We start from the raw sequence: 140,821 nt of genomic DNA on the forward strand, positions 1-140,821 counted from the left end.
CCTGGATGGGTTTTTACAAAAGGCCAGAAGCCCTGCTATCTGTGGACCATGGACTCAACCATTCCGGCCAGAGGCGCGTGGCCCCGGCACCTGGCCGCTCCTCCTAGATGAGGCTGCAGCGCAGGGGCCTGCAGCGAGAAGGGCGAAAGTGAAGCGGACACGGCCGGGCTAAGCCGGCCTGTGGCCCGAGGACTGGGCGGGTGGGCGGGGCCGGGTGGGGAGAGCGAAGGGCCCGCTGGTCCCGGCGGCCGCAAGGGGGCGCCGCCCGCTCGCCTCGCCCCGCCCCGCCCGCTCGGCTCCGCGCGGCGACTACCGCGGCGCTTCCGCCTGGCCGGCCACGGCCCGGTGTGAACGGCGCCGCGATGTGGCTGGGCCCGGAGGAGGTGCTGGTGGCCAACGCGCTGTGGGTGACGGAGCGGGCCAACCCCTTCTTCGTGCTGCAGCGGCGCCGGGGCCACGGCAAGGGCGGCGGCCTTACGGGTGAGAGGCGCGCGGCGACCGGGCCTGTGGGCGTCGCCGCGGGGCGGGCGAGGAGGGGGCGCCGGGCGGCGGGGCCCAGGACTAGCGGCCCAGGACTAGCGGCCCAGGACAGGCCCAGCCTCGGCGCGTCACTGCGGACGCGCACGTCAGCGCGTGCGGCGGGGGCCTGGGGGCGCGAGGCCGGCACTGAGTGGGGGGTGGAAGGTAGGAACGCGAACCGCGCGTGGGAGGCAGGGACGGGGTGGGGTGGTGCGAGGTGAGGACGGGGCCAGGGACTCGAGGAAGACAGATGTGCTCGCGTTAGGAGGCGGATGGGGAGACTTCGGTCAACCAGGGCAGCCAGGAGAAGGCTGGAGGCGGCCTCTGCCCGGACTCGCTGCCCGTGAGCTTCCCGGTGCTTAGCGGAGGCGTGTGCTGCTTCCTGGAAGGGGATTTCACAGCTGAAAGTCCGCGAGATCTTCTGGTCTTCTGCTTCAGTTTCTCCAAGTGCCTCCAAGGAGGGGTCAAGTGATACAAGCATTCGTTTTCTTTTGCCTCCTTCATTCCCAGCTCACCAAAGAATTGCCTTTTCAGCAAGATCAGAGTTCTCCCAGCTGCTGCTGGCCTCAGCCCCCATCCCTCCAGCTTCTCCTCACCCACCTTTCCTGCTTCTTGGTGCGTTGGAGCTGCAGACCGAGGCTTAGCCGAATCACCAGTATATGTGTTCCGGTGAACCAGCCAAGGTGCCTCTTTGCCCGTCTGGGTACTACACAGGACTAGACTAGACCGGCACCTCCTGGAGTGTGTGGCATTTGGGATCCAGGGGATGCCTACTGGGCATTCCCTCTACAGGGGTTGTCCAAGGTCCCTCATGCTCCAGGACCTGCCCCAGGCACTCCCAAGCAGACCTGGGTCAGTCTTAGGGCCAGACCAGTGCCTGCGCTCCTCGGGTGGCCCATTGTTGCCATTTAGGACCTCAGGCCCAATGTTGACAGGTCTTCCAGTTATCAAGAGATTTTCTGTGAAATGTCCTAATTTTAAACATTAGCAGCTAATGCAGTCCTACCAGATGCAGATAGAAGCTTCCCATAGGAGACCTCTTCCGTCAGTCTTTCCTGGGCCACACATCCTGATGTGGAAGAGACTGTACCATTCCCAAGAAACCTGTTCCCTTTGGTGCCTTGAGCTCTTTCCCAAAGGCCTCTAGAATCACAGGAGCCAGTGCTGGACCTGCCTCCTGGACTAGACTGTTCAGTGGAGGTTAGACAGCAGCCCCTCTGGAGAGACTGACCAGTGGTCAACCTTGAAGCCCAAGTAGAAAAGCAATGCTTGGGCGACCAGTATCTTTGGTTGCAGCAGCATACCGTTGTGTCAGATTTCAGGGCTTGTTCTGTGCTCTGTTTCTCCACAGATCATCTCAGCAGGTGGGTGGGTCCCTCTGTGCTCTGCTTTCCTGTACAGAGAAGGCCCTTTCTACCATACTCATCTCTCCATGTCCCCCAAGGCAGAGCTCCCCAGGTCCCCCCTGATAACCACACCTTGAACTCTCTGCTCCAGCTAGGTTTGGTGAGTCCTGGCATGGCCTCTGGCATGGCCTTCCCTGTGCCATCATGGACATAATGGCTTCCTGACCACTGTCTCCCTGGGGGAGGAACAGTTAGTGATGTGGTTTTATTCAAGCTGTCTTTTAAAAACAGATACCAACCTAGATTCTTCATTGAAGAATGTGATGAGATGGCCTGCCCATTAAAAAGTTTTCAAGTCTTGCAGTATGGATATGCCAACAGTATAGGAATTAAAATAAAATTTCTGAGACCAGAAGAGAAACCTCAACACAAACAGTAAAAAGCAGTTTATTCCAAACACTGATAAGGCTTGAATATGCCGCTTTAACTGCAATTTAGAGAGGCATTTTAGAACATTTCGGTAAAACAGGTGAGAGATTACAGACTCCTGACTTGGATGTATGTGAAGAGTACCTTCTTTTGTAACTGGTTATTTTATTTATTAGAGACTGGAGGGGGGAAAAATCAAATTAAAAATGGAATATGAAACAGAAATGTTAAAATCGAGCAATAAAATCGATAGAAATTATTCTGATATCAACAGGAAAATGGTAACAAAATATTTTCAGATCATACCAAAAGTAGCTCTTCATGAAAAGGAAAAAATAAGTTTCAAATAGGAACAATGGACAGACTTTTATGTAGCTGGATAATTCAATAAATGAAGAAGAATGAATCGGATAGTGGTAAAAGGTAGACATTTTCTCTAATTTATTGGGGAAATAGTGACATTGACAAATGTCAATGACATTGTGATGAGAAGGAAAACTTGAAATGCCCTAAAATGCTTCGGTTCAGAGGTGGAAAAAAAAAACAAAACAGAATCGGTGTTTTCCTAAATTGGACAATTCTAAAAATTTGCATGTTCTTTTTATTCATGACTTTTGAGGCTACATTATCTTCCTGTTGTTGATGTGGAAAATGATGTTACAAAATCGTTGTCTTATGAAGAAGGCATCAGAGTACACAGCCAAAAAGGCCGCACATGTCAGAGAAACATGTCTTAAGAGATGTGTCTGGCAGTTAATAAAACATACTGTATTATTTTTTTGGATTTTGTGATATTTGTAGTATTGTTGTTTTTAATTGTCATTGTTGTACTTTCTTATTCTGAAGAAATACTTGTTTTCAAACCTGATTTTGTATTTTTCTTGAAGAGGGCCTCCCAGATCATCTAAGCTTTGGGCCCCATAAAACCTGAATCTGCCCCTGCCTGCAAGTATTTCTGAGTCAGGAGGACAAGCAGAAGCTTCCAGGAAGAAGTGGGAGGGGAGTTTTTGATAGGGATCAGACACTGGCTGAAGGCCTTTGAGGAAAAAGAAGTAATTTAACGGACCAGGGTAATGTAAGGTGTTTCACCCTCTTGGCTGGGGCTTTGGGGGCACTGCTACCCTCATGGCTGCCTCCAGCCAGGCCCAGCTCTCAGCCCAGCCCTCCCTCACCCTCCCCTCTCTCTGCCCTGTTGCCAGGTCTTCTCGTGGGCACCCTGGATGTGGTGCTGGACTCCAGTGCCCGGGTGGCCCCTTACCGCATCCTGCACCAGACCCAGGACTCGCAGGTCTACTGGACAGTGGCGTGCGGTAGGTGCCCTGAATCACAAGGGGTGCTGGGCAGGGCCTGCCCCAGAGAGGGAGGGGACGCAGGCTGCATTCCTGCATTGGACATGGCCCACTGAGAACCTGATGCTGCCCCTTGTTCAGACAGCACAGCCCAGGCCAGCATCCAGCTTAGGAAGGCAGCTCAGCTGTGCACAGATGCAGGGCAAGAGGACATGGGCCCCATGAAGCCCTGCGTGCCTCTCTGAGGGCTTGGCCTTGGGCAGTGTCCATGTTCTCCTGCTAACCTTTTCTCAAGGCGGATACAGCTTATCAGTATTCATGGACTACATATTTTTTTAATTCACCTACTCACTAAAAGTTATCTATAAACCCCAAAATCAGTACTTGTGGTACTTTTGGGGTCATTTGTGGACATCTGTGGAAATGTGTGTCTGCAGAGCAATGAAAAATTTGAGTCACCAGACACACAGGTTCCCAGCTGAGGTGGAACAAGGCATCCTTCTGCCTTCTTGTTTCAGCTCTCAAACCATAAACATGTCTCCTTTTAGAAGTTTAAGCACCATGCTTCTCACATTTTGTGTTATCTGTTGGTGACTTTGCTGTTTAAAATGGCCTCAGGTATAATGCTGAAGTGCTGTGTGGTGTTTTTAAGCGCGGGAAGCTGTGATGTGCCTTATGGAGAAAATACAAGTTAGATGAGCTGCCTTCAGGCATGAGTTGCAGTGCTTCTGGCTGTCAGTTCAATGCTAGGGTATTAAAAATATATATTAAATGAGGTGTCTTTAAGCAGAAAGACATATAAGACAAAGTAGTGTATTGATCGGTTGGTGAAAATGTTGTGACCAGAGGCTCGCACGAACTTAGCCCTGTAGCTCCCCTGGGAGCAGTACTGGCAAATTCAGTGTTCCAGAAGACTTTGTAGAACATAACCACTGTGAATAACGAGAATCGCTGGTAGTTGTCCTTCTCGGAGGACACACCCACCCTCCCAAGAGTCCAGGAGGAAGTCCCCTTTCAGCCTGGCTGAGGTCCCTGGGATAAAACAGCAGTCATAGCTGGCACTCAGACAGCACTTCCTGCATGCCAGACATGTGAACCTCCCAACAACTCCAGAAGGTGGAACTTTGATTTTCCCCATTTTGAAGATGAGAAAACTGGGCCCAGAGGGGTTAAGTAACCCTCCCAAAGTCACACAGAACCACAGATCAGACCCAGAGCACCTGTTCGTGTCCACTGTGCTGAATATCTCTCTCTGCTAGAAGCCACAGTGTCACTGTCCCCCAGGATAGTGGTTTTCCTTGGAGACCTGAGAAGTGATGGGAGTGTTCACAGCTGGACTCCAGCTTGGGGGGGTGGGGGGAGAGGTCAAGGGGTGAAGGCACCAGGGTGCCCAGAGTGGGGCACTGGCAGGAGAGAGGCTTCCTATGTGGTAGGGCCCAGGGCAGTTGGTGTGTGCCTGGGCTAAGATGAGACGCTTCACTCTAAAATGGGCCCTTGAGATGTTCATCTTTGTCTCAAGGTGTTCCTTCTCAGGAGAAGGGCAGTGGTAGTGAGAGCAACCTCTCTGTGGGGAGAGAGGAGTATGGCTACTCCGTGGGGCCTTGTGGGAACCCCATTGGTGGCATCAGGGCCTGCTGCTGGGGAGGGACCCAGATGCACTGTGGAGCCCCTGCCCTGGTCAGACCCCTGTGCTCATCTGCTCGTGCCTCTCTGTTTTTACCCACCACCTCTCTTCAGCTCTCCAAAAGCAGACACCTACTGACACCTGCCACTGAATCTCCACTCCTTAGACTGCCATTAAAGGACTTCTCAGGGTCTGCCTGCCTCCATTTCTGTCTTCCTCCCCCCACCAGCTCACACCTGGCCTTCGGCCAGACAAGACACTTACAGGGCCTGAAGTTCTTAACTGTACCTGTCCTGGCTGGTGTACCTACAGCGTCGCCCCATGTCTACTTTACTTCCTCCTGCTCTGTTGAGTACCAACGCAGATGTCACATCCAATGGAAAACCTTCCCAGATTCCCCGGACTCATGTACCTACCCTTCTCCCTCCTCTAGACTTGCCGTGTCTCCACCAGCACTTTTGCATTGAAGGCTCACTGGCTCTCCCACTAGGCCAGCAATTCCTTGAGGGTGTGGGCAGGTTCTGCAGCTGGGCAGCCTGGATTAGCGTTATGGTGTGGTCACTTCCCAGCTAGGTGACCTTGGGCAACATACTCAACCTCTCTGTGCCTCAGCTTCATCCTATAAAATGAAAATAACTGTACCTGTCTCCAAGGTGCTCTAAGAATCAAATAAGATAATCCATAAAAAGTTTTGGAAAACAGAAATAGCACTTAATAATTTAATTAGCTATTATATTTTTTATTCCCAGTACCTAGCATAGAGATGGCATAGTTTCAGTGTTTACTTAGTGCTAAATGAAGATTGAGTTGCTTTTAACTAATAATTATTTTAAGTGAATATATGTAAATATTTATAATTAAAGTGCAGACAGATCCACACAGGCATTGTGGACAAAATTCCTCTGTTTTAGGCTGCCGGGAACATGTGTGTAAGAGGGTTGCATCACATGCAAACTCAACTTCCAAATTCAAATGTGGGTTCTTAGCAAAAAGAGCAAGAAAGAAAGAACTCACTTCACCTAACAACTAGACCTTGGCCTCTGTGCACTAGGGAAAGGAGGCCATAATAGATATACAAAGAAAAATGAAAAAAAAAAATTTATGGATGATTTAGGAACTTCCAGAGGTAATTTCTATTTATAGTTACCTATTGTTATGATTATCACTGTTGTATGATTCTGGGTTTAATCATTTTCACATGGGCATCCTCCCACAGACCATGGGAGAGGGTCTTTCTGTGGAATCGCTTGTTAGGGTGGTGAGCCTCTTGGGTAAATGTAAAGAAACAAACAAATCAACCCTAACGAAGTCAGGCTGGACTGTGACATGTGACAGAGCAATGAGCAGATGCCTGGGCCAGAGGAGATGACAGGGACCAACTCAGCCTGGCCAGGGCGGGGTCAGAGCTGAGTCTTCAGCTGATGGAAAAGTTGTAGCCAGGTAGTGAAGGATGGGGTGACCAGGGATCGGGCGCCCAGCAAAAAACGTCTGTGGTCCACAGTCATGTCGGACTCACCTCTTTGCTAACGCTCCCTCCATGCCGAGTGTGTGGGCCTGCCGTGGTCACAGAAGCAACTGGGCCTTCTGGGTGCTTACAGTCCACAGACTGTCCCACACTAGGCTGCTGAAAAGGAAGCAGAGCTTTCACTCCTTTTCTTATTCTTGTGTTAATTCATTCAGAGAAGAGTTCTTAAGTGCAAAAACCCCATGCCAGACACATGAAAAACCCCAAAAAGTGGGGTGCCAGAGGGGCAGGGGAAGCCAGGCCTGGAAGGGACTTCCCTCATCCCTTCAATTTTCCTCCTGGGGCCCCTTTTCCCAATTCCCTGATGGAGGCAGAGAAAACAGCTGCCTCACTCTTTGGGAGTGGCAATGGGCCGCCTCTCTGAGTTCTCCCATTTCCACTGGGCCTACAGTGCCCACAAGAACCCCTCCCTGAGGAGGGCAGGGACCCCCTCCTAGGTGGGGCAGACACTGGGGGCCAGCCAGACACTGAAAGGTCAGACAGGGGTTCCTGGAAGAGACGGGATCCAGGCTGGGATGTGAACTGGGATGAGGAGGAGGAGGCAAAGACCTGGGTGGGGCATCTGGCTTCAGAGAGAGGGATGAGCACCTCTGGCCCAGCAGGAGACCAGCCAGCCAGGGGCCTGGAGTCCTACAGGAAGCTCCAGCTGCCATCTGTGGATGCCTACATTCTCAGGAGAGCCACAGTCACCTATACCAAGTCTGACTGTGTCTGGCTAATCAGCTGTACATGGAAGACCACATTAAGTCCTTTTATCTCGAAGAAAAGTAAGTAAGCAAACCTGCAAATGTATAGACTATTTCTGATAGGGCACAGAGGAAACTAGCAGTCACTCTTACTCTGGGCATTAGAGGGAAGTTGAGGCTTTATTTTCCTCATGACTCTGTAATTCTATTGGAATTTTTTTATTTTGTGTTTTTATCAGGACCATTTATGACTTTTGTCATATACATGAAGAAGGAAAGAGTAAGCAGCTCAAAGGTTGTAGTCACTTTGGTATAGCAAATTAGGTCAGCCATTTTAATCTCTCTTGAGTTTATATTTAAGGCCTGGTGATTTTATGATTTTCCTTTTCTTTATGCCACCAAACCTCTCCTAGGTTCTTCCCGCAAAGAGATCACAAAACACTGGGAATGGCTGGAAAATAACTTACTCCAGACACTGTCCATCTTTGACACTGAGGAAGACATCACCACCTTCGTCAAGGGCAAGATACACGTAAGATTCACTTTCCACTACTGGTTCTCACTCTCTTCTCTGGGCTACCAGTGTTCACCTTTGTCATCTTCTATAACTTTCAGAGAACACCGTGTAGTTCTTTCCCCCATTAAACAGAGATGGAAACGAAGGGTTTGATCTTCTTTTAGTGTTGAAAGGGGCAGTTGAACTCATTGTATGCAGGCCCCATCTACTGGCCAGCCACCGGAGTTTAAGCTTAGCTGGGAGTTTCCATTCCCTGCAAAGGGCCTCAGAGCAAATATGCAGATACACAACTCTGATAGCCAGTTCCTTGGCCAACAGAGGAAGAAGTTGGAAATGACAGGATAATTTTAGGTATATTTCTATTATAAAACTAACATTACTTCAAAATGCACAGACACTTTGACCCAGCAAGTCCATTCCTTGGAATTTACCCTACAGTGTATTCATATGTCCAGAATGACGTATGTATCAGGATGTTCCTGCAACACTGTTAGCAAAAAGGCTGGAAACAATGCCTCCCAGTCCCATGGTAAGAGGGGAAGCAGCTGTTCTTTCCTCTGCAAATTGAGAGGGCTCATACTTGCTAACATAGCATTTATTGAGTATTTTCTTTATGAGTACTGTGCTGAGCACTGTATATTCAGGGGACTTGGTCAGTCATATGTGGTATTCTTAGTAGAATATTTTACAGCTAGCAAAATAATTATGAAGATTGTAGCAATGTGTGAAAACATCACAGTGATGTTTAGATTGTTTCCTCTTTAGTGAATAATTACATAATGAGCATTTATCTGAGTTATCTGTGTGTGTGTGTGTGTCTTTTTCTTTCTGTTGGATTATTGCCTTGGATTAGATTCCTCAGAGAGGTGTTACCAGGTCAAAGTTTCATGATGCAAACTTACTTTGGGCAAGCCCTTGTGACTTCATTATACCAGAACCTCCTAGACCTGGGCAGATGGCACCAAGAGTTCCTCAGCAGTTCTCTGTGTACCTTGGGGTTCAGGGTGGGACCTGTGTTGCCTTTCTAGTTCCAGGAAAATAGACAAAGAGAGCAGAGGCAAGTCTTCACTCTCCTAATGAGCCAGCTGGGCAATAATAATAATAACAGCAACATTATGGAATGTTTCCTTTATGCCAGGCCCAAACAAACTAACCAACAGAACAGAATAAAGTTCTAGATGAGTCAAAGGAAAAAATGGAAATTAGAAAATATTGAGGGAATCCCCAGGCCATCCAGTGGTTAGGACTTGGCACTTTCACTGCTGGGGCCCAGGTTCAATCCCTGGTCAGGGAACTAAGATCCTGTAAGATGCGAGGCCACAAAAAAAAAACCAAAAAAACTGAGAACTGGGAAATTATGGAAATACTACTGTTTATCAGAATTTGTGAGATGTAGCAAAAGCAGGACACAGGAGGAAATTTAAAGCCTTACATTTTCTGTTTTATAATGTGAGGAAAAGAAGAAAGGGTGGTAATTAATGAGCCAGGTGTCCAATTCAGTAAGTTAGAACGCCAGAGAAACCAGGAAATTAGAAAGAAGAAAATATAGTTATCACAAAAAAATTACTATTCGCTGAAGACTCAGATTATAGTTAGCATTTTTTTAGCAACAAAGTATTTTTTAATTAAGATAGGTACCTTATTTTTTTAGACATAACGCTATTGCGTATTTAATATACCACAGTATAGTGTAGACTTAAGTTCTGTATGCACTGGGAAACCAAAAAATTTGTGTGACTTGCTTTAGTGTGACATTTGCTTTATTGCTATGGTTCAGAACCAAACCTGCAATATCTTCAGGGTATGCCTGTAACAAAGGGAAGAAGTTAATTCCTTAGAAAATAAAGGAATGATACAGAAGAGCAACAGGTCCAAAAACAGATGTAAAATATAAACAAACCTGTGGCAAAAGTGATCCAGGACAAAAGAGAGAAACCTCAAATAAGTAATGTTGGGAATGAAATATGATAGCATCTATTTAAAATGCAAAGTTAGGGGCTTCCCTGGTGGCACAGTGGTTAAGAATCCACCTGACAGTGCAGGGGACACGGGTTCAAGCCCTGGTCCGGAATGATCCCACATGCTGCGGAGCAGCTAAGCCTGTGTGCCACAACTACTGAGCCTGTGCTCTAGAGCACATGAGCCACAACTACTGAGCCCACATGCCACAATACTGAAGCCCGTGTGCCTAGAGCCCATGCTCTGCAACAAGAGAAGCCACTGCAATGAGAAGCCTGCGCACCACAACAAAGAGAGTAGCCCCCGCTTGCCACGACTAGAGAAAGCCCACGTGCAGCAAGGAAGACCCAATGCAGCCAAAAATAAGTAAAATTTTAAAATAAAAATTAAAAAAATAAATAAATAAATCAGGGTTAAGAAAAAAGAGAGTAAGGGGACTTCCCTGGTGGTCCAGTGGTTAAGACTTCACCTTCCAATGCAGTGGGTGTGGGTTCGATCCCTGGTCCAGGAGCTAAGATCCCACATGCCTCGTGGCCACAAAACCAAAACATAAAACAGAAGCAATATTGTAACAAATTCAATAAAGACTTTAAAAATGGTCCACATCAAAAAAATCTTAAAAAAAAGAGAGAGAAAGAGAATGCCATAAACAGCTTTAAGCCCATAAATAGTAAGAAGTGAGACAAGATGGACACTCTTAAAATAATATGTTTTAGTTTCCAGTTGCTACTGTAACAAGTTACCATAAACGTAGTGGTTTAAAACAACACAAGTTCCTTTTCTTACAGTTCTGGAGGTCAGAAGTCTGAAATGAATCTCACAGGCTAAAATCAAGGAATTGGCAAGGCTGACTCCTGGAGGCTCTAAGGGGAGAATCTGTTTCCTTGCCTTTTCCAGCTTTCAGGAGCTTCGTATCCGTGATTCTTGGCCCTTACCTTTCTCTTGAATGCCAGCAGCATGGCCTCTTTAGTCAACCAGTCAGTCTCTCAACCCTTCTGGGGATTGGGATGTAAACATCTTTGGGGGGGGCTATTATTTGGTCTACCACATAATAGAACTTAAACTGAGACTCACAAAGAAATAGCAAACTTGAATATGCTTAAAACTATTAAAGAAATTGAATCAGTAATTTAAAATCTGCCCAGTGATTTTTACAGTCCACTTGTATCAGCAAACAAACAAAATCCCAGTCCTGTGGGCCAGGCCGTTCATTCCCATTGGCGAGGACCATTACTCCTGAGTAGAGGCCAGCGGACAATGCAGAGGAAAATGCAAAGCAGAGTGTCAGCCCCTCTGCTCCCTGCTTGGGGGTCTCCCAGGTGCAGCTGAAGGAGTGGGGAAAGGGGACTGCCAACTGAGACCCAGGAAGGTGGCCTGAGGGACAGGGTGCCGTGATGGCCCACAGGCTGTCTGGGGCCCACCTTTCCACTGGTGGGGCCCCTTTCCCAACCTCCCAGTAGGTGCATTTGAGGGAAGCAGAAGACAAGGGCAGGGCCTTAGTAACAAGAAGGGTGCTTTGCCAGAGCCTCTTTCCCAGACATAGAGCTAATTCCTGCAGTAGTGTTCTGGGGAGGCACCAGAGGCAGCTTGAGAGAGAGAAGAGGTTGGAGTTGCAGCTATAGTGGTACTGGCTATACTGAGATGGAGTTACATCTTACCTTTGGGTCTTCACCCAAACTCCTGGCTGTTCTCCCTGCTCATGGTTACAGGAATTCGAGGCTGCCAGGAGGCTCAGCAGAAGCAGCAATCTGGCCCACAGCAGTTGCCTTGAATTACTTTAGCTTATCAAGTCATCATCCTCCTGGAAAATCTGCATGTACATTTTGAGCCAAATGCACTAAGAACCTGTTTTACCCCAGGAGGTTTGGGGTTGGCTTTGTGGCCCAGGGTGATGTCTCTGGGCACCCTGAGCCCAGTGAAGATGCTGGTGGGATACAGCATAGATATGCCCTGAGTTGGTTGGCCCTGTGGCTGATCTCTGGACCCTGAACTGGGTAGGTCCTGAGCTGGGTGGGTCCTGCAGCTGGTCTGTGGGCCTTGAGCGGGGGCAAGAGGCAGAAGCCCCCTGGTATGTGGGGGGGGGGAGTATCAAGTACAGAAGATCCTCCAAGACATTGTCACAAGAAATGCACGTCACAGAACAGTGCCACAGCAAGTTCCCATTTGGGCAAAGAAGGAGGGGAAAGAGCAGATTGCATGTATTTGCTTAAAGGTGCATCAGTGCCAGCCTGTCTGGGAGGAAACCAACAAAGTGGCTACAACAGCAGAGGAGATGGAGACTCCCTTCTCACTGAACACACTTTTTTACTACTTGCATTTTTTTACCATGTTTATGTATTATATTTTTCATATATTTACATTAAAATAGCTAAAATGTAAATTTAAAAAATCCCTTCTCTGATCCAGTAGAGATAATAGCTCAGGGAGTTAGGGGAAATTGCCCAGCATCTGTCTGGCCAGAGCAGACGACAGGCCTACCTGCTTGTGGCCCTTGGGCCAGCGACCAAGAGTCCTGGGTCCCACCACTTGAGTTCCCTGCGGGAACCAGTCCCCTTGTCCTCCTACAGGGCATCATCGCAGAAGAGAACAAGAACCTGCAGCCCCAGGGAGATGAGGACCCTGGGAAATTCAAGGAGGCCGAGCTGAAAATGCGGAAGCAGTTTGGGATGCCCGAGGGAGAGAAGCTGGTCAACTACTACTCCTGCAGCTACTGGAAGGGCCGCGTGCCCCGGCAGGGCTGGCTCTACCTGACCGTCAACCACCTGTGCTTCTACTCCTTCCTGCTGGGCAAGGAGGGTGAGTGCAGGCAGCAGGAGTGCCCCCTGTGTCCCCCCTAGCCCCAGTCCCCCAGCTGGCCCCGTCATCCTCAGGGCATCCTCCTCTGCCCTCACCCTCGACCTCGCCTCTATAAAGTGTACCGCCTCCCCAGACTGTCGAAGTTCCTGAGGGCTGTCGCTCCTCGGCCCCCAGATGTTCTGTCCCCACATACCCACCAGAGAGTCTCCCCAGAACCTAGTGGCCCATGACCAGAACTCCAGACTTGAACCAGGCATCACCGGGCTCTTGGGGGCTCCTGTCATGTATACATCAACTAGCACAGTTCTTCACGTAGTGACTTTCTGCACAGGGCCTCCCCTCTTTCAAGTAGAGTGCCGGGCACCCATCATCCCTGAGCGGCTCCAGGTTACATGGTGCCTTGGACGTGTGCCCCTGCAGCCACCTGCTGCAGGTCCCTCCCCACAGGAAGCCCTGGCCTCAGGACAAAAGGCAGACTCCCAGCCAGTGAACTCTGCTGCATGTCGCCCCCAGAAAGAGCCCCCAGGGCTTTAGCTGCTCTCAGTGTGGCCTTTCCTGGGCCCAGCAAGGCCGGCTCCCAGCCATGCACACACACCTGTCACAACCTCCCCTGCCTTTCTCCCACCTTTGCATCTTCTCATCAGGCAGGGGCCAGCATCCTCTCTGTGCTGGTCACACCATGTTGTGACTTGTTCCCACATCAGTGCACTCCCACTAGGTGGGGCTTCTCAAGTCCAGGGTCTCAGCTAGCTCACCTCTGTTTGTTCATTCATCTCATCCTTTAGCCATTTGGTGGGCAAACCCAGGAGATTCTCGGGACTGGGCACTGGGTTGGCCCAGGATGGCCCAGTCCCTCCTCGTGGAGCTGGTGTCCCAGCATAGCTAGGCTCAGGCATGGGGCCTGGGGGTGGGGAACGGGCAGGCAGTAGATGCTGCCCGCTCCCCCACATGGGTTCCAGGGCCAGGCAGGAGTCAGGAGCCTGCCTGCCCAGCCCTCCAGCTGGTTTGACCTGATGGTGTGTCTGTCCCCTCTGGTGTCCAGTGAGCCTGGTGGTGCAGTGGGTGGACGTCACACGGCTGGAGAAGAATGCCACGCTGCTCTTCCCTGAGAGCATCCGTGTGGACACCCGGGACCAGGAGCTCTTCTTCTCCATGTTCCTCAACATCAGCGAGACCTTCAAGCTCATGGAGCAGCTGGCCAACCTTGCCATGCGGCAGCTACTGGACAGCGAGGGCTTCCTGGAAGACAAAGCACTGCCCAGGCCCCCCCGGCCGCACAGCAACATCTCGGCTCTGAAGCGGTGCGTTGTGCCTCCCCCACCCCCAGCAGGGACCTGCCCTCCTCACCCTTCACAGGCTCCCTGCGTGTAAAGGGGGCCAGGTGAAGGGGTGGTTTTCGATAGTGGGGAGGGCACCAGGAGATTCACAGAGGCGTCGTCCTGAAAAACCTACCGCTGACGCTGACGTGGAGGGAGTTCTTCATGTATTACTTCTCAAAGCCCTGGGGTGGGGAGGCTCTCACAGGATCCTTGGTCTCAGACAGGAAGCTGAGGCACAGGGAGGTAGAGCAGCTTGCCCCAGACCCCAGTGCCTTAGCTCTAAGTGAGCAGTGGAGCCCAGCACAGGCGCCCCACCACGTCAGCCAGGGCATCCCCAGAGGCCTCTTCAGGAAGGCTTCAGAATCCCAGCTCAGGGTACACCGCCTCCATCCCGCCATGATTGACAGCTCTTCTCAGGACCCCTGGGCCCTGACCCCAGGCCCCAGGAGACAGCCCTGCACAGGTCTGAGGTCTCTGCCACCCTGTCTGTGGGAATTGGTAGACAGGAACGATTCACTAGGGCTGGCCCCTCCAGAGCACTCTGTTCTCGCTCTTCCGTTGCAGCTTAGGGGAAACCTGTAGGCCAGCCAGGAGCTCAGATATTCCCTGAGCCCCTGGGGCCCACAGCCAGATTCACACCTGTGTGTGCAGAGACTGTGGCCTAGGCCCAGACTCTTGGGTGCACCTTCAGGACCAGAATGCTGTCCAAGGATATTACTTTCCTGATGCAAGTGACACGGTGGCTTTCAGAACCTTCCAGAAAGAAAATGAGTAGGGCCGGACTTGATAGTCTCTGGCATTGTCCATCGAGGTGTGCCTGCCAGGCCGAGCTCAGGCTGCTAGCGGCCCCCATGGGGCTGGGAAGAGAGAGATGTTTACGAGGACAGGGCCACCGCGGGGGCGAGGAACAGGCTACCGGGCCCCTGCCTCACACAGCCATCGGACTGGCGAGTGTGCATTTCCGTTAAGCAACAGCACCCTGTGTTTTTTTCTTTTGGCTGCACCACGTGACATGTGGAATCTTAGTTCCCCTACCAGGGATCGAACCCATGCCCCCTGCAGTGGAAGCATGGAGTCTTAACCACTGGACCGCTGGGGAAATCCCAGCACCCTGTGTTTTAGTCTTGACTCCACACCTGCCTGTCGGGAGGCCTTGTCTGAGTTTCTAGGTGGGGCTGGTCTTCCTAGTGAGAAGCGGCAGGGCGGGTGCAGGCACCCTCTGGGCACCACCCACCCTCAGTACCGAGCATGCTGTTTGTTGACCACTCCTCTGCTGGTCATACGGATGTCCACATTTTACTACTTGACCATTCAGCGTGCATGTGTTATTGAACTCTGAGATCCCTGGGCACAACTTGCTCACAGGAGGACCCCCACGAGCCTGAGTCCAACGTGGAAACCGAGGGCATGAGGCCGCCTTGTGAGTGTGCTAGCCCCAACTCTTGTCTGCTTTTCTATCTCGCCCACCTTGGTTTCACCAGAGACCTGGACGCTCGAGCCAAGAACGAGTGCTACTGTGCCACGTTCCGGCTGCCTGGGGACGAGCGCCTGGACGGCCACACAGGCTGTACCCTGTGGACCCCATTCAACAAGCTGCACATCCCTGGCCAGATGTTTATCTCCAGCAACTACATCTGCTTTGCCAGCAAGGAAGAGGATGCTTGCCACCTCATCATACCCCTGCGGGAGGTGAGCCCTAGGTCCTTGCCAGCTCTTCCCTCTCTTACCAGGGCACGTGGCCAGGTCCCCAGCCCAGGAAGCCCTTCAGGATTTAGTGATGTAAGTACAGAGGGCACATGGTGGTTCATGTGCTCCCCGAGCACCTGTCCTGTACCAGGCCCTGGCGGGAGTGGGTGCACTGGATGCCCCCTCAGGGATCAACCTCACCTGGTGAGGAGATACGGTGGGCTTTGGCCTGCTAGCACAGCTCACAGTGGGACATACGAAAACCTCAACAAGGACCCACACCTCCCTGGTCAGAGCCCAGTGGCCTCCTGCAGGTGAGTGTCCCCTAGTCCTGCCTCCTTGGGCCTTGCAGTTAGACTTTGGCAAAGCCCTGCTTTGGCTGGGCTTGGAGGACTCTGATCCCACCCCAGCCCCATGTTACTCTCAGGGGCCACCTCACTGTTCCTCTCCTGACACCTGCCTTGGCTGTGGCTCAGGCTCTAGCAGAGTCATCGGAAGTCAGCCCTTTCAGGAGTGGGGTCAACTGTCACCTGTCAAGGGTGGGGTTAGCTCTCACCTATCAGAGTTATTTTTTCTCCAGTTTCTTGGGCTTCCACAGTGACTCTGGTAGAAACAAGGCCATTTGTCCTGTGCTGCCGTGAAGATGTAGACAGTGAGGGAGAGCCATCCACCCCTCCAAGGCCTCCTTTTCCTCATGGCCCAACAGGGCATACTGGCTGTTTAATTGAGGTTTAAGTGAGGTTCTTAAGCTATAAGCTAAAACACAGTATTTTGTTTCTATTTAAAATGTAGAGCAGTGGGACCTCCCTGGCCTTTGTACAAATCCCTGAAGTTGCAGGTATTGTTGCAAACAGGTGTGAGGTAGTGTGCTGCCTCAGTTTCCCCAAGGGAAGTCAGAGGCAAAGGACTTAAAGGAGCCACAGCTCCAGGCTCAGGGACTCAGAGCTGGCCCCTGACCCCTTGCTCTCCTTTGGCACTAGGTCTGTGGATTTGTCCTGGGTGCTGTACTGATCTGACCCTGAGCCCTGGGGGCTGGCTACAGGGTCATGTTAGGCCCAGCTCCATTTCTCCTGATGAGTCCTGACATTCCTGATGGCAGAGAGCTCTGGCTGAGCCAGGAAGCTCTTGGGATGGGGCTCTGCAGCTGGTCCTGATGGAGGCCCCTGCCCAGCACTGACCTCAGTATCCTAGCCAGGGGGCTTCACAGGGGCTCCTCACTCATGCCAGCCACACTCATGTGTCCACTGGGCTCTTGAATTTGCACTCCCAAATCTCATCCTCGCCTCTGGAAGTGACACCCCTTCCATCCGTTTGCTGAGGTGGAAAGCGGGAGCCATCCTTGATTCTGACCTGGCCTCATTCCCACATCCTGACCATGGCATGTCCTGTCAGCTTGCTCTCCAGAGCATGTCTCTTCCTCTCTACAGCCACCATCTAAGACAAGCTGTCTCCTTGGCTCACCTCAGCAGTACCTTGTCTCCACCTAAGGCTTGAGGACCTATCCTTTAGATCCCATCCTTCCACAGCAGCCAACATAATTTAAAAATCTGCTCACCCTGGGTAGAATCCTCCGGTATCTTCTGTGATTAGAAGAATCTCCAGTTGCCACACACAGACATGCAGGCGCACACACACACACACACACACACACACACAGACACACACACACAGGCACACGCACACACACAGACACACACACACACACACACACACACACACACACACACACACACACACACACACACACACACACACACACACACACACACACACACACACAGCCCACCGCTTCTCACTCTGCCCCAGCTTCTCCGGTCTTTCTTTCTTTGTCCATCACGCCAGTCCAGCCCCTCCTCAGGGTGGTTGCTGGCCTCTCCCCTAGCTCTTCGTCTGGCTGCACCGGGTCTCAGCTCAGTTACTGCCTCCCCAGAGGTACCTTCAACAGGAAGCAGCCCAGCGGCCTCCCAGCTTGCCCTGTGGCCCCCACCAGCCCTGGTGACCGTGTTCATTAGCCTGCATGTCCATTGTTTGTACCCACCCCAGGCTGCAGGCCCTGCCCCCTAAAAGCCTATCCTGTGCCCTGCACACTTGTACTGCTCTGTTCACACACCTCACAGTCAGAACTGGGCCCAGGACGCACATCAGGAAGTGCTGAGGGAATGAGTGCTCAGGAGGGCTTGCAGGCAGGGCTGCTCACTGTGCTTTAGGGCAGGGACATGACTGTCCATCTTGGGGAAGCTGATCAGGGCCAGCAGCTGGGCTCAGGCTTTACATTCTGTGTCACCATCCTGATGATGGTCCTGCAAGGCTGATATGTTCACACCCATCAACAGCTGAAAAAATGAGGCTCAGACATGCATGTAACTCACACAGCAGCAAGCGGTAGAGTCAGAATATGAATCGGCCAGGCCTGGAGAGCCCCTCGTCCACTCCCTGCCCCATGCCTGAGAGAAGACGACCTAAGCCCACCATGCTCTCAGCTTCACAAAACCATCTGGCTTTACATCCCAAGATACAGACCCCCAAATGGTGTTTTTGTCTTCTCAGGTGACCATTGTGGAAAAAGCTGATAGCTCCAGTGTCCTGCCCAGCCCTCTGTCCATTAGCACTAAGAGCAAAATGACCTTCCTGTTTGCCAACCTGAAAGACCGCGATTTCTTGGTTCAGAGGATCTCTGACTTCCTCCAGAAAATGCCATCCAAGCCGCCAGGCAACAGCAGAGCGGGGAGGAAAGCCAGCATTGTGGACTCAGCCCCAGAGGTGAGAGGGCCCTTCAGAGCAGTGGGGTGGGGGTCCGGGCCAGGAGAAGAGCCCAGGCAGCCCTGTGGTACCTGCCTTGGGCCTTGGGTGGGGAGGGTCCCCGCTTGGTGCAGGGTGGAAAACCTAACCCAGCCCCAGTCTCAGGTGTCCTGGCCACACACGCGATGCCTAGGGTCACAGCCCTCTCTGTACGCCGAGACGTGCCCCAGTCCTCCTGAGCGTCACCCCTGCCTGCCTCAAGTCCTATTCCACATAAGAAGCCTTCTCTGCCTGGCCCAGCCACCCTCATCTCTGTCCCTTATGAACTCTGCTGCACTGAGAGCCCTCTGTTTAGGCCTGTCCAGCTTGTGTTTATTTACCTGTTGGGAGATTGATTTCTCCCATCAATCTTTCTTACAGGGTTACCTTTTACTGCAATCTTTTTACTATACCAACAATATTAACAATAATTCTTTAACATCAAAAACTTGTATTTACATTTCCCCAGATGCACATGTTCTTTTTACAATTTAGTCATTTGGATTGAGGTACACATAGGTCATACACATGTTACAGTGGGTTGGTATAATCCCTTTTTATCTATAGGTTTCTACTCCTCCCTCTCTCTCTCTCTCTCTCTTTCTCTCTTTCTCTCTTTTTCTTTTCTTTTCTTTTCTTGCAGTATTTTGTTGAAGGAATTGGGTCATTTGTGCTATAGAGTTTCTCGCAGTCTGGTGTTTGCTGATTGCATCTCTTGGAAACGCTTAACGGATTCTTTTGTGCCCTGGTTCTTGTAAGTTGGTGGTTTAGTAATGAGATCCAGCTTAGATTTGGATTCAATTGTTTGTGTTGGGGAGTGGGGGGCAGGTCCACTTGTAGGCAGGATTGAGGTGCTGTGTACTTCCACCAACAGGTATGCAATACCTGATTATGTGCTGTTACCAGTCATTGACAAGCATTGCCTAGATAATTCATTAGGTAACTCATTAGGATTGCAAATGGGGGCACTCTAATTCTATCATTCCTTCTGTTCATTAGCTGGAATATTTCCATATAGAGAAATTTACCCTCAACAACTATTTGGTTACCATGAGGCACACAGTTCATATAGAAAAGGCAGAATAAATCTTTTTTTTATTTACCAGTTGTTAAAATGATGAATTTGGTTTTCAAATATCCTCAAAATATGACCAATTCAGTTCTTTATGTTTACTTTTTAGTATAATTATGAACTTACAGATTTAAGCAACTTGATGTGTTTCAGTCCATGACAGTTATTATCCTCATTCCATCTGTGACCAGAGGAAGCTTATTCAGGTGACATCTGAGTCCTTTTGACATCACCCTGGCCATGTTTGATCACTCCCTTGCTTCTTGGTATCTTGGACAAGATGTGTGTGCTATTAACAATCTGGATTTGTGAAAACACTTCATGATTAGAAGAGTCCATATAAAAATCCACATATCTGGCTGCTCTGGAAAAATCAGGGGCCCTGACATTACAGGGCCCACATTCCCACTAAGTGGCATTGGAGCTGAGTGGTGGCATGTACACTTCAGCTCCCCAGAACCCCACCTGGTCTGGCCCATGAAAGCCTTTAAATTTTTCACCCCTGTAATCGATGCTCAGTCAACTATTAAATAGATAAGGAATGGAAGGGAAGGAAGTGGGCAGAATCAGTGTGCAGTGGAGACGTTAAGAAAGGTGTCTTAGAGGAGGTTGGGCTTGATCTGGGATTTCAAGAAACAGTGAGGTTGGATTGGATGAAAAGAGATGTGAGCAGGAATGTTGAGCTGCCTTCTCAAGGCACAGTGCAACAAATGACAGGGCCTGACCAGCCAGTGTAAGCTTGGCCCAGTGGCCCCTTCCAAGCACCTGCCCTTCGTTCACCCAACACATTTTGTTGCATTCCCAGTAGGTGCCAGGAACTCTTCTAGGCACTAGGAATAGAGCAGATTAGACAAAATTCATGCCCTCTTAGAGCTTATATTCTAGTGAGAGAGACTGTCCATAAGCAAATAAACATACAATATGTCAGGTGGCAATAAGGGCCAAGGATAAAAATAAAACAGGGTGAAAGGATCAGGATTGCTAGGGGAAGCGGGGGGCTCTGATCAAGTGGTACTTGAAGGAAGTAAGGGAACAGCCCTAAGGTATCTGGGGAAAGGGTATTCGAGGCAGAGGGAATGGCAGGTGCTAAGGCCTGGAGGCAGGATTGAGCTTGGCACAGGCTGCTGAGATGAGTGGAGACAGGGTGCAGGTAATGAAATTAGAGAGGGAGTGGGAAGCCAGGTCATGTAGTGCCCGTAGGCCCTTGGGAGTACTTAGCTTTGACTCTGAGTGAGATGGGAGCCAGTGGAGAGTTTGACCAGAGTAGGGACACAGTCTGTTTATGTTTTAGTAGAATTGCTATGGCTGTCATATTGAGAATGGAATAGAGGTGTAGCTGCCCAGTACAGTAGCCACACGTGACTATTGAGCACTTGAAAGGCAACCACACTGAAATGTGCTGTAAGCATAAACTACACACCAGAGGTGGAAGATTCAGTGTGAAAAAGAGAATGTAAAATATCTTGATTTTTTTAATATTGATTACATGTTGAAATGATAATACTTTTACTATATTAAATAAAATATATTATTAAAGTTAACCTCACAATTTCTTTTATGTTTTTTAATGTGGCTACTAGAAAATTTTAAATTATGTGTGTGGCTCTCATTATATTTCTCTAGAACAGAGCTAGACTAGAGAGTGACGAGAATAGAAGCAGAGATGAGTTGGAAGGCTCTAACAGTTTTCAGGACACAAGATGATAGAGCCTTGGTCAAGGGTGGTAGCAGTGGAGTTGGTGAGAAGTGGTTAAATTCAGGATACATATATATATTTGTGTGCTTATGTGTGTGTGTGTGTGTGTGTGGTAAAATACATATAACATAAAATTTACCATCTTAACCATTTGTAAGTATACAGTTCAGTAGTATCAAGTATATTCACACAGTTATGCAGCCATTACCACCATCCATCTCCAAAGCTTTTTTCATCTTGGAAACTGAAACTCTGTACTCATTAAGTACTAACTCCTCATTTCCCACCCTCAAGCCCCTACCCCCAGGCCCCAGCAATCACCATTCTACTTTCTGTCTCTATGAATTTGACTACTCCAGGTACCTCATATAAGGGGAGTCATACAGTAATGTGATCGGCTTTTGTGATCGGCTTATTTCACTTAGCATAATGTCCTCAAGGTTCATCTTCATTATAGAATCTGTCAGAATTTCCTTCCTTTTTAAGGCTGAATACATACTAGTGTGTGTGTGTGTGTGTGTGTGTGTGTGTGTGTGTGTGTGTGTATACATATGCCACATTTTGTGTTCATGGATTGGAAAACTTCATATTGTTAAGATGTTAGTATTACCCAAAGTGATCTATAGATTCAAGGCAATCCATTCATCTTTTAATGGACGTTTCAGTTACTGTCACCTTTTGGCTGTTGTGAATAATGCTGCTATGAACATGGGTGTTCAAATATCTCTTCAGACCCTACTTTCAGTTATTTGGGGTATGTACCCAGAAGTGGAATTGCTGCGTCATATGGTAAATCAGTGTTTAATATTTTGAGGAATTGCCATAACATCTTCCACAGTGGCTAGACCATTGTACACTCCTATCAGCAATGCATAAGGGTTCCAGTTTTTCCCCATCCATTCCAACACTGTTATTTTCTGTTATTTTTTACAATAACCATTCTAATGGATATGAAGTGGTATCTCATTGTGGTTTTGATTTGCATTTCCCCAGTGATTAGTGACATTGGGCATCTTTTCACATCTTATTGGCCATTTGTATATCTTCTTTGGAGAAATGTCTATTCAAGTCCTTTGCCTATTTCTTTTAATCGGGTTGTTTGTTTTTGTTGTCATGTTGTAGAACTTCTGGATATTAACCTCTTATCAGATACATGATTTGTAAATATTTTCCCCCATTCCATGGATTGCCTTCTCATTCTGATTGAGGATGATTGTGTCCTTTGATGTACATAAGTTTTAAATTTTTATGTAGTCCAATTTATTTTTCTTTTATTGTGCTTTTGATGTCATATCAAAGAAATAGTTGCCATACGCTTTTCTTCTATGTTTCGTTCTAAGAATTTTGTAGTTTTAGCTCTTACATTTAGGTCTTTGATCCATTTTGAGTTAATTTTGTAAATGGTATGAGATAGGTGTCCAAACTTATCATTTTACATGTGGATATCCAGTTTTCCAATGCCATTTGTTGTACAAAAAACTATCTGTTCCCCGTTGAATGGTCTTGGCACCCTTGTCAAAAATCAGTTGAACGTATGTATTGCAAGATTTATTTCTGGGCTCTCAATTCTATTCCATTGGTCTGTATCCTTACGCCAGTACTATACTGTTTTAACTACTCTAGCTTTATAGTAAATTTTTAAATCAGGAAATTTGAGACCTCCAACTTTGTTCTTTTTCCAAGCTTGTTTTGGCTATTTGGCGTCCCTTGAAATTCCATCTGAATTTTAGGATAGATTTTTTTATTTCTGCAAAAATGTCATTGGGATTTTAATAGCAATTGCCCTGAATCTATAGATCACTTTGGGTAATATTAACATCTTAACAATATGAAGTTTTCCAATCCATGAACACAAAATGTCTTTCCATTTGTTTGCATCTTTAATTTCTTTCATCAGCATTTTCTAGTTTCCAGCATACAGCATCTGGTCTTTCACCTACTTGGCTAAGTTTATCCCTAAGTATTTTATTCTTTTTGATGCTATTGTAAATAAAATCATTTTCGTAATTTCCTTTTCAGATTGTTCAGTGTTAGTGTACAGGATATAATTCGAAGGTAGATCTGAGAGAACTGACGAATTAGATGGAGGGTATGGGATAAAGAAGGGTTTACAAAAAGATGACCCTATAGTTTTTGGCCTGAGCAGCTTAGAGAATAGAATCACCATTTAATGACATGAGGAACAGCAGTTTTGGAAGGAGCAGTCAAGAGTTCAGTTTGGATCTGAGGTCAAGTATCATAAGAACTAAGAATTGACTACTGGAGATGGCAAGTAGAGGTCACGGTGGCCTTTTCAAGAGTTGTTCAGTGGAAGAACAGGAAGAAAAGCCCGGTGGAGTGGCCTTCAACGGGGATAAGCTGTTGGTTATTGGGGTAGCTTTTTAAACCTTACCAAATTTTCCATTAAAATGCCCAAAGCAACTTTAAGAGTAAAAATAAAAGCCCACAGACAACAGCTTTAACAAAGCCAGGTGAAAGGGTATCTTACAAACCCCAGACTACAAGTAGGTGAGGCCAGACCACCAACTGCAGCATTATTCTACAGATACAGAATCAGCAGCTGTGCTGTGGTAGTCGAGGGAAGAGAAAAAGGGTTCTGACAGTCCCAAGAGCCAAGGAATCCAGAAATCACCAAAAATACTTCCCCACACACACCCTCCTCAAAAGAGACTACCCACTGAACAGAAACCTCAGCAAGTGACTAAGAGAAACCACCGGTGAAACTGCAGGCATATTTCTCAGGCTCCAGCTCACAGATGAGTTAACCAACAACACAAAACATGGGAATCCACTGACGAGCTAAGGGAAGATCAGAGAATGCTAGGACAAATCTGAAACACCCAACAAAAACTCGCTTCCAAAAGGAAAGAGCCCTCCCTGAGGAAAAAAGAGCTGGAACTGAGCAGGGCAGGAATACTGAGGAGTAAAGAGAGAGAAGCTTCTGACACTAGAGGAGACAGATCAGGAAGTCCTGGAGGGGGGCTCCATAGAGAGACTGCACCAGACCCCCAACCGTACAGTGCAAACAGCTACCCCATACATACAACATCCTCCTGTAAGTACAGAAAAAAAAAAAAAATTTGGGGGGGGCAGCCAGTCAAGAAGGACCAAGTCATTTATGAAGGAATGAAAATCAGAGAGGCATCAGGCTTTTTTTTTTTTTTTTTTTTTTTTTTTTGCGGTACACAGGCCTCTCACTGTTGTGGCCTCTCCCGTTGCAGAGCACAGGCTCCGGACGCGCAAGCTCAGCGGCCATGGCTCACGGGCCCAGCCGCTCCGCGGCATGTGGGATCTTCCCAGACCGGGGCACGAACCTGTGTCCCCTGCATCGGCAGGCAGACTCTCAACCACTGCGCCACCAGGGAAGCCCAGGCATCAGACATTTTGATAGCAAAATTTTATACAAATAGAGTAACATTTTGTAAGATATACAGTAAAAAAGCTGTGACCCTAGGATTTTCTGTCTGGCAAACTGATGTTCAGGTATCAAAACCACAGACCGTCAGGAGCATGCAGGAATTCACAGAAGCTATCAGCTTTTGAGGCATCTAATAGTGAACAACCTCAGACAACCAAGAAATGACGGAAGAGGCTTTGGCAGAAGGTCTGGTGGGAGCATTGAATGTATCTAGCTGTAGAAATAGGACTAGATAACAAGGATAAAGGTGACAAGTCATGTGTAATTTTATATGCTCTGAATACATAGAGTACAATGAAAACATGAGAAAAGAAGGTATGGAAAGTAGAATAAGCTCACTGACTGCCTTATTAAGTAAGAGCAAGGTATATCACTTTCAATTATATGTTGGCAGGGAAAGGAGTGGAGGGGGAAGATCAGGGCTACTCACTAATTTTAGTATTGCCCCTAGGAGGGAGTCCAGTGTATTAAAAAGAGGGGACCCAGGGTACTATATAAAGACATTAGTATAAAGGTAACTGTTAGAACATAAACATACATTTTCTGACACTTTCTCAAGAAAAAATTGGAAAGAGAGGGAAAGGATACAGTGAGTTTAGGCAACTCTTTCCAGAAACTTTGTAGAAAGGCCAGCTGAAAATCACAGGGGTCCCTTCAGGGTGTGACTTTGTAATTGGAGTGTGACGTATATACTCTAAAGTGCATGGATCCTAAGTGCACAACTTGATGCACTTTCGCAAAAGTGGACATAACATGTGAGCACCACCCAGTTGAAGAACGGGGAGGGCTTGTAGGGACAACAGCATGATTCTATGCTGATGGTAATTAATCCAGTGGAGAGGGGCCAGTTGACAGAAGAAGGTCCTGGAGGCGAGAGCGGTAGGATCTTGGGCTCGAGTCGGGGGAGAGTTGGGCCTGGCATGCGTGGCCACAGTTGTGGGAAGGTGGGCCGGTGGGGGTGACCGTGGATGGCTGTCAGATTGCTCCTGCTTCTGCTTGCTCAGTTCAGTAGTTGGCAGTAGGAAGTGAGGAAGATGGATGGTTTGGGAGGTTTGCACTGGAAAAATGTGTGAGACAGTTACCAAGAGGAAGGAGAGGGAGACTGGATTCCCAGGCAGTATGGGTCTGTGAGCTCACCATCACCCCAGGAACCTGTCTGTCACGAAGGATGGTTATTGCTGAGGTCACATCCTCGAGTCAATCTCCTTTCCGGCACTGAGGTTTTTGATTCTCTGCAGTGCTCTGTGGCCTGCAAGTCCATCTGTGTCCTTGTTCCTGCAGGGAACCTCGAGCCAGAAGCAGACTCTGCATCAGGATGCTTGGGGTCTGGACTGGGGTCATGTCCCTGGATTCGGGCAGTTTGTCATGAAAATGTATTTTAGTTGATCTAAAATCCATTTTGAAAACACCAGCCAGGGGCAGAGGGGCAGGCTGTGGATATGAACTTAGCAGAGTTCTCTTTTTTTTTTTCCTTTTTATTAAAAACAGTTCTACTGAGGTAAATTTGATATACAATATGCTGTACATATTGAAATAGCACAGCTTGATGAGTTTAGCATGTGTTCCCTGTGAAGCCATCACAGCTGTGGTACAGGTTCTCATGTGGAACACAGAGAGGGTGAAAGTCTCGGGGGAGGCGTCCAGCACCCCTGCTTGACCACAGCTAGTGGGATCAGAGCTGACAGGCACAAGGGCAGAAACTCAGCTCAGACCGGAGCACGCAGAAGGGGAGCTCACTGGCCCACGAAGCCAAGAAGTCCACACAGTTGGCCGCCTATCATCAGAGCTGGGCTGTCTCCACTGGATGAGTGTCATCCCCGGGGCGTGTGTGGCACCAGCATGGTGGTGCAGCCCCTGCACCCTCCGTGGCTCATCCTGACATTCCCTGCAGAGTGGCCGACACAGTACCCGAAGTCCCCGCAGGCATGGGAAATGCTAATTAGCTTGTGGCCACCACCGCAAACCTCAGTGGATTCCACAAAGTGTGGGTCCAAGAGTGGAGAGAGATGTGTTGCGCCCAAAAAAAATTGGAAGCCACTGCTGGCAGAAGGAGAAGTGGATTCAAGGGAGCCAGTGACCAGTGTCCACCCAAGAGCGGTGTTGTTCCTGCTGGTGGGCACTTGGGGAGCGAGCTGAGAGGAGGACAGACAGAGTGGGCACTGACTCTGTTCCACCTGACCCCCGGGCTAGGGAACAAACTCCCTGCCCAGGCCATTGCCCACGGCAGTGAGCTCACCTTGAAGTCAGGTGCCTGCAGGTAGAACACAATCCACAAGCAGGGGCAGTTGCCTGGTGTCACCCACACTGTACCTGAAGGGTACTAAGGTTCCAGAAAGCCAGGGGAAGAACCCTGAATGTTAGGGCTTCCTTTTAGACCTTTGTCCTTGATGCCCCCCTTTTCTTCTCCCAGCCCCATATTGCCCCCAAGTATGTTCCCAGAACCACCCAGGATCCATTTCTCTTGCTGTTTGGCCGTCCGTGCAACGGGAAAGCAGATTCCCAGGTTCCTACACTGGAGAATGGCCTACAGCCCTACCAGAGCCCTGTTTATGGTTAGAGATGGCCCACAGGTGGGGACCCCCTCCCCACACACCTAGTTCTAGGCATATGTCTTTATTTTCACCTCCCAAAGCCCCACAGCCTTGTTGCAAGTGTGGCGGACTGCTAAGGAGAACCCGGTTTTGAGCTGCACAAGTGTCCGGAAAGAGGTGGTGTGGCCCAAGAGATGTGTGGCCACTGTAGACCACACCACACACCAGGCAAGTGGCCCAGAGAGAGGGAGCCTTGCGGACAGCCACCAGCCCTCAGAGTGCCTGGGGGCCCCTTCTTCTTTGAGGGGCCCTTGAGGGTACAGTGGACAGGTAGCCTGAGGGAGGGAGGAGAGGAAAGAGGACTCCTTCCCTCACTCAGCTGTCACTGAGGGCACCCGCAGGAGGCATGTCCTCAATTAGGACTCTGTCAGTCTGAAAAGGGTGAGGCAAGCTGTCAGCCTCGGGACGTACTGGGTGAGCAGGCCTGATGTCACCCTGCCTCTGCTCCACTTTCCCCTCCATGCTTGGGCTCCAGTGGGGGCCCCAGTGCTCTTTCCCAGCACTCCCCACTTGAGCCAATCACTGTGTCCAGGGGCCCCATGGGGCAGCGCTACAATGGTGGGACCCAAGAACAGTCCGGGCAGACGCCACCAGCAGCTGTCCCTACAGGGCTCGGCAGGGTCTGCACCCCAGAGGCTGGAGCAAGAAAGGCATCACAGGGAGCACCCATGAGTGCTGCCAGTCAAGCCCTTGTAGGGGACACAGAGTTCAGGAAGGGGCACGTGGAGCTGTCTCCTTGCGGTTTCTTCTCTCCTGGCCCTGACCTCACAGAGAGGGCCTGACAGGATGAGCACCAGAACCTGTCCCTGGTGAAGGAGGACAACACAGGTGTGTGTCTGGCCAGAGAGGATGTAGGGCTGAGCCACAGCATGGCCTCCTGCTCTTTCGCACACGGCCACCCTGCAGGCAGTGGGGCAGTTCACTCGCTCAGTGCTTTCCTTCCCATGTTGTATTTCCCAGTCTTCCCCAGCTCCTCAGGAGGTGTCAGAACAGCCTGCCAGCCCGACCTCACCCCTCGGTGGCCTCCAGGGGTCCCATGCACAGGAGGCTCCAACCGCTTCCCAGGGCCTGCTCAAACTCTTCCAGAGAAACACGCCCATGGAGGACCTGGGAGCCAAGGGGGTAAGCCCAGACTCGGGGCTCCACCACCATGCAGGCCAGATGGGGGAAGGGCAGGGCCAGTCTGCGGCCCTTGGGTGACGATGTGCAGTGCCCAGGGACACCCTGAGTGACCTGTTCAGAAGTGCTGGTCATGGGCTTCAGGCCTCTGCAGGGGGTCCCGTGTCCCTGACGCCCGAGGGTGATGCCGTGCACAGCCCAGCCTGGGCTCGTGGCATTTTCGCCACAAGCCCTTGGAGGAGAGGTGGAGGGCCTGACACCTGCCTCAGCACTCAGGTCGCATTCACAGCCCCCCTGTCTGCTGTTCCCCCAGGCCAAGGAGAAGATGAAAGAGGAGTCGTGGCACATCCACTTTTTTGAGTACGGGCGCGGCATGTGCATGTACCGCACCGCCAGGACGCGGGAGCTGGTGCTGAAGGGCATCCCCGAGAGCCTCCGGGGGGAGCTGTGGCTCCTCTTCTCTGGTGAGCTGCCCTGGCCTCACGGCCCCACAGCCTCAGCCTCCATGACCCCCAGTTGGCCTCCTGAGTCGGCCAGGCAGGAACCACCAGCCTTTAGAGGGCGAGAACATATCTCTCAGCTGTAATGAAGCTCATGTGTGCCAGGAGGGGCATTCCAGGGAGCAGAAACCAGTGAGGCGGTGCCTTCCCACCAGCAGTGGAAGGCAAACAGGCCTCCTGAGGCCTTCTTTCCTTGGGTCAGGCTCTGACAACATTCACACCCTTGGCCACTTGGATGGTTTCAGGAGGGCAAGTCAGCCATTTGAACTTGGGTGGGGTGACTCCTCTCAGAAGCAATCATGAGGGAAACTCTGCCTGGCACCTCTTAGTTGGCCCCAAAGTGCCACTACTCTTCTGCAGTGCATTGACGTCTCCACCCTGCCCTGTTGCCCTCGAAGTCCCGGGAGGGGAGGAAGAGGGAAACAGCTACCAGCTGTGTCTCCACAGGGGCCTGGAATGAGATGGTGACTCACCCTGGCTACTATGCTGAGCTGGTGGAGAAGTCCACAGGGAAGTACAGCCTGGCCACGGAGGAGATCGAGCGAGACCTCCACCGCTCCATGCCCGAGCACCCTGCCTTCCAGAATGAGCTCGGGATCGCTGCACTCCGCCGGGTGCTGACTGCCTACGCTTTCCGAAACCCCACCATTGGCTACTGCCAGGTACAGGGGCTTAGCAGGGTCCAGAGACAGCATCTCCCACCAGAAGCTCACAGGAGCACCTCCGCATGGCTCTGGGCCTAAGTGATGGCCCCACACACCTGTGACTGTGCCCTGTTCCCCCCCCAGGAAGATCCTAATCACAGAAAAAGATGAAATTAGAAGCAGTGTTCATCGCTCACCTTATCCCCTTGCCACGTATGTGCTTCTGGTCTGGGTCCTGAGGCGTTTGATTGTTTTGTGTGTGTGGTAAAATACACATAACATAAAACTTGCCATCTTAATCATTTTAAGTTTACAGTTCAGTGGCATTAGGTATATCATTGTACAACCATCACCACTATCCATCTCCAGAACTCTTCTTCATCTTGCAAAATGGAAACTGTACCCATTAAACAACTCCCCTGCTTACCCCTGGCAACCACCATTATCTTTTCTGTCTCTATGATTTTGACTAAGTACCTCATATAAGCATCATACAGTATTGTCTTTTTGTGACTAGCTTATTTCATTTGCATAATGTTCTCAAGTTTCATCTATGTTGTAGCATGTGTCAAAATTTCCTTCCTTTTTAAGGCTGAAGAATATTCCGTTGTATGTATACAGCGTGTTTTGTTTATCCATTCATCATCCATGGCCACTTGGGTTGCTTCCACATTTTGGCTGTTGTGAATAGTGCTGCTATGAGCATAGGTGTACAATATCCAAACCCAGTTCTTTTGGGCATTATACCCAGAAGTGGAATTGCTGGATCATATATTTAATTTTTTGAATTATGAGAGTTGTCATAGCATTTTCCACACGAGCTGCACCATTCTTCATTCCTACCCACAATACACAAAGGCTATAGTTTCTCGCCACCCTCACCAACACTGGTTATTTTCTGGTTTTTTGATAGTAGCCATCGTAATGGTATGAGGTGGCATCTCACTGCAGTTGTTTTTTTTTTAGTTTTTTTTTTGCGGTACGCGGGCCTCTCACTGTTGTGGCCTCTCCCGTTGTGGAGCACAGGCTTCAGATGCGCAGGCTCAGCAGCCATGGCTCACGGGCCCAGCCGCTCCGCGGCATGTGGGATCTTCCTGGACCGGGGCACGAACCCGTGTCCCCTGCATCAGCAGGTGGACTCTCAACCACTGCGCCACCAGGAAAGCCCCTCACTGCAGTTTTGATTTGCATTTCCAGAGGCATTTGATTTTAAATCTAGTGGGCATTTTCATGACCAGGTCAGATGGCTTTCTGTTTCCCTATGACTGCCTCTGGATTTCAGAGAAATCACTTTTCTGTAGGACCAGTGTTCTGCAGGACATATTGCCAGTGCATGGAAAACCAGTGTGCTGGCTCTAAATCATTTTTAAGATAATTTGCCGCCATTGATGCTTTTTCTTACAAGCCTTGGTATCAGCTCAGGCTGTGCATGGTCACTACTTTGCCATGGCCTCCCTGCAGCCATGTGGCCATTGCATGCAGCTCACTCACACATCCTCCTGGCCCCGTGCTGCACCTGTGACACCAGACACCACCCCGAAGAAGGCCTCGCCTTCTCGGGTGTCCGAATGCCTGCAGGCCCAATTTGAGGAACTTGATTGACCGTTTTGGTCAAATTGATTTCCTGCAAATTGTCTTTTGGCACATTGCCCAGAGTTGGGTGGAAGAGTTTGTTGTTACCAGGCCTGCTGGTAGAGGAGGATGCATAGGCCACTTGGTGGGGGGGGGGGACAGCTCCATGACACCCCCTACCTGTCTCTGTGCCCATAGGCCATGAACATCGTCACCTCAGTGCTCCTGCTCTATGGCAGCGAGGAGGAGGCATTCTGGCTGCTGGTGGCCCTCTGTGAACGCATGCTGCCCGACTACTACAACACCAGGGTGGTTGGTGAGTGCCTGAGACTGGCAGCTCCCTGTGGGGGTGGCAGGCCTCCCTGGGCCAGGTCTACATTCAGCACATCCCACAGGTGAGCTCTTGGAGGCCTCACAGCCTTGCCCCAGGCTGCAGACAGTCACAGGTTCCGCTCCATAGATTAGGAAGCTGCTAAATCTTCACACAGCTGAAAAGTAGAGAGCCAAACACAGACCCCAACCGTCTCTCCCAGACTTTATGCGATTCCCTAGGAGTTGCCGGCAGTGAGAGAAGAAGTTAGCTTGGGGCCTAAATTCACATCCATCTAACTCTTCTTAAACATTTTTATTGTGGAAAATTTCCAGTATCACAGCTAGAGCATATAGTATACCTCCATGTCAACTGTTAGGAACTCACAGCCAGTAGAATCTGTGTTATTAAATGGAAGTGCACTTGCAAATATATTTAATTACATATATAATTAAGTCTGTTATTCTAAAATGTCCTTCCCTTACTGTTTGCTTTTGGGGGTTTCCACTCTTGGGGTCCTTTAGAATTGCATCTGTTCACAAGCTTCAGGTCAGTACACACACAAGCTACTGAGATCACTGTTTACTTCTTTTTTTGGTTTGGTTTTTTTGTTTGTTTTTGTTTTTTTTTTTTAATTTTTCTTATTATTTTATTTATTTATTTTTAACATCTTTATTGGAGTATAATTGGTTTACAATCATGTGTTAGTTTCCGCTTTATAACAAAGTGAATCGGTTATACATATACATGTATCCCCATATCTCTTCCCTCTTGCGTCTCCCTCCCTCCCACCCTCCCTATCCCACCCCTCTAGGTGGTCACAAAGCACCAAGCTGATCTCCCTGTGCTATGCAGCTGCTCACTGTTTACTTTTGACGCCCTAGAGAGAAATTAGTATTTCCCAAAAATAAAATCCAAGTATAGTGGAAGAAATCGTTTTTTCACACAGCGATTTGGAAGTAGTAGAAAGGAAACTTACATAATTTTTTCCGTTCTTGTTTTCTCCACCCCACCTGCCCCCCTCCAGCCCTCAGTTGTAAGCAGAGCTGGCTGGGGACCAGGTGAGCTTCTTGCAACTCAGACCCTGGGGTCCCACATGAGGGCCTGCCTGAGTCAGGGGTGTGAGCTCACCATTCAGACTCCTTCATTCTCTCCCTAGGGGCCCTGGTGGACCAAGGCATCTTCGAAGAGCTCACGAGAGACTTCCTGCCCCAGCTCTCCGAGAAGATGCAGGACCTGGGGGTGATTCCCAGCATCTCGCTCTCCTGGTTCCTGACCCTCTTTCTCAGCGTCATGCCCTTTGAGAGCGCTGCGGTCATTGTTGACTGCTTCTTCTACGAGGGCATCAAGGTGATCCTGCAGGTGGCCTTGGCCATCCTGGATGCCAACATGGAGCAGCTACTGGGCTGCAGCGACGAGGGCGAGGCCATGACCGTCCTGGGCAGGTGACTGAGCTGGCCTCCCTCCTCCTGCTGGGGAGCTGGCCAGCACTGACTGCAGCACCCCACCCCTCCCCAGCCCTATGTGCTTCTTGGTCAGCATCCTGGGACTGTACCTACCACGTGCCCAGACAGGGCTAGACCTGGGGATACTCCAGGGGGGCAGAGAGAGCCTCCTTTCTGGAAGGAGACAGAACAGTACTGGAGTAGTAATAAGTGCTGGGAGAAGGTAAAACAGGTAGTGGGCCAGAGCACACTGGACTGGAGGGCTTGGTGGGCAGGAGGCAGCTGGAACAGCAGGACCTCCCTCCTCTAGCGAAGGTTGGGTGTCTGTTATTCCCACAAAGCACTCCTGGTCGTGCCTTTCCCAGCTCAGTAGCATCACTGTCACCCCGTCACCTAGACAAGGGCCCATGTTGGGCCTACTGTAGCTGCTGAATGAGCTGATATCCACCAGGCATGCCTAAGGCCCAGGGTCATCCTGGCTGCCTTGTCCTCCCTCAGTCCCCGCATCCCATCCTCATGGACTCTCTCTGGGGTCCAGCCCCTCCCCTCAACCCCTACAGCCTCAGGGCAGACCCATGACACCCCTGCCAAGGGCCCTGTGTCTGCATCGTCACAGTTTTCCTTGTTCCAGTCTCATCCACCAGCATCCCACAGGGCTCTTCCTGATCAGAATCTGACCCTGTTCCTCCCTTGGGATATGGGAACTCCCTGTGCCACTGGTGGTTTTCTGGACAAAGGATCTAAGTCCCCTAGCCTGGCCTTCAAGACCTTTATAACCAGGTGCCTTCCTAGGGGGTGCTTACTGTGGCCCAGGCCCTGAGCTCTATACAGCCTTGCCAGCCCACGTGCATGTATTTGCCCAGCCTGGAATGCTCCTGGCCACCCGGGACAGCCAGGGACGCTGCCACCTGCCTGCCGAGCCAGCCCAGTGCTGACTGGGAACCTGTAAGGGTCCCAGGCTGGCAGAGTTGTTGCTTCTCTGCTATGGGCCATGCTAGCTCTTTGTCCTCAGTGATGACAAGATACTCAGCCCATGGCCAGAGTCGGCAAGTGGTTTTCATGCCCATCTCCCACACCAGACAGATGGGGCCCCTCCTTAGCAGCAGGGCCTGACCAGGAATGGTGCCGGAGCCAGTGGGTGTGTCCCACCTGAGTGTCAGGCCCAGCCAGAGAGCCTGGGAGAGTGTGAGGTCCTGGTTGGCCTAGTCCAGCCAAAGTCAGGCCCTGTCCCGAGGCTGTGTTCCTCGGACACCCCCACAGCAGGGCTCCTCCCTCGCCTTCCTCCTGGGACACTCCTTTGGTCCCTGATTCTTCCTGGCCAGGCAGGGAGTCCTCACATCTGGCCCAGTGACACGCCAGATGGAGGAAGCGTGTCATCCCTCCAGCTGGGACAAACCTCTCTCCTGGTTTGGTAGGGTCTGGACTTGTAAAGGTGCCCCCCGCCGTGAGACCCCAGTGGACAGCCTAGCTTTCTCAGAGTTAGTGCTCAAGCCTCTCAACTGCCTCCAGGGGGCATCCCTGATTTGCCAGGGTACCCATCCCTGATTTGCCTCTCCCCCTCCTCCCTGCAGTGGCTCATCTTTCTCTCTCCTGGAGGATGCCCGGCCCTCAGCACATTCACTCATTGATTGGGAGTCTGGGCAAATTAGGTCTCTCCACATCACTTAGCCATGGGTAAGACACCCCTGTCACCTGTGGGTGATCTAGATTTCTGTCCTTTAATCCTTACAGATACCTGGATAATGTGGTCAATAAGCAGAGTGTCTCTCCTCCTATCCCACACCTCCATGCCCTGCTGACGAGTGGAGATGACCCTCCTGAAGAGGTGGACATCTTCGACCTCCTGAAAGTGTCATATGAGGTCAGCACTCACTGCGGGCTTCTTGGCCAGACCACTCCCTTGGGCCGTGTGGGTGCAGTTGGCCATGGTGGGTGGCTGTCCTCTGCTCTGTGATTCCACCTTATCTCACTGAATCACCTCTGACTGGTAGAAATTCAGCAGCCTGAGGGCCGAGGACATTGAACAGATGCGGTTTAAACAGAGGCTGAAAGTGATCCAGTCCTTGGAGGATACGGCCAAGAGGAGTGTGGTACGGATGGGCCCGGGCTCCCATGGCCCCAGGGTGCAGGCTGGGAGCTAGGGTGGGGATGGTGACCAAGTGGGCTGCTCCTGCCGAGCCATCTCCAGACTTCCCTGAGGAGCAGGGTGCAGGGTCCCCTAGCACTGTCTTGTGTGGGACTGGAATCCAGGAGTGAAGGGGCAAATTTAGGGAAGTGGGGAGAGGGCTGGTCACAATTTTCTACTTGTGGATTGGTCACAGGGAAGCTTCCCTGATGCCTCAATGCCTAAAGGCTAAGCATGATCCCACTCTGGACTGAGCCCTCAGGCCTGGCTTTAACCCCTGCCCCTGGGTAGCAACACTCAGCCACCCAGCCCTCCATCCACTCAGCCCACTGACCTCTGCTGCAAGCCTTTGTCCTCCTGTCTCTGGAGGGAGAAGTAACTGCGAAGTTCTAGGTCACCTTCCAAAGTGCCAGTGCCAGGGCCTTTCAAGGGATCCAGATAGCAGTGTCTTGATCACCGCCCCTCACCCTGTGTCCCTGACTGGGTGTTCAGAACAGAAAGGCACCCCCAGTGCCCACCAGGAAGGAGCTCAGGGAGTGTGAATTGAGTGACAGGATGGGTGATGAAGGGTAGGAGTGTAGACCACGCTTTCTTTCCTGAATGGACTACCCTCATGTGCTCGGCCAGCTGGCAACACCAAGAGGGCAGTTCATGTCTTCGCCCTCATCCACATGGGGATTCTCTCAAAGAGCAGGAACTTGAGAATTCATTAATACATCCTGTTTCTCTTTCCTTCTAGGTTCGAGCTATACCTGGGGACATTGGTTTCTCAATTGAAGAGCTGGAGGACCTTTACATGGTGTTTAAGGTGACAGCCAAGAGCAAGGGAGGACCACTATCCCATCCTAGTCCCCTAAATTCATCCTCAGGGTAGCAGCCTCCTGCCAGGAGAGAAATAGGTTTAAAAGCATCCTCAGATGCAGTTACTACAAAGTTCACATGGTAGAATTTAATCCTTCTTGGAGTTTAGGCAGGACACTCTTTTAAGTGGAAGAAAATCCACTCAAGTCAGCTTATATAAAAGGGAATGCATTGGCTCATGAAACTGAAAAAGTCTAGGAATGTACAGCTTCAGGCATGACTGGATCTAGGTGTTCCAACATCCTGGCAAGCTCCCCTACCTCAGATATCACCTGGACTGCTCTTCCTACAGAGTGGCAGGACTGTTGTCAGCATCTCCAAGGTCATCCTGTCCGCTCAGTAACCCCAGTGAAAAGAAAATTTTTCTTTCCAAGTGGTTTTAGCAAAAAGCCTAGGGTTAATTGTTGGAATGACTCAAGTTAGGTGCTGTGGCTACAGGAGGGTGTTTGCTGCTGACCCAAAACTGGGCCACGTGCCCACCCCATGGCCTGAGGGTGGGACAAGAGGGGCTTTCCAGGAAAAGTTCAGGTGCTGTTAACAGAAGAAGGGGAAAGGGTGTGAAGAGCAGGCAGAAACAGCCATGTCTACAATGCCTTTCTGATCTCATTGTCGGGTCCCATCTGCCCCTCCAGCTGCCTCTGGTTCAACCCCCAAGATAACCACCCTGCTATGGCCTTAAGGTCAGAGCAGTCCAGCCAGTGCTGCCTCTCACTCGCTGTGGCCGCCGTGGCTGGCAGTCCTAGGGCCCTGTCTTGACTCACACGGCTATAAACTAGGGACTGATGGTACCAACGCAGGAGGTTCTGCGAGATGCTCTGTGTAGCCCAGTGCTCACTATCCAGGACTCTGCAGACTTGGATGGAGGAGGAGGGTGAACACACCAACCAGCCTGGTAATCCTAAGCACCCAGGGGCCAGGAGGCCAGGCCATCTCACCAGGCTATGCTCCCTGCAGGCCAAGCAGCTGGCGAGTCAGTACTGGGGGAGCAGCCGCCCTGCAGCTGTACGTCGGGACCCCAGCCTGCCCTACCTGGAGCAGTACCGCATCGACACGAACCAGTTCCAGGAACTCTTTGCCAGCCTGACACCCTGGGCCTGTGGCTCCCACACATCCGTGCTGGCGGGGCGCATGTTTCGGCTCCTGGATGAAAATAAGGACTCGCTGATCAACTTCAAGGAGTTCGTGACAGGGATAAGTGAGTGGCTCCAGGGCCTGCAGGGGCCTTTCCGTGCCCACGCCCTTTCTGCGGAAGCCTCCAGATGCCAGCCCTGGCCAGTCTTCCCACTGCAGCGAGCTGAGGGCAGCCTGGAGCCCTTGACCCTTGATAAAGGAAGTGCAGTTTTCCCACTGGAGATACATGGAGATCCAATGGGAGCCCTCCCTCCCCTCCCCTCCCTCAGTCCACTGCTGGAGGCCGGGTCTGCAGGTCCCAGAGAAGGGGCAAGCCAGAGGCCTGGTGCTCACCCCCAGGGTCCTCTCCAGGAGAGAGTCAGGTGGTGAGGAGGGTCCCACCAGAACCCATTGGAAGGGGAGGTATTCGAATGTGGACTGGCTGTGGGACTCTTGTGCCCTTTTGCCAGCGTGCCTCCTTGCTGGCCTTCCTCCACAGGTAGGATGTACCATGGGGACCTGACAGAGAAGCTCAAGGTGCTCTACAAGCTGCACTTGCCTCCAGGTGAGAGCCTTCTGTCCCACTCCCCAGCAGGGGCTTCTCATGTGTCCAGAGCTGGAGGTGCAGCATTCCATGGCACAGGCCTCTGTGGAGTTCTGGGCCTTGCAGCAGCTAGGGTCCCAACATAGTGGAGGCTCGCCCGTCCTGACAGAGAGTGGAGGAGCCAGAGCATGGGGGCTGAGGCCCAGCCCAATCTTGGTCTGAGAGCAGGGCCATGACCTGAGTGACCTGGGAGGGAATGTGTGGGAGTCTCAGGGAGGAGTCTGCCCACAGGCAAAGGCCCAGATGGAGCACTATGCCACTCAACTAGAACACCCCCTCGTGAGGGGGACTCACAGGAGTGGATATTCAGGTTTGAATCTCTTGTGTTCATTAGCTTATCCTTAAGTCTCTCAAGGGTTCCTGTTTCTCACCAGAGGAGCGGCGTGGGGGTGCCAAGGCCAGGGAGCCCTGTTGTATGGCTGCTCTCCTCTGGCTTCTCTAGCAGTGCCGGGCCTGCTGGGACACTGACAGTGGGTCGTCCGCAGTAGCTGGTCCCAAAGCAGGGGCTCTTGCTGCTTCATGAGCCTAGCTCACCTGGCTCAGCAGGGGTGGCCACTCAGAGTTGTCCAAGTGCAGTGGGGGAGGCCTTCCCCATTTTCACAGGAGGGAATTGAGACGGGCTGGTGAAAATTTGGCCCCAGGGGTTCTGCTCTGGGGTGGAGCTGTCCTGGGTTCCTGCTGTTGTTCATGACCTGCCCCTGGGAGTCAGCAGCTGCCTCAGAGTTAGCCTGAGTGATTTTTCATCCCAGAGGCTCTCACTTGATTGGCCTGGGGCGGGGTCCAGACTGTAGTTTTAAAGCTTCCCCCAGGGTTGTTCTCTGCATCCAGAGTTGGAGAGACAACTGCTCCTGACACAGATATTCTCACCTTTGGCTGGTTGTTCCCTGTAACGCAACAAGGAACACTTCCATGGAAAGACTGGTATAGGCCACCTCTCATTCTACTGAGAGAGAGGCCTGGGCTGGGCAGGCCCCACTGTGCCGAGAGCCTGTCCATGAAGTGGCACATGCGGCCAGCACTGCCACTTCCAAGCCACCCCTGCCCGCCTTGCTTCATCTAGGGCTCTAGTGGCGACCCACACCTGCCACCTCCCCTTGTGCCATACACTGTTAAAACTCGCTCACTTCCTCCCCCTCTGTACAATGGGGAGAATAAGCCCCCTGCACAGAACCAAGTGGATCCGACACCCCAGAGACTACTTTATCGCAAAACGAGGCAGGCCAGTATGTGCTGGTGTGGAACAATGCCCAAGTGTATAAAGTGAGAACAAGTCACTTGTGCCTGGCCCGTCCCTGCATATGTACCTGCAGGAGCATAAAACATCCCAAAAGAATCCTCTGGGCCGCATCATCGTGGGGTAGGAGAAAGGATGGCCGCTCAACCAACTCCCAGCTGCACTGACTGGATTTTTATCTGGGATATGTATGTATTACATTTTCAAACACAATGCACGAGTCAACCAGAATCAGTCGTCAGCTGTTACCACTGTGACCATCCACCATATTGGTGGGGCTGGGAGCTGTGGAGCACACAGTGGCAGTTGCAGGGAGGGCCTTTGTCCAGGACTCAGGGAGATTTCGTTTGGTGAGAATCATGTTGTTCCCTCCTGCCCTCACTCTTCTTTTGCTCCGAGCACAGCCCTGAGCCCAGAGGAGGCTGAGTCAGCCCTGGAAGCGACCCATTATTTCACTGAGAACAGCTCCTCAGAAGGTGAGCACTCTGTATACCACTGGCCTCGGACCCTGTGCCAAGCAACACTGCTGTGGGGCGCATGCAGGTGGCCTATGGCCCTCCATGGGCTCGGGGAGTGTGCTGCGTGGGGAGGTGCAGAGTGAGAGCCAGGGGAAGCTGCCTCACTCTCTAGGGCCAGGCCCCCCGGTGGTGTTCTCACTCCTGTTTCTCTTGTCTCTGCCTTCCCGGACCCGGGCTTCTCCCTCCCTCTGCCTCTGCTCCTCCTCTGCTGTCCCTTCCAGCATCTCCTCTGGCCTCCGACCTGGACCTTTTCCTGCCCTGGGAGGCTCAAGGTCAGTGCCTGGGGGGCAGGGGCGCCCCCTTTGCACTTGGCTTCCCCAGGGCCTTGGGTTTTATCTCCTGAACGCTCCCCTGCATGGTCAGGAGGCCTGGAAGCTCTTAGTTCCAGAGACGCCTCCTGTGTGGCTAAGTTCCGAGGAGGACCCAGAGCCAGCCGTGGACTGGGGTGGAGAGGGGCAGCTGCTGTGCTTGCGTGAGGGCAGTAAATGAGGACACACAGTATAGTGGGTGTTGCACAGGCACTAGGGTGTCACCTCCCCAGGCACGTGCAGAAAGTATTCTGTCATCATGGTCATAGGAAAAACACAAAATGCTATCATTGCAAAGCTGTCATTGTGAAACAGACAAAGCACAGATGAGCAGAGATGGAGGAGAGTGGTAGATGCTTTCTTTGGAAACATTTTCATGTTCCACACAACTTTTTTGTTGGGGAAAAATACGTATGTTGAGTGCCTATTAGAAGTCATCCCTGTGCTACACTTAAAACCTGTTGGGAGTACTGGGTACAGGGTGATGGGGCATTCTGGGCCTGGGATTTGGCAATCAAGCTGGTGGTATGTAATACACCTAGAAAACCAACCAAAACACCGACCTTAATTTCAAGTATACAAACTAAAGAAACAGATGTATCTTCTGTTATACTCGAGCAAATCAAGGATGCTTTAGGCTTGTCCCAGGCACTTGCAGGAGATGCCAGGGACTCGGGGTACAGATCCCTGTCCTCAGACCTCACATAGCCTCCAGGCAGCAGTCCGTTCCCTGGTGAGAAGCCTGAGCCTGGAGCGCTGCGCCCTTCCCTGCCACCACATAGCTGCCAAGGGCCATTCAGAACTGGGACGCTGCCGTTCCACCTGAGGTCCCCCTACCGGCCACATTCTCTCAGGGAACAGGTCTGCAAAAGCTGGGCAGCCTGCTCACCCCAAGTTTATGGTCACCATAAGGAGCACGGTGTATGCAGACTCCAGCAAACATGTCACTTTAAGAAATACAGTGCTGAGTACAGGATTCACGTACATAAAATTCCTCATCAGCTAGTGTGGCAGTTGCAGGTTGAATTGGTAATTAGGACTCCCCTGAGTTTGACCTTTATCAGCAGAAACTATAGAAATCATTGGTCTCAGACTTCTTGCCCATAACGTGCGCCATCTTTCACTTAAGAACTGTGGTATGACTTGTATTCTTTTGAAAAGAGGATGTGAGGGTTCAGTGGCTCTGTGGTTCGGGTGGAGTGAGACAGCCCTTCTCAGAGAAGGCAGAGAAGAAGCAGCATCCAGGGCCAGGTCCGCTTCCGCAGGAGAGCACAGACTAGACCGACCACTCAAGGACCTTAGTGGTTTGGAGTCATAACAGAAGAATGTTCTTGTTCTTTTTATTCATCCCATTGTCCAGAAGCACTACAGCAGGAAGAGCAAGAGGGAGCTGGAAATGACATCCAAGAAAAAAGAAGAGGTGTATATATAGGCCAACATCTGCTGATGCTGGTAGAGGTCTCAGGGTGGGTGGGGTCTGGTTGCCCTGTCACTGCAGAAGAGCCCCGTACCCTGGGGAGATGGCAGATGCATGCCTGACACCACAGCTCTCCTTGAGGTGAATGCCCAGCCCATCAGCTGTGCAGCTGTCATCAGCCCCAGGCCTGAATCTCCTGTAGCTGTGAACACCCCCAGCCATCACCGCCTCCCTCTTGCGGTGCCTGCTTCCTGCCAGGACTCCTCTAGGTGCCCAGCTGGCCTCTCCTTCTCATGCCACCCTCTCTTCAGCCTCCACATGGTTCTGTCACCATCTTGGGGAAGACAGATTGGGGCTATCCTCATCAGCTTAGCTCAGACCTACTTCAGCATAACTTGGGAGACCCATGAGTGTTCTAGGGTATTTTTTCCATCACCACCTCCCCAAATGCCGGGGTGTTTTGTAATAGGGCCCAGGTAACTCCATGCCAGACAATACTTAAACCCACTTACCCCCTGCTACCAGCCCCCAGCCCTCTTTCTCTCATTTGACAGATGGAGATTAATTTTTTTCTCCCAACTCGCAGAGGAGAAGGGAGCCAGCCCTCCTGACTATCGGCACTACCTTCGAATGTGGGCCAAGGAGAAAGAGGTTCAGAAGGAGACGATTAAGGATCTTCCCAAGATGAACCAGGTAGGCCCAGTCAGAACACGCAACAGATGTTTCTGGAAAATTCTGACCAAGGCTGAGCCCTCCCACCCGGCACCTCACCACCGTCCCAGCACCCCCTGGAATGTAGGGATTCTCCTGCCTACCTTTAGAACCTCTAGTCAGGCAGCAGTCAGGGACTATTCTAGTAGGACAAGGGGTCAGTTGCTTCAGGGCCTTGTCCAGAACACTCTGCTGGTGATGACTTGCTTTGGTTTAATTGGTATCCGTGAACCAGAGGAGCACTGGGGAAGGTGAGCCTCAAAAGGCAGAGACTTACACCACCATTTATGAGACAACATCACAGCACTTCTGCTCCCTCCCATGCCCCGCTCGGAGCTGTGCACACACAGGCCCACTCAACCCACCACCCAATGTTTGTTTGCTGGTCTCTGCGTCAGGACCGTGGCATCTTGCCAAGGGTCTTACAGCCAGGACCACAGACATCTAACCAAAGGCAGCTGTTGAGCTGCAGCCTGACCACGGTCTGCTGTGCCCGAAGGGGAACCTTGCAATCTGGGTGCTCTCTCATCCACAGCCTGAAGAATGGGGTGCCCGTGGAGGGAGGTTTCATCCCATTCTCAGGCCAGGAAGCCTAAATATGGTTTCAGGACCTGGAACCTGACCTCTTCACCCTTCTCAACCAACCCAAGTTACCTTACCTTGTCATCACTCTCTAAAGAGCTTCATAAAGGAGAGTTGGAGGCGCTTCTGATTAAAGATATAAAAAACTCAATGTGATTCTAAAACACAGTGAAGAAGTACTTGTAGTCACTGGGTTTAGAAAGGTATGATAGAAATAGGTCTGTCTCTGCTAACAGAATGGACATAGAGACAGGGAGAGACTCCAAATGTTCCTATATGTGCTGAAAGAATGGCAGCTGGAAAAGAAAGCCCTTTCCCTCTCTGCACCTCAGTGTCCTAATCTGTGAAATGGACATATCAAGACACAGGTGTACGGAGACAACTAATGGGACAACACCCTCACACCAATCATAATGGCCAGCACTGTGAGTCTGGATGATCTGAGGGCAATCTGACCCATTCTTTACCATCTCCCTGCCCTTTTTCTGTTTTTCCCCTTAAAAGGAGCAGTTCATAGAGCTGTGCAAGACGCTTTACAACATGTTCAGCGAAGACCCCATGGAGCAGGACTTGTACCACGCTATCGCCACGGTGGCCAGCCTGCTGCTCCGCATTGGGGAAGTGGGGAGGAGGTTCTCTGCATGGTCGGGCAGAGGAGAGTCCAGGGACAGTGCCCCTGAGGAGGGCGAGCCGCCAGCCCCACACCCCCCTCAAGACGTGGCCCAGGAGCTTCAGCCGCCAGCTGCAGGGGACCCCCAGGCCAAAGCGGGTGGAGACACCCACCTTGGGAAAGCACCGCAGGAGAGCCAGGTGGTGGGCGAAGGGGGCGGCGGCGAGGGGCGGGGCTCCCCCCCCCAGCCTCTGTCTGACGATGAAACCAAAGATGACATGTCCATGTCCTCGTACTCAGTGGTCAGCACGGGCTCCCTGCAGTGTGAGGACCTGGCTGATGACACAGTGCTGGTGGGTGGGGAGGCCCACAGCCCCGTGGCCACCACTCACAGTGGGGGTGCCGTTGATACAGACTGGTGCATCTCCTTCGAGCAGATCCTGGCCTCCATCCTGACGGAGTCCGTGCTGGTGAACTTCTTTGAGAAGAGGGTAGACATTGGACTCAAGATCAAGGACCAGAGGAAGGTGGAGAGACAGTTTAGCACCTCCAGTGACCATGAGCAGTCTGCAGTTTTGGGCTGAGGGCTCCAAGGCCTGGGGGCTGGCCTCTCTCTCCTCCCTCCCTCCCGTTCTGTTTTCTCTTGAAGGACACACCCCTCCAGTTCTCCCCAGAAGCAGTGAGTTGTAAATGGAAAGAAGGCTGAACAGTCGCAGTTGGGACCTAGGCAGGGGCTCCCCACCCCCTCGTTCTGCCTTGGACCTCCTGGCCCCTGCAGTGTCAGGGGCTCTCTGATGTGCCCTTGCTTGCCCTGCACTGTGGCCAGGCCACACCCTGTCCTCCACCTCCTCTTCTGCAGCTGCATGCTCCGGGGGCTTTCCTGCCACTTGGCGCCAGGTAGGGGGGTCGAGTGCCTATTGGGCACCAAAGTGGTGAGAACTTCGAGATGCTCTCCAGAAGCCCCTGAGCCTGAGCTTCTGGCTGGGGGACATGGGCAGAAAGCATCTGCTGCACCAGGGTGGGTGCCGCCTGCACAGGCGTTACTCTCAATTCTCTTTCAGCTCGTCATCCTCACCATTAACCTTAAAAGCATATCCCTCAGGTCCTGATATATTTCCTTGTATTCATTTCAGTTGGCTAAAAATCACACTATGCTCAATGCCTTAATAAATCCCTGAAAGAACTAAAAACTACACTGTGTATAGAGAATTAATGTGACCCTCAACCACTGCTTTGGCCTCCTGGCTTCTCCCCAGGCAGGTATGGGGCCCAGGCCATATTCCAGAGGTTCCCAACACTTAGTCTCTCACAGGAGGTGGGGGTTCAAGACCCCTAGGGAGGATGGGGACATGGAAGCTGCTGATGCAGGCTGGGCAGGGCCTGTGAAGACCTGCACCAGCAGAGGAAACCTGCTCCGCAGGTATAAACAGCCTGGGTCCAGATGCAGGACATGTGTGCTCAGGCCTGGGCTGCAGCAAGCCTTTGGGTTCAGAAAGCAGACTGTGGGGACGCGGGCAACAGGCTGAGCCATGAGGACCCCTTAGCTTTGCAGCAGGAGCTGATCATCATGTCCAGCGTTTGCCCCCAACACAGGACCACTCTTATTTGTACTAAAAGATAACATCTCTGTGGCTGTTGTTTGGTTTTAAACTTAATAGCTTTATTGAGGCAAAACTTACATACCATAAAATTCACTTGTTTTAAGTTATTATTCAATGATTTTTTAGTAAACTTAGAGTTGTGCAGACATCACCACAATTGAGCTTTAGAGTATTTCCATCACCCCAGAAAGATCCCTCCTGCCCATGTGCTGCCAATCTGTGTACCCTCCCCCAGCTCCAGGGAACCACCAATCTATTTTCTATCTCTTCAGATTTTATGGATGGTTTTAAAATAATCTCCGTGATTTTACCTTTACAACTGCTGAGTCACTTCTCGATAAATGCAGCAAAACAACATCAAGGAAACGGAACAGCTGTTTTCTTTCTTAATGACAACAACAACAAAAAGTAATTTCCTTTCTAGTATTTACACAAACTGACTACATGCTTTGTCATAAATTAATTTCAAAGAATTTATTGCTAGAAAGCCTACATTCTTGGGACTTCCCTGGTGGTCCAGTGGTAAAGAATCCGCCTTACAATGCAAGAGATGTGGGTTTGATCCCCAGTCAGGGAGCTAAGATCCCACATGCTGCGGGGCGACTAAGCCTGCCACCACAACTACTGAGCTTGCATACCTCAACTAGAGAGCCTGTGTGCTGCAAACTACAGAGCCCACGTGCTCTGAAGCCCGCGCATCCTGGAGCCTGCAGGCCACAACAAGAGAAGAGAAAACCCGCAGGCCATACTAGAGAGATGCCAACGCACCGCAACGAGAGATCCCGCATACCTCAACGAAGATCCTGTGCTCCACAACTAAGACCTGATGCAGCCGGAAAAAAAGACTATGTTCTTGGTCATAATAAAATTAAGTAAAGATACACGTAAGAATTACACAAAATTGGCAGAGTCAAATTGATTGTAATCAATTAGATTTAAATGACTTGGAATTTTAAAATATTTATTTGGCTGCATCGGGTCTTAGTTGTGGCACGTGGGATCTTCTTTGGGACATGCGGGATCTTTCGTTACAGAGCGCGGGCTGTTCGTCGCGGCGCACGGGCTCAGTAATTGCAGCATGCAGACTTAGTTGCCCTGTGGCATGTGCGATCTTAGTTCCCCGACCAGGGATCAAACCCTTGTCCCCTGCATTGGAAGGCAGATTCTTAACCACTGGACCACCACCAGGGAAGTCCTGGAATTTAAATAAATGTTTTATATGCCATGTAGAAGTATAAATTTGAGAATATACCAAAGAAAGTAAACAACATAAAAGAGGACACTATCCTTTTTACGTGATAAAAGAAGGTACAAAAATGTACAATAAAATAGTACTTTCATCCATTAATTATTTAACCTCGCATGATAAAATGTTTAACAAGAGCAGTAACACTAAATAATAAATGGATAATAAAGTTTTAAATATATTTGTGTTCTGTAAGTAAACATAATTGTATATTTTAAAACTCCTTACCAAGTGATATGTTGTACCAAACCATTCAAGTCATTCTTATAATTTCCAAGAAAAAAAATACGTATATGAATTTTTAAAGGATTACAGAAAGGAGGAAAAAACAGAAAAGTAGAAAAACAATTTTTCCTTGTATTTAAGACTACTAATTATTTTGGTGTTTTTCCCCTATATTTGTCTTTTTCAAAGTTGAACTCATACCACGTGTGAAATTTTTATTCTTCTCTTTTCATTAACCACAAAACATTCTTTGTAGTTGCCAGAAGCTCAGCCACAATGAGACACGTAGAGATAAACAAAAACCACCCAAATGAGAACAGGGACCATTTATCCAGAGCTTGCTATAGAAAAGAAGTCAGCCACCGTTACTTGCGTTTGGCAGAGACTAAAATGTAGTCAGAAGAGTGGGAAGGCCTTATGGTGAAAGCAAGGGAAGGCTTCAGGTGTGCTCTGATTAGAGGCTGCTAGTGGGGAAACAGGCTGGCTAACCTGAAGCAGGATGTTTTCTGTAATTGGTTTGGGGAGCATAATTGGCATTCTCTTGGTTGGTCCTGAGATGAAGTGGGGAGGTGCAAAAAGGAGGGCAACTGGCAGTCATTGCCCAAGTCCGGACTGCTGCAGAAGTTGTGGTTTGGGGGGTGATGAGGGAGTCTGGTCACTCTCTGCATATTCAGTCTCAAACATAATTTTTTAAATTAATTTGGTTTTTTCTAATATATGCTATTGTGCAAAATTTGGAAAATATTAAAAATTTTAAACCATTTATAACCCTTGCCCGTGCACATCTGGAAATAAATAATGCCTGGTTTTACCTAACTGATATCATGTACACTTTGTAACCTCCTTGCTTCCCAACAATACACATGCCAGCATTTTCACTCCAAACTCTTTGTAATGGACCTGCATAATGGTCCATTCTTTAGAATACTTATTTCCATTTTTTCCTGTTATACTTCAGTTAACACTACTGCATAAACAATAAATCTGCGTGATTCAGATTATTAAGATAGCGATAACTGCCAGATTGTTTTTTCCTTTTACCGTTCTGTCAGCATCCTTGTCAGGATTGGGCGTTTTAAATTTTCTTTTAACAAGATTATTTATGTTGTCAGGCACGTGGGAATGTCTTGGCGGGCTGGCGTTAAGGTGAGGTTGGGACATGAGGGGTGCAATATTTTTCCTCTATGCCCAGACTGGGACTTGGGCTCCACCTTTTAGAGTGGGTCTTCCTCGGGACTGCAGTAAGGACTGATTTCATTTTCAACCGCCAGGCGTCTCCGTTTCCCTCTCTGAGAAGCGTAGGGTTGGTGAACTGCCTATTTTCCCAGGATTCTCGGTGCTCCGGCTCAAACGTTAACTAACCATCTCTGACCAGAGGTCCTGAAAATGCCTACCGTGGACCCCAGGGAGTGGGCCCGAGCAGGGAGGCGCCCTCCGGCTCCCTCTCCCCGACTTGAAGAAGCAGAAGAAACTGTGCCAGCAAAGGCCGGACCCCCAGCGGTGGCTGGAGACCCAGCCCTTGCAACTTCAATCTTCCCAGGGAGCGCAGGCAGAAACGCTGGTTTAGATAGAGGCGGGAACTGCTTCGGGCTGAGACAGACAACCAGTGACCTGACGGACGCAAAGCCCAAACAACGCCCGACTCGGCAGCAGTGATACGGCCCGAGTCCTGAGGTCGCCCGGGGTCCCAGCTGACAGCCGACTAACGCTGAGCTTTCCGATGGCCCAAGTGCGCTTTAGGGGCGAAGCTCGAGTGGGCGGGAGTGCAGGGCGCACGCTCTCCAGGGGCGGTGCCTGAGGCCAGAGGGTCCCGAGCGCCTGAAGTGGGCGGAGCCAGGGCGGACAGGGTAACGCGGCGCACGCGCGGCGGCGACAGCCGTCGCAATGGCGTCTCCGCAGCAGGTTCGGGTGTTGCGGTGCTCCTGCTGCCGCCTCTTCCAGGCGCACCAGGTGGGGCCTCCTCCTCCTCAGAGCACGGGGATGGCGGGCAGGACGAGGTGGGGTCGCTGGGGGGCCAGACCGCCTCCCCCAGGCTGGGCGCCGTCTCGTGCGGTTGCGGGGTGTGTCTGGGTCCCGGACAAATGACGATGTCTGTCCTGAGAACTAGGTTTTATTGATGTCGCTTCTCGATAACGTTGTTCTGGGCTTTTTTCGTTTTTTGCTTGGTGGTTGTAAGATTCGCAGAAACCAGCCAATGGTTTCTGCCGAGGCGGCCTCGTGAATTCTATCTGGCCGGTGGTCGGGCACACCAGGTTGAGGGTAGAGGATAGCCTCCTTTATGCAGAGCCTAGCCCCCAAAATGGCTCCTTCTTCATTTAAGTGCAAGGGGAATGATAGTTTTAAAAACTGAGGCACGACTGGGCACCCCTGCTGGCACTCTTTGGCTCTGCCCGTAGTGAGGGCCTCGACGCCTATTCAGAGTGTAAATAATCTCGCGCCTTTAAACAGGATAATCGAAGTTTCTAAAACGTAATGCTTCCCTGACTCAAAACGTAAAATAGGGTATGTCACTTAACCTGTTCTTTCCTGAATCACGTTCTGTCTCCCTGCTTGATGCCGTCAAGGTTGTCATTGTATCCGCTTCTGGTAGTCCCGTGCTAATCTGCTGTGCCCTGAAGAAGGGTAGCATCAAATTGCATACAAAATGTACGTTTAAAAGCCAGTAAGAGGCTGGGTATGCACCTGTAAGTTCGCTGTGACTTTGTAAGGGTCATTTTAGGGCTTAGAAACTTTTTACTTACTTCATTTTTTTGGTTCTAGGAGTTGAGAATAAATGGGAATCATTTCCACTTTTAAATTATTATATATATAATGTAGTTCGTGTTCTCATGGTCATTTTCAACTCTGAAAAGTGATTTGAAGCCAAGTGGGAAAAGAGGGTTAACAGTTTAATTCCAAGTCGGCTGTGTATCAGGCAGTTTCACACATCTCATTTAATTTCAACAGCTTCTGAATTCTGTATCTTCATTCCCCAGAGCTAGCCAGTTACTGTGTGTCCTTCCAGAGCTTTTATTATTTTTTTAATGCATTTCTTACTTGCATATGTACCTGTAGAAGAGACACAGTATTTTTATGGTGTTTGAAGGTAGATGCTGAGAAGTAGAATCTTAGGATATACCCACTTAAATTTGTAGTAGATGCTGCTTGTCCTCCTTAGAATCCTTTTAGGTACTTCCCCAAAAGCCCTGATGGTTTTTGTATTAGGATCATATTACTCATGTTAATTTTTATGAATCAACCGAGACATCTTTGTGATGTTACGCATGGCATTTCATTCCATCTCTTAAAACAGTTTTGGTGCCCCTTGATAACATTTTCTTTGTTGCCTTTACAAATGGATTTATTTCTTTAATTATCTCTTCTAAGTAGATGTTTGCTTATAAGCTATATTAATTTTTGAAGATATATTAATTTTCTGCCTAGCCCCTATATTAGATTGTCTTACTGGTTTTAGCAGTTTTTCATTTAGTTATCTTGAGTTTTAAAGAAATAAATCATATCATCCATAAATAAGGATAGTTTTTTTTTTCTTTCCATTTTCATACCTCTTGCTATGTTCTCTTTTCCAATTCCATCAGTTAGTACATCCAGAAAAAAATGGTAAATAATAGTGCAGATCCTTGACTTGTTCTTGACTTTCATGGGAATGCTGGTGGTGATTCTGCAGCTTTAGAGCTAGATGTAAGGCATTTTATTATGTTAAGAGAGAATCCATCTAGTCAGATTTATCAAGAATTGAAATGTCATGGAATTTTTTTTGAGAATCACATATAGTAGAGATCTAATTTGATTTCGTTTCATATGGATAGCCAGTTTTCCAGAAGCGCTTATTAAATAGTCTCTTCTTTTTTCACCTTTATAATATACTAAATTTTCATACATGTGTTGGTTTGTTTCTGGACTCTTTATTCTTTTCCACTGATCTCTTTATTATTTCTGATCTAGTTCCACCTGTTTCAAATAATTACTTTAGCTATAATTCTGAAATTTCATTGTAGGTGAAAAAGAGTCTCAAATGGACATGCAAAGCTTGTGGAGAGAAGCAGTCATTTTTGCGGGTGAGTCCCAAGCAGCAAAGTGTCTAATACCCATACCAGGAAGCAGGTGGGACCCAGCCCTGCAGAAACATATTTCTCATGGAACCCAGTGTTCCATTATTGGCTCAAGTTCATTGGATATAGCGCTCCTGCTCCCTAAGATCATCTTCCTTCAGGAAGCGAAATGAATGGAGCAGTGCCTGGAAAGTTACCTTCCTTTTTTTATTCAGTCAGTAAGTATTTACTGAGTAACTTCTGTATGCAGGCATGGGACACAATGGAAGGTAAGACCATGTTGTTAATTGCCTTCACCGATCTGCTGTTGTGGAACAGGATGAGAAACTAAAACACACACATGTAATTTAAAACTAGACTGAGCAAAATGAGAGGAAAGTACAGGGGTCTGTAAGAAGATAACTGAGTAATCAGACCTAACTGGGGATGGGCAGACAGCTGTTGGTAGATGCAGGGGTGTGAGAGGGGGCAGGCAGGTTGTGAAGGTAGTCAGGAGATGAAAGAGCATGTGGACTGAGGGGAGCATGTTGTAAATGCTCTTATTAGCCCAGTTTTTTCACCCAGCATCACAGTTCTTTTCAAGTCCATACCTACCGACCCACTTGATCTCTAATATCACAGGGTCCTCATTGAGCCCCTTGTTCACCTGCTCCAGCCCTTGATGCCACCTCTCCAGCCTCATCTCATCATTCTCCTCCTTCAGCCATAGGGGCTTTTCCTTCTGACCTTGAAACAATCCAAATCTGCTTCCCTCTTAGGGCCTTTGTGCTCATTGTTGGGGCTTCCCCTAGTTAATCTCATTACCCTGATCAGAAATATAGGCAAGTATGTTTATGTGAGTATTGTCCATCTGAGACTGTAAATTCTATGGGAAGAGAGGGTTTGCCTATTTTACTTATATACCCTTTTTAAAAAAATTGAAGTATAGTTGATTTACAATATTATGTTAGTATCAGGTGTATAGCAAAGTGATTCAGTTATACATATTTTTTTTCTTATTTTCCATTATAGTTTATTATAAGAAATTGAATGTAGTTCCCTGTGCTATACAGTAAATCCTTGTTGTTAATCTATTTTATATAGTGTGTATCTGTTAATCCCATACTCCTAATTTATTCCTCTCTCCCTCTTCCCCTTTTGGTAACCATAAGTTTATTTTCTATGTCTGTGTGTTTCTTTCTGTTTTGTAAATAAATTCACTTGTATTATTTTTTTAGATTCCACATATAAGTGATATCATATAATATTTGTCTTTGTCTGACTTGCTTCACTTAATACGATACACTCTGGGTCCATCCTTGTTGCAAATGGCAATTATTTCATTCTTTTTTATGACTAATATTCCATTATATATATATGTGTGTGTGTGTGTGTGTGTGTATACACACACACACATACATACACCCCATATCTTCTTTATCCACTCATCTGTTGATGGACACTTATATACCCTTTTTTGTATGTTTTGCTGATGTACTCTTGGCACCTAGCACAGTGCCTGTCACATAGTCAGTGCTTGCTCAAGTAATGTTTGTTGAATGAGTTAAGTGACAAACCCCACACTGATGGGCATTTAGGTTGATTTTAGTTTTCATTGTTATGAACAACTCTGCAGTGAAGCTTCTTACAAATACCTCTTTCTTCACTTGACCAATTATTTCCTTAGGACGAATTCCTAGAAGTTAAATCAGAGGAATTCTTTTGACCAAGGTTCTTTTAGTTGCAAATAATAGGAAAAAAACACTTCAGCAAAATTTAAAATGTACTGGCAAGGTAATGGGGTATCTTGGGGGGATCCAAGGAAGAAGCTTCATTCTTGACCCCTTGAAGAACCAACCCCAAGAACTGAAAAGCTGCCAACAACACAAGCATCATCTTTTCCCTCCCTTCTCCTCCCTTCACCCAGTTTCTCCCTATACCTTCCTCCCTCTCTCCCTATCTCCTCTCCTTCCCTTCCTCTCTGTTCCCAGTTCAAAGTAACATACTCCACTCACAGACCACAGAATCTCATTTCAAACCAACTGGAATAGCTGAGTCCCAATTATAAACTCCTGGGAGAAACAATCTGGTTGACCTGTTGATTCAGATGTCCATCACTGGTCCAGTCAGTTGGGATGGGTGGGAGTGGGGACAATTTGGTCATCTGTCAGTAAGTGTAGCTGCTGAGGCCTACCTTGAGATTGGGTCTCAGAAGGCAGGGGCTGGCTCATAGCTAGTGACTTCTGCTTGTTTTAGATGTCAGCATGTATTTCTGAATTCCTGAGGAAGCTTTGCCTTCCTCTCAGCACCCCCATGCTTGTGCAGTGGTATATGGCTTATGACTGACTAGGCCACAGTAATGAACAGACACCAAAATTGTGGTGGCTTAACGCAATAGAAGTTGTTTCTCTTGCTCTTGTAACACTCCTGGGAGAGATTGAGATCAGCAGGACAGCTGTCCTTGGTATGGTCATCCGGGGACCGAGGCACCTGTAATCTTGAGGTTCTGTTATTCCCTGAGGCTTGTCTCCCACTGCCTCTTGCCCTGCAAAGGAGCAAGATCAGGGAGGAGCTACCCAGGAAGGATCTGGAAGTGGCTTACATTCCACTGGGAAGAACCTAGTCTCATGGCCACACCTGACTGCAAGGAAGACTGGAAAATGTAGTCTAGTCTGCTCCCAGATGAGGGGAGAATGCATTTCAGTATTCAGGCAGCAGTCTCTGCTATGCAGGAGAGCATGCACCCTACCAGTTATGCCAGATATAAGTTGTCAGTCATTTTAGAATTTTGTTTTTCAATTTATTGTGTGGACGTATAGTTGAGTTACAATGTTGTGCTAATTTCTGTTGCACAGCAAAGTGATTCAGTTTTTTATTTACATATATGTGTGTGTGTATATATACACACACACACACACACACACACACATCCTTTTTCATATTTTTTTCCATTATGGTTTATCACAGAATATTGAATGTAGTTCCCTATGCTATACAGTAGGGCCTTGTTGTTTATCCATTCTATATATAATAGTTTGCATCGCTAATCCCAAACTCCCAATCCATCCCTCCCCCAGCCCACTTCCTCTTGGCAACCATAAGTCAGTTATCAGTCTTTTTAAACTTTGCCTTTCCCCTCTCCAGTTCCTTTCCTCCCATTCTCACTTGAACTTTCCCCAGACGGGATTTCACTCCCCACCAGTCCGCTAAAATTGCTCATGTCAAAGTCAGCAGTGGTCTCTATGTTGCTAAAAATAATGGTTGGTTCTCAGTCCTCAAGTGACTTGACTTATTGGTGGCATTTGTCAGAGTTTGTCACTTCCTCCTCCTTGAAGCATTGTCTTCACTTGGACTTCTAGTCATCCTGCTCCTGGTTTTCCTCCTGTCTTCCTAGCTGGTTTCAATCCTCTTTGCTAGTTTTTTCCCATCTCCTCATCTTCTAAACCTTAGAGTGCTCTGGCACTCAGTTTTTGGACCTCTTGTCTAGCTACACTCATTCCCTTGGTCGTCTGAGATGAGACAATCTGACAATTCTCAAATGTCCATCTCAGACCCCAGACCTGCCCCTGAACTTGTGTATGCTTCCAACCAACCGCTCTCCTGGATATCTAAGAGGCATCCCAAACCTGTATCCCAAAACGAAGCCCTCACCTTACCCTCACCAACCTGCTCTTCCCACAGTCATCCCCAACTCTTAAGTGCCAAGTCCCTCTTTCTAGTTGTTTGGGCTAAAAACCTTGAACTCATCCATGACTTCTCTTTTTCTTTTACACTCTTCATCTGATCCATCAGCAAATTTTGTCAGCCCTACCTTCAGGATATACCCAGACTGTGCCCACTTGCTACCACAGTGGTCTGAGTTGCCTCAGTATTTGCTGCAACCTCCTGACTGGTCACCTGCTTCTGCCATACAGTCTTAGCACCACAGCTGCAGGGCCCTACTGAAACATATGTAAGATCATGTCAGACCTTCCAGGTTAGAGCAACATTCATGCTCCTACAGACAGGGCCAGGTTGGGGCAGGGGGCCCCTTTTCAAAAGCAGGAAAAAAAAATGCTATTAAAGGTACTAGAATATTAAGCTTTTCCTTTCTTTCATGGTCTCCTGACTTTTCCTTATGTCTTTTATTTACTGGTTTTAAAATTTACTATTTAATATCTTCCTGTGTCAAGAAAAACTAACATTTAAAATTGTGCAACACCATTTATATTGTGCAACACCAGTTATAAATGCAAAGAGCATTTAGTACATATGTGGAACATATGCAGAATAATATAAGAGCATTTGGTGTATACGTAGAATCATCAGAATTGCACAATTTGTATTTTGTAGCTCATACATGCCTACATATTTCATTCCTACCAGAACAGTGGAGATGTTGCACAAAATTAACTATTTTTACTTCACTGCTTGATACACGCACATTCTACCCATACTCTCAACCTTTAGCTCACTGATGAGTAAGGAATACTGAGAGGAAAAGGAACTGGGAAAGATGGCCCTATCTTTCACTTTTTTTTCTGTGTTATTTTCAGCATAGGCTATTCCAGGGAGGTAACAGGAGTAAGAAAAGATATGACACGTTTCCTTGGTTGTTCATGTTTTTTCGAATACCCTTGCCTCCTTTCTGCAACTGAAGCAAGTTCTGATTCCAGTGGAAAGCCTGGCCTCTCAGGCTGAGGTTGCCCCCCACGTACTTTTGTTGTACTTTACTTTGTGTTGCTGTAAAGAAAGTTCTAATGAGGAAAAAATAAGTAATAAATGTTCTCTTTTTGGGAAAAAAAAAAGACTTGTACACACCGTCTGAACTTGGAGTCTCACTGAACTCCCACACCTTGTGAGTTCACTGCAATTCTGTGCTCCTCAGTCATCAGGCATGCTGTATGTAAAAGCAGTGACGAGAAACAGTGGACACATTTGGTGTCCACGACTCACAAACATGCTTCATTATATCATCAGACTTTACTTACACAATACAAGTTCAATGATTATTAAGAATTTCAAGATGGAGACAGCAGAGCAGATCTCATGCCTATAAGGCTGACTCTGCCTGTAATGGGGCCTACACTCTCAAACCTCATCTCCTACCATCTTCTCCCTAGGCCATTCAGCTCCAGCCACTTGGCCTCCTCACCGTTCCTCCAAAATGCCAGGCTCAGGGTCTTTGCACTCCTTTCCGTTTCATTGCTTCTGCTGAATGTTCTTCCCCTATATATCTACATGGCTTGTTTCTGCCTATCTTCCTATTTTGTGCTCAGATGTCACCCTCTCAGTGATCCACTCCTTGACTTCTTGAACACACATATAAAATTGTCTACTGTGTCCACACTCTGCCCCACCCCGCTTCATTGCCTTACTTTCCTCAGAAGCACTTCTCACCATCTGATGGCCATATAGGTGACTTATGTGCTTATTATCTGTCTATTCTCACTACAGTGTGAGCTCCGTAATGACAGTAGTGTTTGTCCATTCCTGTATTGTGTTGTCCTTACCTAGTTCAGGGCCTGGCACATAATAGGTGCTTAATAAATATTTATTGAACAAATGAGTGACTGCTAAGTGAAAAAATGTATCTCATCTATTTTATATTCTTTTGATTATGAGTGAGTGAGGTGTATCATTTCATATGTTTATTGGCAATTTGCATTACTTCTCTTCTGAATTTCTTATGTTCATTAACCAATTTGTGTGGGATTTTGGGTTGAGTTTAGCTTTGATATATAAAGTTCAGGGTGATGGTGGGCAGCCAGATAGACTGAAACTATTAGTCCCTGAGACTGTTAGTTTGTAAATCACTGCAGAAACAGCAATCATTGTTTGGGTTCCTGCATGGTGCTTTGGGCCTTGCGAAGTACAGTTTTATCCTCCCTGGGTTGCAGCTCTAATGGATCTATTTCTCAGCATTCTATCAACACTTTTTAAACTTGATATTTTTGTTTGTTTGTTTGTTTCTCAGGCTTACGGTGAGGGCTCTGGTGCTGACTGTAGACACCATGTCCAAAAATTAAATCTGCTGCAGGGACAGATTTCAGAGATGTCACTCAGGTATAGTAGTTTGAGGGAGGCATGGTTATCTTGCCCTGTTTTTATCTTGAGTGGATGGTGGAAGTCTGACGGAGAAATCCCTTAGAGTTCCATGTCTTACAATATGGCAATTAGATATTGAACAATCTTCCCACTGAAATTAATTTAAAATGCCAGCCACAGTTTTTTTTGGGTTTTTTTGTTTTTTGTTTTTTTTGCGGTACGCAGGCCTCTCACTCTTGTGGCCTCTCCCGTTGCGGAGCACAGGCTCCAGACGCGCAGGCTCAGCGGCCATGGCTCACGGGCCCAGCCGCTCCGCAGCATGTGGGATCCTCCCAGACCGGGGCACAAACCTGTGTCCCCTGCATCAGCAGGCGGACTCTCAGCCACTGCGCCACCAGGGAAGCCCCCAGCCACAATATTTTAAGTGCACTGAAGAGATGACAAGAAGGTAAGTAACCATCAGAGGCCAAAAATGAAGCAAAAGCCAAAATCCAGAGAATAAGCAGCTGGGCTGCTGAGGCGATTGAAACCTGATGCCCTTCAGCTTCCATGCATCTGGGAGGGAAGCAGGAGACAAAGACAAAGCCGAGGGTCTGTTTACTGTGGGAAGGTCCATAGGAGACCACCACATAAAGCTGAGTCCCCAAAGGACTACACCCTCAGCATTCAAATGAACTAGAAATGCACCCCCTCCATAGCAGGGACCCAGACTGTGTTGACCTTGGCACTGACTGAAGAAGGGAAATACTGCTCCAGGATTTTATAAGCACAAGGAATCTGTCACATGGCCTTTAAGCCTTTTACACATGCTGTGTGAAAAGTCTCAAGCTGAGAACTTATTTTTAAATTGTCCCAGGAACAGAGGTAAATGCAGCTCCTTTTTGGAGCAATACATCTTCAACCCAGGTATCAAAGAATTCCTACATATAAAGTTCCAAGGAGCATATACCCAAAGTTAAAAATCATTTAACTTAAGGAAGTATGTCACCATGAGCAAAAGACAGCAGAAATGACAGAAAAGTCAGACCCAAAAAGAGTTCAGAATACATAATATTTCATGTTTAATATATTTAATGAAATTAAAAGAGGGGGGTTGCTAATATGAGGAGCAAGAGACTTTAAAAAATAACTAGTTTTTTAAAAAAACCAAAAAGTTTGTAGAAATGAAAAGTATAGTCATTGAAATTAAAAGTTTAGTGGACCATTAAACAGATCAAGTGCAACTGAAGAGAGAATTAGTGAAATGGAAGACCAATCTGAAGAAATTAATCAACAGTGCAGCAGAGAAAGACAAAAAGGTGGAAAATATAAGTTCAGAGACATGAAGGATACAGAGAAGAGTTCCAGCAGGAGATAATAAAGAGAAGGGGACAAAGGCAATATTTGCAGGGAAATGAACAGAACATTTTCCAGAATCAAAGGGCTTACATTCTTAGATTAAGGAAACACAGTAAATCCCAAACTAGATGAAAACATTGTGTATGTAGGAAATCCTAATGAGCCTATCTATACAAAAGCTACTAGAACTAATAAGTTAATTTAGTAAGATCACAAGGATACATGGTCAACATACAAAACTAAATTTTATTTTTATATAAATGCAGTGAACAGTTGGAAAATAATTTTAAAAATCAAATACCATTTATAATACCATCAAAAAATAAAGGGGCTTCCCTGGTGGCGCAGTGGTTGAGAGTCCACCTGCCAATGCAGGGGACACAGGTTCGTGCCCTGGTCCAAGAAGATCCCACATGCCGCGGAGTGGCTGGGCCCGTGAGCCATGGCCGCTGAGCCTGCACGTCCGGAGCCTGTGCTCCGCAATGGGAGAGGCCACAACAGTGAGAGGCCCGCATACCGCAAAAGAAATAAAAAATAAAAAAATAATAAAATGAAATAAAATACATAGGGATAAACATAACCCAAAAATGTGCAAGAAATATTCAGTAAAAATGATAAAACATTGCTGAGAGAAATTAAAGAAGATCTAAATGAAAAAATATGACACGTTCATGGATTGGAAAACTCAATATTGTTAAGATGTCAGTTCATCCTAAATTGATCTGTAGAGTCTGCCATTAGGTTCCAATCAAAATTCCAGCAGTTTTGTTTTTTTTTTAAGAAATTGACAAACTGATCCTAAGATTTATATAGAAATGCAATTGCCAAAACAATGCTGATAAAGAACAAAACTGGAGGACTTCTACAGCCTGATTTCAAGATTCACTATAACACTATGGCAATCAAGATGATAGTGTGATTTTGGTGAAAGACTAGATATATAGATAACATCAGAAGGCAAATGAAGGGACTTCCCTGGTGGTCCAGTGGTAAAGAATCCGCCTTATGCAGGGGACATGGGTTCGATCCCTGGTCAGGGAACTAAGATCCCACATGCCGTGGGACAGCTGAGCCTGTGCACCACAACTACTGAGCTCACACGTCTCAACTAGAGAGCCTGTGTGCTGCAAACTACAGAACCCACATGCCCTTGAACCCGCACACCACAGCTAGAGAAGAGAAAACACGCACACCACAACTAGAGAGAAGCCCACGTGCCACAACTGAGACCCGACACAGCCAAAAATAAATAAATAGATTCAATGAAGGATGAAAAAAAAGGCAAGTGAATAAACAAATAGTGGTATTTCCATACAATAGAATACTACTCAGCAACAAAAACAACATGGGCAAACCTCAAAAACATTGCTAAGTGAAAGAAATCAGACACAAAAGACCACATACTATAGGGATGAGTGGTATTCTGGGGAGGGGGAATCACCTACAAAGGCATATAAGGGAACCTTGGGGTGATGACAATTTTCTATATCTTGCTAATTATATCTCAGTAAATTATTTTTCTATATCTTGATGGGAGTAATAGATTCAAAGATAAAATTTACCAAACTCATCTAATTGTACACTTAAATTGTTACATTTTAATGTATATTAATTATAAATTATACCTCAATAAGTTAATTTTAAAAGACAAAAAAAATCTGCTCTTAGACACAGCAACATAATGAAATTGCAGAACATGGAAGATAAAGGGAAGAGTTGAAAAGTAGCTGGAGAGAAGAGAGATCCCCTACACAAGAACAGTAGACACCCAGCTTCTCAGGGGTAACATAGAAGCGAGAAGACAGACCATTAACCTTCATATTGCTTAGAGATGTTCTGGAGTTGATGGAGTTGAGTTCCTGAATCATAGTACGGTGAGCAGAGTTCTGGCTAGTAGCTGGTAGGACACTGCTCAACTGGACATTGGAGTATTGACCATGTGGCACAGTAGGCAGTTCATATGCGTGATCTTATTTCATCTTCCTCATCACCCTGTGAGGATAATTGGCTTCTGTTTACAGAGGAAGAAACTGAAGTAGAGGTGCCCACATTTGGTAGAGTTGGGGTTCTCATTGTAGTTCTCTAGAGAGAGCTCCAATCTGATCGTGTGATGTAACAACCCTGTCTGACATGGGTGGATGTGGCTTTGGCGCTAACCTTCAGTCCTTGCACTATGAATGTTTTCACTGGCCATCCAGCCCTACTCGAGGCTGCAAAGGTTCCAGCTGCTCACTCTGCTTTATGTGGTAAAAGAGCCCTGCTGTCCCTGGGAGGCTGGATGAAGTCACTATGACACATCAAGCTCAGTAAAATGCCGCCTTTTGTAGTGGTTGAGATATAATACAACTGTAAAGACACTCATATGACCCTATGCAATGGGGACATCTCCATTGCTAATGGGAGGGACTCTGTGCTATCAGAGTTGAGCTGACATTAGTCTCTGTGTTCAGGCACTGAGCAGGGCACATGCACACGTATTGTCTTATTTATCTTCACAGTGACCCTTGCAATATTATCCCCATTTGTAAATAAGGAAACTGGGATACAGTGATCTACCCAGAATCACAGTCAGTGACAGCCAGTCATTGGCAAAGCCATGATGCAAACTCTGGTCCTCTGGGTTAAGAGTGCCACTTCTGCCCTGTGTCACTTTTCCTCTTGCTGCAAGTAACAGATGGTCCCTCTGCCTGCTGAACTGCTGGAAGATTACCAAATCACATCAAAACAACAGAGATAAGTTCTAAGTTCCCCTAAACAGGCTTTGATATCAACATCAAGTTCGTGCATCTTGCTGTTTCCATCTTCATTGTCCTTCATCTTCCTGGTCATTTTACAAAAGACAACTGTACAATCTTTCCCTAAGGTCTCTGGAAGAATCCATAAATGCCGATGAGGAGGAAAATGCACGTCCTCGGCAGGCTGTGCCTGCAATCCTGCAGGTAAGCCAGCAGCACCATCTCGGCCCAGATGCCTGAGCCGGCTCTGTCACAGAGGGGGGTTCCATTTATTCATTCATTCCTCATTTCTTCAGCAGACGCTTGTTGATGTTACCGAATGATGAGCACTTGGCTTAAAGCTACAGGGAACTCAAAAATGAATAAACCTGTCCCTTTCATATGTGTGGAGGCAGCAGTGTAAAATAATTACAATACTGTGAAAAGAGCTTTTTCTTCTGGCTGCTTGGTGAATTCTTCTGAACTTAGCTTGAACTTCACCTCCTTGTGCTTCTCCCCTTGTCCCACAGCACTCTCAGCACACTTGTGGTAGGGAAGGCATGCTGTTGTAAAGTGCCTGGGTTTCCATGTTCCCTTTCTCCAGACTGAGCCCCACAGCAGGGCTCACATCCAGTTGTTCATTCCCAGGGCCTGGTTAAAGTAGGTACTCAAACAGTGTTTGGATGGGCAGTGCATGTAAGAGCTTGAGTGACTGGGTAGGTGACGCCATTGGTACATCCAAGATGCCATGGGTACGTGGAACACTGTGTCCTGCCAGGGACGGGGGGAGTGGGAACAACTGACAGGCTCCCTGGCAGAGGCCCACCTCTGCTCACAGAATCACACTGGCAACGCCCGCTTTCCAGGTGCTCTTCATATTTTTATTATATCAGTAAATAGGGGAGATGCTCGTAAGCACACTAACACATCAGCTCTTGCATATTTGGGTCTATACTTCCAGTTTCTTTACTTACAGACTTAATCTTTCATCATTCCTTCTATAAGAAACACTTGTTTGCATCCTGGAATTTTCACTTACATCATATCTTCTATGTTGCTATATAGCTTTCAATTCTTTTCATTTCTAAAAAGTACCTACAGAATATAGTGGATATGGCAATATTTATTCCCTTCTTATTGGGCATTTAGGATGTTCGCAAACTTTTGCTACTGTAAATATTTGCTATTATTTGTAATACTTTGAACACCTTTATGCCTTTGTCTTCATTTGTAACTACTGGGCCAGGGAGTGTGGACATTTGCAAAGTTCTTGGTAAAGTTCTTGTGACCTGCAGCTTTCCCAAAGTGTGTGCCAGTGTGCTCCAGTCAAGATATCTGTCTCCCATTACCTTCCAATCAAATTCCTTTGCTGGTGACGGTGTAGACATGGGTCCTGAGGCCCTTAGGCCTCAGAGTTGCACTGGAGATTTTCAGTAAAGGTGTCTGCTTTCCAACTCTGAGAATAAACTTACTTCCCAATCCTGTAGGAAAAACTCCAGCCCTCAAAGAACCGCTGGCTGAAGTATCTGGAAAGGGACTCCAAAGAACAGCTGGAAGAAGGAGGAGTGTGTTTCATCAGACAGCCCTCATCCAAGAGAGAGAAGCCAGACCCTCCCTTCAGTACAGGCCTGCCTAGAAAAAGGTGCCAAGCTAGTAGCTAATCCAGCCCTCACCCATGCCCACCTTGCTGACCTACGGTTGGGGGTACTGACGAGCAGCTTCCTGTGGTCAGCAGGAAGCCTGAGGGATGTGAGCCAGCAGGCGCCATCACCGCAGGCCCTCTGGCGTGGCCAGGTACCAGGTGCAGCCAGTGCAGAGGTGAGGGCTAGGCAGGATTCCAGTGGGGGTGCCTTTTATGATGCTCACTTAATTCTGAACTTTTAGACTGCACTGACCTCAGGGAAGAACTTAAGGGCAAGGTTGAGAAAGTGAAGTGGGGCCAGAGAAGCCGACAGGCCTGGGAACCTTTAGCTAAGAGCAGGAAAGACCTGACTTTCATGGGTCTCTTCTCCAGTCTTAATCTGCATTTCAGTGAGCTTTCTTTTTTTTTTTTTTTTTTAAAGATTTATTTATTTATTTTTGGCTGCATCGGGTCTTGGTTGCAGCACTCGGGATCTTCACTGAGGCATGCAGGATCTTTCATTGTGGCACCCGGGCCCTTCATTGTGGTGCACAGGCTTCTCTCTAGTTGTGGCATGTGGGTTTTCTCTTCTTTATTTGCAGCATGCAGGTTTTCTCTCTGTAGTTGTGGCGCGCAGGCTCCAGGGTGTGTGGTCTCTGTAGTTGTGGCGTGCGGGTTCCAGAGTGCATGGGCTCTGTAGTTTGCGGCGTGTGAGCTCAGTACTTGTGGCGTGCGGGCCTACTTGCCCCATGGCACATGGGGTCCTAATTCCCGTGTCCCCTGCATTGGAAGGCGGATTCTTTACCACTGGACCACCAGGGAAGTCCCTCAGTGAGTTTTCTGAGAGACTGCCTCATCTAGATTAGGATGGCTCTTCTAGGGCAGATGCTATTGGGAGGTAGATTCCAGTTCAGAATAAGAACTTTCTAGCAACTACAAGGTATAGAGCAGAGAAATGGACTGCCTTAGATGTCATTAGACAACCTATTGTTGGCAGTGGAACAGAAGCTGAGCAGCCAGTTGGGAAGCTATAAGGGATGGCAAGGTCCCTACCTGTGCTAGGTGTCAGACCAGGTGACCACCAAGTCAGACTAAGGGTCACTGTGCAATGGTAGAACTGGGTTCTTTTTTTTTTTAATTTTTATTGAAATATAGTTGATTTACAATGTTGTGTTAGTTTCAGGTGTACAGCAAAGTGATTCCGTTTATATATATATATATATATATAGAGAGAGAGAGAGAGAGAGAGAGAGAGAGAGAGAGAGAGATTCTTTTCCATTGTAATTACAAGAAAGACTGGATTCTTGACAGCACTTTTCCTCTGCCAGGAAATGGAGCCAGAGCACAGTCCAGCCTCCATGCAGCCCTAATATCCAGGACTCCAGAAACTGTGAGGTCACCTTGAAGTCCCTGAAGGTCAGTGATTGAGGACAGTGTCCCAGTGGCCATTGAGCAGACACAGGATTTTTAAATTGTTTTGTGGACAATTAAAGTATCACACTTACATCCCGTAAAAGCCCAACTTCCCACATGGGTGTCTTGTTTTCTGTGTCTTAAGCCAACTCCTTTCTCTGGCCTGCACTGTTTCCCTGCCACGCTCCTCCTGTCACTGATGTTAACTCGGGGTCAAAAGGGCAGCTTGATGCCTTGGAGGCAATCAAGGTTGACCAGTAGGGCTTTTCTGCATCAGGACCGTTCCCTTCATTCTGCATGGAGTACCGGGTCTTTGTCAGACTGTTCAGCTTGGGACCTGCCCTGGGTTTCTGAGGAACTGTCACCTTCATTTATCCAGGTGAGTTCTTGTGCATTTGAGGCACTCTCTTCACCTAGGACCTGCTCTTGTTCCTGATGCTTCAAACCTAGACCTTCCAGGCCGCAGAATGCAGGTTTTGCTTTATGCCACAGGCACCCAGGCAGAGGAACTCTGCCAGGCATTTGTCACTGCCATGCCCCAACATAGGCCAGGGTCGTCCTGGCCAGCTTCAGACAGTAGTGGAGAGTGCCCGTCCAAAGCCAAGAGGCAGTGATCAAACTCTGGTGTTGCTACTAACTAGCTATGTGACCCCCAGGTAAGGATGTGGCCCTGAATCTCTAAATTATAATGAGTGTGACAGTTACTGACGTACCAGTCCCAGGGCTAAACATTTTTTATGCACTAATTCTTACCACAAGCCTGTTTTGTTTTGAAGGTGAGGAACTAAGACTGGTGAAGGTTCATTTGGGGTCACAGCAAATCAGTGGCAGAGCTGGCAGTCTCGAATCACTAACAACTGCCCACAGAGCCTCTTCCATACTGCCTGGGGGTGGTGATGCAGGGTCCCTCCTGTCATTGCTTGCAAATTCCTTTGTAGGCAGTGAAATCCAATTTTTTCTCTTTTTTTGAATTTTAGAATTTTTTTATACATCAGGTTCTTATTAGTCATCCATTTTATACACATCAGTGTATAAATGTCAATCCCAATCGCCCAATTCATCACACCACCACCCCACCCCCCGCCACTTTCCCCACTTGGTGTCTATACATTTGTTCTCTACATCTGTGTCTCTGTTTCTGCCCTGCAAACCGGTTCATCTGTACCATTTTTCTAGGAGTGAAACCCAATTTTCAATGCATCCTCGTTTTCTGAGGTAGAAGGGAGAAGCCAGGCCTCTGTCACTGTCATGTCCCCTGGGGTATTCTGTGCAGCCAGCCACTTGTACAGCTTCAAAACCCTGAACATCGTTCTAGAGAGACCTTCCCAGCTGCCTGGCAATAAGCACATGGTCTTTCCAGGTGGTCTCTAGGGCCCTTCCTGCTTGCACCCCTCAGGCACTCCCTCACCTGATGCTAAGGTCCCCATGACATACCCTGATTATAGGAGAACATCTTCCTTTTTTGGGAAGCCTGGTCATGGAATTTGGCAGAGGATTTGGAGTGACGGAGAGGGCATTTATTTGCTGTGCTTTGCTAAACCTCAAAATCAAGACATGTCCCTAGCCTGCCAGGCTACCGAATAGTAGACAGCACAGAGCAGAAAGTGTCAGCACCCAGAGGTACAGTCAAGGACTAGTACAGGCACAGGACCTCCTCTCCTTGTCCCTTGAGCCTGCTGGGCATTCTTCTGAATGGAGAACATGGCCATCATCTTGTGTTTCCACCTCAGGACCACACTGGCCTGACAGGGAAGGTCAAAGAAGGAAGCAGTCGTGAGGACTGGGACACCAGGGAGCTCGTCGTTCCTCCGGGGGAACCACCGTGTCCTGCCCAGCAGGTCAGGACCGCGTCTCCTAAGTGGGAACAATTTCTTCCGCCACTTGGAAACAGCTCACATTTGGACACGGAGCCCCTGACCCCCCTGCAAAGAGGCCCCAGGCCAGCTCGAGCAGCACGGACTGAGCAGGGGACCCCCAGGACCCAGACCCCAAGGGAAGGCCTCTGCAGGACCCTTGGTGCACTCCAGCTTCCTCAGGCTACACACACTCCCACGCCTGGGCCCAAGAGGCTCTGCGGAAAGACCCCCGAGCAGTCAGGGGGCACAGGCCCTTGGGCAGAGGGTGGGGCCTTGGTCAAAGGGATGCAGGAGCCTTCTTCACTCCTGCGACTATATGACCTCTTTAAAACCGGAGAGGACTTTGATGACCATCTGTGAATTGAAACTAATGTGTTACTAATGTAGACATATTTGTTAAGTGAGCCCTTCTCCACTTGATCTCTGTGCCACTGGAAACAGGGCTCCCCAAGTTTCTTTTAAATAGTAGGACTAAGGATGACTTATGGGAACTACCAAGAACCAACAATAAACATGACTATCAAACAAACAGATCATCTCTCATCTCACCATCTCTGATTAAAGTGCTTATACCATTTAATTAAGATTGTTTACAAATAGAATGGCTACAAAGCGATTTTCTTACTTTAAAAGCAGTTGACACATTGGGAAATGAGAGAATTACAGTAGTTGTGAAACAGGCAGTACTCAGTGAACAACGTCAGTTCCCCTGTCAGCCCTTCTTTATTCCCAGATGTTTAGCCAAAGTCCTGAGCTGTCCTACCCTCTAATAATCACTACAGCACAGCCTCATCCGCCCCAACAGAATGTTGGCTATACTCTAGCCAAATTCAGAGTATATCAGATTTCTAGCAGAAAATCAGTTACACGTCAGTATACTATAGTCATTTTAAAAAAAGCAAAAAAGCAGAAGGCCATTAGGCAAGATCTATTCTGGACTGCTGGTGTAATCCTGCAGGGAGAGAGTGGGAATATGATGCAGTGTGGCCTCCGCGTCCTCCCCAGCAAGGAGTCTCTCACTCTGCCCCAGGGGGGCACCCCCGGCTGCAAGGAGGCAGGCGCCCACAGGAAGCTGGTTGGAATTACCCCGTGTCACTTGTTCTACTGCCCTAAATGGCTTTGTGCGTCCCCACCCCCCAGATTCTGGAAGAAGAATGCAGAGAAACTGGCCCTTACAGAGGCACTGGGGTTCTATACTAGCTTAACACAACTATGAGAGAAGAAAGGGGACACAGAATGGGTGAGCAGACTTTGTCACAACGGCGGTGGGTGTTTTGAATACTGGATGGTGTCTAGGGCAGCCCCGATGTCATAATCCTTGGTCTGTAGGAGCCTGGTGAGCCAGCCGCCTTCATCAGAGAACCCCATGGATAGCATCTGGGAGAGGGACTCAATCAGCCGGGGGTCAGCTTCTGCCAGAGAGAGTAATGACAGCCATAAGGAAGAGTCACTGGGCCCCAAATGTGACCTGTTATGTGGCAGCATCCTGTCCAGCCAGCAAGTACCCAGGGCCTGCAGGGCCTGGCCCTTTTACAAGGTCTTAACCCTCACAGGGACCCTCCAAGGCAGGAACTGGCAACCTTTTTCTATACAAGGTCAGAGAATAAATATTTTAAGCTGCTTTGCAGGCTATTTGTCCCTGTCACAACTACTCAACTCTGCTGTTACAAGCATAAAAGCAGCCAAACAAAATGTAAACAAATGATCATGGCTGTGTTCCAGTAAAACTTACATTTATGAACACAAATTTAAATTTCATCTAATTTTCCCATCTTGACTTTTTTCCAACCATTATAAAAATGAAAAAATCATTCTTGGCACATAGGGCATAGTTTGCCACTCCCTGCTTTAAGGCAGAGAAGATAAATACTGGTAGCCCAAGGGCTAAATTTGGCCCATAGAATGGATTTCCACTTGAATACTGTTTTAAAAGTCATTGCCATGTGACAGTGATGAACCAGAGCAGGGTGTGAGTGGCCTCTTTTATTCAGTGTGAGTTCTCCAGGCTGGCACACTCTCCACCCGATCATGCTGCTTCCACGCCACCTACTTTACACGGTGGCTTCCTGCCTGGCTCCTACCGGAGCCTTGGCTAGGACCCCTGCTCCAAGGTCAGCACTTTCCATGAGGAAACAGTGAAGATGGACCCCGAGTCCACTTTTAGTAGTGCCAAAGCCAGCGCCGCCACCACATCACATCTGCCTTCGTAATTCTGGGTCTGGATGTTAAGTTTTAGAAAGCTGAGCTTACTAAGGCTCAGTATAGACACAGAGGACAAAACCAACTCCCAATTTTCTCTTACGTCAACAGACAAGCCATGCAGTACAGAACATGATGTCTTTCTGTGTTGCAAAAAGCAAGTGATAGGATGCTCTGAACAGAAAAGACAGAAATACAAAATACTTGAAATCTCTTGCCTGGTGGCAGATGTGGGTACAATGCAGCTTCCTTCAGCCCTGTGGGTCCTTCCTGGGAAGGGTCCAGAGAGCTTGGCCCTTCAGATTCAGGCATCTGTAAAGACTGGAGTTCACCTGTAGACGGGTCCACCTCTTTTGAAGACAAATGAGTCCAGTCATCATCTCCTCCTGAACAGTTATCAGACTCCATCTGTTCCTGGAACAAAACCCCCCATGAGCACAAGGACAAGGACAACAGGCCACCTGACCACAGCCTGGGAGAGTCAGGGCATGGAGGACTAGCAAGAGGCTTTTGCTTTACAAAGTTCTAGCGGAGGGTTCACAGAACAACTTAAATGCCACCGACACTCTGCAACGGAAATGGGTCCCTCTGGCTGTGTGAGTGCCAGGGAAGGGCTGTGCCTGGGGTGCTGGGATAAGCTCTGGGTGGCCACAACCTGGGGATGGCGTGGGAGGGTGCTTGCCTCAGGCTGACCCCCTGACTCCAGGGCGATCTTGTTCACTTGCTCCACCAGAGACTGTGCCATGCCTTCCACGTCCCCGTCTGGCTTGCTGGGGTTGGAACAGCAGCTGCTTGTCTGAGAGCTACACTTCTCCTCTGGGGTGGAGCTGCCTGGGGAGGTGGGTGTCAGGCGGCTTCTCTTTCCTCCATGTTCCACGTCAATATCGACTTCAATGCCTGGAAGCCAAGGAGAAAACAAAAACTTGATTAATAGCTAGCATCCCAGGTGAGCTTCAGAGCCAGAAAGTCCATAAACAGACTCCGTTTTCCCCTAACCATGTAGGACAGCGGCTGCACAGCAGGCAGGGCCAGGCCCTTGGAACAGGGTGAGAGCCAAATACCACGTGTGGCCAGTACCACCTGTGCCACAGTGGTGAGGACCACATAAAGCATCGCACTTGTGTGCAGGGGCCTAGCGATGTGAAAAACATGCACACTGAACACACGGATTTTGTTTAGGCAGGCAGGCAGACAGCCCGTGCAAGGTCTGTGCAAGGCCCATGAGGCTGCAAGCACTGGCTGGCGTGTCTACCTCCAGTCTCTCACACTCTGGGGCACATGCTCACTGAGGGGAAGGGAGGGGACAATCACCAGGGCTATGTTTTTAATTATTTTTAATTTCTCAAAGGGCATGCCCATAGCTTAGAGTCAAACAATTTTAAAAGACTATAGAATGGATAAACAACAAGGTCCTACTGTATAACACATGGAACCGTATTCAATATCCTGTGATAAACCATAATAGAAAAGAATATGAAAAAGAATATATATATGTATTACTGAGTCACTTTGCTATACAGCAGAAATTAACACAACATTGTAAATCAACTACACTTCAATAAAATTTAAAAAAAAGACTACAGTCTTCTATAGAAGATTCCCTGCCCCCCGCCACACAGCCTGTCCCACTCCCCAGAGACAGCTGTCAACCCACAAATGCTCTTTCTTTCTTGACTGCTCAAGTTTACTGCTTATTTCTTACTCTGGAAGATCAACACTTTACCACCCCTTCCCCTATCCTTTCACAAACTCAAGTTTTGGTAAAAACAGCATTCAGTGTTTACATTAGTGCCACTACATAAATACTGTTGTTTGCTGGGCCAAGTACTGGCCTTATTTACTCTACAGTCTGTTTCTGTAGCAGTAACGATGTCCTCCTTTTCACTTGCTAACTTCCCCCTTATTCTCCCACAGCTTCTCTATAGTGTTTTCTACAACACAGGTTACATGTATCAGATGCCGCATCCGTTCTGTTTTTTTCCCTGGAGACCACCCCTGGCGGGCATGGAGCTTCCAGCTCCAGCCTGGACAGGCAACTCTCGGGGCCAGAGGCACAGCTACACCTTTCCTTCCATCCTGGCAACTCCTCTTGTCACTCTTTCATGTGTTGGGTACCATTTTCAAGCACCTCTTTCTTCATTCTGGGCTTATTTCTTCATTTTGGCCAGAGAAAGGGAGTTCAAGCCCAGGTAACATGATTAAGACCCTTGCATTCCTGACAACTTTGTTCTGCTCCCACACGATCATTTTAGTTGGGTACAGAATTCGAGGTTGAAAAACCACTTTAGATGAGCCTTTTGAAGTCACTTGTCTGCCAGCTCTTGCTGTGCTCCTTGAATTCCCAAGCTTTTATAGCAACCTGGAGAGTTTCCAGAGTCTCTATCCCAAGGGTTCTACACTTGACAATAACCTTTGGTGTGGGGTCTTTTTTTAGTCATTGTCCAAGGCATTTGGCGTCCCTTTCGATCCAGAGGTTAATGTCCTTAGTGGCAAGAGACTGTCTTGTATTCTTTGTTCATTTCCTCCCTACAGTATACTCTGTTCTCTTTCTGGAATTCCTTCATCCTATATTGGACCTCCAGGATTAATCCTCAAATTATCCCATCTTTTCTCTCCTTCTGCCTCTATTTGTTTTGCTTCTAGAATATTTCCTTGAGATGATCTTAAAATCTGAGACTTCTTTTGAAGTTGTCTTTTTTCTATTTTTTTTAAATTTCCAAGAGCATTCTTATTCTGTTCCTTTATGTTATCATTTTTAAGGTATCCTGTTTTTCATGGATACAAACTTTTTTGTATCTCACTGAGGATGTTACCATTCTCTTCCCTATTAAGTCCTTCCTCAAGTTCCTTCTTTCCCGTGCATGGAGGTTTTCCCCAAACTGTTGGTGATCCATAGCTGTCTGATCCTAACGAGGCACTAAGGAAAAGATGATGGGAAGCACTCTCCATGGGGCCAGGGCCGTCATTATCTTCCAACTGCAGGCTGACAGGGTGCCCAGCCAGGTAATGGGATCCTAGGTGGCAGAGCTGTCAGATGCTCCTCTGGTGCATTCAGCCTCTCCTGAGCAGGGACTCCCCAGCTTCTGCTGGACTCTCTCATTCATGATGCCCAGTTTCAGGCTGGTGCCTCACCCTGCCCTGTGTCCCTAGTGTCCCCACCTCTGAAGCTTCCCTGGGTCAAGTGCTCCAGCAATTAAATTAAACACCAGGTCTCCTGCAAGGGTTGGCAAGGGCCAGCATCTGGCTGACTGGGACTTTGAAGTCTCTACATGATCCTTAATAGGCGTCTTCAACCCCTCCCCTGGTTCCCTGGCCTTCTCTGGTCCCTGCACAGCCAGTCTTGCTTCTCAGTGGCATCTCTATGCAGGTGCATAGGTTTCTGATGCCTCCACTCTGTTGGTTACTGTCCTCCATCCACTTCCCATCTTCCAAAGTTTGATAACTTCATTTTATCTTGTCCTCTATTACTTTTTTCTCTTGTTCTTTATCTATGATGCTTTATATTTTTTTGTTTAATCCCTTCACTATTATTTTAGTGGAGTTTGAGGAGCAAGCAGAGATGAAAGCAGGCTTAGCTACTGGTGCCCCATCTGCAAAATTTAAATTGTTCTTCTTCTTCCATTTCCCCCACAGCTTTTCATTAGGAAAAGGTTCAAGCAGTCAGAAAAGCTGGAAGAACAGTACAATGAATACCCATATACTTTCTCACTTTTCTAAATGGGTGAATGATGTGACGCTTCTGTAAATGGATCATTGAGATTTTTGAACTAGGGTTTCGCCAACTTAATGATAATCTGAGACTTCAGGGCTTACAAGACTGTACCAGTCTCTGCCATGCTGTCCCCAAAGCCTCTGTGTGGGGGCATTTATGGAAGACCCCATGACGAGGAAGGCCCTGCTATTTTACATCCTAGGTGTCGGTGACTGCGACCTCCACCCTGGGCCTCACAGTGTTGCTCAGCTGGCTCTCACAGCACCTACCAAAAAAAGGCCTCAGGTTTGCACTTTAAAGCCACCGACTCTCTGCACACATTGCCCTCTGGGAGGCGTCAATGGTTACATCCCCTCTGGGCCCATGCTCTGGGAACAAATGGTCCCTTGTGGGCAGTTAGCAGAGTAAGTCATCCTGTTAGTTCCTCATAAGAAAGGAAAATGCCCATAACTCCAACAAGAGTTTAACCCATTCCTCGAATGGCTCTTGTCAATGGAAATTACTCAAAAGCATATTTTACTGAAACTTTTCTTGTATTGTAGGGTTCCAGGCTCCTCCCTAGTTAGTAGAAACCAACTCCATCCACTTCGAAAGATCTGAAAAGGCCTTAATCCTTATCCCAAAAGACCTCTGAGCACTTGTGTCCTGAGTGGGGAATCCAGGTCAAGTTCTGAAACACTTCACAAGCTCAGATGGGTCTCGGGATGGAGAGCAAGCATAACGCAGAGTCTCCTGGGAAGCCTTCAGAACACACAGACCCCAGGCCCTACCCAAGACCCACTTACCGAATCAAGGGACCTGGGACTCCGCACTCTTTTAAAGTTCCCTGCCTGAACCTAGACTTGGTATTGTGACTTCCCAGGTCATCTCATTCATTCTTTTAGTGAAAAACTTTGTTCTTCAGAATAGTTTTAATAGTTTCCATACACCAAATTATATACCAAAAAACCAAAAAAAAAAACCCAACCCTTTGTTGGTGATTCTGATACTCAGCCTGAACCACTGTCCATTTACTATCTTCCAGAGAAAAACTTCCCATGGCCCCTAAGTAGCAACCCATTAGTTGGAATTTCTTAAAATTCTACTATGTCTTTCACTTATGTCTTAAGTGAGTGGCAGGGTTTAGGGATAACCTATCTCCCAATTATTTCATCACTACTCCACTGTTACCCTCCTTAGAAAGCATTAAATATAGCAATTCTTTTTCCTCACTCTCTCAAGAACCTTTAACTCCAGTACAGAAACCATGTGTGAATTGAGCTATTTCATGTAGCAGCAATACCAAGATGTCACTGTTGCTTCAAAGCTACTTCAATGAGTGTGAACAGAAATGGTCTCAGTTTGGAAGCAATGGCAGTCATGCTCTGTGAGCCACAAGGTGGATGGCGGGTGGGGTTGGGCACCCTCCTACAGCATCCTTTCAGACATGGACACAACTTTTGGACAGACCAGGTGGGCACTTTCTGCCGCTGCAGTCACAAGGATGAGCTCTCTTCTAGTCCAAGATCATGGATTCATCATAATCACCTTCATCAACTGATTCTTGCTGCCAAAACACAGCAAGTGCTTTCTAAATTCTTGGAGCTTTTGGCCTCAGGCCGGGCACACTATGGAGGCTCATCCACCCAGACACCTACTCTGGGCCTGCGCACTGGGAACCTGGCAGCACACAGAGAACCTTCCTCCCTTACTCCTTTCTCTCCGGCACCGGCACAAGACCAGCACTCAGGAAGCGCCAGGAAAGGTTGGGGGTTGCAAAAAGGGAGGAAAGGCAATATGGCGTCTCAACTAACTACTCACCCAAGTCCTTGAAGAAACCCCAAGACTCACACTAGGAGAAATACAGACTGGTCTTCTCCCAAAGGACAAACAGGCAGAAGATGACAGGCCAGCCCTGCAACTGAGCCTGGTCACCCTCCCTAGTGGGATTACTCCAACCAACGTTGGCTGATTCCACACTCCATGTGGAAAGCTCAAGAATCTGTCAGGGAATGCAACTTCAAGTGGCCTGTGGTGCAGCACTTGGCAAAGTTTGATATGTGGCAACAAATCTTTACTGGTCTCAAGCACACATCAACTGCCGCTCCTCTGCAGTATCCCAAGTGAAAGCCACAAAACAGCCACCTACACACTGGTTACCAAAATGCTCTGCTGATATCAAAGGACGGACAAGGCAACCACTTACCCAGAGGGCTGAGGGCAGCTGCCACACTCTCCCCTACATTCTTGAGGAAATTCACACTGGGATCCTCCGATGGACCAGAAGCTTTGATTTTAAAAAACAAAAACAAAGATACACTTAATTCAAAGCATGTCTCTCAATGACTGATACCTGTTGCAGTCCTGTCACCTTCATCCCAGGAGCCCTTCCCCCGGGGCCTTGTCCCAGCAGCCTACACTCCAGTGCTTCCCTCTCTCCCTCCCTCTCTAGGCCACCTCCTGGGCCCCTTCGTCCTTCAAACCACTTCCCCTTCTGCTCCCCCTTCATCTGTGTTCCTGGTGCCTAGGTACTCCGCAGGGGGCTCAGTACATACAATATAAAATATTATTTACTCAAATCAAACGTCCCCATCTTTGTCTCTAAAGATAAAGTGAATCAAAGGACACAGTAAGATTAATAACATCAGAATAAAACCAGAATCCAAAAGTTCAGAATGCAAGCTATATGTAAGTTTTTGACTTGGGGACTGTTTTAAAAGACTCGTGCAAATTTGGCTCTGACTTTCCTGACAGCTAGCATAAAAGAGAAGGGAGTACACTGCAGAGATGCAGGTGCTGGAGGGGGCCTCCCGTCTATATGTGAGGACCACCTCAGAGGGCAGCATGAGGAGGTGGGCAAGGGCAGATGCATTAGTGGCCTTGGGCACTTAGGCGCCTCAGTTTTCCCACCTGTACAATGGAGATAATGCTCCACACTTTGCTGGGTTTTGTGAGGATTAAATGCCAGGAATGGCCATGAAGTGCCCAGCCCACCCATAGGCACACAGGATTTCAGGACACAGGGAAGGCCCTCCAGCTCTGCCAGCCCTCACATCTCGCCCTTCAGAGGCCAGCAGACACAAGCCTCACCTGATTCTGCAGCGGGGCCAGGGTGGGCATCCCCCGCTCGAGGAGGACGTGGGCTCCAGTTCCCCGGTGGGCCCATCTCCCAGCCAGGCCACCCAAAGTGCCCGTGTTTCAGCTTCCGCAGCCAGCGGCTGTGAGAGAAGCCCTGGGGAGGGGTAGACAGAGGGGCAGGGTGGTGCCAGGTCAGGGAGCTCCTGCCACCCTGCACCCACCCCGAGCCCACAGGGAGTCCCCACTCACCTCAGAAGGGCGCCCGAAGGGGCTGGGGAAGGCAAGCTTGCTGTGCTCCCTGTGCATGCCCTTCCCCTCGCAGACAGAGCATAGATCGTAGTCAGGACAGACGCTGCACTTGTAGCGGGTCCCCACCACTGGCCCGTTGCAACCATCACAGATAACGTTGGGGTGCACCATGTTTCGGGGCACCTCTTGAGCACACGGGGGTCGGTGGTCCCGCCGGCACTCCTTCTTCTCTGCAGGCAGGGCAGAAAGCCATGACACTCTTTGTGAGCCACGGAAGACTCCTGCTTGTCAGCACTATGGGGCCATCACAGTCAGCAGGTCCCTCATGCCACCCTTCAGACACCGAATCCAGGCGAATTCACTTACTCAAGTGACAACAACAACACAACCTCAGAGCCTGCTAGGAGGTTCTCAATCCCTGCGCCTGTGACCTGGGGATGAGTGACCCTGGCAAGAGCAAAGCAACAGAGAGTTGTGTCTGCATGGCTTTGGCCTTGCCCCGCACTAAAATAAACCCTCAGCTCGTGGGCACAATCAAGAGTGAACCCAGGGACTTCCCTGGTGGCGCAGTGGTTAAGAATCCACTTGCCAATGCAGGGGACACGGGTTCAAGCCCTGGTCCGGGAAGATCCCACATGCCATGGAGCAACTAAGCCCGTGTGCCACAACTACTGAGCCTGCGCTCTAGAGCCCGCGAGCCACAACGACTGAAGCCCGCATGTCTAGAGCCAGTGCTCTGCAACAAGAGAAGCCAACGCACCGCAACAAAGAGCAGCCCCTGTCGCTGCAACAAGAGAAAGCCTGCGCACAGCAACGAAGACCCAATGCAACCAAAATGAAAAATAAATTATTTTTTTAAATTTATTATATATATATATATGTTTTTTTTTAAGTGAACCCAGAGACCCTCCGACCTCACCCCCTGTGGTGGGCATATACTCCTTTTTCAGGCCAAGCACAGCGATGACTATGGCCCTGTCTTAAACAGCCTTCAGTCTCCTCTCCCCTTCTTTAGGGGAACGTCTCCATAACCTCAAGCCAGTTGTACTCAGCAGGAACACCTGGCTTCAGGCTGCCCCTTACCTTTAATGTAAATACGGAAGATGTCACCCTTCACATATGACATCGCCATCTTCAGTTCCTCGTCACTGGAAAAGGCAACCAAGTCCCCGTCCTCATCTAGATTGTTTAAAAGACAGCAAGTGAGCACCCAGGGCTTCTCAGTTGGACACAAGCTGCTGAAAAGGGCTGAGGCCAGTGCAAAAGGGGCACTTACAGGGCTATAAACTGAAGCCCACTTGTCTGAGCCAGGGGAAAGTAGGGCTGAGGCCAAACTGCCCATTCACTCTGCCACTGCCTGGAGAGTAAGTACTCCAACCTGGACCCGGGGCGCAAATGAGAGGCAGAGTACGTGTGTGCAGACGCAGCAATGGTAGCACCTGGCCACCTGCCACTCTGCCTCTGCACTAGCTGCCCCATCAGAAAGGTGCTGTCTCCATCCACATCCAACCAGACCCAGCCCCCCATCAACTGTGGGAGATCCCCATCTGTGACCTGCTCGTCAGGGGTCCAGCACCTCCAAAGGCCTTGGATCTCTTGTGTCTTAGGAGAGTAAAGTAGAATGCATCTGCCTGCTTCCTCCCCCAACAAAGCTAAAATTACGTATTTATATGTAGTCTCTAGTTTTTAGATGTTGGCTCAAATGGTTTAAAGGATCACCATGCAAGACAAACCACACCATACATCTGCAGGCTGGTTCAGGTCTATCGGTCACCCGATGCAACATCTACCATAAAAACAGGGGCTGTGTCAAAAGGTAGAAACAACCCAAATGTCCATCAACTAATACACAGCTCAACAAAATGTGCTGTGTTCATAAAATTGAAACTTTCCCAGCCCCAAAAAGGAATGAAATACTGATACATACTACAACATAGGTGAACCTTGAAAACATTATGCTAAGTAAAAGGAGCCAGTTACAATAGACTACATATTTTTACAGGAAATGTTCAGAATAGGGAAATCCATAAACAAGTAGATTAGTGGTAGTTTAGGGCTGGGGGTATGGGATGATGGGGGATGGGAGGATAGCTAAAGTGCAGAGTTTCTTTATAAGGTGATGGAAAGGTTCCAAGATGACTGTGATAACGGCTGCACAAATCTGTAAATATGCCAAAAACTGTACACTTTAAATGGAGGAATTCTATAGTATGTGAACTGTAGCTCAATAAAACTGTTATTTTAAAAAAAGGTGGAAGAAATCCAAAAAAGAGGGGATATATGTGTATGTATGCCTGGTTTACTTTGCTGTACAGCAGAAACTAACACAACATTGTAAAGCAACTACACTCCAGTAAAAGTTTTAAAAATAAATAAACAACGATCTACTCTGAAAATAAATTTTAAAATTTGGGGCCCTGGCAAGATGGCAGCAGTCCTGAGGAAGGTCCTAGCACGGACCCACCTACCGGCAGGCCCGCCTCCGTCCCAGTCACAACAACCTCCCCCAACCCCACCCCCAGCAGCCACCAGTCTTGCCAGCGTAGCTAGAAACTGAGCTGGCTCCTGGGCTCTGTCCCTACACCAACACTTCTCAAGAACGTTTTCATCTGGTCCCTCTATCCACTGCCAATGGGATAACGTCTGGACTCCGCCTGGTCTTGGGCGTTCTGTGGTCTGTCCCCGATCTCCCCTCCCAGCCGCCGGCCCGGAACTCGCGGGCCAGGCCGCATAGCTGAGTCCTCCTCCCCAGCCAGCCCTTCCTCCTAGTCTGCCGGCCCAGGCTCTTCCGGGTTATTATCACAACCCCCCCTGGCACCAGCAGGCCCAGACTCGGCAGCAACAAGATGTCACTGTAACCTGAGTGCCCCTCTGACCACCCTGTGCCTGCTCGCGAGCCGGTGAGGACGCCCCGGTGCGCCTTCGCCAAGATCTGCAACATCATGGCGGGCGGGGGTGGGGGTGGGGGAGGAGGTCTCTTACGCCGCCAGGCCTGAGATCCGCCCGGAGAGCCTGGCAGCGCCTGACCCTACTAGGGCCGGCTGTAGTCACCACTCCTCGTCACCAGGATGGCACCCGAAGCCTAACTAGGGACCCACGCGGGCCGCCGTCCACCCAGCGAGCAGCCAGAGCAAACCCCCGCAGACGCCACTAGGCCCGACGAGAAAGAAGAGACAGCCACCCCGGCAGCAGGGCAGGACTGCGTCACGACCCCGCGCCGCTGCCTTAGGGCGCCCGGCCGCTCACCGCGGTAGTGAGCCTGGAAGCCGCCGGGCCGTAGTACGGGGAACAGGGCGGCCACCCGGCTCAGCAGCCGCTCGCAGGGCCGCGGGCCAGCTGTGGACTCAGCTTCCGCTTCGGGCTCCACGCTAAAACAGAAGCTGAAGCGGCGGATCTCGCGGGCTGCGTCCTCCTTGCCCAGAAGGTAGGCCTTCACGGTGAGCGACGCCATCGCCGCCGGTTGGGAAGCAGGAGTGGAGCCGTTGGGGAACAGCTCAGGCGTGCGGCTTTTGTAGGGCACTCTGGGAGCTCCGCCCTCCCCACTTCCTGGGGGCGGGGTCTGAGCGCGCCCGGTCCAGTTCTTGTCGCCAGGCCGTCGCGCGCGAGCCACCCTGCTGGAGCCCCAGACTCACTACAGCCTCCTCGCCGCTGGGCCCCCTCATTGCCGCCCCCTTTCCTCATTGCCCCTAATGCATCAGGGACCCCAAGAGGCCGGCCCCGCAGTCCGACATCTCGGTCTGGCGCTCGCCTCTGCACCTAGGGAAAGGGACCGGCCAGGGTCCCGCCCCAGATCCCTCGCAGGTCTGGTCCTGACGTGACTCAGCAGAGCAGAGCCCAGGCCGCCTGGAGATGGCCAGTGCAGGAGGGAGGTGGACAACAGAGGCCGGAAGCCAGGAAGTTCCTAGGCGCTCAGCGAGCACCACCAGCTAGAACAAATTGGCTCCCGAGGTGCTGTCCTGACCTTGTCACTCTTGGCAGCCGACCCCATTCGAAGCCATAGGCTTTTCAGGTGGCAGCCCACTCCGCCATCCCCAGCATCCTCCATGACTGTCCCTTACTGAGTTGAGGGACAGACCCCCAACTGAAGCCTGAGCACCAGAGGAGCTCCCAGTTTGATAGGGGGTAGGGTTGAGAGGTGCCACAAGGGCGCAGGATCTTCCCATCCCCACCTGACTGGAGGGCCTGCTAAGGCATCCTGGAGTCTCAGTGGCCACCAAGTGTTCACTGCAGCCCAAGAGACTCCCCATTGGTGCCTGGACACCCACTAGTCAGCCGGTGGTGCCCAAGGGCCTGAGGGGTCTCAGGTATGTTGGCCTCATGGGCAGCCCAGTACTTAGCTCAACAGCCCCCAGCTAGGGACCAAGAAACAGAGGCTTTGGGCCTCTGTTGCCCACCTCCCTCCTGCGCTGGACATCTCCGGTTTTATGTGACAAAAGTGACCTGTTCAAATGGCCTGGGGGAAGGGAGTTGTTGCGGGTGGGTGTCTTAGAAGAAGGTAGGCAGGAAGGTTATGTCACCCTATGAATCCTCCCAGATACGGTTCTGTGAGTAGAAAGTCAAACCTACTGAGTCAAATTCATGCTTTTTCACGGTAGGGTTTGTGGAAGCAGGTAAAACTTCAAGGGATGGGAAACCTGTAGACCACAGGAAAGTAGGTTGGATTTGATTAGTCAGGTGCAAGGGGGACTTGGTTGTGGAAGCACAGCAGGGACCTGTCCACAGGTGTGGCTTGTCCTTCGCAGAGAGCTCCAGAGCAGCCTTGTAGAGAGGACAGTCCCCTCTCAGGCTTCTCTCTGCATCCCTGCTGTAAGCCTGGGAAAGTGACCCTATCTGCCTGCTGCCCTACAGACAGGGTCAGGGGACAAAGAGGGAACAGCCTCCACTGGGCAGAGGCTGCAGTGGCCCACAGGTGCCCCAGTGTGACTCAGCAGCTTGGGAGCCACTCAGCCCTGGGCAGGCCAGGCCAGGCCAAGAGCCCAGCTTCCTGACCCCAGAACTACATCATCCCCATCTGAGAGCGTGGGGTGTGCACAAGGAAAGCCCTGTGGCTCTAGGGAACCTCAGGTTTCAGGAAGGACTCCAGGCACAGCCTCTGTCTAAACAGGCAGCTGAGACAGAGGCCGACCCTAGGAACACATTTGGTTTCTTGCCTTTTGGCTCTGTTTGGGACCGTGGTGGGTTTGCAGGGAGGGATGGAAAGCTCAGGGAGAAAGGGGTTGGAAGGAAATGGGGCCCTGGGAAGCAGGGAGACCCCTGCCCCTGGAGAGCCCAGGTTCTGGCCTTCCCAGCATGCCCCACTGCTGAGCCTTGCCCTCCTCCTGCCCTCCCCCAAGGCTTGCTAGAGGTAAACAAGGCTGCAGCTGGGGAACTCCCTTGCAGGGCCCTCTCCGCCTGCGCTTGTGGTCAGGTGGTCTGGCCGGCAGTGAGTCAGCGTCCCATGACCAGCTGTCATAACCAGGGGATCCCCGGCTCCCTTGCTGACACCCATCTCAATGACATCAGGCAGCCAGACAGCCGAGATGAGGAGCTGTTGCATGGGTCTCTTCAGGACGCAGGGGCCAAAAGAGCAAGTAGAGGCCAGGGTGGCAGGGAGCTGGCCACCAGACCCTGTCCCTATGATCCAAGACCTCCTACCCACATCTGATTTCCTTACCCTCCCAGGGCTGCAGGGAGCTCCCTGCCCACTGACACCCCTCCCTACCCTCCAGGACATAGCATGCATACTCCGCCAATGGGAAAGCTTGGTGCCTGAATCAGGAGACCCACTATCCACCAGCCCTGCCACTGTTGGGCAAATGACCAGCCTCTCAGTTTCCTCACCTTTGAAATGGAACTGGAGTGGGACAATCTGAGTCATCGTTCCCTGGTGGTGCCCCCTAGGTGTGTTAGTTGTTGTTTGATTGCCTTTGGGGGTGTCAGCTGGGAGGGGGGGTGTCAAGCAGGAGACTACAGCCAAGATTGAGGTGAAAGAGTGGGGAGCACAGAAGAGACCTTGAGTCAAAAGGTTCTGGAAGATGAGAGGAGCAGGGGTGCCTGGAAAGCCTTCTGCTTTTATTGCTCTCTGGTGTGTTGTAACCACCTCCTCAGTTCTCCCTTCCAAAAATAATCCTGATACCCACCAGGGTTCTGGGCCTTCCCCAATCAACAGAAATTGACTAGAGGCCAGACAAGAAATTCAGGCAAGCCTTTCTTGGGACGCCTGCTGCAGCAGGGGGTAGCAAAAACACATAACAGGTTTCCTTACTCACTCTCTGTCTGGGGGGTGGGGGACAGTGAGCTTGTTTCTTATATGGGGTGAGGGTAGGGGCGTGTCCAGGGGCCAGGCCAGAGGGGTGGCTTAGGTGGTGTGCCCACCCCTCTGGTGGTGGTGCGTGTAGGGGGCACGTGCAGTACCCTGCTTTTGCTGCCAACACCCTGTTTTTGCTCCCGGCTCTTCAGAAGTGGCAGTTGCGTTTTTTTGGTCTTTTTGTATCTTGTTGTCCATAATTTGCCCCAAATGCATATGTGAGCAGTTATTTTTAGTCCCTTATAGTTTCTTTGTGTTTCCTTGCTGAAGAAGTTTGTCCAGGTGCAAGCACTGCAGCAAAGAGTCACAGGTCCCAGCCTGTCTCAATCCCATCCCTTGGCAATGGTTTCCTGAAGTTCCCTTTAGTTTATTTTCTTTGGGGTGTGGAGCCAAGCCTAGAGGTAGGTGGTGGGGCAGCCAGAGACAAGGCCACCACAGGTCACAGGCTGAGCTGCTCTGGGCCACCATTTAGATTGAAGATCACAGGGGATCAAGCCTCTCCCCACCCCAAACCCAGGCCCAAGGTTTGAGTTTGTTTCTCCATGGGGGAACAGTGTCATGGGTAGGGTGCCTTCAGGACACACTGCCCAAGGACCTGTCTGCTATTCTCTTCCTCTCCCTAAGGAAGAAGGCACACACCCTCTCCTTGGTTCCTAACCAGTCAAATCGTTCCACCTGGTGAATTTTTCCTGGCTCCTCCCCTTGCCTGGACCACTTTCCCCACTGCCTCCAGTCGCTGCTTCCAGTGGCAACCTCCCACCCTAAATGCCATCTTCTCAGTGGGGCCTTCCCTGAGCACCCCCTCAGGAAAATCCCCAGGCACTGGACATCACCTCATTTTAGCCCTTCCTGCAAAAGCCCACAGCCCAGCCCAGAAGGCTGAGGGCCTTCTGAAAGGGGGGCTTCTGAAAGAAAAGGAGCTCAAAGAGTCAGTGGTCCTGGGGAAATAAAGCTACGGAGGAGACATGGTTGGAGAGTTACGTAATGCCAAGTTGTGGGCTACCTGGGAGCCCCGGGGCCCTCCTGCATGGCTGCTGGAGGGCACGATTGGCCTTTCTGGGCTGGGCTGCTCGCACTAGAAGGGGGAGGGGGGACACGACAGGCCCTGCAGGGGTCATCGAGGGGGCGCGGGCTGAGTTGGACGTTACCATGCTGTGCGCAGGGGACCGTGGAGACGGCTCTCACCTAAGCTGAGCGGGGAAAGGGAGGCCAAGGGAGGCCCAATGCCGGGCCACGTTTGTAAATACGTATCCGAAAGCTCGGCGCCCAAGATCAAAAGAAGCATGAGGGCTTCCCTGGTGGCGCAGTGGTTGAGTCTGCCTGCTAATGCAGGGGACACGGGTTCGAGCCCTGGTCTGGGAGGATCCCACATGCCACGGAGCAACTGGGCCCGTGGGCCACAACTACTGAGCCTGCGCGTCTGGAGCCTGTGCTCGGCAACAAGAGAGGCCCGCGCACCGTGATGAAGAGTGGCCCCCGCTTGACACAACTAGAGAAAGCCCTCGCACAGAAACGAAGACCCAACACAGCAAAAAATAAATAAATTAATTAATAAAACTCCTACCCCCAACATCTTAAAAAATAATAATAATAATCATGAGATCAGACGGGCGGCGCCAGGGACCTCTCCCGTTGAGACCCCTGCCCTGCGCGCCTGCCCGGAAGGAACCTGCGACCCGGAGCGGAAGCGGCCGGGGTTCGGGCCAAGGTGGGGGCGAGGGGCGCCGCGGGCTGCCTGGGGGAAGGCTGATCCGACCCCGGCAGTGTCCGCCAGCCAGCGCCTTCCCCTCCAACATGTGTCCTTGGGCTCCCGGCGCCGGGCGGTGTCCTTGCCTGACTGAAAAGCCGGCAGGGGCTTCGGTTTTCCCGCACGATAGGGAACGCACACCTCGCTCTATGCGTCAGATCCGCTGGTCAGAAGTGGTCTGGCCAGGCCGTCGGGTCGCAGGCCCCCTAAGACACTTAACGAAGTTAAGTAGAACCTGCCTGCCCCTGCCTGGGGTGGGGGGTGTAGCGGGGCTCGGACGAGGGTCACGACTGGGATCCGAAAGCCCCGGCCCTTGCCGGCCTCTCCGGTCGGTGGAGACCTACCCCTGGGCGCACAGGGCCCGGGGCCCCCAAAGCAGAGGACCAGCCTGACTGCGCAAGGTTCTGGAAAAATCAAGGGAGGAGCCATGAGGTGTGAGGGGAAGAGGAGCTGTGAGGAAACCACGCGGCGACCCCTGCCGGGAACTGGTGCCCCCGGCGTGTCCAGGCCGGAGACCCGCGGAGGTGCCTGGTCCTTCAGGACAGGTGGACAACAGCTCAAGGCAGAGGGGGAGGAGGAGGCGCGGGAGAAGGTGCGGGGGCTCCCAGCTGGGCTCGGAGCAGCAGAGGTCAGCGTAGCAGTCTCCCAGGAGCGTCACACCCAGGCCCAGCAGTGAGAGGGTGCCCGGGGGGCGGGAGCCGCTTTCCCGACCTGGTTGGGAGTTTAGGATCACATGGAACGGGCGGCCGCTGCCGGTCAGGCACAGGGCCCTTTCCCTCCTTTCTCCGTCGAAAACTTTATGGAAAGTTATCTGGCGTTCTCTCGTGCTCCGAAGTCCTGGCGCACGGCCCCTACGGCCAGGCTCCTGGCACCCACCAGTGCTTCTCTGGGAGGGGTACTTAAACGGTCGCCACCGCCCCCGGCCCTACACGCCCCGAGCACTCTCTTCTCTCTTGCCGCTCGGCCTCATGGCCGCGGCTGGCTCTCGCCACGGCCCTGCGCGCCCTCTGCTGATGGCGTGGGCTCTGGGCACCCCCTTTGCTCAGCCTGGGTGCCCGTGCCTGGCATTTGAGGGAGCTCAGGTAGCGTTTGCGGGGTGCGTGGGGGTCATGCGAGTGTTGGACGTAGCGTGTGTTCCTTATCGTGTAACCCTGACTCTCTGGAGAGGCGGCGGCGCGGTCCCCCTCGGACCTCTTGTAAAACCGTATCCCGGGTGCCCCCTTCCCATGACGGCTGCGTCGCGCAGGAGCCACCAGACCTGCCCACGAAAAGAAGGGGCCACGAGCACGGGCTCTGCGGGGGCCGCGGTGTGGGGCTGCATTGTTCCAGTCGCCCTGTCGTGGTGGCAAAAGAGTGTGTCCCAGGGCTTCCCTGGTGGCGCAGTGGTTGGGAGTCCGCCTGCCGATGCAGGGGACACGGGTTCGTACCCCGGTCCAGGAGGATCCCACATGCCGCGGAGCGGCTGGGCCCGTGAGCCATGGCCGCTGGGCCTGCGCGTCCGGAGCCTGTGCTCCACAACGGGAGAGGCCACAACAGTGAGAGGCCCGCGTACCAAAAAAAAAAAAAAAAAAAAAAGGTTGTGCCCGGGCTTCGCGGAAGCGACTGGGCAAGGGGAAGGCGTGCCCTGGCCCTGGAGGCTGAGGCAGGGTCCTCAGCAGCCGCTCTGCCTGGCGCCCAGTAGTTACTGTCTGGCAGGCCCTGAGCGGAGGAGAGAGTAGAGGACTGGAGAGCCCACAGAGCCTGAGCTTCTCGGGGACGTGCTAAAGTTGGCAGGATGGCAGCCACTGCGACCTGGTTAAAAGCATGTCAGGTAGGGAGAAGTCCGCAGGGCATGGGTCACAGCTGCTGAGAAGGGCACAGCCCCCTCACCCCCAGGGACCCACACTCTTCCACCCTCAGACTGCAGTTCTAGAGGAGGAGCTGAGGTTCCCTTAGACAAGACTTCTGGAGAGAGAAGGAGGCTAAAGCCCCTCCCCACCCCTGGATTTTGCATTCCCTAGTCCCCTTGTTAACACCTGGGCTTATGGACTCTTTAATCAATAGAAATTGATAAGAGGCTAGGCCAGAAATTCAGGCAAGGCTTTATTGGGACTCCTGCTGCAGCAGAAAGGAGCGAAAACAAGTAACAGGTTCTCTTGCTCCCTCTCTCAGGGGAGGGGGGAGGGGGGGTGCAAACTGGTTCCTTAAATGGGGTGACAGTAGGGGCAGATTGGTGTGTCACTCTGGAGGGGTGGCTTAGGTGTCTGCCCATTCCCTTGGTGGTGCTGTGTGCAGGGATCATGCCTGGTACCCTGTTTTTGCTCCAGGCACCTCAGAAGTGGCCGTTGGGTTTTGGCCTTTTTGTATCTTATTGTTCATAATTTGCCCCAATTGTGCAAGCATGCAGTTTCTTTTAATCCCTTATAGTTTGTATTTTGTTGCTAGAGAAGATATTTGTCCAGGTGCAAGCACTGCTGTAAAGGGTCCCAGTTCCCAAGTCCCAGCCTATCTCACCCTCACCCTGCTCAATTTCCATCCCTTTTCTAGATGGAAATTTTCCTTTGGGGAGTCATTTCTCCCCTGCCATTGTGGGTAGGGTGGGGTATGCACATGACCCAGGCTTGGCCAGACAGAGCATTTGTAGCCCCCTGGGTCAGGGATGGTCATGGAAATGCCCACTGGGGCCACCTGAAAGCAGGAGCTTGCCTGTAAGCTTCTGGGTCCCTGCAGGCTCAGTGCTGGATCATGAAATGGCTTAAACCAGTTGATTTTGGTCTTGGTCAGTTGTATCCAAGAGTACTGAACCACCACCTCCCCACATGCCATGCCTGCCACAGGGTTCCCAATGGCGGTGATGGTCACCACAATGCAGACCAGAAATAGGGGAGTCAGCTGTGGCCATGCCATGCCCTCAAACCACCAGCAGTTCCTGTTGATTGTGCGTCCCCAAAAATAAAAGTAATAACACTCTTGTAGTGCTCCTCTTATGCTAGGGAGCATTCTCAATTTTTTATATATGTTAACTCACCTTCTCCCTTGAGGTGAGACCATGTGATTAGCTCTGGCCAAGCACCTGAGACAGAAGAGCCATTTATTTGCCAAAGCATTTATTTATTTGCCAAAGCCAGAGCTTCTAAAGCTCTCTTTCCCTTTTCCAGGGAAGCCTTCAGTGTTCAGGTGGTTACTCCCGGAGCCTGGGCAGGAACTACCAGACCCTCAGGCTTTGAAAAATATACCTTTATTAAGTCATAGAGACTTGGGGTTTTTGCAGCAGCATAATCAAACCCATCCAGACTGATTATTATCCCCAGTTTACATGTCGATGAAATGTGCACAGAAAGGATAAAGTAACTTGCCCAAGGTCACACAGCTTGTGTCAAGTGGAGCCAGTATTATGAACCCAGGCAGGCTGTCTTTCTAGTCCACGCTCTTGACCTCAATGATTAAAAATCTTCTAAAGAATGTCCTGAACCCATCTATTATTTATTTATTTATTTTTTTTTTTTGCGGTATGCGGGCCTCTCACCACTGTGGCCTCTCCCGTTGCGGAGCACCGGCTCTGGACGCGCAGGCCCAGCAGCCATGGCCCACGGGCCCAGCCGCTCCGCGGCACGCGGGATCCTCCCGGACCGGGGCACGAACCCGCGCCCCCTACATCGGCAGGCAGACTCTCAACCACTGCGCCACCAGGGAAGCCCCCCATTTACTTTTCATTTCCAATCCCTGTCCCCCATTCCAGACAATGTCTCTCCTAGCTGCCTATGTCAGGGCAAACCTTTTCCTCTACCCTCTTAGATTCAGTACTTGGGGGCTGTGAATTAAACCAACAAAAGACAGATGAGCAAGAAAATGTTTTTATTCATGTACTAGAAAGTTATAATTTGGGGCTTATATACCAATTTAATGGGGTAGCAGAGAGGGAAGAGGGGGAGAAAGGTACTTATGTGGAAAACACATGACTTTTAGGAAGGATAAATGGGTCCTTAGGAGAATATCTGGGAGTTTTGTGACGTCTATTTGGGTTATCAGGTGAAAAGAGTCAATCTGTTGCTGAATGCAAGTTTGTGTGCCTGATGCACAGTGAGGCCAAACAAACCAAAACGTTGGGGTCCAGAGCAGAGAAAGGTTTATTGCAGGGCCACACAAGGAGAACACATGGCTCCTGCCGAAAAAACCTGGAACTCCCCAAAGGGTTTCAGCAAAGCATTTTTAAAGGCAAGGTGAGGGAGGGGTGTGGTTGGTTGTTGCAAACTTCTTGGTGCAGGAATCCTTTGTTCTTGTACCTGTCCACATAGGTCAGGTCACAACGTTCCTGTAAAGCTCCAGCAAGACAAATGTTATTCTCTGTTCTGCAACTTTTTATCTCTATATGAATGGAAAAGTGTTATACCCTTAAAGGTCAGAGCCTTGAGAATGGGCTATCTTGTATATTTCAGGCTATAGGCAACATTCTTCACTCAAACGTTAAAGTAAAAGAAACATCTAATATAGAGTCAGATTTGTTCTTCCCTATTACAAATCTTTCCCTACCTAGTTGCTCCCAGGGAGGGGATTTAGGACACTGGAATTCTTTGGGGAGGCTCTGCTTTTAGGCAGATAAGGGAGTTCCAGGAGAAAAAAAAACAAAAACAAAAACTATTCTCGAATGCCTTCAGCTCAAAATAATTTTTATGTCACAGTGGCACATCCTGGACCCCCTTCTTCTCTACCACAGCTCTGGCTGGTCGTCCTGCTTCCTCTTACTTTCTCCAGTTCCTTCTCCATGCCTGCCAAAGCAATCATTTCAGAATGCAAATATGACTCACTCCCACCACAGCCCCCACTCCTCTCCCTGCTTTGGATGGATCCCACAGTTCCAAGGGTAAAAACCCAAATCCCTGACGAGGTGTGCTAGATGCTAGTGCTCTGCTCTGCCCCTGCTGGTTCCAGACCTCCTCTCTCACTGAGCTCTACCCAGGCTGGCACTGACTGCTTATGCTAATCAATCCTGTACTGAGGCAACTCCTTTTCTCCCCTGGGTCATACAGCTAACCTCACTTTCCCAGGGAGGCCCTCTGTCCTTGTGTGGTAATTCCCCACATTATAAGCTTTCTGAGCCCCATGGACCTTACCTTCCCAGCACTGGGCACAGTGGCTGCAGATGGGACTCTGGCAGGGTAGGGACTAGGTCGATGTCCGTGCACAGTGCTTCTATGTCACCAGTGACTCAAGCATGATCTGGCACAGGTGGATGCTCAGAACATTTGTTATGAATGAATAAGGAAATACCGTTGAGACAGGCTGGGACCTGAAACCTGGGATCCTTTGCTGCAGTGCCTGCATCTGGACAGACATCTCCTCCAGCAACAAAATACAAAGAAACTGTTAAGGGACTAAAAATAACTGCCTGTGCATGCAAGTTGGGGCAAGTTATGAATAACAAGATACAAAAACCCAGCTGCCACTTCTGAGGAGCCAGGAGCAAAAGCAGGGTACCACACATGACCCCTGCACACAGCACCACCCAGGGGGGGGCAGACCACCTAAGCCACCCCTCAGGCCTGACCCCTGGACCCGCTCCTACCCTCACCCCATATAAGGAACCAGCTTGCCCCAGCCTCAGAAGCAAGCAACAGAAACTGTTAACTTGTTTTCACTCCCTCCTGCTGCAACACAGGTCCCAGTAAATCCTTGCCTGGATTTCTTGTCTGGCCTCTTATCAGTTTCTATTAATTAAGGAGTCTAAGAACCCTGGTCAATAACAGACTTTGTGGAGACTCCACAAAGGGACATTGTCTCCCTCCTGGGAGAGGATGTGGGCACCTCCAGGACCACTGAATGCAGCTGTCACCACACCTGGTAAGTCTCCCTTCCTGGTCCCTGAGGACCTCAGGACCCTCACTCAAGCAACGTTTTGCCCCTCCCCTTTGTCCTTTTACCCTCACTGCTTTCCCCCTCCCCTTTGTCCCTTTCCTCTCCTGATATCTACTTCTCTCTCCGTCTTCTCCTCTCTCTGTCCTCTCCTACTTCTGGCCTATCCTTCTGACCGTGGATGTTGCACAGCTACAGCATCACTCCTCTCAGCTCGTGAGACCTGCTCCCTCTGGCTGGCAATGGTTCACCTTGACTGGTGACAGAGGTGGGAGAGGCTCCCCTCACACCATGCAGATCTTGGTCCAGCAGGCTCTCCCTGAATGGGAGATTTATGAGAGTGATAGACGTTCAAATCATATCCTGTAGTGGCTAGAAGTCTTATCGTCGCAATATGCTCACCTTTATTTTCCTGCTGCCAAGAGAAGTCCTGTTGGGAGGAAACAGGCTGAAGCAGCAGATTTCTATATACTGGTGTATGTGTGGGTGAGAGTCTCACCTGTGGGTTGGAGTCCCACAGACGACTTACAACTGACTGGTTTCCAGGCTTGATCACCCTGGTGGGCAATGGACAGGGTGCTCCCTCCTTCACTGGTCCTTTCTGGAAGCACAGTCTGGTGCCTGAACAGACACCCACAGGGGGCAGGTTGAAATGGCAATCCCTCTCTTTTTTTCAGTCTTTTCTGTCCCTCCTCCCTTTACCTCTCCCTTGGTCCTCATACCTATACTCCCATCCCTTCCATCTTGGAGACTCCCTGTTGGCTCACCTTTTTCATGACCCCCCCATACTTTTCTGTTTTGTGTTCCTAACTCTGGCTGGCAGAAGGGCCAGTTGAGAGAGGAGTTGGGCTGGACAAAGTCCTCCAGAGGCCACCTCACCATAACACCATGTCTTTGTTTCTTGTTTGTGTCTTTAAGTTTCTGTCATTGGTACATGTTGAGTCTCAGTCAGTGAATGTAAAAGGATCTTTGTCTTATGTAGTTTTGTCTGTGCAACCACTCCTGCAAGTCTCTGCCTCATTGTGGGCATGGGTCGAGCACTTAAGCCTTGAAATACAAACACAGCTCACGTTGCCTGAGACTCCAGCCTTGGATTACTTAGTAGGACTTTAAAGAAGGGAGAGGGGGAGAAGGGAGCTTGCATTTCTCTCCCCTGCTTTTAAAATGTAACTGTTCTGCCTGAGCTCTCAGGAACTATCTGATCCATCTGTAGTCCCCAAGACTGAGGAGGAAAAAAAAAAAGAGGCCTTTTTAAACTCAAGCAGGAAAACTGTGGTCTCTGGTGCTGTCTTTATGTAAAAATCAACCTGTAAATGAGCTATATTTAATTGGCTTAAAGGAAATAAGCACTTATATAAATTCTCAGAAATATAAAAGAAACTCACCAGAATACATTTCAGGTTCAGGTTCGTGTGATCTGGGAAATACTCAGTATTGAATTATTATCTGGATTAAAGTTAGCTTAAACTTGTAGGTTTAATTAATATAGACCTGTCTTTAGAGTCATCAACATTAAGTATAATATTTTATTGTACCTAGGGTTACTGAAAGTCAATAAGTACATATTGTTTCTGTTATAAAATTTGTCAACAAGGAAGATAACCGGATATGATTAAACTTTTAAGTAAATGTAACTGAGATAAGAGCTTTTTGGTAAACTCCATAGAAATAATTATATTTTGGAAATGTGCATCTAAAATAGTTTCTCCAAATTTTGATAACTTGAAACTAAATTAAGTTAAATGATAGGAATTCATTGAATATCCAGGCCATTTCAAATAAGATAAAATATTGGAACATTAATTGCTATACAGGTCTAAATTTACCTACTTTTCTCTTCCAAGAGGGAAATTAAATGTTTGGGTTTATTAGACACATGTCTTGTACCACACTGAGGAAAGAAATAGTGCTTTGGGAAGATGCATGTTTCTAGAGGTTACGGGATATTCCAATGAGAAAATGCTGGTATGACAAACAGTTTACAATTACTTGCTTCTTAGTTTTTTCTAGAGATTAAGACTTTAGGGCTTCCCTGGTGGCACAGTGGTTAAGAATCCGCCTGCCAATGCAGGGGGACACAGTTTGAGCCCTGGTCTGGGAAGATCCCACATACCGTGGAGCAACTAAGCTTGTGTGCTGCAACTACTGAGCCTGTGCTCTAGAGCATGCAAGCCACAACTACTGAGCCCACGTGCCACAACTACTGAAGCCCATGTGCCTAGAGCCCGTGCTCCGCAACAAGAGAAGCCACTGCAATGAGAAGCCTGTGCACCACAACTAAGAGTAGCCCGCGCTCACCACAACTAGAGAAAGCCTGCGCGCACAACAACAAAGACCCAACGCAGCCAAAAATAAAGAAATTAAATAAATTTAAATAAAAAAGAAAGACTTTAAGGTTAAGAATTATAAGGAAAACATTTCAGTATGCAAGGAAAATGGGAAACATGTTTTCAGTAAATGAAGGTATGAGGAATGGAAATGCATTTTGTTAAAAGGAAAAAAAAAGTGATTTTGTCCTAGAGCTGGTTGTTTCTAAATGAAAAAGAAAATGAGGGACAGAATAATATATGATACATAAAGTTGGAAAAGGTTTGCTGGAAAAGGAACATTGGGAAAAGAATTTTGTATGTGGTCAGGATTTTCTAAGATTGGATTCAATTTAATTAGGTAAATGGATTTTAAGAGTAGACTGGTACAGGATTTGGTTTCCCTCTCTCTTAAGAGAACAAAGTTTTCTTGGAACCCTGCTTTTGATAACAGACTCTGAGAATTTCTTTGCCTTTAAATAATTTGTTCCCTGTTTGCCCTTTGAAATCTTTTATTGTCACTTTGGTTAAATGAGTATTAAAGTGACCTGTGATCCTATCTGACCAAGTGTTTTAAAACTTTTTGATATTTTTGACAGACTTTCCAAATAGCAAATTCTAATTAAAGTTCTTTTGACCTCCAGCTAACTTTGGGTTGCTTCAAGGGCCCCTGGAGCATCCCAAAGATGGACTTCCTAAAAATCTGGTATGTTCTGATAAAGTGTTATCAGTCATAATTCTAGTTGTTATGACCAAGTTTCTTTGTCAATTGCATTGTGATCAGGTGTTCACCTGTGCCTTAATTTTAAGTCTTTTGCCATTCATAGACAGTTAAGCCGATGGTTTGCAAAAATGCTTCATCTTCAAGAAGATTCACAGAAAGAGCTTTTTGACAAGTTCAGGTTTCTCATAACTTTCATATCATACCACTAAATTGGGTAAATGTGATGGCCTTATAAAACTGCTAAATGGGTTTGAGTGAACTGATGAATATGGTTACAATTTTTCAGTTTTGTCTAAGATATTACTGGCTTTTATTCTGTGTTTTCCAGATATAAGGAAATGCTTCCCCTCAAGCTAATTATAATTTACAGCAGTTTGGTAATTTACACCCCAAAGTAGAATTGAAACATTTATCTTTCCCTCTACCTGATCCCTCCAGAAATGGGAAACTCAGAGGTTCCCAGCAGCTTTATCAGGTAAATAAGAAAGACCAGCTCCTAACAGGTGCAAGAATCTCAAAGTATTTTGGGGAGACCTCAAAAAGGGAGGAATTCATCCAAATCTGTAAGGCAAAATCTGTGATAAGTGCTTGGCATTGCTTTCCTGGCACTGAGCGGCCTTTTAAAGGTTTAGTCTGAGATTCCTTGTGAAAAGTTCCAGCACAATTAATTTAAAATAACCTATATGATCAATTACACTTACATAAGTAATCAAGTTTATTGAAATCAGACTTAATTTGCAATCAAATAAATTGTAATTTGGCTGTATTTGGGAAAAACAAGGGTAATTTTAGAGAGAAAAATATTGTGTTTCAGTGGACATCAAATTCCGATTCTGTTTTGAGGTCTGTATTTACTAAGACTACTTCCCAGATAGTTCTTTGTTGTCATGCTACATAATTGTAAGGTTTAATTGAACTATTATTTTTTAAATTGGGTTATAGTTGCTTTACAATGTTGTGTTAGTTTCTGCCGTACAGCGAAGTGAATCAGCTATATGTATACATATATCCCCTCATTTTTGGATTTCCTTCCCACTTAGGTCACCACAAAGCATTGAGTAGAGTTCCCTGTGCTATACAGCAGGTTCTCGTTAGTTATCTATTTTATATATAGTAGTGTACATATGTCAATCCCAATCTCCCAATTCATCCCACCCTCCCTTTCACCCCTTGGTGTTCATACAATTGTTCTCTACATCTGTGTCTCTATTTTTGCTTTGCAAATAGGTTCATCTGTACCATTTTTCTAGATTCCACATATGTGTTAATATACGATATTTGTTTTTCTTTCTGACTTACTTCACTCTGTATGACAGTCTCTAGATCCATCCACGTCTCTACAAATGACCCAATTTCATTCCTTTTTATGGCTAATATTCCATTGTATATGTGTACCACATCTTCTTTATCCATGCATCTGTTGATGGACATTTACGTTGCTTCCATGTCCTGGCTATTGTAATTTTTTTTTAATAAATTTATTTATTTTTGGCTGCATTGGGTCTTTGTTGCTGCGTGGGCTCTCTCTAGTTGCAGCGAGCAGGGGCTACTCTCGGTTGCAGTGCGTGGGCTTCTCATTGCGGTGGCTTCTTGTTGCAGAGCACAGGCTCTAGGCACGCAGGCTTCAGTAGTTGTAGCGTGCAGGCTCAGTAGTTGTGGTACACAGGCTTAGTTGCTCCATGGCATGTGGGATCTTCCCAGACCAGGGCTCAAACTGTATCCCCTGCATTGGCAGGCGGATTCTTAACCACTGTGCCACCAGGGAAGCCCTAAAGTCTTAATCTCTAGAAAAAACTAATTAAAAAAAAAGAAAGAATTCTTTAGTTTGGACTTCCAAAGTCCCTGTAGAGTGATAATGGGCCCTCTTTTATACCCAAAATCACACAGGGGCTCACAACAGCCCTAGGGATAGACTATAAACTACACACTTCTTGGGACCCCCAATCTTCAGGGAAAGTAGAGAAAATGAACCATACTTTAAAGAAACCTTAGCAAAACTCTGCCAAGAGACTCATGCACCCTGGACCAACTTGCTTCCGATTGCACTCCTCAGGGTCCATGTAGCCCCCAGGAGTAGTGTGAGTCTTAGCCCATTTGAAATGACCTATAGGAGGCCTTTTCTTACTACTGACATTCTGCTAGATAAGAAAGTGAACCAGACCCTGAGATATATATATTTTTTAATATATTTATTTATTTTATTTATTTTTGGCTGCGTTGGGTCTTCGTTGCTGCACGTGGGCTTTCTCTAGTTGTGGCGAGTGGGGGCTACTCTTCGTTGCGGTGCGTGGGCTTCTCATTGCGGTGGCTCCTCTTGTTGCAGAGCACGGGCTCTAGGTGCATGGGCTTCAGTAGTTGCAGCACGTGGGCTCAGTAGTTAAGGCTCACGGGCTCTAGAGCGCAGGCTCAGTAGTTACGGTACACAGGCTTAGCTGCTCTGCGGCATGTGGGATCTTCCCGGACCAGGGCTCGAACCCGTGTCCCCTGCACTGGCAGGTGGATTCTTAACCACTGTGCCACCAGGGAAGTCCCGAGATATATTATTAATCTAGGACAAGTTCAGAAAGCAGTCGAGGACTATGCCAACAGGCACTGCCAGCTCCCACTAAAAATACAGTGGAAGGGGCAGTTCCTTCAAAAGTAAACCCCGGGGACCAAGTTCTTCTTAAAACCTGGAAAGAAGCGTCCCCGAAGACCAACTATGGCTAAAATGGAAGGGCCTCTATAAAGTAATTTTAGCCACACCCACTGCTGTCAGACTTCAAGGGATAGCTAGTTGGGTACATTTGTCCAGACTAAAGCTTACCTCCAGAAACCCCAAAGGTCACAACAGAAGGACACTACACCTGTGAGCAGTGGAAAATCTGAGATACCTATTCGGAAGACAGGCACCATCGACAGATAAGTAAAATGATGTGGCGGTTTGGACTCCTATGTGCCATCCTTGCTATTGTAACTCTGGCTTGCCTTCTACCACTTTGCTCAGCTACCCCCACCAGGGAAGCAGCTCCTTTGTCTGCCCTGGGTTTAAGGGAAACAGTCCACTACAGAAATGCTCCTCCTATTGACTCTGTCTACCTCACCAGTCCCTGTAACTAGGGGATAATGGCAAGAAAACTCACTTACCAACATTTCCAGAATCATATCCTAAGGAGAGCATTTCAAAGAATGCTGGATGTGCCATCAACACCCCCAGCTGGCTACTGGCCCTCCTCTTGCATTTCCCCTGAACCTGCTGGTTCCAATGGTAATTAACCATCTAAATCAGGGATAATTACCACCCCCACAACCTCTGCTGGTCACACTTGCACCTTCCAGGGGGCTATTCCAATGCTTTAACCTGACTCCTCCATACAACTGGATGTGAGGGGTGGGGCATGCTATGTTAAATTGCACAAATGGCATTGGTTTCACATGTCCCAAGAACCCCCCAAGATATAGTTACACCAGGTATCCTGCCTCTTCTATAGAGATAAATTGTATCTACAACCTTACTCACTGGTGCCCTGTTTCAAATTATGGCCCCATACCCCTAAACAACACAGAAGGGGAATGTGAGTGGTGGAAAGGAAATGTCGTATCCACCTGGTCAATCCAATTCAACCCAGCTGTGGGATTCTTTGCTGTCGAGTGCAACCCTCTGACGGTACCAGCAGGATCACGCATGACCATCTTGTTAAAAATATCATAGAGCTTTATACGCTTAATTATCAACATAATGGTCTGCTGTCCCCTAATTATTCAAGTACTAACAACAGTTATGTCCTTCAAGGACTGTCCGCTTTTAACAACTGTGAGACAGACATCCAGGTCTGCATCCCTGAAGGGTTTGTTTTCCTCTGCAGACACCCAAACCAATATGTGTTATGGCATTATGGCCAGGCCCTGTCCTTTTTCCAACCAAGCTATGGCCTATAAATGCATTGATAATGTCCACTTCCTAGGAGAGTACACTCTAGGGACTATAGGAATATGAGGGATTTTTTAAATCTATAACAGGACCACTCCAGCTCACCACTGAACCCAGAGAGCACTAGGAATGATCTTAGCAGGGGCAGGGCTGGCCATAGGACTGGCAGCTCTATGGGGAGGCTTTACCTATCATGAAACAACAACAAGTAATCTCACCAGACAGCTTGGTTATATGATGGAACAGACAGGTCAAGCCTTAACAGGACATAAAACCTCTCTTCTTTCTTTGGCTAATGTAGTTCTTGACAGTCATCTAACTCTTGACTATCTTCTGGCAGAACAAGGTGGAGTTTGTACAATAACTAATACTTCTGCTGCACCTGGATCAATGCAACACGACAGGTAGAAGTTAATATTAAGGAAATATACACCCAAGCAGAATGGCTTCACAGTTTTGGCAGGGGCGATATTGCCTCTACTGTCTGGTCAACAGTTAAGGAAGCCCTCCCAAAGTTAATCTGGTCCCTTCCCTTCCTAGGCCCTTTAGTGGCTATTGTTGTTCTCTTTTTTGGCCCTTGTTTGTTTAATCTTGTGGTTAAGTTTGTGTCTTCTAGGCTCCAACAATTTCAAGTAAGGCTCATGATGGCTCAAGGAATTCAACCTATTCCAGCAGAGGGCAGCCTAAATCCTACAGGTCCTTGGAACAGTCAGTGAGGGACTTCTACACCTCTAGGTTAGGGTAGGGTCTGTGCCCCCTGTCCAGCAGGAAGAAATTTCAGAAGAAGAGACCTTTGGCTCCTTTAACATAGGAGGTAGATGGGCCCCAGGCTGAGCAGTTGGAGCTTGTCAGGCTGAGCAATTAGTGCTCCCCCTGATATATCAAGAAAAAGTTAACAGCAGGAGCAGAGAGGAACTAAGCTCTGCTGGAGTAGAAAAATAAGATGACCACATCTTTCATTCTTGAGGCCTAGAATGCTCCCCAACTGCACATGCGCAGAAAAGTTTCCTCAGGGGTCAAAAAGAGAGGGGGCACTAGCCCATAATATGTCTCATCAACCTCCCAGAGACCCTCCCACTGGAATCCATCTTGGCTAAAAGATGCGTGTGCACATCGGGGAGAGCCTTGAGTCAGTTCAGATATGGGCAGCAAGCAAGGTGATTGGCCAAAGGGAACAAAGAAGACTGCCCCTACATAAATGATTAAGCCACCCCTTTAAGTGCACTCCTCATTAGCAAGGACACCCACACTCTTCTCTGAGTGTGTAGCTTCACTTTGCTTCTGTCCTAAATAAACTGCTTCTTTGTGTGCTCTCCCACACATACTGTGCTTCTGATGAACTCCGTGCCTATTTTACAACCTCAGTCACTTTGTAAAATAATTTTTTCAAAGAAGACAAGAGCCAGGGCTCTGCTTCTAGCCACTAGTCCCTGGTGGTCTTGCAGTTAGGATTCCTGGTTTTCACCCAGGTGGCCCAGGTTTGAGTCTCCAGTAGGGAACTAAGATCTCACTTCAAGCCACCACACACTGCTGTCACCCCAAGATCACTTTAACCCTTATGAATAAGGGGGGTAGAATCCCTCAGGGGGGAATGAGACAGGCTGGGACCTAAAACTTGGGACCTGGGACCCTTTGCTGCAGTGTTTGCACCTGGACAAACCCCCTCAAGCAACAAAATACAAAGAAAGTATAAGGGACTATAAATAACTGCGTGTGCATGGACAGCTGGGGCAAATTATGAATAACTAATAACAAGAACCCAACTGCCACTTTTGAGGAACCAGGAGCAAAAGCAGGGTGCTGCACATGCACCCTGCACACAGCACCACCAAGCGGGTGGGCAGACCACCTAAGACACCCCGGACTTCCCTGATGGTGCAGTGGTTGGGCATCCACCTGCCAATGCAGGGGACACGGGTTCGAGCCCTGGTCCGGGAGGATCCCACATGCCGTGGAGCAGCTGAGCCTGTGCACCACGGCTGCTAAGCCTGCACTCTGGAGCCCGTGAGCCACAGCTGCTGAGGCCCGTGCACTTAGAGCCTGTGCTGCACACGGGAGAGGCCACTGCAACGAGAAGCCCGCGTGCTGCAACCAAGAGTGGCCCCCGCTCGCCACAACTGGAGGGAGCCCGCGCGCAGCAGTGAAGACCCAACACAGCCAAAAATAAATAAATAATGTATATTTAAAAAAAAAAGAGACCCCCACCCTCACCCCATACAAGGAACCAGCTCACCCCTACCTCAAAGAGCGAGCAAGGGAACTTGTTACTTGTTTTTGTTCCCTCCTGCTGCAACACTCAGTCCCAATAAAGCCTTGCCTGAATTTCTTGCCTGGCTTCTTACCAATTTCTGTTGATTAAGGGGTCCAGGAAACCTGGTTGGTAACAAGGTCTCTAAGGAAAGACCAGTGGAGGAATGAGGTGAGCCTTTAGGGCTGCCAAACTCTCACTGTGCCAGAGACACCCATCAGCATCTGGAGAAGGACTCCTGCTTAGAACCATGTTTTGAAATGCATAAATAAAGTATGTTGCATTACAAAAAGACTACTAACATTGAAACACAAATATCAAAATACAAAAACATACAAATTTGTGATATAGAAATACCTGTTACTCTTTACTCATTAAATTATAGAACAGACATTATAAGTAATGCCTCTGGATTAATAAATACCAGAAACATGAGGCAGTAGTGAGTATATAACTGCTATTTTGAAGTGTCTGCAACACCTGTAGTGAGCATGAAAATACCTGTGATTTCTGTTTGACAGTCGCAAACACTGCTAATTCTGATGGACTTTGCTGCCTCCATCCATAATTGAAGGAAATTCCATAACCTCTAAATTTCAGTTAGAGGTTAGTGAAAAATGATTTTTTTTCTCAGCTCTTGGATGGCACCAATTCTGGATCCTTGGACCACAGGTTAAGAAGCTCCGTGAAGATGGATGGAAGGACTGGCCACCTCCAAGTGCTATCCCAGCAACTCTAGAGGAAGGCAAAATGAGCTGAGAGCTGGCATGTAATCCCAACACAAAAGGGCATTTTCACTCCGTGGGAAGCAAGAACAGAGGAGGAAGGGCCCACAGCCTGAGGTCTGGCGAGAAAGCAGAACTTTTCTGTGCCCACTGGGCTCCATCCTTCCTAGCTGGGGGCCAGAGTTGCTGTCTCCAGGCACAAGCAGCTGAACCATTAGCAGGGTAAGAGGCAGAACTCACCTGCCTTGGAAGTGCCCAGAGGGAGTCTGGGTTGCAGGCAGGCCCCAAGGAATTCATAACTGCAGGGGCACAAAGAGCAGTGGAAAACTGGCCCAGAGCCAGGCAACCCCAGTTTCAAAGGGAAAAGTTGGGAGTCCAGAGGCTACAGTGAGGGGCAAGCTAAAGGCCTGCCAGTTCTGGGTCAGCAGGGCCTAGGTGCACCCACCCCTCCCAGCAGTGGACAGAATGAATGCATCCATGCATGCATGCCAGAATTAATGAATCAAGGGACAGTAGGCCTTCCCTCACTGTGATGTCACTTCCGCAGGCCCAGGGTGACGTCACCCCCTTAGGCTTCTCTCTTTCTATGACTGCCTCACCTTTAGCCCCTTCTGGTGGGAGCATCGGCTTTCATTTGGGATGTCCCTTCCCTCCCTCAGCATACAACCCTGGCAGATCAGTCAGGTATGGTGCTGACCCATTCTCAGCCAAGTGGTGGGTGTGTGTCTCTGAGTGGATGTGTGGCACAGAGAACTCTCTCCTGGAATTCCGAAGGGGCACTGGGGAGAAGGTACAGAAAGGCAGCCTGGCAGTTGGCAGGGGGGTGGGATCTGGAAAGACTACCCTGAGTCTCCACTGCCTGCACCCCTATAGCTGCCCAACTCCAGCCATCAGTTTTGGTGCGTGGCCCCCTTGCCCCATCTCCCACTCTTCATCACTCCAGACCTCACACTTTCCAAAGTCAATCACCACCCTTCTCCCTCACCCTGGCCCTGGACAGTCCCATTTCTGACAGAGGCCCTATATTCACCAGATGTCAGGGCAGAATTCTGTCCCCTTCCCAGGCCTCCCCTTTCCTGCTCCTCCCCAAAGCCAGAGTGTGGAGGGGTAGGGGACGCAGATGAACTTCCCAAATTTACAGCACTGACAGACCACCTCCTTAACTTTTACTGTTTAATAATTTTTCTTAAATCAATTTACTTTTAAACTTAAATATGCATTTAGAAAAAAATTTAAACCCTTTGTATCATAGTCCAAATGAAAAATCATTATCCCTGCCACAAATAAAAGATGTCCGTGAAAACATAAGAACACAAAACAAGACAGTTTACTCCAGAAAGCTCAGACAGCCCAGTCTGTTAACAAAGTCCATTAGCAAGTAGAGAGCAGTACCACTGTGTCAGTGTTGGAATCTGGTCTGCAGGAAAACTGAGGCCACTCATTTAATCAGGCCCCAGAGTCAAGCCCTCTCAGCCACTGGCCCTGCCTCACATGCTCCTGGCATAAATACCTCTGCAGAGGTGAATGCCCAGAACCTACCACACTCCCAGGCTTCCATCCTGCCGGCCTGGGCTGGATGAGGAAGATAAATCCCCAGCATCTCCCGGTCTGAACCCACCCAAGAGGCCTCTCCCACTAGCCCCCCCAACCCCCAACCGAGGCCTTACAGCCAATGCTGGGAACCAGGACTCTTAGGAATAGTGCCCAAGCAGGGAAATGGCAAGGGCACTCCCCCAAGTGCTTGCCCAGAGCCTGAGTTAGACGAATCCCTTTCTTGCTTGCACCCCTCCTGGTTCCACAGAGCACTGGGAAAAGCCTGCAATTAGTACAAGTATGAAGGTGTAAGCGTCCTGTGGTCAGGGAGAGGAGGTGCTTGGCCCAGCCCCCATCACCTGGCAGCTCCTCTGCCTCTAGCCCTCCCTCTCCTGGCACCCGGGAGGCCAGCCCCACCCTGGGCTGGTGACTGAGCCAACACCCACATACACTGGCCCTTTTACTCCTGAAAACAGCCCACTTGCCCCATTTCACAGAGCAGGAATGGCTCCTGGTCCTCAGCATGCCTTTATCCAGTAGAGTAGAGAAAGTAACCCCCAAAGGGAAGGGGAGTGAAGTGCCCATAGGCATCAGTGCAGGAAGCCACCACTCTGCCTTCTCCCAGCTGGAGGCAATGCCAGCTCCAGCCACATCTCTCTCCATCCTGAGGAAGGAGATAGATGGACCCCAGGCTGAGCAGCTGGAATCTGTCCCCTGTGGACAGATGCCGGGGAAAAAAGATAAGGAGACCACATATTTCTCATTCTTGAGGTCAAGGAGACCTCCCCGACTACACATGTGCAGAACAGTTCCTCAGGGGTCAGAGAAGGGAGGGGGCACCAGACCATAATATGCCCTGTCAACTTCTCAGAGACCCTTGCACTGGAATCCATCTTAGCTAAAAGATGTGTGCACACACAGGGGAGGACCTGAGCCAGACCAAATATGGACTCAGAGCCAGACAAAGCAAGATGATTGGCCAGAGGAAACCCAGAAGAACTGCCCCCATGTAAGTGACTTAAACTACCCCAAGAGCGTACGACTCTTTCTCTGAGCCCGCCTGTGTGTCTATCCACATGTAATTTTTGTCTTAATAAACACTTTACTTGTTTCGCTACTTTCCGTCTCTTTGCTTGATTTCTTCTCCAGAGCAGATAAAAAGCCAGGGCCCTACCCCTAGCTACTAATCGCTGGTGGTCTAGTGGCTAGGATTCAGTGCTTTCACCATCACAGCCCAGGTTCAGTCCATGGTTGGGGAACTGATATCCTACTTCAAGCCACCGCAGGCCACGGCCACCCCACAGCCACCTGAGATCACTCCCACTGTTACCGATCAGGGCTTTTGGCTTTCCTTAATCAACAGAAATTGATAAGAGGCCAGAGAAGAAAGTCAGGCAAGGCTCTATTGGGGCCCCTGCTGGAGCTGGGAAGAGTGAAAACAAGTAACAGGTTTCCTTGCTCACTCCCCAAGGCAGGGCAAGCTAGTTCCTTATATGGTGTGATGGTAGGGGTGTGTCCAGGGGGTCGGGCAGAAGGGGTGGGTTAGGTGATCTGCCCACCCCCTTGGTGGTGGTGTGTGCAGGGGGCATGCACAGTACCCTGCTTTTGCTCCCCACACACTGTTTTTGCCCCAGCTCTTCAGAAGTGGCAGCTGGGTTTTTGGCCTTTTGTATCTTGTTGTCCATAATTTGCCCCAACTGCACATACAGGCAGTTATTTTTAGTCCCTTATAGTTTCGTTGTATTTTGTTGCTGGAGGAGACGTTTGTCCAGGTGCAAGCATTGTAGCACTGCAGCAAAGGGTCCCAGGTCCCAGGTCCCAGCCTGCCTCATTCACCCTTGAGAGACTCTACACCCTTATTCTTAAGGGGTAAGGGGCTAAAGGTCTCTTCTTCTGAAACTTCTTCCTGCTGGACAGGAGCCACAGATCCTACCCTACCGCAGAGGTATAGAAGTCCCTTGCTGACTGTACCAAGGATCTGTAGGGACCTGGGCCACTCTCCGCTGAAATGGTTTAAATTCCTTGAGACATGAGGCTTACATGAAGTTGTTGGAGCCTAGAAGATGCAAACTTAACCAAAAGGTTAATTAAACAAACAAGGGCTAAAAAGGAGAACAGCAACAATAGCCTAGAAAGGGAAGAAACCAGGTTAACATTGGGAGGGCTTCCTTAACTGTTGACTAGACAGGGGAAGTGATATCGTCTTTGCCAAAATTATGAAGCCATTCTGCTTGGGTGTATATTTTTGTTAATCTCAGGGTTAAAGTTTGACATGTTTCTCTATTTTTAGAATGGAAGGTCTGGACCTGTTGGTCCCAGGTCTCCTTTTTGGACCAAAAAGTCTTAGTCACAGATTTACAACAGTAGGGAAGACAACAAAACACTAGATGAAATATAGCATAAATTAGTATGACTGAAAAGAGAAGGGTTATGAGAAAATGAAAACCTCCCACCAGAAAGTTTTTATACCTTGTGGGATCCAAGAGAACAAACTAGAGAACCAGTTTTCAATTTCTCTGCCCATACTGAATAGTGAGGATTGTTGGTTAATTGTACTACTTTTGGGTTTTGAACTGCTTCTATGATATGTAAAATCTCAGCCCCATATTTTACAGGGGATTTTTTTGCATTTGAAAGTCCTTTTTTTTTTTTTCAGATAGCTGCATGGGCATGTAAAACAAGGAAGCCTGTGTATATATTTACAATTTTTCCTTCCCCTAAAGTTACGGTTCAGGTTAGGGCTATCAGTTCAGCTCTCCGGGCCAAAGTGTTGGGTAGCAAAGGTTTTGCTTCTATACCACTAGGGGTGCTCACAATAGCATACTCTGCTCTCCTGGCTCCATCTTTAATGAAACTACTGCCATCAGTAAACCATTCTTCCTCAGGGTTTTCTATGGCCTGCTCTGTTAGATCAGGCCTACAGGCATAAATCTGGTTGAGGGTTTCGAGGCAGGAATATGTTAGTTTTGGGCTTTCATCAGGCATCAGTGTAGCCGAGTTGAGGGTATGGCAAGTTTTGAGGGTTACCTCTAAGGAGTCAAGGAGTAAAGACTGGTATTTAGTAAGGCAGCCTCCAGTTAGCCAATGGTAGCCTTTAATCTCCAGAATCCCTTGTACTTGATGAGGGGTCTGGACTTCCAGGGGCTGTCCAAAGGTGAGCTTGTTAGTTTCTTCCACTAATAAAGCAGTGGTGGCTACTGCCTGGAGGCAACCAGGCCAACCTCAGGCCGTGGAATCTAGGTGTTTGGAAAAATAGCCTATAGGCTGAGGAACTTCTCCTAGCTTCTGTATAAGGACCCCCAGAGCTATCCCTTGCTTTTCAGCCACCTACAAAATGAATGGCTTTTTTAAATTGGGGAGGTGTGCTCATCCCTTCTTACAAGAACACCATAATCACAACTAACTGCTGAACAACCATTGACAAAAAAACCCGCTGGAACCTACCAAAAAGATACCCTACGTCCAAGACAAAGAAGAAGCCACAACGAGATGGTACGAGGGGCACAATCATGATAAAATCAAATCCCATACCTTCCAGGAGAGTGACCCACATCTGGAAAACAATTATACCACAGAAGTTCTCCCACTGGAGTGAAAGTTCTGAGCCCCACATCAGGCTTCCCAGCATGGAGGTCCAGCAACGGGAAGAGGAGTCCCCAGAGAATCTGGTTTTGGAGGGCAGTGGGATTTGATTGCAGGACTTCCAAAGGACTGGGAGAAACAGAAACTCCACTCTTGGAGGGCACACACAAAGTCTCAGGTGCATCAGGACCTTTTTCAGGGGAAAAAGCAGTGACTGCATAAAAGACTGGGCCAGACCTACCTGCTAGTATTGGAGTCTCCTGAAGAGGCAGGGGGTGACTGTGGCTCGCTGCAGGAACAAAGACACTGGCAGCAGCAGTTCTGGGAAGTACTCATTGGTGTGAGCCCTCCTGGAGGCCACCATCAGCCTGACCAAACAGCCTGTAGGCTCCAGTGCTAGGTTGTGTCAGGCCAAACAACCAACACAGCCCCACCCATCAGCAGACAAGCAGATTAAAGTTTTACTGAGTACAACCCTGCCCACCAGAGGGACAAGACCCAGCTCCACCCACCACCAGTCCCTCCCATCAGGAAGCTTGCACAAGGCTCTTAGATGGCCTCATCCATAGAGGGCAGACAGCAGAAGCAAGAAGAACTACAATCCTGCAGCCTGTGGAATGGAAACTATAATCACAGGAAGTTAGACAAAATGAAATGGCAGAGGAATATGTCCCAGATGAAGGAACAAGATAAAACCCCAGAAAAACAACTAAGTGAAGTGGAGACAGGTAACCTTCCAGAAAAATAATTCAGAATAATTATAGTGAAGATGATCCAGGATCTCGGAAAAAGAATGGAGGCAAGGATCAAGAAGATGCAAGAAATGTTTAACAAAGACCTAGAAGAACTAAAGAACAAACAGAGATGAACAATATAATAAGTGAAATGAAAAATACACTAGAAGGAATCAATAGCAGAATAACTGAGGCAGAAGAATGAATAAGTTACCTGAAAAACAGAATGGTAGAAATCACTGCCACAGAACAGAATAAAGAAAAAAGAATGAAAAGAAATGAAGACAGTCTAAGAGACTAGAAGGAATCAATAGCAGGATAACTGAGGCAAAAAACGGATAAGTGACCTGGAAAACAGAATGGTGGAAATCACTGCCACAGAACAGAATAAGGAAAAAAGAATGAAAAGAAATGAAGACAGCCTAAGAGACCTCTGGGACAACATTAAACACACCAACATTCACATTATAGGGGTCCCAGAAGGAGAAGATAGAGAGAAAGGACCTGAGAAAATATTTGAAGAGATAACAGCTGAAAACGTCCCTAACATGGGAAAGGAAACAGTCACCCAAGTCCAGGAAGTGCAGAGAGCCCCAGGCAGGATAAACCCAAGAAGGAACATGCCAAGACACATAGTAATCAAATTGACAAAAATTAAAGACAAAGAAAAAAATATTAAAAGCAACAAGGGGGGGCTTCCCTGGTGGCGCAGTGGTTGAGAGTCTGCCTGCCGACGCAGGGGACACGGGTTCGTGCTCCGGTCCAGGAAGATCCCACGTGCCATGGAGCAGCTAGGCCTGTGAGCCATGGCCACTGAGCCTGTGCGTCCGGAGCCTGTGCTCCACAATGGGAGAGGCCACAGCAGTGAGAGGCCCGCGTACCGCAAGCAACAAGGGATAAACGACAAACAACATACAAGGGAACTTCCATAAGGTTATCAGCTGATTTTTCAGCAGAAACTCTACAGGCCAGAAGGGAGTGGCATGATATATTTAAAGTAATAAAAGGGAAGAAACTACAACTAAGAATACTCTACCCTTGGGCTTCCCTGGTGGCCCAGTGGTTGAGAGTCCGCCTGCCGATGCAGCGGACAGGGGTTCGTGCCCCGGTCCGGGAAGATCCCACATGCTGCGGAGCAGCTGGGCCTGTCAGCCATGGCCGCTGAGCCTGCGTGTCCGGAGCCTGTGCTCCACAACGGAAGAGGCCACAACAGTGAGAGGCCTGCGTACCGCAAAAAAAAAAAAAAAAAAGAATACTCTACCCAGCAAGGCTCTCATTCAAATTTGATGGAGAAATCAAAAGCTTTACAGACAAGCAAGACATAAGAGAATTCAGCATCACCAGACCAGCTTTGTAACAGATGCTAAAGGAACTTCTCCAGGTGGGAAAGAGACCAGAAACTTAAAATAACCTTGTACATATATAGACTTCTATATCAAAACCTCATGGGAACAGCAAACCTAAAAACTACAATAGATACACACACACAAAAGGAAAAGCAAGGTGGTCCAGTGGTTAAGACTCTGCACTCCCAATGCAGGGGTCACAGGTTCAATCCCTGGTTGGGGAACTAAGATCCTGCACGGCGTGGCCAAAAAACAAAACAGAATAAAACAAAAACAAACAAACAAACAAAACCCATAAGATACAGCAAAAGCAGTTCTAAGAGGGAAGTTTATATCCTACCTCAAGAAACAAGAAAAATATCAAATAAACAACCTAACCGTACACCTGAAGCAACTAGAGAAAGAAGAACAAACATAACCTAAAGTTAGTAGAAGGAAAGAAATCATAAAGATCAGAGAAGAAATAAATGAAATAGAGATGAAGAAAACAATAGCAAAGATCAATGAAACTAAAAGCTGGTTCTTTGAAAAGATAAACAAAACTGATAAACCTTTTAGCCAGACTCATCAAGAAAAAAAGGGAGAGGACTCAAATCAATAAAATCAGAAATGAAAAAGAAGTTAAAACTGACTCCACAGAAATACAAAGGACGGGGACTTCCCTGGTGGTCCACTGGCTAAGACTCTGTGCTCCCAGTGCAGGGGGCCTGGGTTCGATCCTTGGTCAGGGAACTAGATCCCACATGCTGCAACTAACAGTTCACATGCCAGGGCTTCCCTGGTGGTGTAGTGGTTAAGAATCCCCCTGCCAATGCAGGAGACATGGGTTTGATCCCTGGTCCGGGAAGATCTCACATGCCGCAGAGCCACTAAGCTCATGCACTACAATTACTGAGTCTGCACTCTAGAGCCCACAAGCCACAACTACTGAAGTCCACGTGCCTAGAGCCCATGCTCCACAAGAGAAGCCACCTCAATGAGAAGCCCACACACCACAAAGAACAGTAGCCCCCGCTCTCCGCAACTAGAGAAAGCCCGTGCACAGCAACAAAGACCCAATGCATCCAAAAATTAATTAAAAAAAAAAAAGAGTTCACATGCCACAACTAAAGACCCCTCATGCCACAACTAAAGATCCAACGTGCCACAACAAAGATCCCGCATGTGGCAATGAAGATCCCGCGTGCTGCAACTAACACCTGGTACAGCCAAATAAATAAATAATTTAAAAAATAAATGCCATTTGGCTTTCTTTAGGAAAAAAAGGAAATACAAAGGATCATAGGAGACTACTACAAGCAACTGTAGGCCAATAAAATGGACAACCTGGAAGAAATGGACAAATTCTTAGAAAGGTACAATCTCCCAAGGCTGAACCAGGAAGAAATAGAAAATATGAACAGACCAATCACAAGCTCTGAAATTGAAACTGTGATTAAAGAACTCCCAACAAACAGAAGCCCAGGACCTGATGGCTTCACAGGCGAATTCTATCAAACATTTAGGGAAGACCTAACACCTATCCTTCTGAAACAGTTCCAGAAAATTGCAGAGGAAGGAAAACTCCCAAACTCATTCTATGAGGCCACCATCACCCTGATACCAAAACCGGACAAAGATACCACAAAAATGAAAATTACAGGCCAATATCATTGATGAACACAGATGCAAAAATCCTCAACAAAGGGACTTCCCTGGTGGTCCAGTGGTTAAGAGTCTGCCTTCCAATGCAGGGACACAGGTTCAATCCCTGGTCAGGGAAATAAGATCCTACATGCCACCGGGCAACTAAGCCTGCACACCACAACTACTGAGCCTGTGCGCCACAACTAGAGAGCCCACGCTGCAACTACTGGGCCCGCGTGCCACAATGAAGAGGCCGTGCAGTGCAACAAAAGATCCCCCGTGCCACAACTAAGACCCAACGTGCCCCAAAATAAATAAATAGATAAATAAATAAATAAATATTTTTAAAAAATCCTCAACAAAATACTAGCAATCCAAATCCAACAACACATTAAAAGGATCATACCCCATGATCAAGTGGGATTTATCCCAGGAATGCAAGAATTTTCTAATATCTGCAAATCAATCTGTGTGATACATGACATTAACAAATTGAAGAATAAAAAAACCATATGATCATCTCAATAGATGCAGAAAAAGCTTTTGACAAAATTCAACACCTATTTATGACAAAAGCTCTACAGAAAGTGGGCAAAGAGGGAACATACCTCAACATAATAAAGGCCATATACAACAAACCTGCAGCTAACATCATACTCAACAGTGAAAAGCTGAAATCATTTCCTCTAAGATCAGGAGCAAGACAAGGATGTCCACTTTCACCACTTTTATTCAACATAGTTTTGGAAGTCCTAGCTATGGCAATCAGAGAAGAAAAAGAAATAAAAGGAATCCAAATTGGAAACGAAGAAGTTAAACTGTCACTGTTTGCAGATGACATGACACTACACATAGAAAATCCTAAAGTCACTACCAGAAAACTACTAGAGTTCATCAATGAATTTGGTAAAGTTGCAGGTTAAAAAATTAATACACAGAAATCTGCTGCATTTCTATACACTAGCAACAAAAGATCAGAAAGAGAAATTCAAGAAACAATCCCATTTAACGTCACATCAAAAAGAATAAAATACCTAGGAATAAACCTACCTAGGGAGGCAATAGACCTGTACTCCAAAAACTGTAAGACACTGATGAAAGAAATTGAAGATGACACAAACAGATGGAAAGATATACCATGTTCTTGGATTGGAAGAATCAATATTGTCAAAATGACTATACTACCCAAAGCAATCTACGGATTCAATGCAATCCCTATCAAATTACCAATGGCATTTTTCACAGAACTAAAACAAAAATATCTTAAAATCTGTATGGAGACACAAAAGACCCCAAATAGCCAAAGCAATTCTGAGAAAGAAAAATGGAGCTGGAGGAATCAGGTTCCCTGACTTCAGACTCTACTACAAAGCTATAGTCATCAAAACAGTATGGTACTGGCACAGAAACAGAAATATAGATCAATGGAACAGGATAGAAAGCCTATAAATAAACCCACACAAGTATGGTCAATTAATCTACGACAAAGAAGGCAAGACTATACAATGGTGGAAAAATAGTCTCTTCAATAAATAGTGCTGGGAAAACTGGACAGCTACATGTAAAAAGAAAAAAAAAGAAATTAAAACTTTTTTAAAATTTATTTTATTTATTTGTGGCTGCTTTGGATCTTCATTGCTGTGCGTGGACTTTCTCTAGTTGAGGCGAGTGGGGGCTCCTCTTCATTGTGGTGGGCAGGCTTCTCATTGTGGTGGCTTCTCTTGTTGGGAGCACGGGCTCTAGGCACGGGGGCTTCAGTAGTTGTGGAAAGTGGGCTCAGTTGTTGCGGTTTGCGGGCTCCAGAGCGCAGGCTCAGTAGTTGTGGTGCACAGGCTTAGTTGCTCCGTGGCATGTGGGATCTTCCCGGACCAGGGCTCAAACCCATGTCTCCTGCCTTGGCAGGCGGATTCTTACCCACTGCACCACCAGGGAAGACCCTGGCAGGCGGATTCTTAACCACTGCGCCACCAGGGAAGTCCCAAAATTAGAACACTCTTAACACCATACAAAAAAATAAGCTCAAAATGGATTAAAGACCTAAATGTGAGACCAGACACTATAAAATTCTTAGAGGAAAACAGGCAGAACACTCTCTGACATAAATTGCAGCAGTATCTTTTTCCATCCGTCTCCCAGAGCAATTGAAATAAAACAACAGTAAACAAATGGGCCGTAATTAAACTCAAAAGTTTTTGCACAGCAAAGGAAACCATAAACTAAACGAAAAGACAAACCACAGAATGGGAGAAAATATTGGCAAATGATGTGACTGACAAGGGATTAGTCTCCAAAATTTACAAACAGCTCATGCAGCTCAATAGCATCAAAACAAACAACCCAATCAAAATATGGGCAGAAGACCTAAATAGACATTTCTCCAGAGAAGACGTACAGATGGCCAAGAGGCACATGAAAAGATGTTCAACATGGCTATTTATTAGAGAAATGCAAATCAAAACTACATTGAGAGGGGCTTTTCTGGTGGCACAGTGGTTGAGAGTCTGCCTGCCGATGCAGGGGACACAGGTTTGTGCCCCGGTCCGGGAGGATCCCACATGCCGTGGAGCAGCTAGGCCCGTGAGCCATGGCCGCTGAGCCTGCGCATCCGGAGCCTGTGCTCCGCAATGGGAGAGGCCACAACAGTGAGAGGCCCGCGTACTGCAAAAAAAACAAAACAAACAAACAAAAACTACATCGAGATATCACCTCACACTAGTCAGAATCACCATCATCAAAAAATCCACAAACAATAAATGCTGGAGAGGGTGTGGAGAGAAGGGAACCCTCCTACACTGTTGGTGGGAATATAAATTGGTACAGCCACTATGGAGAACAGTATGGAGGTACCCTAAAAAACTAAAAATAGAGCTGCCATATGATCCTGCAATCCCACTCCTGGGCATATATCTGTAGAAAAACATGGTCCGAAAGGATACATGCTCCCCAATGTTCATTGCAGCACTGTTCACAATAGCCAAGACACAGAAGCAACCTACTGTCCATTGACAGAGGAATGGATAAAGAAGATGTGGTATATATATACAATGGAATATTACTCAGCCATTAAAAAGAATGAAATAATGTCATTTGCAGCAATATGGATGGACCTAGAGACTGTCTACAGGGTGAAGTCAGACAGACAAAGTGAAATATCATATGAGGGCTTCCCTGGTGGCACAGTGGTTGGGAGTCTGCCTGCCAATGCAGGGGACACAGGTTTGAGCCCTGGCCCGGGAGGATCCCACGTGCCACAGAGCAACTGGGCCTGTGCGGCACAGCTGCTGAGCCTGCGCTCTAGAGCTCTCGTGCCACAGCTGCTGAACCCGCGTGTCATGGCTGCTGAGGCCCGTGCACCTAGAGCCTGTGCTCCGCAGCAAGAGAAGCCACCGCACTGCAATGAAGAGTAGCCCCCACTCGCCGCAGCCAGGGAGGGCCCGTGCACAGCAACAAAGACCCAATGCAGCCAAAAATAAAAATAAAATAAGTAAAAAATATATATCATATGATATTGCTTATATGCAGAATCTTAAAAAAAAAGATACAAATGAACTTATTTACAAAACAGAAACAGACTCACAGACTTAGAGAACAAACTTATGGTTGGGGGGGAGGGTGGCGGGAAGAGATAGTTAGGAAGTCTGGGATTGACATGTACACACTGCTATATTTAAAATGGATAACCAACAAGGACTTACTGTACAGCACACTGAACTCTGCTCAATATTATGTAACAACCTAAATGGGAAAGAATTTGAAAAGGATAGATACATGTATATGTATAACTGAATCACTTTGCTGTACACCTGAAACTAACACAACACTGTTAAACAACTATACTCCAATATAAAATGAAAAGTTAAATAAATAAATAAATAAATAATGGAGACCCAGAGCAAGAGCTCTGGTGAGGCCCTGTTTGGTATTATTAAGACTTTTCTTGTTCCCCAGTCCAAAGTAATGGTTCTGTATCTGGGCCTTCAGTGGCTTCACATAGAGGCTTAGCCATTATTCCAAATCCTGGAATCCAAATTCTGCAAAATCCTGCCATGCCCAAGAGTGTACGAAGATGTTTCTTTGTCTCTGGGGCACTTTGGCTCAATATAGTTTGTTTTCTATCTGGAGATAACTGTCTACTTCCAGGGTTTATAATATATCCCAGATATTTAAATTGTTGCTTTGAGATTTGTGCCTTTTCGTGGGAGACCCTGCAGCCCTGGGCCCCAAGGAAATTAAGGACTTCAACGGTATTCCGATCTGAGGCCTCCATGGTAGGGCTACATATTAATATATCATCCACATACTGTAGAACAGATCCTTTTAGTCCTTTTAGAACAGCTCCCTTAGTTCTTTTCTTAGGGCCTGGGAGAACAAGTGTGGGCTGTCCCGAAACCCCTGAGGCAACACTGTCCAGGTATACTGTTGCATTTGGCCCAATTGGGGGTTAGTCCACTTGAAGGCCAACAGATACTGTGATGAGGAATGAACTGGGATGAAAAAAAAGACATCCTTGAGGTCAAGCACAGTAAACGATTTTGCATCCCCCAGAACCTGGACTAATATAAGGATTGGCCACGGGGGATGTATAGGGACCACTGCATCATTTACTGCTCTAAGGCCTTGTACCATTCATTATTCCTCAATTAACTTAACAACTGGCAGAATAGGGGCATTGCATGGAGACTAACAGGGCACTAAGAGGCCATGGTTTAAGAATTTATCTATGAGGGGTTGCAAACTCTTTTTTGCTTCCAACTTTATGGGGTAATGTCTTTTGTTAGGATAAGCGACTTCTGGCTTAAGGCTAATTTTTACAGGTTTGGCATTTATAGCCTTCCCAGAGATTCCTTTGTCTCAAAGGAAACTGCAGCGTTTACTGTGTGTAGAATATGGCTGGGAATAAGCCGTTGTTCTTCCAGCTGATTTGTCTTAGCCAGAGTCAAGAAAAGGGGCTGCTCGGGGTCCCCTAATTATAACATGGCTCCAAGTGAGCCCAGAAGGTCTCTCCCCAGTAGTGGGGTAGGACACTCAGGCACAACTAAAAAGCCATGTGAGATCAAACACTATTCAGATTGGCAAGTGAGAGGCCCAGTTAAGTAATGGGTATAAGGCTTTCCATCGACACCGATCACTGTACAGCTTTCAGAGAAGAGAGGCCCAGTGTGAGAGATCAGGACAGAGTAAGTGGTTCCTGTATCAGTTAAAAAAATGGATTTTCTTACCTGCCACATCAAAGACCACCCAGGGCTCCTTGATGGAGATGGACATCTCACATGGGGGGAACCGCCAGAATCCCTGGGCTGCCTCAGTCACGTAGCATGGCCACCTCAGGAGCGGGAGTCCCCCATCCCTTTGGGAATAGGGAAGGTCCCACTTCCTATGACCTGTTCATTTGCAGACTGGACATGGACCAGGGGACTCTTTCTGATATCTGTGGGCCCAGTGGCCAGTTGACTTGTATTTGAAGCATTCCCCCTTGCTAGTTTTACCTCCAGATGAATGGTTAGACTTCCTTGGCTCCCTTGGGTTGTCCTGAGGTTGCAAGGCATGGCTGACAGCAACGGCCATCAGTTTAGTATGAGCACTAGCCTGCCTGTTTTCACATTGGTTCTCTCTTCCTCTTCAGCTTGATCTCGATTATTAAATACCCCAAAGGCCAGCTCTAGGAGTTGGGGCATAGGGGTTTGTGGGCATAATATCAGTGGCAGACTGGCTGATAAAATGTTGTCCCAGCAGGGATTGACACACAGGAGTGGAGGGATCAATGTTAGTTAATTTTCTAAAAACCTTCATACCCGAAAGAGGACTGGATTTTCTTTTTCTTCTTGGGTCACTCCTTTAAACTTTTCATAGTTAACTGGCTTTTTTTTTTTAAATAAATTTATTTATTATTTATTTTTGGCTGCACTGGGCCTTCACTGATGCGCGCAGCCCCTCTCCAGTTGTGGCGAGCAGGGGCCCCTCCTCGTTGTGGTGCGCTGGCCTCTTATTGCGGTGGTTTCTCCCGTTGCGGAGCACGGGCTCTAGGTGCTCGGGCTTCAGTAGTTGTGCCTCGCTGGCTCCAGAGCGCAGGCCCAGCAGCCGTGACGCACGGGCCCAGCTGCTCTGCAGCATGTGGGATCTTCCGGGACCAGGGCTCGAACCCATGTCCCCTGCATTGGCAGGCGGATTCTTAACCACTGCACCACAAGGGAAGCCCAGTTAACTGGCTTTTTGATACACTTTCTCATCCCTTCTAATACACATTGGATGATGTGGTTCCTGGCTTCTGTTCCCTCTGGGGAATTATATTCCCAACAGGGCTCCTGGCTTAGAAGAGGATCCACCCATGATGAGTAAGTAACCTGCAACTGAGAAAGCATTCCTAGAAATGAAGTCCGGCATCCCAGAGACATTTACCAGGAGGCTTTTGTCAGAAGGGGGTCAGAGTGTCCTCCAAATTCCCTTCTTACCTAATGGGATTTTGAGCATCCTCTACTCTCCCATTACCTAACCCGATGTTTCTGGTCAACCCAGTCCCTTGCACAAGGGGTGGGGGGGGTGGGCAGGACATTTGTTTCAGTGCACTGCCAGGACTCTCCTTGAGGGGATCTGTTATCTATAAAGCTTATGCCTTATAATACGTTTCCTTATGCGAGGGTGTATTCCTCAAGATTGAGCGTCTACAAAGTTTATAGTGAGGGCTTCTCAGCAGCAGCCAGTCCAAAAGGCTGTCTGTAGCAGTGTATGGGCTGCCAAGGCCTGAAGTGAAGGGGGTCCTAGAGGTGCAAAAAAGGAACTCTTGGAGGAATTGAAGTTGGGCGCAGTAGAAAAAGCCACAGGGGTCAGGACCTCAGGGTCTAGAGGTGGGAGTATTCCCATAGGGGATTTTTGGACATAGAGTAAGGTGAGAGACCAGACAGCAGAAGAACCGAAAACCCTCTCCCCTATCTGCTTGGCAGCTATGATAAAATTGGGAAGAGCCTGATGATTCCATCTGACACAGGCAACAGTAAGTCTGGACAGTGTTTCCCGTGTAATTTAACATACCAATGAACCCAGTTAGCTTAGGATCTGTCTTTGGGATGCTCCCAGGGCCCTTTGAAGTACCCCAAAGTTAGCTGGAGGTCAAAAGAACTTTAATTAGAATTTGGTATTTGGGAAGTTTGTCAAAAATTTCAAAAAGTTTTTTTTTGGCTATGCTGCACAGCTTGTGGGATCTTACTTCCCCAACCAGGGATTGAACCCGTGCCCCCTGCAGTGGAAGCATGGAGCCCTAACCACTGGACAATCAAGGAATTCCCTCAAAAAGCTTTAAAACACCTGGTCAGATAGGATCATAGGTCATTGTGAAACAATATTTATTCCTTGAGCTAAGGTGAAAAAAGGATTTCAAAAGTAAATACAGGGGCTTATTTCACCATTGGTGGCTCAGTGGTTGAGAATCCTCCTGCCAATGCAGGGGACACGGGTTCGAGCCCTGGTCCGGGAAGATCCCACATGCCGCGGAGCAACTAAGCCTGTGCACCACAACTACTGAGCCTGGGATCTAGAGCCCACGAGCCACAACTACTGAGCCCACGCACCTAGAGACCGTGCTCCGCAACAAAAGAAGCCACCGCAATGAGAAGCCTGCAGACAGCAACGAAGAGTAGCCCCTCGCTCACCACAACTAGAGATAACCTGTGTGCAGCAATGAAGACCCAACACAGCCAAAAATAAGTAAATAAATAAATGTATTTTTTTAAAAAAGTAAATACAGACCACTTAAAGGCACTGAAACTCACACAATCTTTTATCAAAAGCAGCATTCCAGGAAAACTGTTCTCTTATGAGAGAAAGAAAATAAATCCAGCCCTGCATCAGCCTACTCTTAATAAAATCCATTTACCTAGTCAAATTTAATCCAACCTTAGAAAATCTTGACCATACACAAAACTCTTTTCCCAATGTTCCTTTTCCACAAACCTTTTGCAACTTCCTGTAGTCATATTATTTTGTCCCTTATTCTTTTCCCATTCAGAAACAACCAGCTCTAGGACAAAATCACCCTTTTCTTTCTTTTTTTTTTTTTTCCGGTACGCAGGCCTCTCACTGCTGTGGCCTTTCCAGTTGCGGAGCACAGGCTCCAGACGCGCAGGTTCAGTGGCCATGGCTCACGGGCCTAGCCGCTCCGTGGCATGTGGGATCCTCCCGGACCGGGGCACGAACCCGTGTCCCCTGCATCGGCAGGCGGACTCTCAACCACTGCGCCACCAGGGAAGCCCTCTTTTAACAAAATATATTTCCACTCCTCATACCTTCTTTTACTGAAAACGCACATCCTACTTTCCTCAAGCAACCATGAACTGTCTTTACATTAGCATTCCCTGATTGGAATATCCCATAACCTCTAGAAACATGCAACTTCCCAAAGCACTATTTCTTTGCTCAGTGGGGTATGTGGTACAAGACATGTGTTTCATAAAGCCAAACATCTTTAGTTTCCCCCTCATAAAAAGACAAAAGTTGTAAAGTCGTAAATTTAGATCTGTTTAGCAATTAATGTGCCAATATTTCATCTTATTTGAAATGGCCTAGATACTCAATGAATTCCTATCATTTAACTTAATATTGCTTCAAGTTACCAAAATGTGGAGAGACTATTTTAGATGGATATTTCCAAAACATAATTATTCCTATAGAGTTTACCAAAAAGCTCTTACCTCAGTAACATTTACTTAAAAATGTAATCACATCAGGTTATTTTCCCTGTTGACAAATTATATAACAGAAACAATATGCATTTATTGACTTCCAGTAACCCTAGGAACAATGAAAATATTATATTATTCTTAATGTTGATGACTCTAAAGACAGGTCTGTATTAAGCCCACAACCTTAAACTAGCTCTAATACCAGATATTAATTTAATATTGAATATTTCCCAGATCACATGAAGGTGGAATGTATTCTGGCGAGTTTTATATTTCTGAGAATGTATATACATGCTCAGTTTCCTTTAAGCCAATTAAATACAGCTCATTTACAAGTTAATGTTTACATAAAGAGAAACAGAACCAGAGATCTCATAGTTTTCCCACTTGAATTTAAAAAGGTCTCTTTTTTTTCCTCAGTCTGGGGGACTACAGATGGATCAGATAGTTCCTAGAGCCCAGGCAGAACAGTTACATTGCAAAGGCAGAGGAGAGAAATGCAAGCTCCTCTCTTTTTTATTCTTTTTAAAATCCCACTAAGTAACCCAAGGCTGGAGTCTCAGGCAATGTGAGCTGTGTTTGTATTTCAAGGCTTAAGTGCTCCACAGGGCCCACAATTTCAGCAGAGACTTGCAGGAGCGGTTGGACAGACAAAACTACATAAGACAAAGATCCTTTTACTCGACATGTACCACCGACAAAAACTTGACACAAACAAGAACTTTTCAGGATAAAGGGGATGGGAGTGCAGGTGTAAGGATCAAGGGAGAGGTGAAGGGAGGAGAGAAAGACTAAAAAAAAAGAGACAGCAGGAAAATAAAGGTGAGAATACTGGGACAATAGAACTTCCAGCCACTACATGATATGAGGTTTGAATTCTATCACTGTCATAAATCTCCCATCAGGGAGAGCCCACTGGACCAAGGTCTGCATGGTGTGACGCGAGCCTCTCCCACCTCTGCTTGTCACCCATTGATGGCCAGAGGGAGCATGGTCTCACGTGCTGAGAGGAGTGATACTGTAGCTGCCCAATGTCCACTCTCTCCAAAGGATAAGACAGAGGAGTAGGAAAAGACAGAGAAAGAAGTAGAGAGATATAAGCAGAGGGAAAGGGACAAACGGGAGGGGGAAAGCATTGCATGAATGAGGGTACTGAGGCCCCTAGGGGCCAGAAAGGCAGACTTACCAAATGTGGTGACGAGGTGAGGTTCAGGCGATCTCTTGTCACCCACGGGGAAGCTGCTTTCAGTGGTCCCAGAGGTGACCAGATCCTCTCCCGTGAAGAGGGAGAGGTCCCATGTTGGGTGCCAGAAATCTGTTACTGGTCAGGGTTCTTGGCCTTCCTTAATCAATGGAAATTGATAAGAGGCCAGACAAGAAATTTGGGCAAGGCTTTACTGGGGGCCCTGCTGCAGCAGGGGGGCAGTGAAAACAAGTAACAGGTTCCCTTGCTCGCTCCCGGGTGGGGCTCGCTGGTCCCTTACATGGGGTGAGGTTAGCGGTGTGTCCGGGGGTTGGGCAGGAGGGGTGGCTTAGGTGGTCTGCCCACCCCTTTGATGGTGCACAGGGGGCATGTGCGGTACCCTGTTTTTGCTCCCGGCTCTTCAGAAGTGGCAGTCAGGTTTTTGGTCTTTTTCTATCTTGCTGTTCATAATCTGCCCCAACTGCCCATGCACACAGTACTTTTTAGTCCCTTGTAGTTTCTTCGTATTTTGTTGCTGGAGATGTTTGTCCAGGAGCAAGCATTGCAGCAAAGGGTTCCAGGTCCCAGGTCCCAGCTTGTCTCACCTTTATTTGCCTAGACTTCTCAGACCTGGCGAAGGGACCTGAGGGGCCTCAAGTTAATGTGATTGAAGTCCAGATCTGGGTTTCGAGAGTTCACAACGAAAATGTTACTGAGAAGGGGCTGGGGGACCCCCTCACATGGCCTCCACCACAGAATACGCGAACTCGCGAAGGCCCCAGCTTTGACCTACCTGAGGACGGTGCCCAGGGCCGTGAAGTCCGGGACGCATGAGCCCACGTGGGGGCCGCTGTCCGGAGACAGGAGGGCGGGATCCCGGGCGTTGGTCCCCCACCCCGCCCCCTCGTGGTGCTGGTGGCAGCAGCGGATGATGCGGCCCCTTTAAATCCCGGCCGCCCCGCCCTTCGCAGCCGACTCCGCGGCGGCCCGGGATCCAGGCCGGGCCGCGGCTCTCACCGCCCAGCCTAGCCCAGCCTGGCCCGGCCCAAGCGCCGAGCCTAGGAGGTCCACTCCCTGCGCCCCAGAGGAGCCGTCAGCGCGGTGCCCGGCCCAGTCCCCAGCCCGGCAGGCCCGCCCGCATCCCTGCCCGGCCCCGGGCTCCCAGCCCCTCCCCGCCCCGGGGCCGGGGCCCCTGCAGCCTCCAGGTCCCCGCGCCCCGGCCCCGGCCCCCCCGGGCCATGCGGCCTCGGCCCCGCCGGCGCCCACCGCGCACCTGAGGAGATGAGGCTCCGCAATGGCGCCTTCCTGACGCTGCTGCTCTTCTGCCTGTGCGCCTTCCTCTCGCTCTCCTGGTACGCGGCGCTCAGCGGCCAGAAAGGTGAGCCCCTCCCCCGCCGTCGCCCGCCTCGCGCCCCCTCCCAAACCTGGGCGCCGGCGGCCGGAGCGGGGTCCGGGCAGCTGCCGCGGAAAGCGGCCGGAAGCCGACGCGGGCGCCCCTTCCCCGCCCGGGCGGTGCGAGAGGACGCCCCTCCCATCCTCGCTCCCACTTGTTTGCTGCTGGAATAACGAAATTCTCCTCTGGCCTGGGCTGGGCCGCGCCGGTGAGCGGGAGTCGGGTGCCCCGTGCGCGCTCAGGACCGGCCTTCGTGAGTACAGTTCTGCCCGTGTTAGGGCGGGTCGCTCCCTCTGGTGAGCTGGGGACCTCAGAGTTCTCAGAGAGGGACAGGGACACAAGGTCACAGAGGTGGCTGTGCCAGAGGGTCCCCAGGGTACCGCTCCAGGCACCTGGGTACACCGATCCTGAGACACGAGTGAGGAGGCAGCCAGACATCCAGGCAGTACCATCACTTCACACCACCTCTCCACCCCAGCCCACTGTGGGTGCGGCTCCCTGGGGCCTCCACAGCCCTCCTCCAGGACATCTGGCCCCAGGACTCCTCCACAGGGATGTGGGTGCTGCGGAATGCTTCCTGTGGCTACTGGCCCGGGGGGATGCATGGAGGGCCTCATGAGCGCCCCACCCAGTCCTGGCTACCGGTTAACTCTCACCTGAAGTTTGGTTAAGCTGGCCAGTCCACCGTCATGGCCCCTCTGCATCTGGCCAGCACACTTAGGACTGAGGGGGCAGGCCCCAGCACTGGCTGGAGTTGCTCTGTGTTGGTTGGGATGGCTGGGGCTGAGTGGGGCCTTGGCTGAGGGTTGAAGGCTGAGGAGGCGCTCGCAGGCCCTTGTCTACCCAGCCTTTAGCACAGGAGGCACCGGGAAAAGCTGCTTCCTTCCTGCCGTCTGGCTTTCCTGCAGGAGGCCTAAGCAGGATCAGGCTGAGGCCAACTGACCCTCTGCCTCCCTCCCACCTCCTGCTTCCCTGTTCCCCAACAGAGGCTGCGGGAGAAGCTGGAGCCTTTCTGACCCTCCAAGTCCCAGTGTCCCCGCCTGGCTCCTGCCCGCCTGGCTCCTGCCCGCCCAGCTCAGCCCAGCCCTGTTTGGGTGAAGGCCTGGGCTGCCCTAAGGGCTCCAGAGCGCCTGAGGGGAGACCCTCTAGGACTTGGTACATGGAGGGCATGGCTGGGGCGGAGTTCTCCGTAGGTGGGGTGTGTCACCTGGGGGAGGGCATTTTGGACCCTTGAGAGAGTGGCCATGTAAGCAGCCTGGCATGGAGGCCAAGGTGGGGCCATATCTGATGGGCTGGGGCACACTTGTTCAGCTGTGAGTGGAGCGATGACCCCTTGCACCTTGTCCTGGGCTAGGCCGCAGTTCCTGTGTGCCTCCTATGGCAGCCACTGGCCCTCAGCCAGGTGTCAGGAACTGCAGCACCAGCCCCTCCCACCAGGACACCTTCTCTGTGAGTCTGGCTGGCCACAGTGTCCAGGAGTGAGGGGGATACCCATGGCTCCATTTAGAGCCTACTCTCCCTAAGCGGGGCATCGAGGAGGGCCTGTGGAGCAGGAGAGCACCCCTACTCAAAGAAATGTGGGGCTCAGATGCAGGGGTCCTTGTCCCTTGGGTGTGGCAGTCCAGAAGCCTGTGTGACATGTGACAAGAGGGTCACCTGGGCCTTCCCCATCAAGGGCTGTTACTGTTTTGGGAGTCCCAGTAGGGTCTGGTCTTTGGAAGCTTGAAGAGAAGACTGAGTCTGGGCTCTTATATGAACCTTTCTCATTCTTACATTCAGATGACTGCATTAAGCCCATGGGGAAACCAGACTAAGTCTGAGGCCAGACTGGACCTTGGCTTCCAGCTTGCAGTGAGTAGGAGGCTCAGGAGAGGGCTGGCCCAGGCACTGATGCTTAGAGGAAAGGCAGAGGAAGCCATATCTGTAGGGAAGGGAAGAGGTGGGCAAGAAGCCAGAGAGGAAGGGAAAGCAGGAACAGGTGGCATCCTGGAAGCCAAGGGCCAGGAAGGACACATAGGCCTTAGCAAGACGGACCCTAGATACGGGGTTTCAGGCCCACTTTCATATCCAGCCTTGACCAAATCTATGCAGCAGCTCCACTAATGCTCAAACTGTAGCCCTCAGCCAAGCACCTGCTGAAGGTCTCCAGGGAAAACAGCAAACCCTCCAGGGGGGTGGCCTCAGCCACACAGCCCTCCCCAATGTCTAGGCTGTCCCCTCTCTTGGATTTCAGCAATGATGGATGCCTGTCTTGACCACTGGGAGGGTGGGTGCAAGTCCTGGAGAGGAGGTGAACACCTGCACCCTCTCCATGCCCCTGCCCTACTGCAGGACTTTTTTAAAAAAATATTTATTTATTTATTTGGCTGCTCCAGGTCTTAGTTGCTCCCGCGGGATCTTCGTTGCCACCCGCGGGATCTTCGTTGCCACATGTGTGATCTTCCTTGCCATGTGCAGGATCTTTTAGTTGAGACTTGTGAAGTCTTAGTTGCGGCATATGGGATCTAGTTCCCTGACCAGGGATTGAACCTGGGCCCCCTACATTGGGAGCTCAGAGTCTTAGCCACTGGACCGCAAGGGAAGTCCCCTCACCGCAGGTTAACAGCAGACCTTTGCTGGGCCTGGAACCACCCTGTGCCCCTCTGAGCCTGTTTCCCCTTCCCTAAGTACAGAGCACAAGGTCTGTGCCCCAGCCTGGCTCTTGAATCTGTTTCTTTAACAAAGAGAGAACCAAAGGGAAGACTGTGGTATCATGGGCTTCAGGTATCCTGATTACTCTGCCTTCTGGTGGAGGAAGGGGCGGGAAAGCCTCCAGTAGTGTGACCACAGCTGCCCCCAGGACTTGGGCAGAAGAAGGCTCCTAGGAAGGGAGGCCAGGGTAGGGAGCAGGCTGTGCCCAGGCCTTGGTGGTCAGGGTGACTCAGGTCAGCAGGGCCCACCGCTGCCACTGGCCTGTCCCCCTGGGGCAGGCTAAGGTTGGACAGAGCTCAGCCTACTTAAAGATCAGAGAAGGCCATGGGTTTGCGGGGGGGGGGCGGGGGGGGGTACGACAGGGGCAGCAACAGCAGTCAGAGGGGGATGAGATCTCCTTACTCTCCCTCCACTTCACAGAGGTCCCCACTGCAGGGAGCTGCCTTGGGTGTAGCCAGTAGCACAAGGGCTGCCCCTGCAAGACTCAGCAGCTCCACAGCACTGGGGTGGCATTGGGGAGGGCATCAGGGACAATAGGTGGGTGGGTAGGGACCCAGGCAGGAGGGAGGCCACCTGCCTGTGTAGGCAGCTCTGAACTCCCTCCTGCTGGGCCTCAGCACCTCCAGTCCCTCCTCCCTACTGGCAGCTGGGCAGGTGAGTGCTGGGGGTGGCCAGCTCCCTGTTCAAGGGGTCAGGTTTCCAGGGTAACCTGGCCTCAGAACCCAGAGCAGAGCCTCAAAGATCTGGTAACCTGACTCCTGACTCCCTCCCCCAGCAGGGCTGTCCCTGAGCACAGAAGCTTGAAGTGGCCTGGCCTTTGGCCCCATGGGCAGGGTGTGGGAAGGGAGATCGGGCAAGCTGCTAACTCTGGAGTGCCTCATCAAGGATCTGCTTGGCTCCCCTGCCCCTCCCCCCACAGCCTCTCCGTCCTGCGTAGGGGCTACCCCTCCCTCTTCCCCAGGACTTAGCACTTCAGCCTCTGCCCCAGCTGCAGAGAGGGGGTGTCCTGAGATGACCGAACTTTGCCTTGGTCATGACCTTTGGTATACCCGACTGTGGGGAGGTGACACCATCCCAGGGCATTCTAGTGGCTGTGACCACCCCTTCTCAAGGGATCAAGGAACATAAGAGCTGCCTGAGGGTGAGAGGGGAGATCTGGAAGGCAACTAGGCCTTGAAGGCTACATGGGTTTTCATCAGGCCCAGAAGAGAAAAGGGGATTCCAGTCAGAAGAGACAGCATGTGTGAAAGCATAGACATCAGACAAGGAAAAGGAGGTGTGTGTGATGGCAAATAAAGAGGGCAAAAGCCGATTAGAAAAGGCCTTGAGAGTGCACAGCCTGGCAGGACGTGGCTGCCTCAGCAGCAGATAACGACGACGTTGTTGATGTTATTTGTCTCATTCTTGCTCGCTGGGCCCTGCCAGACCAGTGGAGCCAGGTGCTTGGCACCCTGGAGATCCCTCTCCACTGTCACGTAGCAGCCCTACCTCTGTGCTGCTTCTGGCCCATGTGCACCCCTAGTGCCTGCACATGGTGCCCAGTTGGAGGTTCTGACACAGGCCCCCCTGGGGTGGCATGGTCTAGGCCTAGGACACATCTCCAGAGAAGCAGGCCTCAGCGCACTTAGAGCTCTTGTCCCCTTTCTGCTGCTGACTTGCTGAGGGACCCCTGACTAGTTTCTCAACTTCATTTGCTCCTCTGAGCATTGGGGGCTGTAACTGCAACAGTCCCCACCCACCCACCCCCGCTGGACTGTGTGAGATTGCAAATCCAGAGCTGGTGCCTAGTGTAGAATGACAACCATGAGGACAGTGACAAATGTGTGCATTGGGCTCAGTACTGCTTGCAGGATATGGGGGAGAGTCAAGGGAGGTTTTCTGTCCCCATGGGGCCTTGGGGATGGGGCTGCCTGTGATCTCTGTGAACGGGGATGGGAAGCAAAGTGCAGAGGCTGAAAGAAGGAACAGGGCAAGGTTGGCCTCAATGCCAAGGGCTCCTTGCGGAAGGTCTGGGTCCTTGTGCCCTGGGTGGGACCTTGGGTGCTCTACTTCCTGGAAGGAGGAGATGCTGCAAGGAGAAGCAAGAGGGGGCTTTGGGAGGAGAGGGGAGGGGATGGAGAGGATTCAGTCTGAGCCTTTTCAGCCTCAGCTTAGGTTTGTCTCACCTGGGGCTGGAAGTGGTCCTGTAGCCCTCCCACTTCAGATGTCTCCTCAATGCAGAAAATAAAGGGAGAGCACTGGAGAGGGCTAATTCCCCCAGTGGAGGCTTTTCTTCCCCAAGTGTGAGTGTCACTGTGACTTCAGAGTGACCCTTATGTAACCCCATGTGGCTCACATGTGGCAGGCATATGAACAGATGTGTAGGCTAACACTCAAGGAGCAGTACCTCAGCTGTATGCTGCCCCCTGGTGACAGCCTGTGTACCACCCACAGGCGATGTGGTGGACGTGTACCAGCGGGAGTTTCTGGCGCTGCGTGACCGGTTGCATGCAGCTGAGCAGGAGAGCCTCAAGCGCTCCAAGGAGCTCAACCTGGTGCTGGACGAGATCAAGAGGGCCGTGTCGGAGAGACAAGCGCTGCGAGACGGAGACAGCAATCGCACCTGGGGCCGCCTAACTGGTGAGCACAGGAGCGGGAAGTGGCAGGGGATGCGAGGCTGATGGCAGACCGCATTGTCTGACCTGTCCCTTCCTGACCCACCCAGAGGATCCACGCATGAAGCCGTGGAACGTCTCGCACAAGCACGTGCTGCACCTACCCACTGTCTTCCACCACCTGCCACACCTGCTAGCCAAGGAAAGCAGCCTGCAGCCCGCCGTGCGCGTGGGCCAGGGCCGCACCGGAGGTAGGGGCGGGGCCCGGGAGTGGCGGGTGGTGGGACGACCCCCACGCAGTGCCCAGTACCAACCCTCCGCGTCCCTGCAGTGTCAGTGGTGATGGGCATCCCCAGCGTGCGGCGCGAGGTGCACTCGTACCTGACTGACACGCTGCACTCGCTCATCTCAGAGCTAAGCCCACAGGAGAAAGAGGACTCGGTCATCGTGGTGCTGATCGCTGAGGCAAGTGGGCTGGGGCACGGGTCGAGGGGACATTCAGAGGAGGACACACGGCACAAAATAACAAGGAGAATGAAAACAGCAACATTTCGGAGGAAAAAACTCTCAGAAGTTCAATCATCAGTTTCACTCACAAACTTAACAAGATAAAAAGTTAAAAGGAAAGACATTTTAGCGCCCCCTCGTGGAGATGCCAGTTATAGTCTGTCCCACCCCTTGGACTGAGGTATCTAAAAGGGCTTTTTCTGAGGCACCTGTGACCCCCAGGCCCAGCCTTACTTAGCCTTCGGGATGGTGGGCTCACTCCCTCCATGTGGGAGAGAAGGCTGTGTCCTTCCCTCAGCGCTTTCTTCCAGGCCATTTGGGCTGGCAGCCTGGCTCATGGAGGGCACTTGGTCTCCCCACAGACTGACCCACAGTATACCTCGCTGGTGACGGAGAATATCAAGGCCTTGTGAGTACAGACAGCCCGACAAGGCTGGTGGAGGGAGGACCCTTTGCGGGGTGTTGGGCAGACAGGTGCCGGCTGTGCCCCCCCCCCCCAGCAAGATGCGCCATCCCTCTGTGGGAAAGGGTGCTTCCCCTCTTGATGAAAGGGGGTGGGCATGTAGAGATGACCCAACCCCTCTGGAGCCTCAGTGCCTCAGTAGGATGGGTGTGGTGTCAGGGGATGTCTGCCTGGTGGGCCTTAAGAAAAGGACGGGGTCTAGCTAGCTCAGCTCTGTCCCTGCTCCAGTCCCTGGAGGCTGCACACTCACTGGGCCTTCCTGTCCCCCAGGTTCCCTACAGAGATCCATTCTGGGCTCCTAGAGGTCATCTCCCCTTCTCCCCACTTCTACCCTGACTTCTCCCGCCTCCGAGAGTCCTTTGGGGACCCCAAGGAGAGAGTCAGGTACTAGCACTACCCACCTCCCTGTGCCCCCAGCACCTGCCCACCTGTGCTAAGAACCTAGTCTGTGGGTGTATGAGTCCTGGGCACTTCCCTGCAGTGCCTCCATTGTTCCATTGGAGGACCCCTGCATGGGGGCGTGGGGGTCTCCTACCCACTCAGTGGCCTCTGTGGTAGCCACATTGGAGGTGGAGGGGGTCTGAGCTCTTGAGGCCCCTGCCCCTGGCCCACAGGTGGAGGACCAAACAGAACCTTGATTACTGCTTCCTCATGATGTATGCGCAGTCCAAAGGCATTTACTACGTGCAGGTGAGCACTGAGACCCTGCTCTGTCCCTTTTCCCCCTGGACCCTGGATGGGCCTGGGTGGCAAGCCCTGCCCTGCCCCTGTGCCCATCCTGAGTCCCGGCCCCCTTCTACCTACCCACCACTGTGCAGCTGGAGGATGACATCATAGCCAAGCCCAACTACCTGAGCACCATGAAGAACTTCGCACTCCAGCAGCCCTCGGAGGACTGGATGATCCTGGAGTTCTCCCAGCTGGGCTTCATTGGTGTGCCACCCCCCTCCCTGCCCCGCTGACCTAACCAAAATATCTCCATCCAGCCCACTTCTGCCTCTGTCATCATCTCTCAGTCCCACGCCCTGTTCTGAGCCCTAGTACCATGCAGTGTCGTGCTCTGAGCCTTTGCCTGGAGTGCCCACTGCAGCCCCACCTGGCCTGTTCCTGCCTGCCCTCTGCATCGGGATGTTTGGGCTCACCATCCCGTCTGCTCTCTTGTTACCTGCACCTGCCTGCAGCCAGCCAGAGGTTTTGCTGTGGGACCCTTCCCAGAGTCCCCCACAGGGACTAAGAGGAAGTAGGGCAGGGCAGAGCTGCCTACTCAGCACCCCTTTCCCTCCAATCCCACCCCCAGGGAAGATGTTCAAGTCACTGGACTTGAGCATCATTGTGGAGTTCATCCTCATGTTCTACCGGGACAAGCCCATCGACTGGCTCCTGGACCATATTCTGTGGGTGAAGGTCTGCAATCCTGAGAAGGATGCGGTGAGCAGAGCCTGCACAGAGGCGGGAGGGGGCGGTGGAGCAAGCAGCCTCCAGTAGGGACTGTGTCGGTGACCATGCACCTGACAGGAGGAGACTGTGCTGCTGGCTGGAGGAGTTTCTGTCTTCAGAGGAAGAGTTGAGTTGAGCCCTAGCGTGTGTCACCCTCCCTCCACAGAAGCACTGTGACCGGCAGAAGGCCAACCTGCGGATCCGCTTTAAGCCATCCCTCTTCCAGCACGTGGGCACTCACTCCTCACTGGCGGGCAAGATCCAGAAACTGAAGGTGGGCAGTGCCACACTCAAGCCTAGTTGAGTACAGCAGAGCCTGGGCTGAGGTTGGACAAGGAGGTAGCAGAGCAAGTCCAGGGCCCACCCTAACACCATTGTCCCTCCTCCACTGTAGGACAAGGACTTTGGGAAGCAGGCACTGCGGAAGGAGCATGTGAACCCGCCAGCGGAAGTGAGCACGAGCCTCAAGACATACCAGCACTTCACCCTGGAGAAGGCCTACCTGCGCGAGGATTTCTTCTGGGCCTTCACGCCCGCTGCAGGGGACTTCATCCGCTTCCGCTTCTTCCAGCCACTGCGACTGGAGCGGTCAGTGCCAGCGCCCACAGGTCCACCTTGGGGGAGGGGCAGGGTGGCTACCAGGGTAGAGGCCTCACCACAAATTTCTGAACCTGCAGATTTCCCTCTGTGACCCTCCCCTGCAAATTACTTAACCTTATTAAGTTTTCTTATCTGAAAAGTGGGGCTCAGAACAGTAGTCACTTTGTAAAGACTAAGTCCAGCAGTGCCCACAGGAGTTCAGTGACATTGCCCATCACCATTGTCCTTACAAGTAAGGCCCTGGTTGCCTTGCAAGTCCAACGGCTGCCCCGGGTGGTGCCCAGCCTCACCCAGTACCTCAGGGCCCACCTACTGCACTCCTAGCCCAGGCCTGGCCTTTCTCTGCTGGGTAGTGTGCCTGGGCAGTGCCCCACCCCTGCAGCAGCTCACAGGCCTGTCTGGCCACAGGTTCTTCTTCCGAAGTGGGAACATTGAGCACCCAGAGGACAAGCTCTTCAACACATCTGTGGAGGTGCTGCCCTTTGATGTGAGTGTAGTAGCAGGTGGGTGTGCACTGAGGCCTGCCCCTTCCACAGCCACTGGCTTCAGCCCCTTGATTTTGTCCCCAGAACCTCCAGTCAGACAAGGAGGCCCTGCAGGAGGGCCGTTCAGCCACTCTCCAGTACCCTCGGAGCTCTGATGGCTACCTCCAGATTGGTGAGTGAGGGGCAGTCAAGTGGAGCTGAGGGGAGAGGCAGGAGTCTTGGGACAACCTCTCATTGCTGCACTCCCCCAGGCTCTTTCTACAAGGGTGTGGCACAGGGAGAAGTGGACCCAGCCTTTGGCCCCTTGGAAGCACTGCGCCTCTCCATCCAGACAGACTCGCCGGTGTGGGTCATTCTGAGTGAGGTGATATAGGGCAGGGCTGGGTACAGGGAATGGGGAGCTGTACCAAATAGCTAGACCAGGGCTGCTCTCTGAGACCCCAGCTGACACTGAGCCCTGCTCTTCCAGATCTTCCTGAAAAAGGCTGACTAAGCCAAGGGCTTCTGAGGGTGCGTTTTGGCTGGCCCTGAAGCCCACGAGACCTGGGATGTCGTCGCCGCTGCCCCCGGAGGGCCAGGCGCGGCCACCCCAGTCTGAGGGGTTCTGCCTGGCACCCCACTCCATTGGCCTGGGGTGGCCGCTGGCCCGGAGGCCCCAGGAACTGGTGCTGCCCCGCCCGCCGGCCGCGGGGAAGAGGCAGGAGGCCCCCACACTGTGCCTGAGGCCGGTCCGCGCCGCCCGGAACCGTTCGCATCCTGGCCCCCTTGAGCCAGACCTTTATAGAAGAGCCTTTTCCTGGGCGCCCACTGTCTCCGCGCGAACACTGGAATGCATATACTACTTTATGTGCTGTGTTTTTTATTCTTGGATACATTTGATTTTTTTCACGTTAAGTCCACATATACTTCTATAAGAGCGCTCCTTGTAATAAAGGGTTAATGAAGTGTGTGCCTGCTCCGAGCTCACAGCCTGGCGCCTAGCCGCCCAGCGATACCACCCGGCGACCCCGCCCTCCGCGCAGTTCCGCAGGACCTCGCTCGCATTCTCTGGGAGGGTCCCAGCAGCCCGGTCGGTAACTCGCTGATGGAGCTGGTGCGGAATCTGGGTCCACGACCCCAAACCGCCCCCACTTCCGTGATAACCCTCCTCGGAGCGCGTCGCCTAGCGCCCATCATACCTCCCCAAGTGCCTGCAGCCGCCTCTCACCAAAGGCATCCCCCCACCTCCTCCTCCCACTCCTTCCTGGGTCTCAGTCCCACCTTTTCCACCGTCTCCAAGGCCCTGCTTCTGTCCCCAGTCTGTGACTCATTTTAGGTCCTCCCATCCATCTCAGGGCCTTTGTTTTTGCCCTGCTTTGAAAGCTCCTCTGCCTGCTCAGCTAAAAGTCACCTTTTTAGGGACTCTTCCCGGCCAGCAGGCCTTCCCCAGATCTGGTCCCCCAAGACACTAGGACGTTTACTGGAGAGCGCCTCTTAAAACTACATTGATTAAGTTCATCGTCGTTCTCCGCGGGCCGCAACAGGTTGCCCTGAACACTGCATTGTTCTAGATGCCGGTAACCGAGTACCGACCCAAAAAAAGCCCCTCGTATCGGCTGTGAAGTCCAGGGTATGAGGAATAGGGCGGCTGAGGGTCAGTGGAGAGGCAGGCCTCATAGGAGGGGGACAGGCGAGGAAAGAGCTGACCGCAGGGAGGAGGAGCCGTGGGGTGAGCCCCGGCGAGAAAGGATGTGTGACTAGCAGCGTGGGGGAGCAGGGCGGGAGAGGACCGGACCCAGGGCCCGATCGAGCCCCTGCCCGAGAGAGGCCTCTTTCCTTCCGCAGCCCGACAGACTGCTGTGGCCTGAAGGTAGGCCCCTCCAAGCTCTACAACCCGCAGGGCGCAACCCACTCCAACCCAGACAGTGCACTCGAGATCACGCTTTAATGAGAGACTGGGATGGGGGCGAGCACCCTCCCCCGTCCTCCAGGAGGCTCCGCCCACCCGGCGTCCTCCGTCTCAGGCCTTCTGCAGCAGTTTTTGGAACTGTCCGAGGAGCGCGGCCGGGAGGAAGTGGGCGAGTAGGCCAAGCGCCGCCAACGCCACGAGAAGCCAGAGCGCGTAGGCGCTCGCGTACAGCGGGGCCAGCCTGCGGGCAGTGCTCAGCGGGGGCGGGGCGGGGGCAATGGCCCCACCCCAACCCTACGGCCCGCCTCCACCAGGGCCCGCCCACCTGCCCCCAAAAGGGAACCGCCTCCAACCAGTCTCCTGGTCCCGCCCGGCATCCGCTTGCGGCCTCTGCCGTCAAGACCCTGCCCACAAGCCAAGCCACCTTTCTCCGCCCCGGTGGACCTCCCGGGAGCCCCGCCCCGGTTCTCACCTTTGCTGCGCAGATCTCGCGTAGCCCTGAAAGTAGCGGAGGCGCGCGAACAGGTATACCAGGCCACACAGTGCTGCCGCCCCTGGGAAAGGGGAGGGCGGGGTGGGGTGAGCCCGCTGATGCGGGGACCCCCGTGGCCCTAGTGCGTGCGCCCCTGGCCCGCTCTCAGACCTTCGTGAAAGAAGATGCCGGCGACCCAGAGCGTGGCGAGGAACAGCGGGAAATACTCGCTGCAGTTCACTCTGCGGTGGGGGAGGAGCGGCATAAGGGCGCCGGCCTGGGGCCTCCGAGCCTGACCGCCCGGGGCTGCCTAGCTCCCTGCCCCGCGCCCTCCCACCGCGCCTCACTGGGCTCGGTAGATGCGCTGGAACTCCGGCGGGCCGGTGGTGAGCGGCGGAGACACGTGGAAGGCCCTGCGCGCCGAGATCACCTGCAGCGAGAAGTAGGCTGGGGGAGGAGGTGTTGCCGGAGTCAGATCTGGCACCCGGACTCCCGGCCCCGCCTCCAGTCTGGCCGCGCATCTTTTCTTTTCCCAGCTCCACACCCAGCTCGTCACGACTCCCCTTTAAAAGCCCGACCAAGGGGACCGCCAGCCCCTGCTCTTCGAGCTTGCCCTGTGTCCACGACACTCAGTGGGGAGGGCAGGGTGCCGGCCTGGGGCTCTGAGAGGCCCTATCCAGCCCAGTGAGTGTAAGGGAAAGGATGACACGTCACAGGACACCTGCCCGCAGGACTTTGCTCCTGAATCATTTCACTTGCAAAACACAGGCAAATGTCCAACTCCCACCCTCTAGGCCTGGACTTTGGCCCAGGTCCCTGGAATGGGAGTGCCACCTGAGGGCAGAGTTGGCTGCATCCTTCCAGGTACAGAGGATCACACACCCTGTGGCCAACTGTCCCTGCTCCGCCACCCACAGAGCTCACCAGGAGGGACCTCCCGACCAAGCCTGGGTCGCTGTGCCTCCAAACTGTGGTGTGGGTTCCTGCCTCAGTTTCTCTGTTCAGGCTCTGCCTCAATCTGACAGACACCCTCTCCTCTGCCCCCAGGTGGTTACGGCTGGGACTATTCTAGTCCAACCCCAAGCCACCAGGGCTCTGCCTCTCTCCCTTCCAACATGGGTGGGTACAGAGGGTGGGCTGTCCCTTGCGGGTCTGAGTGCACAGGAGCCCTTCTCTTCGCCTGAGGCCAGGTGCCCACCACACAAACAGTCCCAGTACTGGGTGTCTCCAACTATCTTCCTGCAAGTCCCATGGCCCTGGTGCCCTTGGTGCCAGGCCCTCTGCAGACATATCCCAACCTTAGCGCACTGTGGATACCAAGGGTAGCCTTGCCAGCACAGTGTATGTGAAGAAGGGCTGAGGGCCAAGCTTACTGGTATGGCTGGAGATCAAGTCAGCCTGTCTGCTCAGCCACTCCAGGGCCCCTGCCCCAGGCTGTGTCTTGTCCTAGCCCATACAGTGTGAGGCAATGGTGTCCTCCAAAGCCAGAATATCTATCCCAGGAATGTGTCTCTAGGGCTGGTCTGAGAAGGGCACCAAGCAGGCAACTTTGGGGGCCAAAAAGCAGGTTTCAACCCTGTCTAGCTCCACATGGTTCCAGCATAGAGAGGGTGACTTTGAAGGCAGGCCCAGGGGATGGGGCCCTCCCACTGGGACACCCAGAGAGGGGACCGCTGGGGAGGGCAGGGATCAGCTGGAGTAGGGCTGCATCAAGCCTATGGCTGTCCCACTTCTGTACTCACCATCAGAACACCCATTCATCCTGGCACCCTGCCCCCCTGCTCAGGCCCTAGAGCCCAACATAGCTGGATGCCCCACCTGCTCCCTGAAAGCCTCTGCCCTCTTCCAGGGTTCTTTATGCTGGCTGAGGTGCCACCCTCCAACCCCAAGCCAGCCAGCCCACATGCCTACCTCAGTTGTTCCTCAGGGGCCATTTTCCATTTCGCTGCCCATCCCCTAGGTTGGGTACCTCTCAGCCTTGGTCCCTGCTCAGGGTTTCACAGTTTGCCCTGCAGACAGCCCTCCAGGGCTTCCCCCTCCCCACTTGGGGAAAATGCAAGCCCCTCAGCCCTCTGGTGGGGGCCAGAAGAGCTTTCATACCAGGAGTCTGGGCTGTCCCTCACCTGGGCCTGGACCCCAGCACCTCCCCAGTGCCTAGAGGGCAGAAGGCAGACTGCAGGGGTCCGAAGCCCACCCACTGCCAGAGCAGAAGCCAGCCCACCTTGCTGCAAGACTCCCAGGAGGGTGACAGAGGCCAGAAGAGCCACTTCGTCCTTCATGGTGGCGGTGGCTCTGTCGGGCCAGGCTGGACTCTGAGAGGGCTAGCTGTGGGGCTCTTATCACCCTTGTCTGCTGCTCAGAGGCTGGCCCAGAAGAGGAAGAGTGGCGCGCTCTCCCCGCCCCTTCTCATGGAGGGGGTTGGGGAAGGAGGCGTGACCATTGCCTGAGAGACCTGGGGAGCCTGGTCAGGCTGAGCAAGTGGAAACCAGGGCCAGAGCTTCCGTGGTGGCGCAAGTGTTAAGAATCCGTGAACACAGCCTGCAGGGGGTTAGTGCACCATGGTTAGCCGGGAGGGAGTCCGGGGAAAAGTCTGCACCTGCGGAAGAGGCAAGAGACTTTTTCTTCCCTCTTTGTTTCCTGGTGCGCGAGGAGAGGGGATTAAGAGCGCTGCTTAAAGGAGCTCCAGAGACCCGCGGCTAACAGCGCGGACCCCAGAGACGGGCATGAGACGCTAAGGCTGCTGCTGCCGCCACCAAGAAGCATGTGTGCGAGCACAGGTCACTATCCACACCCCCCTTCCGGGGAGCCTGTGCAGCCCGCCACTGCCAGGGTCCCGGGATCCAGGGACAACTCCCCCGGGAGAACGCACGGCGTGCCTCAGGCTGGTACAACGTCACGCTGGCCTCTGCCGCCGCAGGCTCGCCCCGCACTCCGTACCCCTCCCTCCCCCCGGCCTGAGTGAGCCAGAGTCCCCGAAGCAGCTGCTCCTTTAACCCCGTCCTGTCTGAGCGAAGAACAGACGCCCTCTGGCGACCTACACGCAGAGGCGGGGCCAAATCCAAAACTGAGCCCCTGGAGCTGTGAGAACAAAGAAGAGAAAGGGAAATCTCTCCCAGCAGCCTCAGAAGCAGCGGATTAAAGCTCCACAATCAACTTGATGTACCCTGCATCTGTGGAATATATGAATAGACAACAAATCATCCCAAATTGAGGAGGTGGACTTTGAGAGCAAGATTTATGATTTTTTCCCCTTTTCCTCTTTTTGTGTGTATGTGTATGCTTCTGTGTGAGATTTTGTCTGTATAGCTTTGCTTCCACCATTTGTCCTAGGGTTCTATCCATCCGTCTTCTTTTTTTCTTTAAAAATTTTTTTTCTTAATAATTATTTTTTATTTTAATAACTTTATTTTATCTTCTTTCTTTCTTTCCTTCCTTCCCTCCTTCCTTCCTTTCTCCCTCCCTCCCTCCCTTCCTCCTTTCTTTCTTTCTTCCTTCCTTCCTTCCTTTCTTTCTTTTTCTTTCTTTCCTCCTTCCTTCCTTCCTTCCTTTCTTTCTTTCTTTCTTTCTTTCTTTCTTTCTTTCTTTTCTTTCTTTCTTTCTTTCTTTCTGTCTTTCTTTCTTTCTTTCTTTCTTCTTTTTCTCCCTTTTATTCTGAGCCATGTGGATGAAAGCCTCTTAGTGCTGCAGCCAGGAGTCAGTGCTGTGCCTCTGAGGTGGGAGAGCCAACTTCAGGACACTGGTCCACAAGAGACCTCCCAGCTCCACATAATATCAAACGGCAAAAATCTCCCAGACACAGCTTATTACTGGTAGAGTCAGAAAAATCACTGATAGCAACTAAATTTCAAAAAAAAAATGTTATATAGGACTTCCGGGAAGATGGCGGAAGAGTAAGACGCGGAGATCACGTTCCTCCCCATAGATACACCAGAAATACATCTACGCATGGAACAACTCCTACAGAGCATCTGCTGAACGCTGGCAGAAGACCTCGGACCTCCCAAAAGGCAAGAAACCCCCCACGTACCTGGGTAGGGCAAAAGAAAAAACTAAACAGAGACAAAAGGATAGGGACGGGTCCTGCACCAGCGGGAGAGAGCTGTGAAGGAGGAAAAGTGTCCACACACTAGGAAGCCCCTTCGCGGGTGGAGGCTTCGGGAGGCGGAGTGGGGGAGCTTGGGAGCCGCGGAGGAGAGCACAGCAACAGGGGTGCGGAGGACAAAGCGGACAGATTCCAGCGCAGAGGATCGGGCCGACCGGAACTCGCCAGCCGAGAGGCTTGTCTGCTCGCCCGCCGGGGCGGGCGGGACTGGGAGCTGAGGCTCCGGCTTTTGTCGGAGCGCCGGGAGAGGACTGAGGTTGGCGGCGTGAACACAGCCTGCAGGGCGTTAGTGCACCGCGGCTGGCCGGGAGAGAGTCCGGGGAGAAGTCTGGAACTGCCGAAGAGGCAAGAGACTTTTACGTCCCTCTTTGTTTCCTGGTGCACGAGGAGAGGGGATTAAGAACGCTGCTTGAGAGAGCTCCAGGGACGGGCGCGAGCCGCGGCTAAAAGTGCGGAGCCCAGAGACAGACATGAGACGCTAGGGCCGCTGCTGCCGCCACCGGGAGGCCTGTGTGCGAACACAGGTCACTAGCCACACGCCCTTCCGGGGAGCCTGTGCAGCCCGCCACTGCCAGGGTCCCGGGATCCGGGGACAACTCCCCCGGGAGAACGCACAGGCGCGCCTCAGGCTGCAACTTATCGCCGGCCTCTGCCGCCGCAGGCCCGCCCCACACTCCGTGCCCCTCCCTACCCCCGGGCCTGAGTGACCCAGAGCCTCCGAATCAGCGGCTCCTTTAGCCCCGTCCTGTCTGAGCAAGGAACAGACGCCCTCCGGCGACCTACACGCACAGGCGGGGCTAAATCCAAAGCTGAGCCCCTGGGAGCTGTGAGAACAAGGAAGAGAAAGGGAAATCTCTCCCAGCAGCATCAGAAGCAGCGGATTGGGGCTCCACAATCAACTTGATGTACCCTGCATCTGTGGAATACCTGAATAGACAACCAATCATCCCAAATTAAGGAGCCCTGTGGATGAAAGGCTCTTGGTGCTGCAGCCAGGAGTCAGTGCTGTGCCTCTGAGGTGGGAGAGCCAACTTCAGGACACTGATCCACAAGAGACCTCCCAGCTGCACATAATATCAAACAGCAAAAATTTCCGAGAGATCTCCATCTCAACGCCAGCACCCAGCTTCACTCAACGACCAGCAAGCTACAGTGCTGGACATCCTATGCCAAACAACTAGCAAGACAGGAACACAACCCCACCCATTAGCAGAGAGGCGGCCCAAAATCATAATAAGTCTACAGACACCCCAAAACACACCACCAGACGTGGACCTGCCCACCAGAAAGACAAGATCTAGCCTCATCCACCAGAACACAGACACTAGTACCCTCCACCAGGAAGCCTACACAACCCACTGAACCAACCTTAGCCACTGAGGACAGACACAAAAAACAACAGGAACTACGAACCTTCAGCCTGCAAAAAAGGAGACCCCAAACACAGTAAGATAAGCAAAATGAGAAGACAGAAAAACACACCGCAGATGAAGGAGCAAGATAAAAACCCATCAGACCTAACAAATGAAGAGGAAATAGGCAGTCTACCTGAAAAAGAATTCAAAATAATGATAGTAAGGTTGATCCGAAATCTTGGAGATAGAATGGACAATAGAATGGACAAAATGCAAGAATCAGTTAACAAGGACCTAGAAGAACTAAAGATGAAACAAGCAACGATGAACAACACAATAAATGAAATTAAAAGTACTCTAGATGGGATCAATAGCAGAATAACTGAGGCAGAAGAACGGATAAGTGACCTGGAAGATAAAATAGTGGAAATAACTACTGCAGAGCAGAATAAAGAAAAAAGAATGAAAAGAACTGAGGACAGTCTCAGAGACCTCTGGGACAACATTAAACGTACCAACATTCGAATTATAGGGGTTCCAGAAGAAGAAGAGAAAAAGAAAGGGACTGAGAAAATATTTGAAGAGATTATAGTTGAAAACTTCCCTAATATGGGAAAGGAAATAGTTAATCAAGTCCAGGAAGCACAGAGAGTTCCATACAGGATAAATCCAAGGAGAAATACGCCAAGACACATATTAATCAAACTGTCAAAAATTAAATACAAAGAAAACATATTAAAAGCAGCAAGGGAAAAACAACAAATAACACACAAGGGAATCCCCATAAGGTTAACAGCTGATCTTTCAGCAGAAACTCTGCAAGCCAGAAGGGAGTGGCAGGACATATTGAAAGTGTTGAAGGAGAAAAACCTGCAACCAAGATTACTCTACCCAGCAAGGATCTCATTCAGATTTGATGGAGAAATTAAAACCTTTAGAGACAAGCAAAAGCTGAGAGAGTTCAGCACCACCAAACCAGCTCTACAACAACTGCTAAAGGAACTTCTCTAGGCAAGAAACACAAAAGAAGGAAAAGACCTACAATAACAAACCCAAAACAATTAAGAAAATGGGAATGGGAACACACATATCGATAATTACCTTAAATGTAAATGGACTAAATGCTCCCACCAAAAGACACAGATTGGCTGAATGGATACAAAAACAAGACCCATATATTTGCTGTCTACAAGAGACCCGTATGCTAACACATATATATGGAATTTAAGAAAAAAAAAATGTCATGAAAAACCTAGGGGTGAAACAGGAATAAAGACACAGACTTACTAGAGAATGGACTTGAGGCTATGGGGAGGGGGAAGGGTAAACGGTGACAAAGCAATAAAGAGGCATGGACATGTATACACTACCAAACGTAAGGTAGATAGCTAGTGGGAAGCAGCCGCATAGCACAGGGAGATCAGCTCGGTGCTGTGTGACCGCCTGGAGGGGTGGGATAGGGAGGGTGGGAGGGAGGGTGACGCAAGCGGGAAGAGATATGGGAACATATGTATATATATAACTGATTCATTTTGTTGTGAAGCTGAAACTAACATACCATTGTAAAGCAATTATGCTCCAATAAAGATGTTTAAAAAAAAAAAAAAAATCTCCCAGAGATCTCCATCTCAACACCAGCACCCAGCTTCACTCAACAACCAGCAAGCTACAGTGCTGGACACCCTATGCCAAACAACTAGCAAGAAAGGAACACAGCCCCATCCATTAGCAGAGAGGCTGCCTAAAATCATAATAAGTCCACAGACACCCCAAAACACACCACCAGACGTGGACCTGCCCCCCAGAAAGACAAGATCCAGCCTCATCCACCAGAACACAGGCACTAGTCCCCTCCACCAGGAAGCCTACACAACCCACTGAACCAAATTTAGCCACTGGGGACAGACACCAAAAACAACAGGAACTGCGAACCTGCAGTCTGCAAAAAGGTGACCCCAAACACAGTAAGATAAGCAAAATGAGAAGACAGAAAAACACACAGCAGATGAAGGAGCAAGATAAAAACCCACCAGACCTAACAAATGAAGAGGAAATAGGCAGTCTACCTGAAAAGGAATTCAGAATAATGATAGTAAAGATGATCCAAAATCTTGGAAATAGAATAGAGAAAATGCAAGAAACATTTAACAAGGATCTAGAAGAACTAAAGATGAAACAAGCAATGATGAACAACACAATAAATGAAATTAAAAATACTCTAGATGGGATTAATAGCAGAATAACTGAGGCAGAAGAACGGATAAGTGTCCTGGAAGATAAAGTAGTGGAAATAACTACTGCAGAACAGAATAAAGAAAAAAGAATGAAAAGAACTGAGGACAGTCTCAGAGACCTCTGGGACAACATTAAATGCACCAACATTCGAATTATACGGGTTTCAGAAGAAGAAGAGAAAAAGAAAGGGACTGAGAAAATATTTGAAGAGATTATAGTTGAAAACTTCCCTAATATGGGAAAGGAAATAGTTAATCAAGTCCAGGAAGCACAGAGAGTCCCATACAGGATAAATCCAAGGAGAAATACGCCAAGACACATATTAATCAAACTGTCAAAAATTAAATACAAAGAAAATATATTAAAAGCAGCAAGGGAAAACCAACAAAAAACACACAAGGGAATCCCCATAAGGTTAACAGCTGATCTTTCAGCAGAAACTCTGCAAGCCAGAAGGGACTGGCAGGATATATTTAAAGTGAGGAAGGAGAAAAACCTGCAACCAAGATTACTCTACCCATCAAGGATCTCATTCAACTGAAAGCATTTCCTCTAAGATCAGGAACAAGACAAGGATGTCCGCTCTCACCACTATTATTCAACATAGTTTTGGAGTCCTAGCCACAGCAATCAGAGAAAGAAAATAAATAAAAGGAATACAAATTGGAAAAGAAGAATTAAAACTACCACTGTTTGCAGATAACATGATACTATACATAGAGGATCCTAAAGATGCCGCCAGAAAACTACTAGGGCTAATCAATGAATTTGGTAAAGTTGCAGGATATAAAATTAATGCACAGAAATCTCTTTCATTCTTATATACTAATGATGAAATATCTGAAAGAGAAATTAAGGAAACACTCCCATTTACCATTGCAACAAAAAGAATAAAATACCTAGGAATAAACCTACCTAGGGAGACAAAAGACCTGTATGCAGAAAACTATAAGACACTGATGAAAGAAATTAAAGGTGATACCAGCAGATGGAGAGATATACCATGTTCTTGGATTGGAAGAATCAATATTGTGAAAATGACTATATTACCCAAAGCAATCTACAGATTCAATGCAATCCCTATCAAATTACCAATGGCAGTTTTTTTACAGAACTAGAACAAAAAAAATCTTAAAATTTGTATGGAGACAAAAAAGACCCTGAATAGCCAAAGCAGTCTTGAGGGAAAAAAGTGGAGCTGGAGGAATCAGAATCCCCGACTTCAGACTATACTACAAAGCTACAGTAATCAAGGCAATACAGTACTGGCACAAAAACAGAAACATAGATCAATGGAGCAAGATAGAAAGCCCAGAGATAAACCCATGCACCTATGGTCAACTAATCTATGACAAAGGAGGCAAAGATATACAATGCAGAAAAGACAGTCTCTTCAAGAAGTGGTGCTGGGAAAACTGGACAGCTACATGTAAAAGAATGAAATTAGAACACTCCTTAACACCATACACAAAAATAAACTCAAAATGGATTAGAAACCTAAATGTAAGACCAGACACTATAAAACTCTTAGAGGAAAACATAGGAAGAACACTCTGACATAAATCACAGCAAGATCTTTTTTGACCCACCTCCTAAAGTAATGGAAATAAAAATAAACAAATGGGACCTAATGAAACTTCAAAGCTTTTGCACAACAAAGGAACCCATAAGACGAAAAGACAACCCTCAGAATGGGAGAAAATATTTGCAAACGAATCAATGGACAAAGGATTAATCTCCAAAATATATAAACAGCTCATGCAGCTCAATATTAAAGAAACAAACAACCCAATCCAAAAATGGGCAGAAGACCTAAATAGAGCTCTCTCCAAAGAAGAGATACAGATGGCCAAGAAGCACGTGAAAAGATGCTCAACATCACTAATTATTGAGAAATGCAAATCAAAACTACAATGAGGTATCACCTCACACCATTTAGAATGGGCATCATCACAAAATCTACAAACAACAAATGCTGGAGAGGGTGTGGAAAAAAGGGAACCCTCTTGCACTGTTGGTGGGAATGTAAATTGATACAGCCACTATGGAGAACAGTATGGAGGTTCCTTAAAAACTAAAAATAGAATTACCATATGATCCAGCAATCCCACTACTGGGCATATATCAGGAAAAAACCATAATTCAAAAAGACACGTGCACCCCAATGTTCATTGCAGCACTATTTACAATAGCCAGGTCATGGAAGCAACCTAAATGCCCATCAACAGACGAATGGATAAAGAAGATGTGGTACATATATACAATGGTATATTACTCAGCCATAAAAAGGAACGAAATTGGGTCATTTTTTGAGATGTGGATGGATCTAGAGACTGTCATACAGAGTGAAGTAAGTCAGAAAGAGAAAAACATATCGTATATTAACGCATATATGTGGAACCTAGAAAAATGGTACAGATGAACCGGTTTGCAGGGCAGAAATTGAGACACAGATGTAGAGAACAAACGTATGGACACCAAGGGGGGAAAGTGGCGAGGGGGTGGGGGTGGGGGTGTGATGAATTGTATGATTGGGACTGATGTGTATAAAATGGATGACTAATAAGAACCTGCGGTATAAAAAAGTTTTTTAATTTTTAAAAATTAAGAAAAAATTTTTAAAAAGAAACCACAATCTCAGTACCATAGACAATCATAAGCAGTACACAACTCACACCCTAAGCTTAAATTTAAAAAAAAGTTTTATTTTGAAATTGTTTTACTTACAAAAAATTTTGCACAAATAGCACACATTTCGCATCACCCAGCTTCCTCTAATGTTAATATCTTATATAATTATGATTCAATTATGTAAACTCAGAAATTAACATTGATACAATACTATCAGCCATTTTACAGATCTTATTGAAGTTTCACCAATTGTGCCACTAAAATAGTACAAAGACCTCTAAAACATTACTCAAAGTTGTGGCAGACACAAAACACATATCGTTCGATTCCCTTTATATGAAATGTCCAGAAAAGACAAATCCATAGAGACAGAAAACAGATCACTGGTGGCCAGGGGCCGGGAGCATTACTGGGATGATGAAAATGTACTAAAACTGAATTGTGGTGAACTTCGCACAACTCTGTAAATTCACCAAAAATCGTTGAATTTTATACTTAAGATGGGCATATGTTATGGTATGTAAATTATACCTCAATAAAGTTGTTTTTAAAAAATAGTACAAAAGCCAGGCAGCCGGAGCCCTCCAATGTTACCGCACCGCCGCCTTGACGGCGGGTACGGTGCGCCGCCTCTTGGCCGTGTCAGCGGTAACGAGAGCGGCAGGGAACGCGGCGCCGCGCAGTCCCCTGGGGACCCCAGGAGGCAGCCACAGCACACTCCACCAGGCCCCACTGCAGTCGCTGGAGCCGGCCGGAAAGGGCGGAGGCAGGGGCTCTGGCAGCGCCTCCTACCCAGCCGACCCCTCGACCCCTCGTACCCCACGGACTTGTAGGGCTTGGCTTCACCACCACCCCAGGACCCCGCTGACTTTGACTTGGCCTCTCGGTCTGCGGGTGAGGGAAGCGATCAATGGCCTTCCCACCGCACTCGCTCCGGGGGCCTGCTCAGCGCGCGAAGCGCTCCCTCGCTAGGGAAGGCGGCGTAGGGTGCAGGAGGAGGGGGCACATAGAAAAAATATTGACTGGGACTTCCCTGTTGGTCCAGTGGTTAAGCCTCCGTGTTTCCAGTGCAGAGGGTCTGGGTTCCATCCCTGGTCGGGAAACTAGATCCCACAGGTCTTAACTAAAGAGAATGGACTCGAGGACACAGGGAGGGGGAAGGGTAAGCTGGGACGAAGTGAGAGAGTGGCATGGACATATATACACTACCAAATGTAAAACAGATAGCTAGTGGAAAGCAGCCGCATAGCACAGGGAGATCCACTGGGTGCTTTGTGACCACCTAGAGGGGTGGGATAGGGAGGGTGG

General features: G+C 49.6%; 5 protein-coding genes across 8 annotated transcripts; 3 read left to right on the forward strand and 2 right to left on the reverse strand.

Moving 5' to 3' along the window:
- The first annotated feature begins 299 nt into the window (after positions 1–299).
- TBC1D9B (TBC1 domain family member 9B) lies at positions 300–44,220 on the forward strand. Of its 2 annotated transcripts, XM_082650869.1 has the most exons (22): positions 300–480; positions 3,494–3,604; positions 7,832–7,950; positions 12,462–12,690; positions 13,733–13,991; positions 15,491–15,698; positions 18,243–18,455; positions 28,211–28,372; positions 28,683–28,833; positions 29,317–29,531; positions 31,284–31,401; positions 32,555–32,840; positions 34,572–34,701; positions 34,832–34,930; positions 35,705–35,773; positions 36,781–37,021; positions 37,436–37,501; positions 39,179–39,250; positions 39,514–39,564; positions 40,961–41,020; positions 41,604–41,710; positions 42,815–44,220. In XM_082650869.1, exons 1-22 carry the CDS (start codon positions 363–365, stop codon positions 43,502–43,504), a joined length of 3,774 nt encoding a protein of 1,257 aa, XP_082506995.1. In that variant the 5' UTR covers positions 300–362; the 3' UTR covers positions 43,505–44,220. The 2 variants fall into 2 exon arrangements, with proteins under 2 accessions (XP_082506995.1, XP_082506996.1); XM_082650870.1 differs by lacking the exon at positions 39,514–39,564.
- Positions 44,221–47,858: 3,638 nt separating this feature from the next.
- On the forward strand, positions 47,859–65,521 carry MRNIP (MRN complex interacting protein). Its single transcript, XM_082650574.1, has 8 exons — positions 47,859–47,942; positions 49,991–50,050; positions 55,980–56,068; positions 60,252–60,327; positions 61,590–61,744; positions 63,052–63,139; positions 63,414–63,515; positions 64,867–65,521. The coding sequence occupies exons 1-8, from the start codon at positions 47,877–47,879 to the stop codon at positions 65,350–65,352; spliced, it is 1,122 nt and encodes a 373-aa protein (XP_082506700.1). The 5' UTR covers positions 47,859–47,876; the 3' UTR covers positions 65,353–65,521.
- A 24-nt stretch (positions 65,522–65,545) lies between these two features.
- On the reverse strand, positions 65,546–77,698 carry SQSTM1 (sequestosome 1). The gene is made up of 8 exons (XM_082650677.1): positions 77,456–77,698; positions 75,293–75,388; positions 74,210–74,439; positions 73,973–74,114; positions 73,089–73,169; positions 67,874–68,088; positions 67,410–67,605; positions 65,546–66,404 (listed from the first exon to the last, which is right to left on the reverse strand). The coding sequence occupies exons 1-8, from the start codon at positions 77,658–77,660 to the stop codon at positions 66,247–66,249; spliced, it is 1,323 nt and encodes a 440-aa protein (XP_082506803.1). The 5' UTR covers positions 77,661–77,698; the 3' UTR covers positions 65,546–66,246.
- Positions 77,699–117,666: 39,968 nt separating this feature from the next.
- On the forward strand, positions 117,667–127,777 carry MGAT4B (alpha-1,3-mannosyl-glycoprotein 4-beta-N-acetylglucosaminyltransferase B). 3 transcript variants are annotated; one of them, XM_082651630.1, is made up of 15 exons: positions 117,667–118,038; positions 123,178–123,363; positions 123,449–123,589; positions 123,670–123,803; positions 124,208–124,254; positions 124,579–124,692; positions 124,923–124,998; positions 125,127–125,241; positions 125,606–125,736; positions 125,912–126,019; positions 126,140–126,333; positions 126,754–126,832; positions 126,915–127,002; positions 127,082–127,194; positions 127,300–127,777. In XM_082651630.1, the coding sequence occupies exons 1-15, from the start codon at positions 117,942–117,944 to the stop codon at positions 127,321–127,323; spliced, it is 1,647 nt and encodes a 548-aa protein (XP_082507756.1). In that variant the 5' UTR covers positions 117,667–117,941; the 3' UTR covers positions 127,324–127,777. The 3 variants fall into 3 exon arrangements, with proteins under 3 accessions (XP_082507756.1, XP_082507757.1, XP_082507758.1); XM_082651631.1 differs by having other exon boundaries at positions 123,751–123,803; XM_082651632.1 differs by lacking the exon at positions 124,579–124,692.
- A 968-nt stretch (positions 127,778–128,745) lies between these two features.
- LTC4S (leukotriene C4 synthase) lies at positions 128,746–131,561 on the reverse strand. The gene is made up of 5 exons (XM_082651602.1): positions 131,412–131,561; positions 129,538–129,637; positions 129,362–129,432; positions 129,191–129,272; positions 128,746–128,959 (listed from the first exon to the last, which is right to left on the reverse strand). The coding sequence occupies exons 1-5, from the start codon at positions 131,467–131,469 to the stop codon at positions 128,830–128,832; spliced, it is 441 nt and encodes a 146-aa protein (XP_082507728.1). The 5' UTR covers positions 131,470–131,561; the 3' UTR covers positions 128,746–128,829.
- Between the last annotated feature and the right edge of the window lie 9,260 nt (positions 131,562–140,821).

The sequence above is a fragment of the Grampus griseus genome (assembly GCF_964374135.1).
Source record: "Grampus griseus genome assembly, chromosome: 3".
Taxonomy (NCBI): domain Eukaryota; kingdom Metazoa; phylum Chordata; class Mammalia; order Artiodactyla; family Delphinidae; genus Grampus; species Grampus griseus.

Coding starts and splice junctions, on each gene's coding strand:
- TBC1D9B (XM_082650869.1), top strand. CDS start 363: ATGTGGCTGGGCCCGGAGGAGGTGCTGGTGGCCAACGCGCTGTGGGTG. Junction 28,834..29,316: donor GCTGTGGCTCCTCTTCTCTG/GTGAGCTGCCCT, acceptor GTGTCTCCACAG/GGGCCTGGAATGAGATGGTG. Junction 32,841..34,571: donor GCCATGACCGTCCTGGGCAG/GTGACTGAGCTG, acceptor TAATCCTTACAG/ATACCTGGATAATGTGGTCA.
- MRNIP (XM_082650574.1), top strand. CDS start 47,877: ATGGCGTCTCCGCAGCAGGTTCGGGTGTTGCGGTGCTCCTGCTGCCGC. Junction 47,943..49,990: donor GCCTCTTCCAGGCGCACCAG/GTGGGGCCTCCT, acceptor ATTTCATTGTAG/GTGAAAAAGAGTCTCAAATG. Junction 63,516..64,866: donor TGTCACCTTCATTTATCCAG/GTGAGTTCTTGT, acceptor TTTCCACCTCAG/GACCACACTGGCCTGACAGG.
- LTC4S (XM_082651602.1), bottom strand. CDS start 131,469: ATGAAGGACGAAGTGGCTCTTCTGGCCTCTGTCACCCTCCTGGGAGTC. Junction 129,638..131,411: donor CCTGGGAGTCTTGCAGCAAG/GTGGGCTGGCTT, acceptor CTCCTCCCCCAG/CCTACTTCTCGCTGCAGGTG. Junction 129,433..129,537: donor CAGCGCATCTACCGAGCCCA/GTGAGGCGCGGT, acceptor CCCCCACCGCAG/AGTGAACTGCAGCGAGTATT.
- MGAT4B (XM_082651630.1), top strand. CDS start 117,942: ATGAGGCTCCGCAATGGCGCCTTCCTGACGCTGCTGCTCTTCTGCCTG. Junction 123,590..123,669: donor GGGCCAGGGCCGCACCGGAG/GTAGGGGCGGGG, acceptor GCGTCCCTGCAG/TGTCAGTGGTGATGGGCATC. Junction 124,255..124,578: donor ACGGAGAATATCAAGGCCTT/GTGAGTACAGAC, acceptor CCTGTCCCCCAG/GTTCCCTACAGAGATCCATT.
- SQSTM1 (XM_082650677.1), bottom strand. CDS start 77,660: ATGGCGTCGCTCACCGTGAAGGCCTACCTTCTGGGCAAGGAGGACGCA. Junction 75,389..77,455: donor CTTCCAGGCTCACTACCGCG/GTGAGCGGCCGG, acceptor TAAACAATCTAG/ATGAGGACGGGGACTTGGTT. Junction 68,089..73,088: donor AGCTGCCCTCAGCCCTCTGG/GTAAGTGGTTGC, acceptor CTTGGCTTCCAG/GCATTGAAGTCGATATTGAC.